The 113,201-nt window shown below is 40.4% G+C and overlaps 1 protein-coding gene, 1 non-coding gene and 1 pseudogene across 2 annotated transcripts; 2 read left to right on the forward strand and 1 right to left on the reverse strand.

Moving 5' to 3' along the window:
• Positions 1–13,629: 13,629 nt before the first annotated feature.
• On the reverse strand, positions 13,630–13,779 carry LOC129544822 (small nucleolar RNA SNORA57). The gene has a single exon (XR_008683566.2). It is a non-coding gene; the product is annotated as a small nucleolar RNA SNORA57 (small nucleolar RNA).
• Positions 13,780–37,897: 24,118 nt separating this feature from the next.
• CPD (carboxypeptidase D) lies at positions 37,898–109,149 on the forward strand. The gene is made up of 21 exons (XM_055402802.2): positions 37,898–38,750; positions 44,284–44,531; positions 71,153–71,295; positions 72,215–72,384; positions 73,490–73,839; positions 74,760–74,951; positions 77,809–77,976; positions 82,208–82,317; positions 86,999–87,101; positions 87,583–87,725; positions 89,823–89,992; positions 90,170–90,493; positions 92,686–92,881; positions 95,569–95,704; positions 96,647–96,778; positions 99,608–99,703; positions 99,809–99,873; positions 101,103–101,234; positions 102,636–102,821; positions 103,475–103,574; positions 105,001–109,149. The coding sequence occupies exons 1-21, from the start codon at positions 38,014–38,016 to the stop codon at positions 105,225–105,227; spliced, it is 4,128 nt and encodes a 1,375-aa protein (XP_055258777.2). The 5' UTR covers positions 37,898–38,013; the 3' UTR covers positions 105,228–109,149.
• On the forward strand, positions 45,306–59,285 carry LOC148774676 (amelogenin, Y isoform pseudogene; annotated as a pseudogene).
• Positions 109,150–113,201: the final 4,052 nt, after the last annotated feature.

Consider the following 113,201-nt stretch of genomic DNA (forward strand, 5'->3'; position numbering starts at 1 on the left):
TATGTCTTGTGGCTTGTGGGATCTTAATTTCCTGACCAGGGATGGAACCCCAGATTCAGCAGTGAAAGTGCAGAGTCCTAACCACTGGACCACCAGGGAATTCCCAACTTGGCTTCTTGACCCACTAGGGATGAGTTTTAGAGTGTTTGTAAAGTCCCTGAATTTTAGGCAAAAACACGTGTGTGCAAGTGCTTGTGGGTATTTTTCTGGGGAGACAGTCTCTGCTTTTATATATTTTTACCTAAATATCAACTTTATTACTGAAAAAGAATGTATGGGAAATGTGGCTTGTATTTATAGGCAAATGGGTTTCCAGTAAGGAACCTCAGAGCCAGAAGAGATCCCCATCCCATGAGAGGTACTGCTGCACCTCTGAAAGTGGTACTCCACCAGATACCTCCTGCCAACACTGGCCCGGCTTCTCCTGTTATGCCTATTTAGAGACTAAGAGCAGTCGAGATTGCATGATCTCTGCAGACAAGAAGTCTCTACTCTTTCAATTAGTTTCTCAAGAGTCATGATTTTAATAAAATGTTAAACTGTACTCTTTCATAGGACTATGTTCTGCTTTTAAAATGCAGAACATTTATGACTCTGGGCTGAAATTGCATTTCTGCTTGCCCTACATCCCTTCATCCCTTGCCCTCCCTTCATCCCCTGGCAAAGCACTGGGTCCAGACATTCTAGAAGATGGATAGATTTTGTGTACAAGTACACAGAAAAAATATCCACTGCATCTTCTTCTTTTTTTGGCCGCACCACACAGCATGTAGGATCTTAGTTTCTCAACCAGAGATCAAACACACACCCTCTGCAGTGGAAGCAGAGTCTTAACCACTGGATTTCCAGGGAAGTCCTTCCACTACATCTTTTATGTGCCATGCAGTGGCACAGCCATCCCACCCTCCACAACCTACCTATATCAAAACCCCAAATTCCTCTTGTTGTTGTTATTTAGTCACTAAGTTGTGTCTGACTCTTTGCAATCCCTTAGACTGTAGCTCCTCTGTCCATGGATTTCCCAGGCAAAAATACTGGAAGTGGGTTGCCATTTCCTTCCTCCAGGGGATCTTCCCCACCCAGGGATCAAACTCACGTCTCCTGCATTGGCAGTCAGATTCTTTTCTTCTGAGCTACCAAGGAAGCCCAATTCCTCTTATTTATCATGTATCCATAAAGAAAGCTGAGTGCCGAAGAATTGATGCTTTTGAACTGTGGTGTTGGAAAAGATTCTTGAGAGTCCCTTGGACAGCAAGGAGATCAAACCAGTTAATCCTAAAGAAAAACAGTCCTGAATATTCACTGGAAGGACTGATGCTAAAGCTGAAACTCCAATACTTTGGCCACCTGATGCAAAGAACTGACCCTGATGCTGGGAAAGATTGAAGGTGGGAGGAGAAGGGGATGATAGAGGATGGATAGAGGGTTGGATGGCATCACTGACTCAATGGACATGAGTTTGAGCAGGCTCTGGGAGTTGGTGATGGACGGGAAAGCTTGGTGTGCTGCAGTCCACGGGGTTGCAAAGAGTCAGACACGTCTGAGCAACTGAACTAAACTGAACTGCATCTTGTATTTTCCTCCCTCCACTTCTTAGACTGGCAACCCAGAGCTGACAGGTCAGAACACCTTTCAGAGAACAGGTAGGAGAAGGGAGCAGGGATGTGACCTTTGAGATTGACCACTAGAGGTCCCTTCTCATCCACAGTGATCCTAAAGTTAGACTTTGCCAGAGGTTGACAGAAAAGTGAAAGTGAAGTCGCTCAGTCGTGTCCGACTCTTTGAGACCCAATGGACTGTAGCCCACCAGGCTCCTCCCTCTGTGGGATTTTCCAGGCAAGAATACTGGAGTGGCTTGCCATTTTCTTCTCCAGGGGATCTTCCCAACCCAGGGATTGAACTTGGGTCTCCTGCATTTCAGGCAGACTCTACCATTGAGCCACCAGGGAGAGAAGAAATTTTCTTGTACTAGTGGGGCTGATCTCTGTCTCTTACAAGCATAATTGGGGTATTCTGTATCAAGCAGTGGGAAGAAGCCACGAGATCCAGCACGAGTGATGCAGAATAAAATGGTTTCCTAAGAAGTTGGATAGTGTCTTCCAGTGTCAGTCTCAAAGGCAGAGTTTTAAGCAGAAACAGGGGCCTGGAGCTTCCTCTTCAACCAAAAGGGAAAAATGTAGGGCATTCCACCCTTCACCCACACCAGGCAAACATCCAATTTCCTTCTGAGTGTAGTCTGGCTCCAGGGACATATTTACTGGAAGTTAGGGATGCTTCTGCAAGAGACCCTCATTTGTACAGGCTCATTCTATAAAGGCCTTGACCTCGGTAGCTTTATAGTTGTAATTTTGTATTCTTTTCCTTAAAGAAGGCCCCCAAGTATATAAACATTAGGCTCCATAGGGCTTGGATCTAGTGCTGTCTGGCTCCCGGATACAGATTTCAGGGAGGAAGGAGGTGGGGCAGAGTTTCAAAGGGACATTTCCCTAGAGACTAATGAGAGAGCGTTTCCTGTGGGATGAGGAAGAGGTTCATACATGTGCCAAAAAACCAGATAGCCTCCTAATTTCCAAAGAATTGTAACTGTGGGGGTACCTGAAGTCAGGGAGCCCCCTCTTGCCTGCTCAGAGCTTTCCTTGGCCTGCGGAAGTTCACCAAATCTTTAGGTGAACTCACAGACCTGTAGCATCCTGTTGGCTGCTTTTTGAATAAACAAATGCTCTTGCCAACCATTGTGTTAGATTTTGGAGAAAAAAAACCCAACCAAGCAAAACTCTGGTTCCAGAATTTCTGTGAGTTGTGATGAGCCATGAACTTTACAAAGGATTAAATAATCAACGAGGGTTGAATGAACAATTCTGTTTGGGATGTACGGATTGGATTTGGTAATAAAAGGCAAAGCAATATCCACAACTTTAGAAGCAGATGAGTGTAAGGAGCTTTTTCTGTTTCTGAAAGAGAATGTTCTGGAAACCTGCAGCCAGCAATGTGCTGGAACTGCTAGTACCGACTAGCAGAGCTGACACTGTACTTCTCTTCTCAACTCTGCATTCAATGACTTCAACTTGGTAGCCTGAAACTGGCCCCATTGGGGGCATTTACACCAGTGAAATTAACAACCATTACAAATCAGGGCTCTCCTCTCCAGGACTGGTTGTTAGACCTTTACCAGAACATCACTTGTTTGCTTGCTTGCTAAGTCACTTCAGTCGTGTCCAACTCTGTGTGACTCCAAAGACGGAAGCCAACCAGGCTCCCCCGTCCCTGGGATTCTCCAGGCAAGAACACTGGAGTGGGTTGCCATTTCCCTCTCCAATGCTTGAAAGTGAAAAGTGAAAGTGAAGTCGCTCAGTCGTGTCCAACCCTCAGCGACCCCATGGACTGCAGCCTTCCAGGCTCCTCCGTCCATGGGATTTTCCAGGCAAGAGTACTGGAGTGGGTTGCCATTGCCTACCTGCACCCTATCCCTGAGGGCTTCCTAGGTTGCGCAGTGGTAAAGAATCTGCCTGCCAATGCGAAAGATGCAAGAGACATGGGTTTGACCCCTGAATTGGGAAGATCCCGTCGAGTAGGAAATGGCAACCCACTCCAATATTCTTGCCTGGAAAATTCCATGGCCAGAGGAGCCTGTCAGGCTAGAGTCTAGGGGTCGCAAAAAGTTGGACGCGGCTGAGTGACTGAGCATGCACCCAATCTCCTCTCCCCCTCCCCCGCCCCACCCCACCCACTCACACATCACAGAAGCTACCTGCAGGCACATCCCTCTGTGTGCATGTGTAGACACACAGGGGATCACCTGTGTACATTTCCCCTTTTCAGGCAGGTTAGATGTCAGCGAGCCCCCTTGCTCTGTCCTGCTGACATCTTTAGTGCTTTTCTACTAATTACTTCCTGATCCCAGACAGTGATCTCTCTCTCTCCCTCTCTTGAATTCACAATTGTTCTCTCCCTTACATCATGAGGCCCAACTGTGAAAGTTCTGAGGCAATAATATAGTCAGGACAACAGATTTTCCCAAACGGTCCCTAAGTGAGAATAAACATGACATCAATGACCGCCCAGTATCATTCAAGTGAAAAGCATGTTAATATTTGGCCAGTGTTCTTTTGAGGTGCTCGATTTTCACCAACAGACAGCCTTAGAGAAACTGAAGATGAGAAACTTTGTGTCAGATGGACTGAAGCAGGCAGAGAAAACTCATGCGGCTTTCTCAGGCCAGCCAGACCCAAGAATGGATGTCACTTTTCAGCCTGAAGACCTTGAGCTACAAACTATTATGGGAGACAGAGGGAAGAGGACTGACATTTTGCTGGCTGCTTTATATTAGGTATTCTTGTAATTAAATCATCATTATTCCCAATTTCCGGACAAAAAGAACAGAGACCTGGGGGATTTAATCTATTCAAGGATATATAGCTAGTAGGTAGTAGAATATTTTGTTGATAATTTGAAAATTTTTATATCTAAGAATGTGTGTATACATGCATGCCCTAAATCCACTCCTCAAAGCAAATATTTTCAGACTTTTGCTGTTTCTTCTGGTAGTGTTGCTATCTTTAACCAATAGATTTATTAGTATAGAATAATGAAGACAGTGATCTTTTTATTTAGTATTTTATATCTGTATCGTGAATATCTAGAACGGTGCATCATAGCATATCACAAATTTTTGTCAAAAAATACCAGCATTTCTTTTTTAAAAATTCTTTTCCATTATAGTTTATTATAAGACATTGAATATAGTTTCATGTGCTGTAACAGTAGGATCTTGTTGTTTATTTTATACACAGTAGCTTGCATCTGCCAATCCCAAACTCCTGATTTATCTCTCCACTTTCCCCTTTGGTAACCATAAATTTGTTTTCTATGCCTATGAGTCTGTTTCTGTCTTGTAAATAAGTTCATTTGTATCATATGTTAGATTTCACATATAAGTGATGTCATGTATTTGTCTTTCTCTGACTTACTTCATTTAGTATGATCATCTCTAGATACATCCACATTGTTGCGAATGACATGATTTCATTCTGTTTTATGGCTGAGTATATGAGATGGCTGGATGGCATCACCGACTCGATGGACATGAGTTTGAGTGAACTCCGGGAGTTGGTGATGGACAGGGAGGCCTGGCGTGCTGTGATTTATGGGGTCGCAAAGAGTCAGACACGACTGAGCGACTGAACTGAATATTCCACCCAACCATATATATACCACATCTTCTTTATCCATTCATTCATGTTAATGGGTGTTTAGGTTACTTCCATGTCTTGGCTGTTGTAAATAGTGCTGCTATAAAAAGTGCTGTTGTAAAAAGTGCATGCAACTTTTTGAATTAAAGTTTTCTCCGGATATATATCCAGGAGTGGAATTGTAGGATCGTATGTAACTCAATTTTTAGTTTTTTTAAGATTTTTGTTTTAATGTGGACCATTTTCAAGGTCTTTAGTGAATTTGTTACAATATTGCTTCTGTATTATGTTTTGGTTTTTGACCACTAGGCATGTGGGATCTTAGCCCTGACCAGGGATCTAACAGGAGTGCCTGTTAACATGGGCTCTTAACCATTGGACCACCAAGGAAGTCCCTCAGTTTTCCGTTTTATAAGGAACCTTCATACTGCTTTCCATAGCAGCTGCACCAATTTACATTCCCACCAACAATGCATACATACCATCATTTCTTGATTTATTAATTGACCTCCTGTTGTGAGAGAAAAGGATTTAGTGCACTAACATTTCCTTTTCATCTCCCCAGTTGCTTCCTGCTAAGGTTTCTTTTTAAGAGTGCAAGTTTTTATCTGTTTATTTTTACATTTATTTTTAATTGGAGAATGATTGCTTTACAATGTGGTGCTGGTTTCTGCCATACAGCAACGTGCATCAACCCGTAAATACATGGATATCGCTCCCCACTTGGCCCTCCCTCACCCCTCATCTCATTCCTCTAGGTCATCACAGAGCCCCATGCGGAGTTCCCTGTGTTATACTGCAACCCGCTAAGGTTTTATCAATATTTATAACTCCTCAGTTGATCATCTTTGTAATTAAGTAATGTGTGTACTCCTTCATTTCTTGTTCCATAACTCTGGATCGTATCTTTGGACTCCATCATGAGAGTATTGATCTCAAAGAAGGTCTGCCTGACTTGAAGACCCAAACACTTTGCAATCCACGCTGAGCCTCCCACACTGACTCCTTCTGGACCAGTGAAAGTGTCTCTACCTGATTAGGGGAATATATTTTAAAATAATTGGCACTGGGAATGAATTTTTATCTACAGGCATTCTTGAACCAGTGTATACCCGGATAGAACAGTCTGAAGATAGTGGAGTAAGTTTATCAAACTAAAGTTGCTTAGTTCAGAAGCATTCCAAAAAATGTGCACAATCCAGAATTTTGATGGCAGGTTATAAAACTGCTGAAACTTTCCTGTTCCTTAAGGTGAATTCCTACCTTTCCCACAAGGCTGGACTTGCATTTTACAATAGGGATACTTGAGCCTAAGAAACTGGTGGGCATCTTGGATTCTCCACTGCTCTCCTTGGCACAAAATGCCCCAGAAACACCCCATACGCATGCCCTGAGGCAAGTTATTTCTTGGTATGACATGAAAAGGAGAGTGGGAGCTAAGCATAGCCCTGGCATAAGCCTGGGTGTGGGTTTCACTAGAGAAGGTCATTGATACCATGGAGCAGAGGCTGTGAAAGGAAAACAGACATGGCCTTTGTTTCCCAGGGACCTCTGCCTGGCATTGACCCACACAACACAAACACTGTCCACGTTGGTGCTTGATACGGGCTTTTTGTTTGTGTCTTTTCCCTGCCTATTTTCAGAAGACAGATTTGCTTTTATCTGTACTTCCTTGTCCCCAGCAGCTCCCACTCCCTGTTCTTAAAGGTCTTTGCTAGCTCTGCATATCTGAGTCAGACGGACACTTGACCTACGGATTGTAAACCTGTCAGGCCTTTGGACTTAGGCAGCACCCATGGCAGATGGCAGGAGTGCTCAGGGTCCAACATCTCCTGCTAGTTCAGTGACCTGAAGAGAACCCCAAACACTAGTCCTTGCCCCAGGCTTCCCTGGTGGTCCAGTGGATAAGAATCAGCCTGCCAAAGCAGAGGACATGGGTTTGATTCCTGGTCCGGAAATATCCCACATGCCACAAAGAGCAACTGAGCCTGTGTGCCACAACTACTGAAGCCCGTGTGCCTAGAGTCTGTGCTCCGCAACAAGAGAAGCCACAGCAACAAGAAGCCAGTGCACTGCAGCTAAAGAATAGTCCCCACGCTCCACAACCTGAGAAAGCTTGTGGGCAGCAAGGAAGACTCAGCACAGCCAAAAATAAATAAGGCAGTCTGTACATGTCAAAAGGAAAAGAAATTAATGAGAAGACACAATTTGAAAAAACAAGTCTAGTTCCTGTCCTAACCTAGCTCCCCCTCTGCAGGTCAACAGGTGCATCCAGCTCGCTATAAATTACCCCCATAATCTAGACACAGCCAGTCAAGACACAGCCATCCTAAGTCCTCACCCGTTACCAGGGGGAACCTGGCAACGTTCGCTAAAGCTTTTTGCCCTGTACTTAAGAGACGTTGTGCAATTCACTGCTATGACCTGAACTGCAGCTCAGGTCATAGCAGGACTAAATGTGAATTGTACATATTTAGGATCTGGACTTGAATAAAGTCACATCATCAGTTAGGAGTAACAGGAAAAAGTAGGCATGACTCCAACAAAAAGGTAAATTTATTTCTCTTCCATACATACAAAATCCAAAGATAGTCATCCCAGGATTGGTGTGGCCTCTCACAGTGTCCTTTCATGCTGTTTCATCCTTCATGAATTCTACTCTCAAGGTTACCTCATGGTTCAGTTTGGCTGCTGGAGTGTTGGTCATAACATGCATGTTCTAGCCAACACAAAAGCTTATAGAAGGGTACACTGCTTTCCTGTAGGACTGCTTCCTCAAAATTGCTCACACCGACTCCTTACTTTGCTTGTACCAATTACTGCTTATACTTCATTGACCAGAACAGTCATGTGACCACGTCTAACTGCAGGAAAACAGAAAATGGGAATTTTGTTACTAAGGACAAAGAGGGAAATAGATACTGGAAGGCAAACAACAGTCTCTCATCCCTGGTAGAGCAGATCAATAAAAGACTCACTGCCCTAATTCAAAAGTCTTTTGGTCTCCATGAAGTGAAGTGTTAGTCCCTCAGCATCCAACTCTTTTGTGACCCCATGGACTGTAGCCCACCAGGCTCCTCTGTCCATGGGTTTCTCCAGTATTCTCTTGCCTGGAGAATCCCATGGACAGAGGAGCTTGATGGGCTGCAGTCCATGGGGTCCCAAAGAGTCGGACCTGACTGAAGCCACTTAGCACTCACGCATGCACACATGTGGGATCTTTAGTTCCCTGACCAAGGACTGAACCTGTGCCCCCAGAAGTGGAAGCTCAAAGTCCTGTGGACCACTGGCTCACCAGGGAAGTCCCCTGACACATTTCTAACAAAGCAATTGGGGCAGAAGGGATGGACGTCACTTCTGAGATTAGGTTACAAAAACACTCTGGCTTCCGTCTTGCTGGCCTTCTCTCAGTCTCTGACTTACTCTGAGGGAAGCCAGCCACCTTGTTGTGAGATGCCCTGTGGAGGGGAGGGGGCAGGTTGTGCCAGGGAACACGTGGCAGTGAATGAACTGCCATCTCCACTCCACAGCCAGGGATGACTGAGTCCTGCCAACGGCCACCCAAGTGAGCTTAGAAATGGATTCTTCTCGTCAAGCTTTGAGACTACTACTCCAGTGAAAAACTTGACCACTATCTCATGAGCAATCCTGAGTCAGAGTTGCTCAGCTAACCTGTGCCCAAGTTCTTGCCCCACAGCAACTATGAGATCATAAATGCTTATTGTTTTAAACTGCTAAGCTTTGGGGTGATTTGTTACGTGGCAATAAATAATTCGCACAGCTTGTTTGGATCTTCTTAAGAAATTCTGCTGGTTTATTCTTAACTTTTAAAACTTGTTGCTTTATGCATCTTGAAGTGGCAGGTTCAGGCCTTGCAAGAATGTGAACACAGAGCTGAGATAATCCACTTGAAAACAGAGAAATATCTCTGCAGGCGTTATGAGCATCCTTGGAAAGAAATACTATAAATCCCTTCCTTTATTTTAAAAAAATGTGTGAGAGTGCCTTCCTTCAACAGCCAACATGCCTCCAATTACAAAAGCAGAATCTTGTTCCTCCTCACTAAGATGACATTCACTTGGTGGTTGTGACCTGATCATATTTGCAATCTTCACTCTTCCCTTTATCCTTGATTCAGGATCAGGGTGCATGTTGTCTGCTAATTGTTCTCTGGGGATGAAGCAGAAGATTGGCATTCAAGTGCAACCTTTTATTCCTACCATCACACCTTTCTTTGCTAAACATACAGCCAGGTTTCCATCAGTACCGACTCCGACATGTATTTTCTCACAAGATAAGTATTATAGATGAAAAGTTTCTTTTCCCATAGCATGCATCTGGAGTGATAAATAGAATTAAATGTCATGGAGCATTTCCCCCTCATGTATGTAGCAAACATATGTCAAGGCTGATTTGTACATAGCACACCAGCTGTTTCCTTCCTTTGTGATGGGAAATAGCTTCCAGGATGCACACATGATAGTTATTGTCCTTCCATGTCATATGCTGTTGAGTTTTTGCAACAGCCTAGACTGTATTTTCTTGGGCTCCAAAACCACTGCAGGTAATGACTGCAGCCATGAAATTAAAAGATGCTTGCTCCTTGTAAGCTATGACAAACCTAGCCAGAACATTAAAAAGCAGAGACATCACTTTGCCAACAAAGATCTGTATAGTCAAGGCTGTGGTTTTTCCAGGAGTCGTGTAAGGATGTGAGAGTTGGACCATGAAGAAGGCTGAGCACCAAAGAATTGATACTTTTGAACTATGGTGCTGGAGAAGACTCTTGAGAGTCCCTTGGCCAGCAAGGAGATCAAACCAGTCCATCCTGAAGGAAAGCAACCCTGAATATTCATCAGAAGCACTGTTGCTGACACTGTAGCTCCAATTCTTTGGCCACCTGATGCAAACAGCTGACTCAATGGAAAAGACTCTGATGCTGGGGAAAATTGAAGGCAAAGGAGAAGGGGGAGGCGGAGGATGAGATGGTTGGATGTTAATGGCATCATAGACTCAATGGACGTGAGTTTAAGCAAACTCCAGGAGATGATGAAGGACAGAGCAGCCTGGCGTGCTACAGTCTGCGGGGTCGAAAAAAGTCAGACACAACCTAGCAGTTGAATGCAACAAAGACTTTGTAAAGGACTTGTGTTTACTTTCTCTTCAAGCATGAAATGTGTCATTAGCTTCACATTTGGATTCATATCTAGTTGGCAATAGAATGATTTATAGCCTTGTTTGGCTGAAGAAAGGTAGATTTCATTGCTATAGAAACAATGTTGCCATAGTTCTGATATTTTCTGTCTGCCTTTAGAAGCAAAATTCTTCAATTTGAAAAGTTCTGCTTCTAGAAAAGAAGTATTATTTCTTTACTAGAGAGGGCACATTTGTTTGAAAATGACAATAAAAAAATAAAGAGTGGCTTTATGCTCAGATATGAACAAGTTCATAAACAATACACTGAGAATAGAGATAAGTAACTTACTAGCCCAGAAATCGGAGAAGGCAATGGCAAGCCACTCCAGTACTCTTGCCTAGAAAATCCCATGGACGGAGGAGCCTGGTAGGCTGCAGTCCATGGGGTCACTACGAGTCAGACACGACTGAGCGACTTCACTTTCACTTTTCACTTTCACACATTGGAGAAGGAAATGGCAACCCACTCCAGTGTTCTTGCCTGGAGAATCCCAGGGACGGGGGAGCCTGGTGGGCTGCCGTCTATGGGGTCACACAGAGTTGGACACGACTGAAGTGACTTAGCAGCAGCAGCAGCAGCCCAGAAATAACCAATTCCATACACTCATCATCCTTTTCTACTATATGCACTGTTGTCTTTGGCTTCAGTTCAGTTCAGTTCAGTCGCTCGGTCGTGTCCGACTCTTTGCGACCCCATGAATCACAGCACGCCAGGCCTCCCTGTCCATCACCAACTCCCGGAGTTGTGCAAATTAACCATATTTTCAGATGCTTATTCTATAATATACAGAGTCATACCCTATATTTTCACGAGAGTCCTGTTCACTATTTGACTTTTTAATTCTATTCTGATTCATGGTATCACATTACTATATTAATGATTTTTTAAAAACTTTAAAATAATAATAGGTTTCAGTTCAGTTCAGTCGCTCAGTCGTGTCCAACTCTCTGCGACCCCATGAATCACAGCACGCCAGGCTTCCCTGTCTATCACCAACTCCCGGAGTTCACTCAAACTCATGTCCACAGAGTTGGTGATGCCATCCAGCCATCTCATTCTCTGTCGTTCCCTTCTCCTCCCGCCCCCAACCTTTCCCAGCATCAGAGTCTTTTCCAGTGAGTCAACTCATCGCATGAGGTGGCCAAAGTATTGCAGTTTCAGCTTTAGCATCAGTCCTTCCAATGAACACCCAGGATTGATCTCCTTTAGAACGGACTGGTTGGATCTCCTTGCAGTTCAAGGGACTCTCAAGAGTATTCTCCAACACCACAGTTCAAAAGCATCAATTCTTCGGTGATCAGCTTTCTTCACAGTCCAACTCTCACATCCATACATGACCACGGGAAAAACCATAGCCTTGACTAGATGGACCTTGGTTGGCAAAGTAATGTCTCTGCTTTTTAATAGACTATCTAGGTTGGTCATAACTTTCCTTCCAAGGAGTAAGCGTCTTTTAATTTCATGGCTGCAATCAGCATCCGCAGTGATTTTGGAGCCCCCCAAAAATAAAGTCTGACACTGTTTCCACTGTTTTTCCACCTATTTCCCATGAAGTGATGGGACCAGACGCCATGATCTTTGTTTTCTGAATGTTGAGCTTCAAGCCAACCTTTTCACTCTCCTCTTTCACTTTCATCAAGAGGCTTTTTAGTTCCTCTTCACTTTCTGCCATAAGGGTAGTGTCATCTGCATATCTGAGGTTATTGATATTTCTCCCGGCAATCTTGATTCCAGCTTGTGCTTCTTCCAGCCCAGCGTTCCTCATGATGTACTCTGCATAGAAGTTAAATAAGCAGGGTGACAATATACAGCCTTGACGTACTCCTTTTCCTATTTGGAACCAGTCTGTTGTTCCATGTACAGTTCTGACTGTTGCTTCCTGATCTGCATACAGGCTTCTCAAGAGGCAGGTCATTGATATATAATTCACATAAAATTTGCCCTTTTAAAGTATGCAATTCAGGGACTTCCCTGGTGGTCCAGTGGCTAAGACTCCACGCTCCCAGTGCTGGGGGCCCAGGTTCAATCCCTGGTCAGGGAACTAGATCCCACATGCCGCCACTAAGAGTTTGCATGCTGCAACTAAGACTCGGCATAGCCAAATAAATAAATATTTTAAAACAGTGTGCAATTTAGTGGTTTTCAGAATATTCACAGAGTTGTACAACCACTACTATCTAATTTTAGGGTATTTTTGTCACTCCAAAAGAAGCCCTGTGTGCCTTAGCAGTCACTCCCTATTTCCCCCTTCCTCCAGCCCCTGAAAACCACTAATCTACTTTCTGTCTCTATGGATTTGCTTATTCTGGACATTTCCTATAAATGTAATCACTCAATATGTGGTCTTTTATGTCTGACCTCTTTTACTTTGTATGATGGTTTCAAGATTCAGCCATGTTGTAGCATGTATTATTACTTCCTTTCTTTCTATGGTTAAATATTATTCCTCTGTGTGGATACAACACATATTGTGTATTCATTCATCACTTCACACACAATTAGATTGTTTCCACTTTTTAGCTATTGTGATTAGAGCTTCTGTGAATATTTATGTACAAGTTTTTGTGTGGAAGTATGTTTTCATTTCTCTTGAGTATATACCGAAGAGGGGAATTGCTGGGTCGTGTTTAACATTGTTTAACATTTTGAGGAACTTTCAAAGTGACTGCATCATTTCACAATCCCACCAGCCAGTATGAGGGTTGCAATTTTTCCACTTATTAGTCATCATTTATTACTGTCTATTTTTTCTCTTTTCGCCATCCTGGTAGGTAGAAAGTGGCATCTCATTGTGGGTGTTTGGTAACAGCTTTATTGACTTATAATTCACCTGCCTATAATTCACCCATTTAAAGTGCACAATTCAGTGGGTTTTAGTACATTCACAGTTGCGTAACCATCACCACAATCAGCTTTGGAACATTTTTGTCATCCTTCAAAGAAACTCTGTACCTTTCAGTAATTTCACTGTGGTTTTCATTTGCATTTCCCTAATGAGTAATAATGTGGAACATCTTTTCATCTTCTTATTGGCCATTTGTACATCTCCTTTGGAAAAATAGCTATTCAAGTCTTTTGCCAATTTTTCAGTGAGTTATTTTTCTCTTTATTGTTGAGTTGTTAGATTCTTTATATATCCTAAACACAAATTCCTTATCAGATTAATGGTTTGCAAATATTTTGTGGGTTGTCTTTTCATTTATATTTATTTACTTATTTTTCTTTTTTCTGCTTCTTTCCCCACCATGTTCTGGTACCGGAGAACAGAACCAGTAGACCAGAAGCCGCTGGTACCAAAGACACATGCTGAGGGGACCAGAGTCCTTTCCTTGTACTCCAAACACTACGGGAACAAGGACTGCAAGCACCATCTCTGCCAAGACATACATGGAGGGCAACTTTTCACTTTCTTGGCAGTGTTCTTTAAAGCACAAAATTTAAAAATTTTGCTGAAGTCTGATTTACTTTTTTCTTGTGTCATTTGTGCTTCTGGTGTCATATCTAAGACAGCACTGCCTAGCCCAAGATCACAAAGATTACTCCTATGCTTTCCTCTAAGAATTTCACCATTTTAGGTCTTATACTTAGGCCTATTATCCATTGTGACTTAATTTTTTGCACACTACGGTATGAGATCAGAGTCTAAATTCATTCATTTATATATGGATATCCAGTTGTCTGAGCACCATTTGTTGAAAAGACTATTTTTTCCCCATCAAACGGTCTTGGCACCCTTGCTGAAAATCAGTTAGCCAAAAATGAGAAGGTTTATTTCTGGACACTCAGTTCTAGTCCATTGAGCTATGTGTCTATCTGTATGCCATTACTATACGATTTTCATTCCTATAGTTTTTGACGGTTTTGAAATTAGGAAGCATGATTCCTCCAGCTTTGTTCTTCTTTTTCAAGACTGTTTTGGCTATTCTAAGTCCTTTGTATTTCTCTATGAATGTTAAGATCGTCTCACCAATTTCTGCAAAAACAGATGCTGATATTTTGATAGGAATTTCATTGGATCAGTAAGGCAATTCGGAGTAATGCCGTCTTAACAATATTAAATGTTTTGATTCATGAGTATGGGATATCTTGCCAGTCATTTAGATAGTCTTTAATTTCTTTCAATATTTTGTAGTTTTGGTGTACAATTCTTGTACTTCTTTTGTGAAATCAGTTACTAATTGCTTTAATTTTTTGATGCCATGGAAATGGAAACTGTTTCCTTATTTTCATTTCCTTTTCCTTGGAATCAGTCATAAATCTCTGTTTTTCACTGTAGCTTTTAAGCCATTTCTTTCATATTTCAGACCCCAACCAGTGCCAGTGTTTCTGTCAGAAGCAGAAGCAGTCAGAAGCAGCACTGCCTCACGTTGAACTTGGGATTGGCTGAAAGCCATCTAGCTTAGCACTCCTTCTCCAGCCCTGTTACAATAATCCATGATGTGTTACATGAAACAGGGCAGAATAATCAAGTGCTCTGAGAACAAGCTCTGGAGTTAAACCACCTGGACTCCAATCCTCCCACTTCCACCATTTACTAGATACTGACTTTGGAAGAGTTACATAATCTCTGTGTCTCAGTTTTATCTTCTGTAAAGAAAAGGGGATAATAATATTATTTCAGAAAGTAATGAAGATTAAATTAATATATGTAAAAACTCAGAACAATACTAGGAAGAAGTAAGCTCTGTAGTATTTGCTTTTATTGTTGTTGTTATTATTTTATCTATCCATTTATCTATCAATTTATTTTAAATCTGAGACTCAAACCCAAGCATTGATGAATGAGTATATAAGGTAGGAAAGCCATAACTGGCAACTTAGCTGCAGGCCATGTCCTGTAGAAAGAATGGCCCAGGCCAAACACTAAGTTACTGACATTGGCCTCCTAGAAGGAGAGGATCAGGATCAGAGCAATGCTTTACTATAGTGATCTTCAAAAGGGCATGTGTGCTCTTTGCTGGGGGTGCATAGATGCTGCCCTGGGGTACAGAAAAAAATACTACAATTTTTTTTAAATTAAATTTTACTGATATCTAACATATGGACTGATTCTGATAGCCAGATGCTGTTAGCTAACTTCTCTGTACACAAGTTGTGTCTTAATGATAATAGAAATGTGAGAGGAATTTGTGTGCTCTAGTTTATCACTGTTAACACCATTTTCATAAAAACGAAAACAGGGACTTCCTCGGTGGTCCGGTAGTTAAGAATCTGCTTTCAATGCAGGGGATGTGGGTTTGGTCCTTGGTTGGGGAACTAAGATCCCACATGCTTCAAAATACAACTAAGACCTGACGCGGCCAAATAAGTGAACATTTAAAAAATGTTTAAAAAAACCCAAACCTCCAAATTTTTAAGTGATAGAGTCCTTATAATATTGTGTAATGAGACGGGGAGCAACAGTAAAAATCAACTGTATCAAATAGGTTTGGGACTTCACTGGTGGTCCAGTGGTTGGGAATCTGCCTTCCAATACAGGGGATGTGGATTTGATCCTTGATCCAGGCAATGAGATCCCACATGCCATGGGCCTACTGAGCCCATGCTAAGACCTGACACAGCCAAATAAAAGAAACAAAAAGCAAATAAAAAAATAGATTCACCAGCCATTTGAGGGTGAAAGTGAAAGTGTTAGTTATTCAGTCATGACCGACTCTCTGCTACCCCATGGACTGTAGCCCTCGAGGCCCCTCTGTCCATGGAATTCTCCAGGCAAGGATACTGGAGTGGGTAGCCATTCCCTTCTCCAGGGGAATCTTCCCAGCTCAGGGATCAAACTCAGGTCTCCTGCACTGTGGGCAGATTCTTTATCATCTGAGCCACAAAAGACCGTGCTACCTAGCAGCTATTAAAATAATAAATACATTTATTTAACCAGTACCTTTAAAGATAAGATGGTGTTAACAATGAATGTTACTGCTTTTTCAAAGACACACTTTTTATTGAGAGAGCATTTTATTTAAAATGCCTGGAAATGTTTTCATTTTTATTTTATTCCTGAAATTAATACAACTGTATCATTGCCTATGAAATTTAATTCGTATGCTTAAAAAATTGGAAATAGAATCTTCTAACCTATTAATATTCCAGACATAAACTTATAATACCTTGCCCTTAAAAAAATACTTTATTTGGCTGTGCCAAGTCTTAATTGTGGCATGCAAATTCTTAATTGAGGTATATGGGATCTAGTTCACTGGCCAGGGATTGAACCTGGGCCCCCTGCATTGCGAGTGTGGAGTTGTAGCCATTGGACCATCAGGGAAGTCCCCAGAGGTGACATTTTGAATGAAAAGGAACAGAATCAGGAAAATGAGGGAATGAAAAGACAGAAGCAATAATTTTGATGACTAATAGAAAGTAGAAAGAAAGGAAGCATGAGATGTCAATGACTAAACTTGGAGGAAGAAAAAGTTCTTGGGGGTAAAACAATGGCTTTCACTTTAAATACGTTGAACTTGAGTGCCTTTTGGAACATGAACTAAAGGATCTAAGGACCAGTTGAGAAAAGACTGAGTGAAAGTGACTAAAAATGACTTTTTAGAGAAGTTTTACAGTCCATATGTTTTACAATTCTGACATATATTGCTGTAAAGATAATATGCATTCATGGGAACCAATAGATTTGACTTCTTAAAATATGAATACCCTTTAAGACACACACGGCTCTTTTTTTCCTTCAGAACTTCCCACTATAGCAAAAGATGGCTGAGAGAGAGGATTAACGTGGAAACACTGCTTTGGGAAACTTTGGTTCCAAACCCACCCTACCATACAGCAGTGAGGCAACTCTGGGGATTCGTTTAACTCTTCTGAGGCTTGGTCTCATCTTTATTGAGTGATGGTCAAATAATATTTGTTTGTATAGTTATTGTGAGCACTGAATGAGCTAATGTGTAATAAAATTCTTATGTCATTGCTTTGTACAGTTCTGAAGCATTATTGAAGGTTAAATAAAAACTAGCTCTAAATATTGCTTGGTCCCTGAAGTTCTTGGAAAACAAACTGATGACTGTGTTATCTTTTATCTGAGTCTACTATATCATTACCTACACATTCACGTGCTCGTAAAACCTATACCTTGTGGTATGTCTGTTCCTAAATAAATACTATTTTCTCCCCTTCAATATTGCTGTAAACAGTGGCACCCATGTAGCATATGTTTGATTTTTTTACTGTTTCATAAGAAATGTATATACTTATATGCTTAAATGTGTTCACATACTCAAAGACACACACCTAAAGGTTACTCACAAAGTTTTTAGTATTTGAGACTTGAACTGAAAAAGAACGTTAAAATTCCCATATTTGGATTATACTTATAACAATAATTAGTATGCTTATGTTCTGGACTCAATATTTGTGTCCTCCCCAAAGTTCATATGTTGTCATTTTAATCCCCCATATGATGATATTAGAAGGTGGGGCCTTTGGGAGGTGATTAGGTCAGGAGAGTGGAGCCCTCATGAATAGAATTAATGCTCATATAAAAGAGACTCCAGGAGACTGGTGGTCCATTGGCTAGGACTCTGCTCCCAATGCAGGGGTCTCGGGTTAGATTCCTAGTCGGAGAACTAGGTCTTGCATGACGAAACTAAGACCCGTGAGTGCTAAGTAGCTTCAGTAGTGTTCCACTCTTTGCAACCCTATGAACTAGCCCACAGGGCTCCCCTGTCCATGGGATTCTCCAAATAAGAATACTGGAGTGTGTTGCCATTTCCTTCTCTAGGGGATCTTCCCAACCCAGGTATCGAACCCACAACTCTTATGTCTCCTGCATTGACAGACAGGTTCTTTACCACTAGCACCACCTGGTAAGCCCAACTAAGACCCGGCATAACCAAATAAACTTTTAAAATAAAAATAAAAGTGAATTCAGAGAATTCTCTTGCTGCTTTGGCCATGTGAGGACACAGAGAGATGACCATCTGTGAACCAGAAAGTGAGAGCTCACCAAACATTAAATCTGCTGGTGCCTTGACCTTGGACTTGCTAGCCCCCAGAACTATGAGAAACAAATTTCTGATGTTTATGAGCTACCCAGTCTATGACAATTTGTTGTGGAAGCCTGAACTAAGACATCTTACATCTACATAGAATTTTGCAGTTATAGAAATTGTATACTTTAATAAGAGACAAGAGAAATCTACATATAAACACATGTATGGAGAATCCCAGGGACAGAGGAGCCTCGTGGGCTGCTGTCTATGGGGTCGCACAGAGTTGGACACGACTGAAGTGACTTAGCAGCAATAGCGGCAGTGTCCCTGAGGTAGTGCATGCGTGCTCAATCACTCAGTCGTGTACGATTCTTTGTGACCCCATGGACTGTACCCCAACAGGCTTCTTTGTCCATGGGATTTCCCAGGCAAGAATACTGGAGTGGGTTGCCATGTCCTTCTCCAGGGGTTCTTCCTGACCCGGGGAATTAACCCAAGTCTCCTGTATTAGCTGGCATGTTCTTTACCACTGAGCCACCTGGCAAGCCAATAAGTCCCTGAAGTAGAGAGCACAGAAAATGAAGAATAAAGTATTCAAAAAAAAAATTCTTTGCTGAAATGAAGAGCAGAATCTCCAAATTTAAAGGATACACTCTGTTGTAAGAAAAACTAACACAGATGCATAGAAACGCGACATGGCCACATACAATGACTAAACTCATGAATTAAGTGAATAATCCTTCATGTATCTAGGCAAAAAACACAAGTCACTAGTAATAGGAAGAGGTAAATCTGGGTTCAGACTTTTCACAGCAATGATCCATGTTAGAAGATGTTAGAGCAATATTTATACAGTTCTAAGGAAAAATGAGGGTGATCCAAGAATTTTATATCTGGTCAAAATTCCGTGTATGAAGGCAGCCAACAAATAGTCTCAAATACTCAAAGGCTTGGCTCAGGTAAGGCACACGCAAATACTTAAAAAGAATTTTTTTCTTGGTCGTTGTTTATTTACTTATTTTTGCCTGTGCTGAACTGTGGCAAGTGAGGGGTTCTCTCTAGTTTTGGGACATGGGCTCTAGAGTGTGGCCTCAGCAGTTGTGGTTCACAGGCTTAGCTGCCCCATGGCCTGTGGGATCTTATAGATCAGGATCTTTCCAGACTAGGGATTGAACCCATGTCCCCTGCACCAGCAGGCAGGTTCTTAACCACTGGACCACCAGGAAAGTCCCATTCAACACGTTCCAGAAAAGCTACCTAATGAAGAAATCCAGCCAATCAAGACATTTCACAGTAAAAAACTAGGGGACAGGAAAAATAGAATACAACAAGACTAGTCATGAAGTTGAATCTACGTACATTTAAAAATAAGGCAAGACCTGCAGGCATTGCAAAATATGACCTACATGTTTGAACAAGGAAGAAAAGCTGGCCGGCAAAGGGAGAAGGATATCCATGCAGTGGGGTGGCTCAATATGAGTGTCAGTGCCGGGTGGAGCAAGGAGAGCGTTCCCTCAGGGGAACAACTCAGCACAGGGTTGGGTGTCCATCCGAATCTAAGCAGGGTGCCTGTGTTGGAGTGCAAGGAGCTGGAGCCTGTGCGAGGGCAGAAGGATGTCCACATGGAGCGGTGATGGTGGTGGGTGGTGAAGGCTCAGTGCAGGGTTTAAACTCAACCAGACGAGGAAACTGTCCATGTATGGGAGTTACCTAGTGAGGGTATCAGAGCCCAAATAGGGTGGAGGAGGGCCTCCCTAGGGGTACACAGACTGGCATAGGTTGTGAGACTGGCATCCTGTGAGAGCAGGATGAAGAGGAATCCCCAATGGACGGACAAAAAAGTTTTTATTTTGATTTTTCTGAAAGTAGGTTCTTTGTTTTTTAAATGTGCTTTAACACATCAGATTCCCACCCCCCACCCGATATTGCTGCTACTTAACCTGGGAGGAAACAACACAGAAAATAGATTTAAAGTCTTATTACTGAATGTCTACAAATGGTGGGATTAACATATTAGATCACATGACACTGATTCCTTTCTCGCCTTAGAAGTACATAAATAATTCTTAGTGTATCAACAAGGAATTTGTTGTGCTAATTTAATAATAAAATATTTTAATGCTACTTAAAGATTCATGGGGTCGCAAAGAGTCAGACACGACTGAGTGACTGAACTGAACTGAACTGAAAGACTGTAAACTTGGTAGGCTGCCTAGAGACCCTGAAAATTCCAGGACCACCTCACTTTGCAATGCCCTGTTCACCTCTTTCCTAAATAGGCCCATGAAGCTCAGTCAGCATTCAGGGTTTTCTGGGACACCACCCACTGCAAATTTGAACTTTGGAACCAGTTCTGAATTTCCTTGTGGCTTCACACTTACTGCATTTTCTTCTCACCTTGCCACTACCCACGCAGACTCAGCCTTCTTGGCTGTATCAACTTTGGGTTGCTTCACTTCCTGGCTTCGGGGAAGCTACAGCTGTAAGAGCTTTCGCAGGCTAAGCAGGTGCCCTATATAAGGCACACAAATTAGAACGGAGAAGCAGAAAAGACACAAGGGCACTTTCTGATGATGTTGGGATGTGAAGAATCTTGCTTCCCCAGCCCTCGCTGTCGGCCTCCGGTGAGGTCTCTCTGCTCTCCCATCAAGACAAACTGTCTTGGAGATATTTTGGGGGTGATAGTCTCTTCACGTGAATGAAAACTTGTGTTCAGGACACCGGAAGTGCCATTCAGGATGAGAATAATGGTTCAGTGGGCTCAGGGTTTTTATTATGGCTTTCAGTGCTATCAAGCTCCATCAGCAGCAGTTCCAATCTCTGGCCTCTAAACTGGTGCTGATATGAGAAGTTTTTTTTAAATTAATCTGTAATGAAATAAAACAAGTAAGAAAAACATGGGAGAACATGTCCAGATGTTTTGGGGGAAAGAACTGTTTATCCTGAGACTATGTCCTTAAGTTTTGGGGTTTGTTTTTGTTTGTTTTTGGTTGCACTGGATCTTAGTTGAGGCGCAAGGGCTTTCTCTTGTTGCACCGAGGCATGTGGGATCTTAGTTCCCTGACCGAGGATCCAACCTGCGTCCCCTGCATTGGAAGACTGATTCTCAACCACTGGGCCACCAGTTAAGTCCCCTTACATTTTTCTTTATAGTTTCGGAAATATCCCTCCTTTTGTGAAATGCAGGTGATAGTAAATGGTGGGTTGTTTGTTGTTTTTCATGTGTGTCTTATTTGGAAAAATAAAAAGGAGACAATCATAGTCTCTGTGCAACTTTTTTCAATACTCTCTTTTTAAAAAGATTGTACTGAGATACACATAACTTGAAATTTACCATCTGAATAATTTTTAAGTATACAGTGCAGTGGTATCAAGTACATTGACAGTGTTGTACGACAGTTACCAACATCCATCTCTGAAACTCTCCTTTGTCTTGCTTTACCCATTAAAACACTAACTCCCATTCCCTCCTTCCCTTCCCAGCCCCTGGCTGCTGTCATTTACTTCTGCCTCTATGAATTTGACTACTCTAGGTACCTCAGATAAGTGAAATCATACAGATTCTGTCTTTGTGTGACTGGCTTCTTTCGCTTAGCATAATGTCCTCAAAGTTCATCTATGGGGCAGCGAGTGTCAGACTTTCCTTCCTTTTGAGAGCTGAATAATGTTCCATTGTATGTAAACATCACTTTTGTTTATCTGTTCTTCTGTCAGTGGATATTTGTATTATTTCCACCTTTTGGCTATTGTAAACAATGCTGCTATAAATACGGGTGTACAAATATTCTTTTTTTAATTGATGTATAATTTACATAAAATGTACAGACTTTAACAATGTTTGATGAGCTTGGATAAACATATTGATCAACATAGCTGCCACCATATAGAACATTTCTATGATTTCAGAAAGTTCATCAGTGTCTCCTCCCAAACAAGCTCCTCCCACTCTCCTGATCTTTATCACCATAATCAATTAGTTTTGCCTGTTCTAGAACTTAATAAAAATGGAATCATACAGTATGTATTCTTTTGTGTCTGACATCTTTTGCTCAGTAGAAAGTTTTTTGAGATTCGGCCACATTACTATACAATTGGTTTATCCATTCTCATTTGGGTTGCTTCTAGTTGGGAGCTATCATGAATAAAACTGCTAAGAACATTCTTGTACATCTTTTTGTGGACATATATTTTCATTTCTCTTAGGTAAAGGCCTAGAAATGGAATCTCTCTCATAGGAGAGTTGTATGTGTAACTATTAGAAAATGTCAAAAGGTTTTCCTAAGTGTTTTATTTTGTTTTAAGTTTACCATTTTACCCCTTGGCCCTCAGCAATGTCTGAGAGTCCCCGTTTTTCCACATTTTCACCATTTGGTATTGCCAAATAAAATTATTTTAACAGAGAACGGATTTATGGACACCTGCGGGGGAAGGAGAGGGTGGGATATATTGAAAGAGTAGCATTGACGTATTACACTGCTGCTGCGGCTGCTGCTAAGTCACTTCAGTCGTGTCCGACTCTGGGCGACCCCATAGACGGCAGCCCACCAGGCTCCCCCATCGACGGCAGCCCACCAGGCTCCCCCATCCCTGGGATTCTCCAGGCAAGAACACTGGAGTGGGTTGCCATTTCCTTCTCCAATGCATGAAAGTGAAAAGTGAAAGTGAAGTCGCTCAGTCGTGTCCGACCCTTAGCGACCCCACGGACTGCAGCCTACCAGACTCCTCCACCCATGGGATTTTCCAGGCAAGAGTACTGGAGTGGGGTGCCATTGCCTTCTCCGGATGTATTACACTGCTGCTGCTGCTGCTGCTGCTAAGTCGCTTCAGTCGTGTCCGACTCTGTGCGACCCCATAGACGGCAGCCCACCAGGCTCCTCCGTCCATGGGATTTTCCAGGCAAGAATACTGGAGTGGGGTGCCAGTGCCTTGTCCACCACATGTTAAATAGATAGCTGGTGGGAAGCTGCTGTATAACACAGGGAGCTCAGACCGGAGCTGGGTGGGATGGGGGTGCGGAGTGGGAGGGAGGCTCATGAGGGAAGGGATGTATGTATGCTTATAACTGATTCACATTGTTGTATCCCAGAAACCAATGCAACATTGTAAAGCAATTATCCTCTAATTTAAAGAAAAAAAAACAAAACCTGACTTGGCAGTTATACCAGCTTTTCCTCCCTCACACAATAAAACTGATGGAAAAAAAGAGAAAATAAAAAAAAAATTTTTTAACCATTCTAATTGATGTATGGTAGTGATAGGGGCAGAATGAAGGGACAAAATAGGTGATTAAATAGTTAATCCCACTAGGGGATTGTAAGTAGAAAAATATGGAGAGACCCTGAAAGTTAATGATTACTCGAGAAAGCAGGCTTGCTTAACCACAAAACCATGCAACAGACGTGTGAGACAAGCCCCCAAATAATAAAATGATGCTTGCATGAGACCTACATCCTGCCCAGTGAGCTCAGTGAGTTAGTACCCCCGAAACATGTTCTTTGGCCCCTAAGACATGTTGTTTGTACAATACCCTCCAAACAATAAAACAATAGTAGAAAATAAAGCCTACAACTTGCCCAATGGTGTTATCAAGTTCAGTTTAGTTCAGTTCAGTTGCTCAGTTGTGTCCAACTCTTTGCGACCCCATGAACCACAGCACGCCAGGCCTCCCTGTCCATCACCAACTTCCGGAGTTCACTCAAACTCATGTCCATCGAGTCGGTGATGCCATCCAGCCATCTCATTCTCTGCCGTCCCTGTCTCCTCCTACCCCCATACCCTCCCAGCATCAGAGTCTTTTCCAGTGAGTCAACTCGTCACATGAGGTGGCCAAAGTATTGCAGTTTCAGCTTTAGCATAAGTCCTTCCAATGAACACCCAGGCTTGATCTCTTTTAGAATGGACTGGTTGGATTTCCTTGCAGTCCAAGGGACTCTCAAGAGTCTTCTCCAGCACCACAGTTCAAAAGCATCAATTCTTCGGCAATCAGCTTTCTTCACAGTCCAACTCTCACATCCATACATGACCACGGGAAAAACCATAGCCTTGACTAGACAGACCTTGGTTGGCAAAGTAGTCTCTGCTTTTTAATATGATATCTAGGCTGGTCATAACTTTCCTTCCAAGGAGCAAGCGTCTTTTAATTTCATGGCTGCAATCAGCATCCGAAGTGATTTTGGAGCCCCCAAAAATAAAGTCTGACACTGTTTCCACTGTTTCTCCATCTATTTCCCATGAAGTGATGGGACCAGATGCCATGATGTTCGTTTTCTGAATGTTGAGCTTCAAGCCAACCTTTTCACTCTCCTTTTTCACTTTCATCAAGAGGCCTTTGAGTTCCTCTTCACTTTCTGCCATAAGGGTGGTGTCATCTGCATATCTGAGGTTATTGATATTTCTCCTGGCAATCTTGATTCCAGCTTGTGCTTCTTCCAGCCCAGCGTTCCTCATGATATATTCTGCATAGAAGTTAAATAAGCAGGGTGACAATATACAGCCTTGACGTACTCCTTTCCCTATTGGGAACCAGTCTGTTGTTCCATGTCCAGTTCTGACTGTTGCTTCCTGACCTGCATACAGGTTTCTCAAGAGGCAGGTCAGGTGGTCTGGGATTCCCATGTCTTTCAGAATTTTCCACAGTTTATTGTGATCCACACAGTCAAAGGCTTTGGCATAGTCAATGAAGCAGAAATAGATGTTTTTCTGGAACCCTCTTGCTTTCTCCATGATCCAGCGGATGTTGGCAATTTGATCTCTGGTTCCTCTGCCTTTTCTAAAACCTGCTTGAACATCTGGAAGTTCACGATTCACATATTGCTGAAGCCTAGCTTGGAGAATTTTGAGCATGACTTTACTAGTGTGTGAGATGAGTACAATTGTGCGGTAGTTTGAGCATTCTTTGGCATTGCCTTTCTTTGGGATTGGAATGAAGACTGACCTTTTCCAGTCCTGTGGCCATTGCTGAGTTTTCCAAATTTGCTGGCATATTGAGTGCAGCACTTTCACAGCATCATCTTTCAGGATTTGAAATAGCTCAATTGGAATTCCATCACCTCCACTAGTTTTGTTCGTAGTGATGCTCTCTAAGGCCCACTTGACCTCACATTCCAAGATGTCTGGTTCCAGGTGAGTGATCACGCCATCGTGATTATCTTCGTCATGCAGATCTTTTTTGTACAGTTCTTCTGTGTATTCTTGCCACCTCTTCTTAATATCTTCTGCTTCTGTTAGGTCCATACCATTTCTGTCCTTTATCAAGCCCATCTTTGCATGAAATGTTCCCTTGATATCTTTAATTTTCTTGAAAAGATCTCTTGTTTTTCCTGTTCTATTGTTTTCCTCTATTTCTTTGCATTGATCGCTGAGGAAGGCTTTCTTATCTCTCCTTGCTATTCTTTGGAACTCTGCATTCAGATAATGACCCCCAAAATAGTCTCTGTGTCCACAAAAAAACAGTCATTTATGGGAAGGTGACTTTTCAAAATTAAAGACCCTCATTTTACTGAGACCTAAAAATATTTTTCCAAAGTGCCATAGGTATGTTTGGAACAGGGAAGGATAGTTTCCAGAGGAACAGAGTACCTTTTGAGGCAGACAAAACAATAAATGGTTATATATATGCCTGACTTTTAAGGAAAATCTGTATTTCCATGAAATACAAATGTCTTGGAACACTTATTCTTCAATTCACTGAAACCACAAATCAGTGTTATAGCCCAGAAACTTAAAAATTTTTTTTATCGAAGTATAGAAGATTCATAATGTTGTATTAGTTTCAGGTGTACAGTAAGTGGTTCAGATATATATACATACATAGGTATATTCTTTTTCATATTCTTTTCCATTATGGCTTATTACAGGATATTGAATCTAGTTTCCTGTGCTATACAGTGGGACCTTGCTGTCTGTGTATTTTATACATAGTAGTTTGTATCTGGTAATTCCAAATTCCTGGTTTATCCCACCCCACCCCTTTTCCTCTATGGTAACCATTACTTTGTTTTCTATGTCTGTGAATCTGTTTGCTTTGTAAATAAGTTCATTTGTATCATATTTTAGATTCCAGACATAAATGATATCATATGGTATTTGTTGTTCTCTTTCTGACTTATGTCTCTTAGTATAATCTCTAGGTCCACCTATGTTGCTGCAAATGCACTGTTTCATTCTTTTTATGGCTGAGTAGTAGTACACTGTATACACACACACACACACATTTTCTTTATCCACTTGTCTGTTGATGGACATTTATGTTGCTTCCATGTCTTGGCTAATATGTAATTAGTAGCATTACTAAGTAATGCTGCTATGAACATTGGAGTGCATGTATCTTTTTGAATTAGAGTTTTCTCTGGATATATGCTCAGGAGTGGAGCCCAGGCACATCTAATCTCACTCGATTTGTTGTACATCTCTCAGCTATGGGCGTATCTAACCATCCATGAACCAATTCTATTTAGGTTTTGGCTTCAGTGCTGTTCAGTTTAGTCACTCAGTCGTGTCTGACTCTTTGTGACCCCATGGACTGCAGCACGTCAGGCTTCCCTGTCCAACACCAACTCCTGGAGTTTACTCAAATTCATGTCCATTGAGTTGGTGATGCCATCCAACCATCTCATCCTCTATTGTCCCCTTCTCCTCCTACCTTCAATCTTTCCCAGAATCAAGGTCTTTTCCAATGAGTTAGTTCTTCATATCAGGTAGGCAAAGTATTGGAGTTTTACTTTCAGCATCAGTCCTTCCAATGAATATTCAGGACTGATTCCCTTTAGGATGGACTGGTTGGATCTCCTTGCTGTCCAAGGGACTCTTAAAAGTCTTCTCCAATACCACAGTTCAAAAGCATCAGTTCTTCGGTGCTCAGCTTTCTTTATAGTCCAACTCTCACATCCATACACAACTACTGGAAAAATCATAGCTTTGACTAGGTGGACCTTTGTTGGCAAAGTAATGTCTCTGCTTTTTAATATGCTGTCTAGGTTGGTCATAACTTTTCTTCCAAGGAGCAAACATCTTTTAATTTCATGGCTTATGTATGTCCTTTCAGGCAAATTTAGGAACTGGGAGAGAAGTGCTACTTTAGCAACATTCTGTTGTGCTCGGTAGCCAAAATCCCATCTGGGGGACTTCCCTGGTGGTCCAATGGCTAGAACTCCATGTTCCCACTGCAGGAGGCCGGGTTCAGTCCCTGGTCAGGGAACTAGATCCCACAGGCCTCAACTAAGAATTTGGATGCTGCAATGAAGATTGAAGATCCTGCATTCTTCAGCTAAGACCTGGCACAGCCAAATAAATAAATAAACATTAAAAAAAATTCCTTTCCCTGTTGCCAAATTATCCTCCTTCTACTCATTAACAACCGTTGAAGTTACCAGAAATTGGGAGAGAAAAAAGCTGCCACGGTAGTGAGAAAGGCAAATATCATCCTTCCTCTCAAGAGCTTTTTAAGGGTTGGGAAGGTGCCCACAGTTAGGGCACCCCTTAAGGCACCAGCAAAGCAGGAGCATCAGAATGAGAGAAACATTCATCTTTCAAGTCATCTGAATTTTGTAATCCTTAAATCCAGAAGGAAGCTATTTTGATTCTAGAACATATGCAAGGTTTGTGTCATTTTGAAAAATAAAATTTGAATTTGAATTTTATTTTGGGAATTTGAAACCATAATTTCTTTAGTTCTTGAGGCTCTTCTTAATCTGGCCTGAATTGTGTTTTCCTTACTTCTATGTCCGGAGCTTGGATCTGGATCTGGCATAGAGACAGTGCTTAGTCAAGTTCTATCGGATGGATTAATAAATGGATGGAAGACCCGCAGCGTAGAATGAAATGCCAGAAAAGTTTTGGGAGTGGGTGTACAGCTGCACTGGGAAGCAGCATTAGATAACCTGCTAGAACATCTGCTCTGGTGCCCCTAGAGATTTGCTATAATTTCCATCTGTTCTGTTTTGTCTTTGGTTGCATTGGTTCAACCTGGTTTTTTAATTATTTTGTGTGTTTGTTTGTTTTGGTCCCACTGTACAACATGCAGGACCTTAGTTCCCTGACCAGGGATTGGAAGCATGCAGTGTTAACCACTGGACCGCCAGAGTAGTACCCATTTCAACTTGTTTTTATCTGACTTCATTGTTCTTTGTTTTTGTGTAAAGTGTTTCCCTTCTCTATTGAGCAAATGAGCTAGTAATTGCTTCTTATGAGGATCATTTTGCAAACCCACTGCTTTACCCTGTGTCCCTGGCACTTGGGGTCTCCTGGGGAGCCTTGGCTTTTGTGTGGGCTTGCAGTATTTCAGCAGCGGCCTTCTGCTTGTTTCCACCCAGACCTATAACAGAGAGAGGACTGCAAATTGTTCCCATAAATAGTATCAGTCTCTTCACCTTCTGGAGCTTCGTCTTGTACTTTTGAGATACAGTCCAGCTGGCTGGGTGTAAATGTGTTTTGTTTGTGCCAATTCAGTCTCAGCAAGTATTTTCATCAAAGTTAGAGGCTGAAATTGCTGACTGCCAGAGCATCCCTGGTAACTGAATATTTTTCTGGCTGGGAGGTGTGAGTTGCGCTCTGGGGCCTTTATGCAAGAGCTCACAGCCTCAGTTTATTGCTGTTTATGTTGGAGGATGTCTTTGGATCTGAGCAGACCTGACTACCTCTGGGGAAGAGAGTGCTTAGTCCCATTTGAATTTGTTGTTAGACTCTAGGACTAGCTTTGGGAAGAACTAGAAAATAAGTATAAGGATTTCCCTGGTGGTCCAGTGGTTAAGAATCTGCCAACCAATGCAGGGGACATGGGCTGGATCCCTGGTCCAGGAAGATGCCACATGCTATGGGGCAACTAAGCCTGTGCGCTGCAACTACTGAAGCCCCCTGTACTCTTGAGACCATGCTCTTCAACAAGAGGTGCCAATGAGAAGCCGATGCACTTCAACTAGAGAATAGCCCCTCCTCACCGCAACCAGAGAAACCTCGTACTCAGCAATGAAAACCCAGTGCAGCCAGTAAACAAATCATTTTATTTTTTTAAAGGAAATAAGGTGTAACCCAAATAAAACTAAGCTATACTCAGCCCTATCTCAGCACTGTCACATCCAAAGAAATTCAAGTGGAACTCCCATAAAACACCTGAGAAGTAAAGCATGGTAAGTCTATACAGAAGTTATCTTTAAGGTGTGTCTCTCTTAAAGTCTTACATTTCTCAAGACCTTCCTCCAACTTCTTATCTTTATGAAATTCCTCCTCCCTCATGCATGCTCTTTATTACTCTCCCCACTCTTAGGGAAGGCAGAGTGCTAGTTTGTTTGTTTTTTAATTGAGATAAAACTCACATAAGATAAAATTAACTATTTTAAAGTGTACACTTCAGTGGCATTTATTACATTCATAATATTGTGCAACCATCAGCTTTATCTAGTTTCACAATATTTTCACTGCCCAAAAGGAAACCCTGTGCCCATCAAGTACCTCCCATTCCCCCTTGCACTTGTATTTTCAAAATTGGGGTTGACACATATCCACTACCATGTGCAAAGCAGATAGTTAACGGGAAACTGCTGTAGAGCACAGGGAGCTCAGCTCAGTGCTCTGCGATGATCTAGGGGGTGGGATGTTGGGGGTGGGAGGGGATATAGCTATATATACAGCTGATTCACTTCCTTGTATAGCAGAAACCACCACAACATTGTAAAGCAACTATGTGTATGGCAAAACACACACACAGCCTCCCTGGGTGCTTTTAAAGGGTAAGTGGTGTTTAGAACCATCAGTTTGACACAATCTAGTCTCTCCAGGAGCTTCCCCTACTGACATCTCCACTCTACCTTGTAGGCTAAACAGTCAAGCCAAAGAAATGTGGGGACAAGTTCTGTTTTTAGCCCCAGTCCCATGGCAACCCTATTCCTCCCCTTTTAGCATTTTTTTCTCTCTCTCTCCTGTTCCTTCCACCTGTATGCCATTCTCATGGGTCCATACCCTCAAGCAGCTATTATATAAGTCCATCCTGGTGTCAGCTGACAAAACTGAAGATCCCTGGTGTGTCTGCCTTTAAATTGAGGAGAAAGCCTTTTAGACACAAAGGAACCTCTGTCTAGGGGTACCCTTTAGGTACTAGACAGATGGGAGAGAAAAGGACTATTTCAGGAATGAATGAGTCTTTTTCAGTTTCTCTTTTACCTATGAAAGAGGCAGCTACTAAAACAACTATGGGGTTTAAAATTGGAAGATAGTGAGGTTGGTCTTCCCTGCTGGCTCATTTTGTAAATGCTTAAACATTTGTTAAGGGCTTCTTAAGTGGCACAGCAATAAAGGATCCGTCTGCCAATGCAGGAACTGCGGGTTCAAGCCCTGGGTCGAGAAGACCCCTGAAGAAGGAAATGGCAACCCACTCCAGTACGCTTGCCTGGAAAACCCCATACAGAGGAGCCTAGTAGGCTACAGTCCATGGGATCGCAAAGAGTCAGACACAACTTAGAGACTAAATAAATGATCCTAGGTGCGTGTGTGTGTGTGGACAGTCACTCAGTCGCGTCCAACTCGCAACCCTATGGACTGCTAGGTTCAAGATACTTAATCTCTCAGAGCCTGTATTCTTATCTGAAAAATGAGGATGACGATACTGACCTCAAAGGATTTTACTAATATTTCAATAAATTGCAGCCTCAGAAACTGATTCTGATTGAAAATTGGTTTATTGGCAAGATATTGGCTGACTCATAGAATTGCTAGAAGAGTTGGGAAATCAGAAAGTGAAAGTGTTGGTTGCTCAGTAATGTCCGATTCTTTGCGACCCCATGGACTGTAGCCTGCCGGGCTCTTCTGTCCATGGAATTCTCCAGGCAAAAATACTGGAGTGGGTTGCCATTCCCTTCTCTAGGGGATCTTCTCGACCCAGGATTGAACCCAGGTCTCCTGCACTGCAGGCAGATTTTTTACCATCTGAGCCACCAGGGAAGCCCAGGGACAATGCCCCAAAGTGACTGGCAGAACTTGGGAAAGTGCTGCCACTGTCACCAATACCAACCATTGCAACCTGTCTTCCCCCACTGCCCCCCACCACCACCACCGGCGCTGAGAGCTGGATGGATGCTCTGTTTCCTGTGTCACCCCAGAGATTGTATGTTGCCGCCACCCTTACCCATCACAGCTAAAAAGAATTATCCACAGTCTCTGCTTATTTGTGTCGTTGTTGTTGTTTAGTGGCTAAGTCCTCCTGTCTGACTCCTTTGCAGCCCCGTGGACTGTAGCCTGCCAGGTTCCTCTGTTCATGGGATTTCCCAGGCAAGAATATTGGAGTGGGAAATTGCCATTTTCTTCTCCAGGGGATCTTCCTGACCCAAGGATCAAACCCACATCTCCTGCAGTGCAGGTGGGTTCTTTACAACTAAGCTGCCAGGAAAGCCTGGCTCCCAATTCAAAGCCCATCACAGGTTCATCTGCTTGGCCAAACTGAGGCCCGTGTTCCAGGAGGCATTTTCAGACCCTGCCTTCCACCGAGACCCCAAAGGTGGAGGCTTCCCCAAATGAGGGGGAAGGGTTTCAGATGTTGGACAGTCAAAAATAAGGACAAATATTCCTTTTCTAATTTAAGAGGATTAGTGAGACAAACTGCCTATTGTAAACACTAAAGCCCTGTACAGGGATTAGTTACCGGCACGTTGTACATAGTTACTTATTTCACTGTGTTACAGCACTTCCTCTTCCTCATCCCTTTTTTCTTCCTTCACATGCCTCCACCCCCATCCCAGGACAGGGCCCGCAGACATGCTTCATAATGTCGAATAAATAAAACCTGCTGCTGCTTAGGTTTGGTTGGTGAAGCAGTTTGGTATTGACTGGCCATAGTATTGGTTCAGACCTAGGCAAGTGACCTCAAGCGATCAGCAAAACTGATTGCACAAGGGCATCCTCTGTTGCTGAGAATGAATAAGAAGGGGCTTCCCAGGTGGCTCAGCAATAAAGAATCTGCCTGTAATGCACGAGACGCGGGTTCAGTCCTTGGGTTGGGAAGATCCCTTGGAGAAGGAAATGCAACCCACTCCAATAGTCTCATCTGGAGAATCCCATGGACTCCAGGAGACTGGAGTCCCATGGACTTCCACCCAGAGGAGCCTGGTGGGCTGAGGTTCATGGACTCACAAAGAGTCGGACACGACTGAAGTGACTAAGCACAGCATATGAATAAGAAAGCACGTGGCTTTAGGAGCTTCTGGCAGCCCTCTTGGGACCACAAAGAGAATCAGAATAAAGTGAACATTGTATTATAGAAGGCAAGGGTCAAGAACAAAAAGAAAGCAGGTGGTTGGTGACCATTTAGCCACAGGATAAAGCTATGCCTGAATCCAGACTTCTCCTTTGGATTTCTCAGTTACATGAGCCAATACATTCCATTTATTATTGAAATGAGAATGAGTCAGGTTTTCTGATATGTACAACTGAAAGTAACTGATACCTGCTTCCCTCCCTCTCTACCTCATGAGATTAGAACTGCTGTCCATTTGGTGCTGGCAAATAGAGAGGGTTTTTTTTTGAAATACAGATGAAAATCATTATTATGGCCTCATGTTTGGGCAGCAGCCTATCTATGCACTTAAATCAGGCCTGACTAAGAAGGGGCTGACCTAACCAAGGGCGATTTTTGAAAGTGATTTCAAGAAACATCTTTCATTTCTCTTTGGCCTGGAAAGATAAGGACTCTGAGGAAGTAAGAGCAAACGCTATAAAAATGAAAACAAACCAACAAAACAAGTCAACAAATCCCTGTGCCCCATATCCCGTTAGCAGGCCTTGATGACATGTTAAAACCTGCTGGTCCCTGTGGCCAACGGCAGAAAACTACTACCCTCCATGTCTCCCTCCCACTCATGGTGATGATTATTTCACATCTTTGTCTCTTTCCTCAAAACTCCAACAGCTATTACAACACCCTTACCCTCAGCTGATGGCTGCAACATCCCATTTCATTTAGAAAATAAAAGCAATCAGCAGAGAATATCTACCAGCTCCCAACATGTCATCTGCTCACTTAACTGTACTTACAACTGCACATTCTGCCTTTCCGTTTGTGAATACAGGTGAAGTGTCTGTTGTTGTTTAGTCACTAAGTCATGTCCAGCTCTGTTGTGACCCCATGGACTGTAGCCTGCCAGGCTCCTCTGTTCATGGGATTTCCCAGGCAAGAATACTGGAGTGGGTTGCCATTTTCTTTTCCAGGAGATCTTTCCAGACCAGGGGTTGAACCCGCATCTTCTGCACTGGAGGGCGGATTGTTTACCATTAAGTCACCAGGGAAGTGTCTGTATTCTTACCTAAGAACAAGCCTCTGCTGGTGTATTTGATCCTATGCCCCTCCTTGTCGTGGATACTGACAAGGCCATTTACCTGGTCACCTTCACTAGCCTGTGAAGTTGTCTTTTACTTCTTCCCTTTTACCCAAGTAATTGCTAAATCTTGTCAATCCAATAACCCAAACATCATTCTAACATATCTTCTCCTTTCTATCCTCTCTAATATTGCCAGAATCAGCTCTTATCTAGAGGGCAACTGCTTTTAAGTCTGCCCCCCACACAGCCCCTGGAATTCTCTTGCTGAAACACAGATATGACCCATACCACTCTCTTCATAAACAATTCTGTAAGTTTTTCATTTGCTGTGGAATAAAGCAAAACTCCTTTAGCATATTTGAGGCCTTTCATCATCTGGCACCATTCTTCTGTCATAGCTATGGCTCCTGCTGCTCCTCCCAACACACCTTATATTCCAGTCACTGTTACCCTCTGTTCTCACAGGTCCCTCTGCCTTGACTGCTGTAGTCTCCATTTTCTTCCCTGTTTGAGAATTCTTATTTAAGAGACACACTCACAAAATAACAATGGTTTCTGAAAGCTTGTTATATGCCAAGTACCAAGAATTACATTAAATATTATACCTGTTTTATCTCACTTAATTCTCAGGAAAATGAAATAACTTCCCCAAGTTAAAACAGCTAGAAAATGGTTGATATAGAATTTGAACTCAGTTCATGAACTCAGTATTGATGAAGTTTACTCTGATGTCTCATCACAATTAGTTGCTTTCTCCTCTGGGTTCTAGTAGTGAGGTTTTTCCATTTTTGTTTCATTTTGTTTTGTTTTAGTTTACTCCAGAGAAGCAGTTTTATTATTGAGTAAATACCCAGACTCTGGAGCCAGACTCCCTGGGTTTGAGTCCTGGATCTGTGGTTTGCCAGCTGTGAGATCTTGTGCCTCAGTGTATCTATCTTTGAAACAGGAGAGTTAAAAGTACCTACCTCTGGATTGTTGTGAGGATTAAATGCATCAACCGATGAAAAGGTTTAGTGCAGTGGCTGTTACATAGCGCTGGCCCCATGGGTGCATCCTGTCCTGCCTCTCTCTCTAGACTCTGGCCTTCTAGCAGAGGACAATCCTTTATTTATCCCCCAGCCCTCCGTCACCCATAGAGCAGACCTTTCACTAGATGGATGCTCCATAACCATTTGTCAAATTGAACTTGTCAGTTTGTGGGTGTTTCTGCCAGACCATGTGACATTTACAAGTTCATAATCTATGCTGTGTTTCGATTACCTATGAGTCTTTTAGAAGAGGTGGTTACTGAAGACCAGTAGGCCAGCCAACAAGCTCTGCTTTGTTTTTCAAAAGCCAGGTCATTACCACTCAGCTTCTGCGAACTGGAAATGTTTCCCCAAGTTCCTTCACTTGTGAAGCCAGGACGGAAGGAGAAAAGGGACACCTGTCATAACGTTAGGATTTCTCAGGGGCAGCTGGAGTTATTTAGTTGGAGGCTTCCCCTCCAGTGAGCAGTGACCGGGTCGGGAGCTTTGGGTTTCACTTCGAAACACCAGCACAGAATACCTGCTTAGTATGGAGGCTCCAGACCAGAAAGAGGTTGCAACTGCAAGGCGGGAGGCCCGGGGATTCTTGGGAGGGCACTGGCTCAAGTTACATCACATTATTTCACAGCCCTCACATGTTTATTTACTGCCTCCCTAGGTGAGGCTGCAGGAGTGAGTTGGCAGGAAGAGGCTTCCAAGGAGAGTGAAAATGGTAAAAAGGAAATATTTGATTAGAGGTTAACATGCCCCCTGGGGCTGCTTTGATTTGGATTATTGTAAAAGTGCACAGAGTAATGATTAAGTGCTCCCTGGGGTGAGGGGGAGGTGGTCTCTGTACAGAGTTGGGGCTTTGCTTCTGATGAGTTGCAGCTGGTGTATAAGAGGCACATGAAACCAAACGGGCATGGAGGAGAAGAGATGCTCACAGGACCACAGTGACTGTGCTAAATTCATCATCCTCGCCTAAACCCGAGCCTTCTCCTGTCCTCTTCCTCAGTGAAAGCTCGCAAGTTGCTTTGGCGGAAACTTGGAAGTCAGCCTACAGCTTCTCTTTCTCTCTGTCACCTTCTCTTTCCTGTCGACGTTCTCTCCTAAAGGTCTTTCAAATCCATTTCCTCCTTTCCATCTCCACTGGCACTGTCCTCAAGCGTTCAGAGCCTCATCATGTCTTTCTGGATTATATCTCCCTTACAGGTTTCTCGGCCTCAAGTCTTAGGCCTTCCACTTCATTCTCCACTGTTACTGTTACTTTTTAAGGGGCTCTTTATTTTTCCCTGGAGAATTCCGTGGACAGAGGATCCTGGTGGGCTACAGTCCATGAGGTCGCAAAGAGTCAGACATGACTGAGCAACTAACACCTTCACTTTATTTTTTATTAATTTATTTTTGCCTGTGCTGGGTCCTCGTCCTGGCAGATGGGCTTAGCTACCCTGTAGGGTGTGGGATCTTAGTTCCCTGACCAGGGATCATACTTGCGTCCCTGTGTTGGAAGGTGGATTCTTAACCACTGGATTGCCAGGGAAGTTCTGGGATTTTTCTAAACTAGCTTAACATCTTTCAGTGGCTTTCCATGGTCTTATGGATCAAGTGCTCCCCAGAGCCCAGCTTGTGAAGCTCTTTGAGTTCTGATTCTGCTTCTCTGGTTTGTGTCCTCCATACCCGTGAGCTCCTTCACAATCCTAACCTGTATGCAGTTCCGAGGATGTGCAGTATTTGCTCTTAAGCTTTCAGTGTTTGTTCCTCCTTCTGCCCAGAATACCTATCCACTTCCTCTCCTAATTTCTCTCCTCCTGTGCTCCTCCTCCTTGGGTTGAATGAAGTTTCCTACATCCCTAATTATAAACTTAACACAAACGTATCCAGTCTCCAAGCAGAGTGAACTGCTTCCCAGCACCATAGCTCTGGCACACAATAGTTGCTCAATACATATTTGATACATGAACGAATTAACTCTTTACTATTCACATTAGGGTTCAATCATAGTTCAAGGAAGGAGTCTGGCTTTGAAAGAAGGAACTACAGCAGTTATTGCAATTACGTTCTTTGATGGGTAAAATTTCACACTTGATAAAAATAATTAGGAGGTTTTGTGCTTCTTCAAGCTAAAGTGATTTAAGCCTACTTTAAAGACCAGTAAAGGCTTATTTGGGCTTCCCTGGTGGCTCAGAGGTTAAAGCGTCTGCCTCCAATGCGGGAGACCCGGGTTCAATCCCTGGGTCGGGAAGATCCCCTGGAGAAGGAGATGGTAACCCACTCCAGTATCCTTGCCTGGAGAATCCCATGGACGGAGAAGCCTGGTAGGCTACAGTCCACGGGGTCGCAAACAGTCGTACACGACTGAGCAACGGAACAGAAAGGCTTCTTTTCTATATGATAACACATTGTGTTTGCCAGCTTTAACGCATTTTGGAATTATACTCACCAAGCAAGTGTTTCCAGAAATGTCATACCTGCTGCTTTTGAAATGTCACTCTAAGGCCACAGTTTAACAAGTAACTCGCTCAGGAGAAGTGTGAAAGGTGGGCAAGTGAACAATGAAATGAATTCTGCCTACAGGGCTGAGACCAGCCCACACTGGAACCTGTGGCAGTGAAATAAACTGGGGTAACACTGAGGAAATAAATCCATCAACACAAAGAAAGCCTACTACATAGAAGATTTTCACTAGACATAAAGGAGACATCTTCTTTCAACATAATGACTAAAAACTGGAAAAGAGGTAGTGAACCCTCTGCCACTCCAAGTGACCCAGTCCCTTCAACCGCTGGCTGGCAGGGCTCTGGGCTCAAGTTAAGGCACCCAATGGAAAAGGTGCGCGGCGGGAAGGGCTGCGACGTCTTCTGTCTCTTCTAAGGTAGATTCTTTCGAACCTTTGAGGTTTTTTTTCATGTCCTTTGATTCTTTTCGAACCTTCTGATTCTTTCTATTCTCGGTTCTAAGCGTTAAAGCGCAGCTGGAGAAAGCTGCAACAAAGATGGGAAGGAAGCGGGTGATAGTACTCAGAGGAAAAGGGGTGAGAATGAAGGGATAACCCATAAAGAAGAGAATGAACGAGTAGAGGAGAAGCGGAGCAAACGCAGAAAAGGAAACGGGGAGGAGGGAGAGAGAGGGACAGGAGACCTGACCGAAGAGGAGAGTGACCAAATTCTACCCGGACAAGAGAAAGGCACGCCCAGAGGGGGATCTGCTGCTTTAAGGACGGCCCCGCCCACGGAGTGACGCGACGGCAGGCCCGCCCACCATTGGCTGCGGCCGGAGGGCGGGATGGGGTTGCTAGGAGCGGAGGGGATCCGGCGGGCCCCGGCCTCCCGGAGCGCGGAGCCGGGGGAACGGAGCCGGGGTTAGCGGAGCTGCTGGAAGATGGCGAGTGGCTGGGACGCGCGGCGGCCCGGGCGCCTCCCGCTGCTCCTGTGTCTACTGCTGCTTCTGCAGCTGCTGCGGAGCCCGGCCCGGGCTGCGCACATCAAGAAGGCGGAGGCGACCACGACGACAACGACGAGCGAGGGCGCCCAGGAGGACGAGGGCCAGTTTGACCGCTACTACCACGAAGAGGAGCTGGGCTCGGCGCTGAGGGAGGCGGCGGCCGCGGGGCCCCCGGGCCTGGCCCGCCTCTTCAGCATCGGCAGCTCGGTGGAGGGCCGGCCGCTGTGGGTGCTGCGCCTCACGGCCGGCCTGGCGCCACCGCCTCCTGACGGCGACCCGGGGCCCGACGCGGCGGGGCCGCTCCTGCCTGGCCGGCCGCAGGTGAAGCTGGTGGGCAACATGCACGGGGACGAGACCGTGTCGCGCCAGGTGCTCGTCTACCTGGCCCGCGAGCTGGCCTCCGGCTACCGCCGTGGGGACCCGCGCCTGGTCCGCCTGCTCAACACCACCGACGTGTACGTGCTGCCCAGCCTCAACCCCGACGGCTTTGAGCGCGCCCGCGAGGGTGACTGCGGCCTCGGCGACAGCGGTCCTCCCGGGGCCAGCGGCCGCGACAACAGCCGCGGCCGCGACCTCAACCGCAGCTTCCCCGATCAGTTCAGCACCGGCGAGCCCCCCTCCCTGGACGACGTGCCCGAGGTGCGCGCCCTGATCGAGTGGATCCGCAGGAACAAGTGAGTACCGCCCTCCCTCCACCCGCCTCCCCATCCACGCATCCCTCCGGGGCACAGGCTGGGTCCCTCACTCCGTAGGCGCTCAAACAGTGCTCGCAGGCCTAAGGGACTGGGGTAGTGAGGGCGGAGGGCGACACCCCATAAGGGGAACTAGGGCCCAGGCCGCTTAGCCTCTGTCCTCATGATAATTGTCGGAGAAGCGCTGCCTGGAGGATGTCATTTATTCAAAGAATGCAGAGAGCCGCCGTTTGGCTGGAGGGGAGACTCCTTTCTGGCTTCCTGGTCCCTGTTCTCACAGGACAGTAGAATAAGCGATGGAAGAGACCTTCAGGATGACCTCGGTCAGCTCGCTTATTTTGTAGATAAACTGACAAAATATGTGGTTCTGTCATGACTACAGGCACTGCGCTAAACCCTGTGGACTGCATGATCTCCGTTTATGCTGGACACAACCTGATGAGATGGGCAGCATTCTCATCCTTGTTTTGCATGTGGGGGAAATCAAGAGTCAGATTATAAATAATTTACATAGTAGGAAAATCATTTACATATTGCGGAAGTAGCTGGAGTTGGACTCAGGCATTTAGTCTGAGCCCTGGAGGTCTGAGCCCTGGAATTCTGAGCCCTGGAGGGAGCGTGTAGCCCACAGATGACACCCGTGGGGTCTTTCTCTTAGTTGTTTGATAAAAACTGATTCTCTTCCAGTCTTTGCCTCTGACTCAGCTATGGAGCCTATAGATATGGCTGACCAGAGAACTCCTCCAGATCTGGATGGAACCTTCACCTGGGAGCAGCCTCATTTTAGACTCTGAAGGGTTTCTGATTCCATTTATGCACATTATTAGTGGACCAGAGTCGAATGGCTAATTGTCACACTTACATGCAACACACACAAACACACCTTAGGTGTTAGTAAGTGCCACGTGGGATTTAAAATATTAAAAGAAGCTTTTGAGAACCTCAAGAAATAGGTGTATGACATGAGACTATGCTAAATATAGAGGAGGTGTGTTTATGTACCCAGTTAAGCTTTACAGGAATTGCTCCTACTGGCAAAATGTGTGTGGGCTGCTATAATAGGGGTCATCTCTGTGAAAGAGGGAGAACTTGAGTCTTGAGAGATGGGTAGGATTTTCGGCAAAAAGGAGGAGGAGAGGAATAGAGGAAGAGGGAACTTATGGAATCATGTCCAAAGTGACCAAAGGGCACCTCTTCCCCTTCTCTGCTATTGGCCTTGCCAACGTATCCTCTTTTTTGTGTCTTCCTGAGGCTTGTAGAGGATTTCCTTGGTGGCTCAGCGGTAAAAATCTGTCTGCCAATGCAGGAGACATGGGTTCGATCCCTGGGTGGGGACGATCCCCTGGAGAAGGGAATGGCTACCCACTCCAGTATTCCTGCCTGGGAAATCCCATGGACAGAAGGAGCCTGGTGTACAGCCTATGGGGTCGCAGAAGAGTGGGACGCAATTTAGTGACCAAACAACAATGACATAGGCTTGTGGAGCAATTAAGCTTTCTATCCTGATCTGAAGATTTCTAAGTGACAGATAAAATAAAAGCAATAATGAACTCAGGTGTTTTCCTGTAGGGCTTAGAATCATCTCTTCCACAAGATTCAGTATGTATGTAGCAGACCTTGAAAAATTCATGGACATTATGACAATTCTAGATTCGTTTTCTCTCCCCACCTTTCACTTTACTCCTTCTGAGAGGAGTAGGCATTAATCCCTGGGAAGCATTAACTTCACATACACTTTCTGGGAAGATTTTTCTTTTAAAGATAATGATGTCAGGCTCCCTGAACAGTTGCATAAGTGTGACTTTAAACAATGCAAACAGTCTAAAATGCTCCATCGTGACCTTTACAAGGATGTAAATTCTGTGAGTAGATATTTCTGTTCAGTATTAGTTCTGCTGTGACCAAAAATAAAAATAAGCTCTGTCTTGGTGCAAGTCACCTTGAGACTATACTGAAAGCTTTGAACTTTAAATTTAGAAGCACAAATGTGCTCTCTGGACAACTCTTTCACATCACCAGTATTTAATGATTACAAGATCGGGTCCAGGCTGGGTAGTTCAATGATAGGAGCTTGTGAAGATCGGAAAAGCTCATCTGTGTCGGTTGGTATTACATAGAAAGTTGCTCTCTTTTTTGGCTGTGGACTGCTGCTGCTGCTGCTGCTAAGTTGCTTCAGTCGTGTCCGACTCTGTGCGACCCCATAGACGGAAGCCCACCAGGCTCCCCCGTCCCTGGGATTCTCCAGGCAAGAACACTGGAGTGGGTTGCCATTTCCTTCTCCAATGCGTGAAAGTGAAAAGTGAAAGTGAGGTCGCTCAGTCGTGTCCGACTGAGTGACCCCATGGACTGCAGCCTTCCAGGCTCCTCCATCCATGGGATTCTCCAGGCAAGAGTACTGGAGTGGCTTGCCATTGCGTGGCTGTGGACTACCCTAGTCATATTCTCCCTCTTTTCAAATGTAACTCTAAATCAGAATGAAAAGTAGGTGAGTATTTAGGGTAAAAGTATACGCATCCATCCTCAGTCATAAATAACTCAAAATGCATATTATTTAATGATTATTCAGTAACAAGGGATATGTGAATAAAGTAAAAAACAAGCACACGCGTGATCTGAGATTAATTCCTAAATATAGAGTCAGCTTTATGGAGAGGAAATTCTCAAACCACAGACAGTATAGGGAAAGTACCTTTTTCAGTGTATTCTGTGAAATAAACTTCTTTGCATAATTTCTCGATATCCTAGTCACCCAGCTGTATTAGAAATAGATTTTTTTTGTCATTGTTGCTTTGGATATGTAAAATTTTAAAACTCATTTTCTCCTGCTTAGGAAAGTGAAGTTTATTTTCTATAGATTGTGCAAAATTGATTTTTTGGGTATGTTTGTGAAAATCATTGTATTATTGGAGTGAGTGCAGTTCCCTGAAACCTTTAGAATTTAGTTTATCAGACATCAAGTTTTCTTAATTTTTTACAGTTATTTACAGATTTATTTGGGGACCATAACAGAGTTAACTTAGAGATGGATTTTTTAATATCTATAGACTTGTTTATAATTTTTATGATATATTTAGCAGCTACTTTAAATCTTATGCAAGAAATGATATATGATATTGAAGTTGTGTGAGAAACACTTAAGAGAACTGATTTGAATGGAAACTAAAATACCCTTCAAATAAAACTGGATTGATATCAAAGTTGGTTTGACAAAGACTAAAAGCAATAATCTTATAGCCACTATAATAGATATCACTTTCTCTTGAAATTGTCCTTACTAGAGTGGCACTGGTACTTTTAAAACTCTGTAAGTAGAGTAAGGAAAATCTAATAATTTATCACTGGAGTAGATTGCAAATATTTCAGTGTTCTAAAGGTATTCGGTTAGGCTACTTTAATAGTATTTCTGAAAAGTGTTAAAAGAAATGACAAAGTGAGAAACAGCTTTTAGCAGAGAATCTTGAAATATAAAGTCTTAATTGAAATATATAGTTAAAATAGCATGCTTCACTTACTTAGAACATTCAGTTATCCACTTTTTCCCCACTAGAATATGAATGCCTTGAGGGCATCTTTGTATTTGTTTCTTCTCTGATGTATTCCTTAGTGTCTAGAACATTTGGCTTACAGTTGACACTCAAGAAAATTTGTTGCTGAATGGATGGCCTGAACTGGGCTGGCCTTCTTATAACTTTCCCCAAGTCATTGCTGGGGGAAAAAGTACTTAAATTATTTAAAGCATAGAAGCCAAAAAGTAAACAGTTAATGCCTTGCTATGGAGGAGGGTTGGGTAAGGTGGAGTTAGAGTGTTAGAATATACAGTTAGTTTTTGCTTCTGTATCATTCTTTCTGGCATTGGAAGTTGGGGGTGGATTGATAGGCTGTAAGGCAGTGATTCCCTGAGCAGGATGCAAATAATCCAAAGAAAGGAACATTTGTTGAGCAGATGCTTGAAAGAAGTCATTGTGCTGAAAGATATTGTATGTGTATTACCTTATTTAATTCTCATAACCACCCTAGGAAGCCGGTAGCATTAAGCCCCATTTTACAGGTGAGAGAAAAACTAGGATTCAATGGATTTAGAGGCAGCAACTTTACCTGATCATGTTGTGATCAGTAAATAGTGAGTGACCTGTCTGGGAAACCAAATGTTCTTACCCATATTTGCCTGGTTTCAGAGCCTGTGCTATTGCGCAAATGGTCTTTTCCTCTGGTGTCTGGAATTGTGCTTATTGTAATTATATTAGTTATTAAACTCGACTTTTTTCATAGTCTATTCTGGTATTTATTCACTGTCTTTATCAGCTCATTTCTGTCTTCTGAGGACAGATTCTGTGTTATAAGTAATTTTCATTGTTTGACCTCCTCTGGGAGGTACTAATCATATTTAACTTTTCAAATTAAACATATCATAGACTTAATTTTCTTTCAAGCATATAAAATGTTATAGATCAACCCCCTGTAGAATTTCTGTAGGTCAGTTTCTTTCAGTCACAAAAAGGCAGAAGCAAAAAATCCAATTTCAACTGCAAAAAGTGTTTAATCTCCAGCTATAGAAATACGTTGAGCTGTTACATGAGTGAAAAATGTATAAATAGGGCTGCAGCATGTTTTTGCCTTTAGCTTTTACCATAAAAGGAGTTCTTCAGTATTTCTATATCTATAAATGTGACTGGATTGTAAGTGGGTTCACTTAAAAATAAAAATTTAACAAAAATTAAAATGTTTCTTTTTATAGAAGCAACCTTATCTTCATGTCAGTTTATTTTTTAATGGCCCAACCAGGAACCTTGGTCCTAAAAAGAGAGTTGCTTTTACAGTGATGCAATGTTCTGTATTGTTTTTCTCTGAAAGCAACTCACTGTGTCAGGTCTATCCCCCAACCCCACCACCAATCTTCTCAACTATGGTGTCTCTCTCGAAAATGTGAGTTTAGTGTATTGTGAAACTGGAATGAGGCAAAGCACATCCTGTTTTAATTTATTTGTCTCTGAATCTCAAAAATTCTCTCTGGACAATAATATAAAAAGCATGAAACTTATTAACCCAACTCGTGTATTCAACAAGTATTTATTTATGTAAGCCACACTTTCTATGAGATTGGCACATTATGAAGTACAAGAATTAGATTGAACTCTATGAAATTGTCATATTTGTAGGTCAAAACATGGTTGAATATTGGCACGTTCATATTATTCAACCTAATAGAGGTCCCTGAATAAGACATCTCCTAAAACATTAATTTCTACTGTTAGTAAGCTATTTTTTTTCAATGATTGAAAAATTCTTTAAAGTTATTTGAAGTTAAGGAATTGTGAAAACTGTTTGAAATTTGTTGAATGGATAATGCTTTCTATCCATTTTCCTTCTATGTTGTTTGGTCAAATTATAACCGTTGATAGAATTGTCTTCTAGGTCTCAAGAGGAATATCTGAGTTCATTGATAAAAGATGTAGAATTTTAAAATATATGTTTTCTGTGCCTTTTGAAAAGTGATGTGTGATTTTGATTTTCAAAGGTTTGTGCTTTCCGGAAACCTGCATGGTGGCTCGGTGGTAGCAAGCTATCCTTTTGATGATTCTCCAGAACATAAGGCCACTGGAGTCTATAGCAAAACTTCAGATGATGAAGTATTTAGATATCTGGCAAAAGCCTATGCTTCAAACCATCCCATAATGAAAACTGGTGCCCCTCATTGTCCTGGAGATGAAGATGAGACTTTTAAAGATGGAATCACGAATGGTGCACACTGGTATGATGTGGAAGGTATGTAAAGCCCTGAATTTGCTATATTTTCCTCCTTGTTCATTTAACTTTTCTGAGCATACTCTGGGTGGAAAAGAGCAAATAAACTTCAAAGAATTATGATTTTTTTTTAATCTTGAAGATTTCAAATCCACAGTAAAATTGAAAGAAAACTTCATGAACACACTTGTATGTTTTATTTAGTCACTAAGTCATGTCAGACTCTTTGTGACCCCGTGGATTGTGGCCCGCCAGGCTCCTCTGTCCGTGGGATTTCCCAGGCAAGAATAATGGAGTGGGTTACCATTTCCTTCTCCGGCGGCTATTCCTGGACCAGGGATCAAACCCACATCTTTTGCATTGGCAGGAAGATTCTTTACCGCTGAGCCACCAGGGAAACCCGAACACCTGTATATCCTTTATGTAAATTCACCGACAGTTATCTTACCAGAAATACTGCTCCTCTCCCTTACACACACACACATTCTCTTTTGTCAGATGATCCAAAAGTAGGTTGCAGATTTCATGACACTTCACCTGTAAATACCTCTCAAGTATGTATTTCCTAAATAGAGGGACATTCTCTTACATAACCCTTGTACCATTACTGTAATTGAGAAATCAACAGTAACTCAGTGCTGTCATCCCACATGCTGTTTGCATGTAACTCAACTTTCCTGTATTACCCCCCACATATCCCATACAGCTCCTTTTCTTCCTCATCTGATGCAGTCAAGGTTCCAGCATTTTGCTTGTGCCTCTTGTGTTTTTTAGTTTCCCCCATCTAAAACAGTCATGTTAACAGTCTCTTTTCTTAATGATGGTGAATCTTTTGAAGTGTCCGGGCCAGTTGTCCCACAGAACAGCCCGTATTCTAGCTTTGTCTATTTCTTCATGATAAGATTATCAGGTCCAAATTTCCAGCAACACCATTACACTGATCACATGAAGAGGCACATAAAATCAGTCAGCTTGAATTGTTTACCATTTCCCTTAAGTGTTATAAAAACAGCTGTTGTTCTTTTCAAACTTTTGGTATCCTTTGAATAACAACTTTTTGTTTTTATGCACAGGCTTAGACAATTTAATTAAGAGTAATCAGAAGAAATAGTCAATCCATGAAAATGTTATCAGTGTAAAACTTATTTGTCTTCGTAGAATCTACCCATGGTGAATGCCTTGGGTCAAGGGTCCTTAACCTCAAGAATCTGATGCCTGATGATTTGAGATGGAGTTGATATAATAGAAATAAAGTGCACAATAAGCATAATATGCTTGAATCACCCCACAACCATCCCCCGCACCCTCCATGGAAAAATTGTCTTCCACAAGATCGGTACCTGGTGTCAAAAAGGTTGGGGACCGCTGCCTTGGGTTTTCGCTTACCCTATTATTTTTATTGGCAGTCAGTCACATTATAAAGTATCTTATGACATTTCTCTTAATGTGCCTTCTTTAAATATTTTAATATCTCTGTGACTTTTTATGTCAAGCCAAGAATACCCAGATTGGGTACTAAGTTTCAGGACTTGATACTTTCTATAGTTTGCTGATTCTGCTATAGTTTCTACCCATGTTTCTTATATATAACTAGCGAGTTGAACAGTTTAGAATGGGGTATGAAATATATAGAACCTGAGGGATGGGATGGGGAGGGAGGTGGGAGGGGGTTCAAGATGGGGAACACATGTACACCCAGGGCAGATTCATGTCAATGTATGGCAAAACCAACCAATATAATATTGTAAAGTAATTAGCCTCCAATAAAAAAAAAAGACACACAAAAAAGAAATATATAGAAGCCAAACTTTCTGCCTGTAACAATTAGAGGTGGTTTGAAAACCACTAATAAATTTTAAAGATAAGGGATATACTTTAATCTCATTTCGGTCTTTAGCAAATATTAATATATTTATTTTTAAGACTCTGCAGGGCTTGCAGAGTCTTAGTTCTTTGACCAGGGATTGAACCTACACCCTCCACAGTGAAAACTTGGGAGTCTTAGCCACTGAACTGCTAGGGAATTCCCTTTAGCAAATATATTTAATAAAACCAGATTTCTCGAACTAGTGGTTTTGTGATGTTGTCAAGTTGCTTCATTATTTGAGATCCTATCTAAAATAATGGACTAAAACTAATTTTTCCTTTTTGGAGAATGTTGTTAAAGATTAGAAAATAATTTCTAATTGACAGTTGACTAAGGAAGATAAATACATGTGATACTATTTAAAAAGTAAGTGTATTTCCTTCACAGTAAGTAAAGATTATTTGGTTAAGCCAGGCAACAGGTTTTCCTGAGTCTTCAAGCATTTGAAGGAGCTCAGTTTTGCTGCTGCCATTATTATTTTTTTACATTAATTTATTTGGCTGCACTGAGTCTTAATTGCAGCACTTGGGATCTAGTTTCCTGGCCAGGAATGGAACTCCAGCCTCTTGTATTGGGAGCTTGGGGTCTTAGCCACTGGACCACCAGGGAAGTCCCTATTCTTGTTTTTGTGAGCATCTACTTCTCTCCTGTTTTAACTGTGTGGTCAGACATATTTTTTGTTATTTCTACAATAACTAGCTTGTATCTCTTACTGCCTTAGCAATATTGAGCAGTTTCAGTAGTTTCTTGAGAGTGTGAGTGTGTGTGTGTGTTTTAACAGCTTTATCAAGGTGTAATGGACATACAATAAACTGGACAAATTTAAAGTGTATAGTTTGGTAAGTTTCAACATATATGTGTACCCATGAAACATACATATTGTTTCAGTAGTTTCAACAGGGCAAATTCGTTGTTTATCTTATACTGGGCTGTAGTGACTAAGGTGTTGTGAAACCTTGTGACTAGGCATATATTCAAACCCAGATGTCCTGGAGTAACTTTACTGAAACTTTATGTGATGTATTGAGAAATTCTAACTCAAAGAAGTAGAGACTTTTAGAGCTGAAAATGAATATATTGATCTAGTTCAGCTCTTTTGGTTTACAGGAAATCAAGGCTTTAGTGGTGAAATAACTTGTGGGCATCATTTATTTACCGAGCAGATATTTACTGAGCCTTTGCCACATCCTATATACTGTATTAAAGACACAGTGTGAACAAAACAAACAGTTCCTGGTCCTGGGGGTGAGGAAGTACATTAGTAGTGGGGGTGTGGGGCAATTTGGCCCCCAGAACCTTCACCTTCCTTGCCAGGACTGATTCAGTATTCTAGCTGCCTACGTGGGTGGCCTTGCTTCTCTCAACATGTCTTTCAAACCTCAGGCTCCATCCAGGGAATGACTATCCCAATAAGGCCTGTGAATAGTCGTTGTCTTCTGCTAAAGCCTGTTATTGTGATAGCCTAAGCTCAACCTATTCACGCAGCAGTCCTCTTTCTACTTTTTTATAAAAACCACAATGTGCTGATTTGTATGCCTTTTGTTTACCATTCTTTATTATTTTCTTTCTTCATGGTTTTGAAGACATTATAAAAAAAAATCCTCTCATGGTTTAGTGTGTTTATTCTAAAGGAAACTTAATGAAACTGAATTATAGTTTCAGTCAACTTTAAGAATTGCCCTCTTTCAACTGACAGGGAGTTTTAAAAGGGCAAGTAACCACCTATAAAAAGAAGAGAGGTATGAAATGTGACCAGATAATGTGTCTGTACTAATTCAGGTTTTGTGTGTATGTGTGTATGTGTGTGTGAATTTAAACTCCTTTGATCATGTGGGCAGCCATTCTCTGCATAAAGTGGAGGTCTGACTGAGCAGCACTAAAGTGCTCTAAATATTGAGGTATGTTTGGCTTGAAGTGGATTGCTGACAAAGGAAAGATCATGGGGGAAATAAAACCAAGCTGTTTTGAACAGCATACAAGGGTAGATTTGGTCCCAAAATGGACTGAAAAGCTTATTCTTGAGTAGCATTTTCTGTGTCATTCCGTTCCGTTCCGTCGCTCAGTTGTGTCCGACTCTATGCGACCCTGTGGACTGTAGCCTACCAGGCTTCTGCGTCCATGGGATTCTCCAGGCAAGAATACTGGAGTGGGTTACCGTTTCCTTCTCCAGGGGATCTTCCCGACCCAGGGATCAAACCCGGGTCTCCCAGGGCATTATGTCATAATTCTTCTGTCACCAGAAAGTTGGAATCTATATAAAATAAAAAAATAGAATGGACAGTCTAGAAATATAGTATCTGATCTTAAGAAATAAACAAATCCATAATTACAGTTGGAGATGTTAAACATGCCTTTCTTAGTAATTTTTAGATCATGAAGACAAAAATATCAGTAAGGACACAGATGATTTAAATAACATAAACCAATCTGATCTGATGAACATGTACAAAATACTGTCCTCATATCTAATTTTCCTGCAGAGTCTTCTTATAATCCAAAGTATATACGATAAGGAGTTTATCATTGGTCCCACTTAAGGTAGATGTGTTTAGTTCTGTTAGTGCTTTGTGTTACTTTGTTCTAAAGTATATGTATTAAAAACAAATGTACTAAAACATACTAAACTTAAAGCATTCCTATGTCTTTGCTTATTTCATATTTTAATAGGATGAAGTCTGAACTTTTCAGTCTGACACTTAGCCTTCTGGCCTTGTACACATTTCTGGCCTCTCCTGCCTCTCACCCACCACTGAATGACTTGTGCTGTGCTGTGCTGTCATGTCTGGCTCTTTGCAGCCCCATGGACTGTAGCCCACCAGGTTCCCCTGTCCATGGATTTTCCCAGGCAAGAGTACTGGAGCAGGTTGCCATTTCCTACACCAGGAGAGCTTTCCGACCTAGGAATCGAACCTGCTTCTCTTGCATCTCCTGCATTGATAGGTGGATTCTTTACTCTGAGCCACCTGGGAAGCCCTGAACCATTTGTCCTTCTCCAAAAACGTGAACCTTCAGGTATTGGGCTGCTGTCTGTCTGGTATGCATTTCTCCAGTTCCGCTGTAACCGCCTCTGAAACCTTTGCTACAGTAACTGTCATTCTGTTGCCTTCCTAGAGCTTTTTGTTTAACATCAGTAAAATGTTTATCTACTTCTGTTGTTAGTTTTTTATATCTTCTGCTAGAGTGTGAATTCTTTGATAAGGACTTGATATGCTTAGTCACTCAGTCGTGTCCAACTCTTTGCGACTCCATGGACTGTATGCAGTCTGCCAGGCTTCTGTGTCCGTGGAGATTCTCTGGGCAAGAATACTGGAGTATGAGTTGCCATGCCATCCAGGGAATCTTCCCCACCCAGGGATCGAACCCAGGTCTTCCACATTGCAGGTGGATTCTTTATTGTCTGAGCCACTAGGGAAGCCCAGGAATACTGGACTAAGTAGCCTATCTACTTCTGTTGTTAGTTTTTTGTATCTTCTGCTAGAGTGTGAATTCTTTGATAAGGACTTGGTGTGCTTAGTCACTCAGTCGTGTCCATCTCTTTGCAACTCCATGGACTGTATGCAGTCTGCCAGGCTTCTGTGTCCATGGAGATTCTCTGGGCAAGAATATTGGAGTGAGTTGCCATGCCCTCCAGGGGAACTTCCCGACCCAGGAATCAAACTGGGGTCTCCTGCATTGCAGGCAGATTCTTTACCACCTGAATTACCCAGGAAGCCCTTGATAGGGACAGTGTGGTGCTATTCATACAAAATGCATCACCAGGGAAAGAGTCCTACAGGAAGTGAGACTGGGGAGGTTTTTACAGTTATTTGGAATAAGATCTTTTTTTTTTTGGAGATAAGCGCTTTATCTAGAGGGATGCCATGGGAATGAAAAGGGAGTATGAGATATATAAGAAATCGTGTGTGAGAAGAGTTGCAGAATTAACAATGAGATAGTAGGACAGAGTATCTAGGCAGAGAAAGGCGTAACTTTGAGACCTTGAGCCTGGATTAGTAAGAATGATCATGGAAATGGGGGGAAAAAAAACTACTTGGAAGAAGTCTGTGTGTCTGTTTTCTCTTTAGATGGGAGAAGAGTGAAATTGGAGGTGGTACTGGATGTATCAGTTAAAAGTACCTAATGTACAGTTGGAAGATAGGCTCTGGGGCTTAGGAAAGAGGTCAAGATGATAAAGATATTTAGGAGTTATGAGACATGTGGAAATCATATGTCAGTGAACTTGATTTTGAAAATTGAATTGATATTGTTTCCTGGCATCATTTGATTGCTTGGAGCCAGAAATTCAACTAGGAAAAAAAAAAAAAATATATATATATATATTTATGAACAGATGGATGCTTTTTCATCTCCAAAGTGAATATACTTCTGGCATTTTGTACTGGGATGTTTTCTTTGAGGAATGCCAACAGTTTAGATATTCTCACCCTGTTCATATGTTAAGAATACTATTGATAATCAAATGTGCATTAGTCAAGGACTTTTGGTCTTATCTGATTTTGTACATTAAGGAGCTTTTGTACATTGGACCTCTTCCTTTTTTCTCTCTCTTTTAACCTGAGTGGCACCTCATTTAAAAGGAAAGCAAAGATGTAAAATGATACTCAAACAGGATATTTGCTTCTGTTTGAGTCACCAGTTTGCTTTAGCAAATTGAAGTATAGCCTTATGTGAAAAAATCTCACCTTTAGGAACAGTGTGCTTGTATATTTTGTAATGTAGTAGTAGACTTTCATGAAGGTTGAGAACCAAATGCTAAATACCAATTTAGGATTTGGCCCCTAAATCTTCAGATACAATGTCTAAAACTTAGATATGTTTTTATTTTTTTAAAACACAGATGGCAGAAAATGAGAAAGTACTTAAAAAAAAACAAACACTCTCTTTCTCTCCCCTTTTTGCTCTCCCTTCTTCCTATCCCTCTTATCTTCCCCTCCCTCATTCTTTTTCTTTTCCTTTCCCTCTCCCTATAAAAGCTACCACCTCATCCTGGGCACCCTGGTTGTATTAACTTCAGCTCTGAAAGTGGTTACCCCTCTGAAGTAGTACCAGAACATTATAAGACACCCATACTCTTCCTATAGTTACTAACCCATGGGTGGTTGGCTGCACCACCAAATCATTCCTGTGATGTCCCAGCAGACTCCCCAGAGTCTCACCCTGCAGCCTCATCACCACATCACCATGGTGTCAACTCAACAGCCCATGGTCCCCCAGAAACCAATGGTGCTAGTCGTTGGCCAACATTCCATGAATCCAACCCAACAATATAAGCCAAACTTTCCATTGCTCATGCAGCAGCCCTTCTGGCCCCAGTCCATCCAGCCACAGGCTCACCAGCCCCCTGCCACTCTAGCTACCCCATCCAGCTCTTGCTGCCAGAGCCACCTTGCCTCCACTGTTCCCCATGCAGCCTCTGTCCTCCATGTTTCCTGGCCTGCTTCTGGACTCTTGGCCAAAAACAGACAAGACCAAATGGGAAGAAGTGGATTAGAAGATCAGAAAATAAATTGCTTTCAGAATGACACAGGAACACAACAATTTGTTCCTGTCATCACTTTACTTAGTAAATTCCGTAACTAAAAATAAGTACCATTAGCCAATAAAATGTTTTTAAAATTTGAAAAAATCTTAAAAAAGGAAAATGCGTTCAAAGAATTATGTGAGATAAAGTGTTGGCCAAGTTAGACAAAACTGAAAACAGATTCAGGACTGTGTACTTTAACTTTGTAGAATCATATCATTAGCAAATATATAATCGGTGGGAGTGGTGAAGGAAATAGATTTTCATAGATAAGTTGTTCAGAATACAAAGACCAAGTTCAGGTATGATTTGGTTAATGCAAACTTGAATTTAAAGACCAGGAGTATGGGAAAATTTTTTCAAGGGCTCTCTTTTTTTCCATTCATTTGACCTAGATCTTTCACTTAAAATTTTGTATGACCATCATGCTCATTAGCTTTTAAAAATATCTCAAGGAGTACAAAATTATCATTTAATAACTCACTGTCTATAAATAAATTGTTCACAAAAGTAAAAATTGTGAGAACTGTTCACAATCCTGTGTAGTAATTTTATTAAAGAAATAACAGTAAGCTCCAAATTTAAATATAGAATAGAAATTGCTTGTATTTACACATTCTAAAATACTTTTCCTAATGAAAAAAGAATACATTGCATTTTTTTCTGTAAAAGATTTATGGGGTTCTTGTATCATACAATTTGATACTTTATAACTGGCCTACTGAAGGCAAGTTAAAAAAAAAAACAACTTGCTCTGTTTAAGTCTCAACATTGTAGCATTGGTTGTATTTTTTTACATTGACTTTCTGCATGGGGCATTCAGTTCAGTTCAGTCGCTCAGTTGTGTCCCACTCTTTGCGACCCCATGAATCATAGCACGCCAGGCCTCCCTGTCCATCACCAACTCCCGGAGTTCACTCAAACTCATGTCCATCGAGTCGGTGATGCCATCCAGCCATCTCATTCTCTGTCATCCCCTTCTCCTCCCACCCCCAATCCCTCCCAGCATCAGAGTCTTTTCCAGTGAGTCAACTCGTCACATGAGGTGGCCAAAGTATTGGAGTTTCAGCTTTAGCATCAGTCCTTCCAATGAACACCCAGGATTGATCTCCTTTAGAATGGACTGGTTGGATCTCCTTGCAGTCCAAGGGACTCTCAAGAGTCTTCTCCAGCACCACAGTTCAAAAGCATCAATTCTTCGGCAATCAGCTTTCTTCACAGTCCAACTCTCACATCCATACATGACCACAGGAAAAACCATAGCCTTGACTAGACGGACCTTGGTTGGCAAAGTAATGTCTCTGCTAGGGAGTCATTTGAATGAATGATTGAATTTAAATACCCTCTATCTCCTTAAAGCTAGACTTCTCTAGTGAAAACAGTAATAGGGATTGGTTCCATGATATGATAACGATGAACTGAGCATCTTAAAGCACATGAAGATTAGTGTGAGACAAATGGATTGAAGGAATTGAATAAATATGAAGAGATCCTTTGATTTAGCCACCCATACAGTTAGTATTGATCACAATTTGTTGTAGTGCTGGACAGACTCCTAATGGTTACACTTTTATTCTTTAGTATTGGTAAAGGAATGAAAACATAGGGTACCATGACATTGCATTCAATTTTTTCTAAGCATAGAAAACTGGGTTGGTAGGTAGGCTTAAAAGCAAAACGTAACCTTTTGTCTTTCTTTGCCATTTCCCCTTGGGAGTAGAGGAAATAGTCTAAATCAGTGGTTTTCAAACTGGGTATATTTGGGGAGAAGGAAGAGAACAGTTAGTTTGGATAACTTTAAGGAAATAAATTTCCAGCTCTTCCATACCTATTCTTAATATTGGTCTGCCTGAGAAAGATGCTGGCAGTGGAGATTCAATCTCACATCCTCTTCTCCCACTTGCCTGAAGAAAGGCATACTTTTCTAAGTCCATCTGAATCACACTATAGATTGAAGTTTTACAGACTTCCAGTGCACCAAACACAGAAGGGACAATTTGGTGATTAATGGTATCATAAAAGCATCACTCAAACATCTCATTAAAAGATACATTTTCAGTAATTATTACTTAGGTTTATTTATCAAAATCTGTAATAAAACTATGCCGTTATTGGTAAATAGTATACCAGTAGTTATTGTGCTAATTCAGTCTAGAATTCAAAAATGTAATAGGGCATAAATTAATAGAAATTTAAACATGCATACATATGTATTATTATAGATTGAAGTATTATAGGGTGATCAATGAAGGACTTTCAAGCATAAAAGTATATCCCATTTGAGTAGCAATCTGTAGAGCAAATGGAATGGGATAAAAGTTCAAGAAGAAAAAGGGAAGTTGTAAAATTCCTCCTGTTGAAGAAGAGTGTTCATGCAAGTTTTAAAAGTTGATTCTGGGAATCAAATCTCTATAGTATTCTATTTGGCTCCACCTAAAATAATAGTGTAAAATTTTTATTTAAAAAATAAAAATTGGGACTTCCCTGGTGATCTAATGGTTAAAACACCGAACTGCCAATTCAGGGGGCACAGGTTCCATCCCTGGTCAACGAACTAAGATCTCACATGCTGTGTAGCACAGCCAAAAGATAAAAAAATAATAAATAAAAATTGACATTATGCAAGAAATCACATTGTTAGAAACTATTTAAATTTAAAATCAAATCTTTTGGATACCAACTTTAAAATATGTGGTGTTGATTTCTCAGTTATTTTCCTATGAATAAAAAGTTTGAAGGTCATTAGTTTAGCTAGCCCCTTAAAAGACTAGTGGGTGTTAGAGACTTGCTTATTTATGATTGTTAATAAGTAGGATAAATAACAGATCCTTTATACTATTAGTAAAGTGCTTTATTGCTTTGAGGTATGCCTGTGTCTTTCCCAAAATAACATTTTTCTTTGACTGGATAAAGATAATGTTCTGATATCAGACATTTTGTCCTTTAGTCTATGTTGAGTCATACAACATATCAGCTTAAAATATAAACAAATGTATTAACTGAATCTGACAGTAGCTGCAGCAGTCAGTAATGTCAGGCGTATCTGCAGATCAATGTTCTCTGTGACAGTGAACTTTGTATATGTAGGTTTTCTGTTAAGGAAAAAAAAAAAAAGACAATGGATCTGAACCAGCTACTTAGCTAAGGTTACTTACTATGCAGTTTTTGATATTTAGTATTGGAAAAATTATGTGAAGTTTAACACATGGCAAATAATGCCTATTTGTGGCATCTCGCAAAAATTCTTAAATTATTCATTACTCAGTTAATATCTCTACTTGTTTCCAGCTTTTTAGATGAGTTTTTTTTTTAAGTAATTTTTAAACTAAAGCTTGAAGTTGGTGAATAAAGACTTTTTGATGTTCTAAAGGTAGGAGAGCTTTGTCATTTTTGTTTTGCAAACTAAAAGTTTGCTTCTTTTCTGACATTGACTCCTATGGGGTTCTAAAGAGATAGATTAAGGTATATATCACGGCTCACAAATTGCCTCCTGGGGGTGGCTCATTATTATAGACTCAGAGGAAATGTGCTTAATTTTTATGAGGTTTCACTGAGAGAAGGGTATTTTGTAGATAACTTTCTGTTATTGATTTCTATGGAATTCCATCATGTCAAAGACCATATTTTGTATAATTTCAGTTCTTTTAAATTTATTAAGTTTGTTTTATGACTCAGGATATGGTCTGTTTAAATGTTCCACATGTACTTGAATGTTTTCTGCTGTGGTTGGGTAGGATCTACTATAAATGTCATTTAGATCTGGTTAAGTTTTCAGTACTTGTGTATCCTTTGCTGATTTTCTGTCTACTTGTTCTGTTGACTACTGAGAGAGGAATATTAAAGTCTGAAACTATAACTGTAGATTGGCTCATCTCTTCTTTTAGTACTATCAGTGTTTTGTTTCATGTGTTTTGAAGTTCTGTTGTTAGAGATGTCACATTTAGGATTGTTATATTGTCTTGGTGAATTGACTCTTAACATTATGTACTATCCCTCCTTGGGTTTCCCTGGTGGCTCAATGGTAAGGAATCCTCCTGCCAATGCAGGAGATACGGGTTCAATCCCTGATTTGGGAAGATCCGTTGGAGAAGGAAATGGCAACCCATTCCAGTCTTCTTGCCTAGAAATCCCTTTGTATAGAGGAGCCTAGCGTGCTATAGTCCATGGGGTCACAAAGAGTCAGACATGGACTTAGTGACCGAACAGTAACTATCCCTCCTTCTATCTGGTACTTTTCCTTGCTCAGAAGTCTACTTTAACCTTAATATAGCCATTCCATCCTTCTTTTGATTTATGTTTGCACTGTATATTTTTTCCATTGTTTTAACTTACCCATACCATTCTATTTAAAGTGATGGACTTATTTTTTGATTCAGTTTGATAGTTTTTTTTAGTTGGTGTATTTGCATCATTTACATTGAACGTGCTTGTTGATATGTTTGGATTAAGCTCTGCTTTTAAATTATTTTTCTTTTTGTCCCTCTGTTTCTTATTCCCTTATTTCCTTTTTCCTGCCTTCCATTGTATTGTATGGATGTTTATTATATAATTTTAACTATAGTATTTTTTACTGTATTTCTTTGTAGAGTTTGTTTTGGTGGTTGCTCTTGGAATTACAGTTTACATAATTTTTTACAGTTCTACCTAGAAGTAGTATTTTACCATCTCAAGAAGAACATATAAATCTTACCACCATACCCTTTATCTTCCCCCACTTTATGTTGCAGTTGTGGTTTATGTATTATATCTATAAACTCCCACCAGACAGTGTTATACATTTTGCTTTCAACTGATATACATAGTTTTGAAAACTTAAGAGGAAAAAATAGTTTATTTATCCAAATATTTGCCATTTCTGTTCTTTCATTCCTGAAGTTCCAAGGTTTTCTCTGCTATCATTTCTCTTCTACCCAGAAAACCTTCTTTAGCATTTCTTTTAAAGCAGATCTGCCTGTCGGGGATTCTTTCAGCTTTCCATCACAGACAATATCTATTTCTGCATTCGTTCCTGAAGGATATTTTCCTTGGATATAAAAATCTGGGTTCTGGATTGACTATTCTTTAAAAAAAATTTGTGTATGTCATTGCCTTCTAGCCTTCATGGCTTCTGATGAGAAATTCACAATCATTTAAATTGTCTTCCTATATAAATGTATCATTTTTCACTGACAACTTTCAAGAAATGTTCCCATTGTCTTTGGATTTCAGTAGTTTGACTATGACGTATCTAGACATGAATTTCTCTTGTTTGAGATTTGCTAAGCTTCTTGAAATATAAGTTTTTGTCTTTTGCCAGATTTGGGAAGTTTTCAGCCATTGTTTCCTCAACTTTTTTTTTTTTCCAGCATGACACTCTTTTTTCCTCCTCTTTTGAGACTCTAGTAGGAAGAATATTAGACATTTTGATACTGTCCCTTAAACTCTGTTCTTTTATTTTTTTTCTGTTGTTCAGATTAGGTTATTTCTATTTATTTGTCTTCAAATTGACTCCCCTTTGTCATTTCTATTCTTCTGTTGAATTCATCTAGTAAATTTTAAAGTTTGGTTATATTTTTTACTTCTGAAATCTATTTTTTTCACCTCTTCTGTTTGTTTCTTTTATTTCATTTCAAGACTGTTTAATCTTACCTCTTTAGTATTTACCTGGCTATAATAATTACTTTAAGGTTAGTCTGATAATTCCCATACCTGGATCATCTTGGAGTTGGTGTGCATTATTTTTTCCTTGCAAACTGTTGACATTTGACTAGTTCTTTAAATGTCAAATAATTTGGATTATATTCTGGACATTTTGAATCATATGTTATGAGATTGGAGCCTTGTTTAAACCCTGTAAAAATGGTAACTTTTTGTTTATTCATTCTGGTAGTGAATGACCCATTTAGGTTCAGTTGCAAGTTTTTACTTGCCTTCGGTAGGCTGTGATTCCAATGTCAATTCAGTTTTCAACACCTTTGTCCTGCCTGTTCAGACCTGTCCTGTGTGAGTACCACCCAGGGAGCAGTGGTCTGCTGTGTAGATCAGTTCTCAGTGACTTTGGTATGCTGTTCAGGGTCAGACCCTCACATGTGCAATTCAGAGTTGAGCCCAGAAGTTCATAGAAAACTTTATAGGATCCCTTTTTTGATCTCTGTCCTGTCTATAGTCACTTCCAAGGTCTCCCAAAATAGATCATGAATAAAGATACCTTAGGGTGTTAACTGTCATTAGTTGTCAGGGAGATACAGGTTGGAACCACCATGAGATAGCACTATCCACCTGCCAGGATGCTTAAAACTACAAAAGGCTGACCAGTTGCTTGAGCAACTTGTTAGCTAAGGGTGAGGAGCAACTGGCACATTCACACCTTGATGTGGGAATGTGAAACACTACAGCCACTTTGGAAAACAGTTTAACAGTTTCTTATGAAGTTAAATTTTCACTTACCACATGATCCAGCCACACCTTTCCTAGATATTTACCCAAAAGACATGAAATAATTTGTCCATGTTAAGACTTAGGCACAGTTTTATTCATAATCACCTAAAGCTGCAACCAAGTCAAATACCCACCACATCAGTTCAGTTCAGTTCAGTCGCTCAGTCGTGTCCGACTCTTTGCGACCACATGAATCACAGCACGCCAGGCCTCCCTGTCCATCACCAACTCCCGGAATTCACTCAAACTCATGTCCATCGAGTCGGTGATGCCATCCAGCCATCTCATTCTCTGTCGTCCCTGTCTCCTCCCACCCCCAATTCTTCCTAGCATCAGACTCTTTTCCAGTGAGTCAACTCGACGCATGAGGTGGCCAAAGTATTGGAGTTTAAGCTTCAGCATCAGTCCTTCCAATGAACACCCAGGATTGATCTCCTTCAGAATGGACTGGTTGGATCTCCTTGCAGTCCAAGGGACTCTCAAGAGTCTTCTCCAGCACCACAGTTCAAAAGCATCAATTCTTCGGCGATCAGCTTTCTTCACAGTCCAACTCTCACATCCATACATGACCACGGGAAAAACCATAGCCTTGACTATTCAGACCTTTGCTGGCAAAGTAATGTCTCTGCTTTTTAATATGCTATCTAGGTTGGTCATAACTTTCCTTCCAAGGAGTAAGCATCTTTTAATTTCCTGGCTCAGCATCTGCAGTGATTTTGGAGCCCAAAAAAATAAAGTCTGACACTGTTTCCACTGTTTCCCCATCTATTTCCCATGAAGTGATGGGACCAGATGCCATGATCTTTGTTTTCTGAATGTTGAGCTTCAAGCCAACCTTTTCACTCTCCTCTTTCACTTTCATCAAGAGGCTTTTTAGTTCCTCTTCACTTTCTGCCATAAGGGTGGTGTCATCTGCATATCTGAGGTTATTGATATTTCTCCCAGCAATTTTGATTCCAGCTTGTGCTTCTTCCAGCCCAGCGTTCCTCATGATGTACTCTGCATATAAGTTAAATAAGCAAGGTGACAATATACAGCCTTGACGTACTCCTTTTCCTGTTTGGAACCAGTCTGTTGTTCCATGTACAGTTCTGACTATTGCTTCCCGACCTGCATACAGGTTTCTCAAGAGGCAGGTCAGGTGGTCTGGTATTCCCATCTCTTTCAGAATTTTCCACAGTATATTGTGATCCACACAGTCAAAGGCTTTGGCATAGTCAATGAAGCACAAATAGATGTTTTTCTGGAACTCTCTTGCTTTCTTCATGATCCATCGGATGTTGGCAATTTGATCTCTGGTGCCTCTGCCTTTTCTAAAACCTGCTTGAACATCTGGGAGTTCACCCACCACGTAGTCATTGAATAAACAAATAGAGGGCTTCCCCGCTTGCTCATCCATAAATAATCTGCCTGCAATGCAAGAGATGCAGGTTTGATCCCTGAGTCCAGGAGATCCCCTGGAAATGGGAGCCCACTCCAGTACTCTTGCCTGAGAAAGTCTATGAACAGAGGGACCTGGTGAGGCTAGAATCCATGGGGTCACAAAAGAGAGGACATGGCTTAGTCACTAAACGATAACTACATCCATACAATGGGGTCGACAGTAATGAAAAGGAAAATTTCTATGATAACGATAATAGAGACTTTAATTGCCAGATATTACAATGTATTATTTTGGAACTCTGCATTCAAATGGGTATATCTTTCCTTTTCTCTTTTGCCTTTTGCTTCTCTTCTTTACATAGCTATTTGTAAGGCCTCCTCAGACAACCATTTTGCCTTTTTGCATTTCGGGGGATGGTCTTGATCACTGCCTCCTATACACAGTGTCATGAACCACTGTCCATAGTTCTTCAGGCACTCTATCAGATCTAATCCCTTGAATCTATTTGTCACTTCCACTGTATAGTTGGGAGAAAAGGAGAAAAGGAAAGATATACCCATTTGAATGAAGAGTTCCAAAGAATAGCAAGGAGAGAGAAGAAAGCCTTCCTCAGTGATCAGTGCAAAGAAATAGAGGAAAACAATAGAATGGGAAAGACTAGAGATCTCTTCAAGAAATTTAGAGATACCAAGGGAACTTTTCATGCACAGATGGGCACAGTAAGGGACAGAAATGGTATGGACTTAACAGAAGCTGAAGATATTAAGAAGAGGTGGCAAGAATACCCAGAACTGTACAAAAAAGATCTTCATGACCCAGTTAATCATGATGGTGTGATCACTCACCTAGAGCCAGACATCCTGGAATGTGAAGTCAGGTGGGCCTTAGAAAGCATTATTACGAACAAAGCTAGAGGAGGTAATGGGATTCCAGTTGAGCTATTTCAAATCCTAAAAGATGATGCTGTGAAAGTGCTATACTCAGTATGTCAGCAAATTTGGAAAACTCAGCAGTGGCCACAGGACTGGAAAAGGTCAGTTTTCATTCCAATCCCTGAGAAAGGCGATGCCAAAGAAAGCTCAAACAACTGCACAATTGCACTCATCTCACACGCTAGCAAAGTAATACTCAAAATTCTCCAAGCCAGCTTCAACAGTACGTGAACCATGAACTTCCAGATGTTCAAGCTGTATTTAGAAAAGGCAGAGGAACCAGAGATCAGATTGCCAACGCCCGTTGGATCATTGAAAAAGCAAGAGAGTTCCAGAAAAACATCTACTTCTGCTTTACTGACTATGTCAAAGCCTTTGACTGTGTGGATCGCAACAAACTGGAAAATTCTGAAAGAGATGGGAATATCAGACCATGTAACCTGCCTCCTGAGAAATCTGAATGCAGGTTAAGAAGAGTTAGAACTGGACGTGGAACAATAGGCTGGTTCCAAATTGGGAAAGGAGTACGTCAATGCTATATATTGTCACCCTGCTTATTTAACTTATATGCAGAGTACATCATGAGACATGCTGGCCTGGATGAAGCACAAGCTGGAATCAAGATTGCTGGGAGAAATATCAATAACCTCAGATATGCAGATGACACCACCGTTATGGCAGAAAGCGAAGAAGAACTAAAGAGTCTCTTGATGAAAGTGAAAGAGGAAAGTGAAAAAGTTGGCTTAAAGCTCAACATTCAGAAAACTAAGATCATGGCATCCAGTCCCATCACTTCATGGGAAATAGATGGGGAAACAGTGACAGACCTTATTTTTTTGGGCTCCAAAATCACTGGAGATGGTGACTGCAGCCATGAAATTAAAAGATGCTTGCTCCTTGGAAGAAAAGTTATGACCAACCTCGACAGCTTATTAAAAAGCAGAGACATTACTTTGCCAACAAGGTCTATCTAGTCAGAGCTATGGTTTTTCCAGGAGTCATGTATGGATGTGAGAGTTGGACTATAAAGAAATCTGAGTGGTGAAGAACTGATGCTTTTGAACTGTGGTGTTGGAGAAGACTCTTGAGAGTCCCTTGGACTGCAAGGAGATTCACCCAGTCCATCCTAAGGGAAATCAGTCCTGAATATTCATTGGAAGGACTGATGCTGAAGCTGAAACTCCAGTACTCTGGCCACCTGATGCAAAGAACTGACTCATTGGAAAAGACCCTGATGTTGGGAAAGATTGAAGGCAGGAGAAGGGGATGACGGAGGATGAGTTGGTTGGATGGCATCACCGACTCAATGGATGTGAATTTGAGCAAACTCTGGGAGTCGGTGATGGACAGGGAGGCCTGGCGTGCTGCAGTCCATGGGATCACAAGGAGTGGGACATGACTGAGTGACTGAACTGAACAATGTGTTATAACACCATGCTTACTAAATCGCTGTAATTAAGATATCAAAATAAATTGACCAGCAGAACAAAATAGAGAGCATAGTAACAGAAACAAAAGCATTTGGTATATAATTAAAGACATTTAAAACAATGGGGAAAGAATTATAGGGATAACTGGTTAACTTTGAGACAAAAATATAGGTGAAATTTACCTCAGATCATACCAAATAAAGTCTTAAGTCCATATGGAACATGATGTAAAAATGTAGCCATAAACAAAACCAGAAGCCAACAAGTATTTTTATACTCAGGATGAGAAAAGCCTTTCTAGACAGCAAAGTATTATGAAGCCATAAAAGGAAAAGAATGATAAATTTAGCTACCTAAAAATTGTAAAATATCTCTTGATTAAAAAACTGCCTTAAAAAAAGTGAAAAAAAAGAGATTTAAAAAAAGGTAAAAAAATAAAGGCTTAGAGAATATATCTGGGTAACAATTTAGCATATGTATATAAAATCTTTAGGCCTGAACTTAACACAGAAATTCATGTAACTTTGTCTTCTTGTTGCTCTTAGCTAGTATTTCTTAAATTGCTGCTGAAGTAAGACAGTTAAGGGGTTAACAAAAGAATGCCAGAATGAAGCCTGGTGATTATAGTATTATAAGAGTCTACTTCACTGCCTTCTGGCATAATTAAAGTGTGAGTTGACTGTGTTTGCAATTTAATACAGCTATTAAGTCCTTTTTCCCTAGATGAGAATAATTTTTTCCTATTAAGTTTTACATATGCAGAAAAATAGATTAGTTCACACTTGTATTGCTCTGAAATTAGTTTTACTGTTCTGTATTTGTTTTCCTCAAGACTCTAATCTCTGGAATGGAAATATGTCTCCTGTTTATAGATCCCTATAATCTTAGTTTGATGACTTACACACAGTGACCATTGTACTGTGACCAGTATAGTAGTAAATATTGGAGATTAATAAATATGATTTATGAGGAATAGCATACATATCGGAGAAGGCAATGGCAAGCCACTCCAGTACTCTTGCCTAGAAAATCCCATGGATGGAGGAGCCTGGTAGGCTGCAGTCCATGGGGTCGCTAAGGGTCGGACACAACTGAGCGACTTCAGTTTCATTTTTCACTTTCACACTTCGCTTTCACACATTGGAGAAGGAAATGGCAACCCACTCCAGTGTTCTTGCCTGGAGAATCCCAGGAACTGGGGAGCCTGGTGGGCTTCCGTCTATGGGGTCACACAGAGTTGGACACGACTAAAGTGACTTAGCAGCAGCAGCAACAGCATACATATGTCCACATATGTACAGGCACGTCAGAGTTACAAAGGTGATCAGAGGTCATTAATGACCGAAAGTGACTAACGCCACTAAATGACTAAATGTGACTGGTGAGGGAAAGTGTCGGTCGTTCAGTTGAGTCCGATTCTTTACGACCCCATGGAGTGTTGCCCACCAGGCTCCTCTGTGCATGAGATTCTCCAGGCAAGAATACTGGAGTGGGTAGCCATTCCCTTCTTCAGGGGATCTTCCTGACCCAGGAATCAGACCCAGGTCTCGTGCTTTGCAGGCCTATTCTTTACTGTCTGAACCACCAGGGAAGCCCTAAAATATGACTGGTAGGGAGATGAAAAATCATCCTCTCACCTTTTCTGCCAGACCCAAAGTGAGTGCCAAGATGCTGGGAGATAAGAGAAAACCAGAGATGGATAGCTTGCCTTCTAAGAAAAAAAGGTTAAGACAAAGTTACCAGGCTTGTAGTCATGGTAAACCTGCTCATGTCTTTTAGGAAGACAGTCTATTTGACATATGCACATGGATGGTCAATGAGAATCTCACATTTAATGCATTCAGAATAGAAATCTTAATTTCTCACTGTCCTAGCCTACTTACTTTCATTACTTCAATAAATATTTATTGAAGGACTACCATGTGCCTGGTACTGTTCTAGTGCTTGGACTATCTCAATGAGTATAACAAATATCTCTGCCCTTGTGTTGCTTATAATCTAGCAAAGAGAAACAGGCAATAAATAATAAACATAATAGGTAAATTTTAAAGTGCTATAGAAAAAAAAAGGGTGAGAGGAATTGTGAGTGCTTGTGAGATGGGTTTGGGGACAGTGATGGGGAGAAGTGACTAGAAACTAAGTGGGGAGATCAGGGTGAACCTCATTGTCAAGTTGAAATTGGAGCAAAGAGCTGAAGGTGAGGGAATGAGTCAAGTAGGGATATCTGGGGGAAGAACACACCAGGCAAAGGGAATAGCTAAAGCAAAGACCCAAAGTCAGGAGGTACCTAGTGTATCCGGTGAACAGCCGGGTGGCCAGTGTGGCTGGTGCAGAGAGATGATGATGGGGAGAGTGTAAAAGGTGGTTAGAGAGGGAAGGGGAGTGGTAGTGGACAAATGATGCAGCGCCATAGGCTTTGGCTTTTAGTCTGAATGCAACAGAAAGTCATTCTATAGGGGAATAACCTCTGGCTTACATTTTAGATGAATTACTCTGGCATCTCTGGAGAAAAGAACACAGAAATGTTAGCGCAGGAACAGGGAGACCTTTTAAGAGTGATTGCAGAAGTCCTGGTGGAGAAAGGATCATGGCTTATATCATGGCGACAGTAGTAGAGTTGAGAAATCTTTGGATTCTGGATATATCTTCAAGTTACAACTAGCATGATTTCCTGATGCTTTAGATGTGAGATGTGACTCCAAGGCTTTTGACCCTGAGTAACTAGATTCTTCCAGTGCTGTTGACCATGGTGGGAGAGACTGCAGGTGGAGCAGGTTTAGGGAAGATGAGGCTATTGTTAGGTTTGTGATACCCAAGTAGAGATATTGAATAGGCCATTGGATGGACAAGTCTGGATTCTGGAAAGAGGTGTAGATTGGACATAGAAATTTGAGAATTGTCAGCCTGTAGATAATATTAAGCCCCTTGGGGCTGCATGAGACACCAAGGGAATAAGTAAAGTAAGAGAAGAGGACCAAAGACAAAACCTTAGGCTTGCCATGTCTATTTCCTTTGTTCTCCTTCATCCTCTAAGTTAATGACACTAATGACACTGTCTCTCTAGTTTCTCAAGCCAAAATTAAAGAAGTCATCCTTGATTCCTTTTAAACAAATCTTTTCTCACACCCAGATCTCTCTGCTTCATCTCCTTTACCAGCATCCTAGCTGAAGCCATCACTCTCTTCTAATTCATCTCCCTGCTTTTCTTTTTGTTCCTCTACCATCATTTTTTCACACAGCAGTCAGAATGATCTTTAAAAAAGGCAGTTCAGATTATATCACACCTCTGCTCAAAATCCTGCGATGTTCTGTGCAGCAAGGGAAACAATCAATAGTGAAAAGGCAGCCTACTGAAAAATGTTTGCAAACTGATTATCAGATAAGGAGTTGATATTCAGAATACAACTCAACAGAAAACAAGTAATCTGATTAGTAAATGGACAAAGGACTTGAATATACATTTTTTTAAAAAAACATCAATGACCAGCACACATATGAAAAGATGCTTAATATCATTATCAGGGAAAAACAAATCAAAACCACAAAGAGATATCACTTTCTACCTCTTAGGATGATCACTATTAAAAAAAAAAAGTCAAATTAAAATAGCAAGTTTGATGGAGTTGTGGAGAATTTCAATCCCTTTGCACAGTTGGTAGGAATATAAAATAGTGCAGTTGCTATGGAAAACAGTATGGAGCTTCCTCAAAAAGTTAAAAATAGAATTACCGTATGATTCAACAATCTCACTTAAGGGTATAAATACAAAAGAATTGGAAAAAGGATCTTGAAAATTTGTACAACCATGTTCACTGCTTGTTAGTCACAGTTGCCAAGAGGCTACCTAAATGTTTATTGACAGATGAATGAAGAAAATGTGGTATTTACATCCAGTGAAATGTTATTCAGCCTAAAAAAGGAAGGCAATTACATCTGATAAAGGACTATTATCTAAAATATATTTAAAAACTCTGGTAGCTCAGTTGGTAAAGAACCCGCCTGCATTGCAGGAGACCCAGGTTTGATTCCTGGGTCGGGAAGATCTGCTGGAGAAGGGATAGGCTGCCCACTCCAGTATTCTTGGGCTTCCCTTGTGGCTCAGCTGGTAAAGAATCCGCCTGCAATGTGGGAGACCTGGGTTCGATCCCTGGGTTGGGAAGATCCCCTGAAGAAGGGAAAGGCTACCCACTCCAGTATTCTGGCCTGGAGAATTCCATGGACTATACAGTCACAAAGAGTCACAAAGAGTCAGACATGACTGAGCGACTTTCACTTTCACTTCACTTTCACTTAAGACTCAACACTAATAAAACAACAACCTCATTTAAAAATGGGCCAGAAACCTCCAGACATCTCACCAACAGATATACAGATGGCAAATAAACATGAAAAGATTCCACATCATATGTCAACAGGGAAATGTAAATTAAAACAAGTTACCGCTCTACACCTATCAGAAAGGCCATACATAGTCTAGAACACTGACAACAGCAAATGCTTGTGAAGAGGTGGAGCGACAGGAACTCTCGTTCTTTATTGATGGGAGTGCAAAATGGTACAACTATTTTGGAAGATAATAGATTTTACTACTTTTGTCTTCTACTTTCTTTACTTTTGCCTCTCTACTAATGTTGTAAGTGGTTGATCCACTATCTTTTTTATATGACTGTCTTTTCCATTGAGATTTGTTTCTTTTATCATTTTCTTATTTCTACTTGTGACCTTTTCTGCTTGGAGAAGTCCCTTTAACATTTCTTGAAGGGCTGGTTTATTGGTGATAAACTCCTTTAGCTTTTGTTTATCCGTCAAACTCTTTATCACTCCTTCACATGATAACCTTGCTGGGTATTCTTGGTTGCATTTTTTTCAGCACTTTGAATATATCGTGTCATTCCCTACTGGCCTACTAAGTTTCTGCTGAAAAGTCAGCTGATAGTCGTATGGGAGTTTCCTTGTATATAATTAGTTGTTTCTCCTCTTGATGCTTTTATGAATCTCTTTATATTTAATTTTTGACATTTTAAATATAATGTGTCTTGGTGTCTCCCTCTTAGAGTTCACCTTGTTTGGGACTATCTGTGTTTCCTGGACTGGATATTGTTTCCTTCCATTGGTTAGGGAAGTTCTCAGTTACTATTTCTTCAAATAAGTTCTCTTTTTTATCTTTCTTCTCCTTCTGGGACACTATAATGTAAATGTTAGTATGCTTGATGTTGTCCCAGAGGTCATTTAAGCTGTCCTCACTTGTCTTTTTCCTGTTTTCCTTGGGTGATTTTTCTCTACTCTGTCTTCCAGATCACTGACCTAGTATTCTATATCATCTGATCTACTGTTGATTCCCTCTAGTGTATTTTTTTTTTGCCATCATCTTTTTTTTAAAAAACATTTTATTTATTTTTAATGGAAGGATAATTGCTTTACAATATTGTGTTGGTTTCTGCCATACATCGGTATGAATCAGCCATAGGTATACACATGTCCCCTCCCTCTTCAACCTCTCTCCACTTCCCACCCGATCCCACCCCTCTAGGTTGTCACAGAGCTCTGATTTGAACTGCCTGGGTCATATAGCAAATTCCCACTGCCTTTCTATTTTACATATGGTAGTATATATGTTTCCATGCTGCTCAGTTCATTTTTCCCACCCTCTCCTTCCTTGCCCCCCACTGTGTCTACCTGTCTATTCTCTATGTCTGCATCTCCATTGCTGCCCTGCCAGTAGGTTCATTAGTGTCATCTTTCTGGATTCCATGTATATGTATTGGTGGTGGTGGTTTAGCCACTAAGTCGTGTCCAACTCTTGTGACCCCATGGACGGTAGCCCACCAGGCTTCTCTCCCCATGGGCTTCTCCAGGCAAGAATACTGCAGTGGGTTGCCATTTCTTTCTCCAGGGGACCTTCCTGACCCAGGAATTGAACCCAGGTAGTTTATGATATTTGTTTTTCTCTTCATGACTTACTTCACTCTGTATAATAGGTTCTAGGTTCATCTGCCTCATTAGAACTGACTCAAATGTGTTCCTTTTTATGGCTGGGTAATATCCCATTGTATATATACAATTTTAAAAGTTTAAAAATAATATTCCATTGTATATAATACTGTTGATTCCCTCTAGTGTATTTTTCATTTTATTTATTGTATCCTTCAGCCCTAATTGGTCCTTTTTTATATTTTCTAACTCTTTGTTGAAGTTTTCACCATGTTCGTTCATTCTTCAGTGAACATCTTTATGATCATTACCTTTAACTCTTTATCAGGTAGATTACTTATCTCCATTTCATTTAGGTCTTCTTCTGAGGTTTTGTCTTAGTCTTTCATGTGGAGCACATTCCTCTGTCTCCTCATTTTGCCTGATTTTCTGTGTTGATTTCTTTGTATAAGGTAAGTCTGTATGTCTTCCAATCTTGGAGAATTCCTATGGGCTCAGCAGCATGCTCCCCTCTGGCTACCCAAACCAGACACTTCATGGGTGTTCCCTATGTGGGCTGCTTGTTCCTTTGTTGTGGCAGGGCCAACTGCTTAGGCACACTGGTGGTGATGCTCAGCATTGTTTGACCACTGGTGGGTGAGGCAGGCCTCCAGCTCTAACAGACTCAAGGGAAGATTCCAAAATGGTGCCCATCTCAGCATGATAGAATAAAATCACAAAAATAGCTACTGCCAGCATCTCAGTCCCCTAGAGGAGTCCCAGCTGTCTCCTGCCTCTCCAGGAGGCTCTCTAAGATCAGTAGATGTGTCTGATTCAGATGCCTTTCAAACTGTTGCCTCTGTACTGGGACTTGGAGCGAGTGTATTTTTCCATGCACCCTTAGGAGCAGAGTCTTGACTTCCTACAACTCTGATGCTCCTGTACATAAGCCCCACTGGTTTTCAAGCCAGACTTTTTGGAGGTTTGTTTTCCTAATGTGGGACCCTGGGTCTTGGACTCCTTGCTCCCCAGGGATGACTGCCACAGTGCTGATAGTCTTCCTGCTAGTGAGTCATTACTCCAGGGGTGTGGGTCCTCACTGGAGCATCTCTGCATCTTCCCTACCCATTTTATTGTGGTTCCTTCTTTATATCTTTAGTTGTAGAAAATCTTTTCTGCTCTTCTTCAGGTTGTTTTCAGAGATAGTTGTTCTGTAAGTAGTTTTGCCTATGTGAGGTTGAGAGCTCAGGATCTTTCTACTCTACTTTCTACTCTACCTTTTTTAAATTAAAAAAAAATTTTTTTTTAAATTTATTTGACTGCATCAGGTCTTAGTTGGCAGGATCTTTGTTATGTCATGTGAGATATTTCATTGTGGTGCACAGAGTCTCTAGTTACGATGTGTGGGCTTCGGTAGTTGTGGCACTCAGGTTTAGTTGCTCAGCGGCCTGTGGGACCTTAGTTCCCCACCAGGGATCGAACTCTTGTCCCCTGCATTGCAAGGTGGATTCTTAACTACTGGATCACCAGGGAAGTCCCTCTACTCTACTATTTTGATTCAGACCCTTATTGTCACCTTTGTGGTACAGAAGAGTACAGTTAGAATTAAGTGGAATCGCTCAGTTGTGTCCAACTCTTTGCGACCCCATGGACTGTAGCCTACCAGTCTCCTCTGTCCATGGGATTTTCCAGGCAATAGTACTGGAGTGGGCTGCCATTTCCTTCTCCAGGGGATCTTCCCGACCCAGGGATCAAAGCCGGGTCTCCCACATTGTAGACAGATCTTTACCGTCTGAGCCACCAGGGAAGTCCTGGTAAGTCATGTTAAAATAGTACGCCCTTAATAATGTTTTGACACGAATGACCTTCATAACTTGAAGATCACTTGAGTATCTTTCATGTTCATTCTGTCAGAAATCTTCACCTCTCTGTGCCTTACTTCTCACATCTGTAAAATGGGTGAAATAGCAATACCTGCATCATAAAGTTGTTGTAAAGACTAAATGATAATATGTCTAAAGGTCATAGAACAGAGCTGGGTTGCAGAGAAGAACCAGTTCTGACTCCTTGCTGAAACTGTTTCTTTGACTTGCACATTGTTGCTTTTGTTATTATAATCATACATACTGACCTGCCTCAAAGGACCCTGTCGTTCTTTCTGACTGTTAAACTAAAGTGCCAGGCTTCCCAGTGGTTAAGAATCCCAAAGCAAAGGACACTGGTTTGATCCCTGATCCAGGAAGAATCAACATGCCCTGGAGCAACTAAGCCTGTGCACCACTACTGAGCCAGCACTCACTCTAGAGCCCATGAAACACAACTACTGAGCCCACATCCCATAACTACTGAAGTTCAAGTGCCTATAGCCCGTGCTCCACAACAAGAGAAGCCACTGCAATGAAAAGCCTGGGCACTGCAACAAAGAGTGCCCCTGCCTACTGCAACTAGAAAAGGCACATGTGCAGCAACGAAGACCCACCACAGCCAAAAAATAAAAATAAATAAAATCTCAAACTTAAAAAAAACAACCTAAAGTGCCTTTGTTCAGCTCTGACCCTGTCAGATAATCTGACCCTGTCCATAGAAATTAACACATCCCTTTCACTGGCTGGCCCATTCCTAGAGATACTTTGCAAGACTGATGGCCCTTTTTAAAAACTTTACTTCCTCACTGCCTGTCCCTCTTTATTGTGCCTTTTGACTACTTCTTCACCGCTTCTCTGGTTCTGTAAGAGAACCTGGCATCCAGACCCCAGCAAGATGGTTATTTTGAGACATTAGTCTGCCATCTTCTCAGTCTGCCAGCTTTTCAAATAAAGTTGTATTCCTTGCCTCAACTTTGGCCTCTCATGTGGTAGAGGGAGCAGAGGGAGCTTGGACTCAGTAACACTGGCATATAGTAAACATTCAAATATAGAGCTGTTATCATTATTACTGTTATTATTAGCTGTTATATTCATGCTCTTTCTAAATTTACCTGTCAGTCAGATACATTTCCTTTATGTATATTCCTTTCCAGTGTGTATTCCTTTTACCTTCCTTGGTAGTCTCCTCTGTAATTCAAGAGCCTTGTCTGATTTCAAACAACTTAATGAAAGAGAGTTTATATAGGCAGAGATGGCTTTGATCTTTTTGAGAGTAGAATCCTGAGAATAAACTTACTTTTTCTTCCATGTTTCAGGTGGTATGCAAGATTATAATTATGTATGGGCCAACTGTTTTGAGATCACATTAGAACTATCCTGTTGCAAGTACCCACCTGCTTCACAGCTTCGACACGAATGGGAGAACAATCGTGAGTCTTTGATCACATTGATTGAAAAGGTAAAAGCAGCTATATGGAAGGGTGGGTATGGAAATAATTGATTAAATAGGGGGGAAATTTGTGTATATGAACAAGTCTATGCCAGATACCCTTTGTCTTTTTTTATTATTTAAGATGATAGATAATCTTTAGAAAGTATTAGAATCTATCAGAACATACTCTAAGCCTCCATTACCCTTCCCCTGAGCTCTTTGCCTCTCGAGAACTTCCTTGGTCTATCTTACAACACTTCTACAACTTGAAATAATTAGCAAATAAGTAAATAATTAGCAAAAGTTGCATTACCAGATTCTTAAAACACCATGTGATCATATCTGCTAGAGAACCTTTACCACCATATGAACCACAACATAAGTTTAACTTAAATATCAGGCAGGCTAATATACTATTGCATATATCAGAAATTGAGGCCTCCCCCAGGTGGTGCTAAAGAACCTGTCTGCCAGTGCAGGAGACCTAAGAGACACGGGTTCCATCCCTGGGTTGGGCAGATCCTGGAGGAAGGCATGGAAACCCGCTCTAGTCATCTTGCCTGGAGAATCCCGTGGACAGAGGAGCCTGGCTGGGTACAGTCCATAGGTTCTTAAAGAGTCAGACATGACTTAAGCGACTTAGCGTGCTTGCACACATACCACATATTATCAATTGTGTCTCATTGAGAAAAGCAGAAGTCTAGCTTTGAGAAGAGGGAAATTCAAAAGTACTTTACCAGCCTAGGTTTCAGATGACTGAAGTTTCAGGATTTAATCTTTTTGGTCTGTATTTTATTTTAACTTGGAGGGATTGAAAAATGTCTCAGAGGGCTAGAGGAATAACTTCATTTTTGAGAAATTCTAGCATCAATGCAGAGAGGCTATTCTCTCTTGCCTTCCAAATTGACTCTCTCTGAGCAGTCTATGTTGATTCTTGTTTTTCTAGGTCCACATTGGCGTTAAAGGATTTGTTACAGATTCAGTAACAGGAGCTGGCTTAGAGAATGCAACTATCTCAGTGGCTGGTATTAATCATAATATCACAACAGGAAGATTTGGTGATTTCCACAGATTACTTGTTCCTGGAACTTATAACATTACAGCAGTTTTAACTGGGTATGAATTTTATCTTTCAATTTGTTAATATGGTGTATCACATTGATTGATTTGTGTATATTGAAGAATCCTTGCATCACTGGGATAAACCCCACTTGATTATGGTGTATGATCCTTTTAATGTGTTGTTGGATTCTCTTTGCTAGAATTTTGTTGAGGATTTTTGCATCGATGTTCATCAGTGATATTGGCCTATACTTTTCTTTTTTGTGTGATATCTTTTTCTGGTTTTGGTATCAGGGTGATTGTTGTAAAATGAGTGTGGGAATGTTCCTCCCTGTGCAATTTTTTGGAAGAGTTTGAGCAGGATGGATGTTAGCTCTTCTCTAAACGTAACTAGATAAGAATTTAAACTAGACTCTTAAAATGTCAAGCTTCTGTTTATATCTAGACAGAAATACATTTGGGGAGATCTTACTATATCTGGCTTTTGTTTTTCCTTGTTTTCTGATTTTTTTCCCCCTTTTGTAATGAGAAAATACTACAGTAGAGTCTTTTGTCACATTAACTATACAACTGGATATGAAGCATAGTTGTAAAATTGGGAGGAAGGAGTTTTAAAAGCTTAAGGCTAATTGAATACCAGGGTACAAAAAACTCAGGACTCTACAAAAGACACTTTGAAGAGCTGTCTTAGCATCAGCTTTCTAATACACCAAATGAGTGGTTACCTACGCCCTCAGGAAGCCTTTCTGTAAGCTCATTTTGCCAAGGATTTACCTGTAGCAAATAAATTACCTTCAGTTTTGAACTTTCATATTTGGTAAAGTAGTTGGAATGTCAGTTTAGTAAGGCGCTATGAAGAATCGGATCATTTATCCCTACCTTGAGTATTATAGGAATGGTTTCATAAATTTTTATAAGCATTCTAATGTGTGGAACCTGAAAGGATGGTAAGAGAAATAGTTCTTTAAAGACTTAATCTGCGATTACTTGTGAAATAATATCCTAAAAGTCTTGAATTTGCACATTTCTCTTTATTTGATTTGATTTTTGAGAGACAGTGCAAGAGTATGAAAAGGCTGTTGTGCTTTTATAATGTTAAAGCATTGTCTGTTTCAGTTTAACTCCAAGCCCATCTACTTTTTCGAATTTTTCTTTTCAGATATATGCCACTGACCGTTAATAATATCATAGTGAAAGAAGGACCAGCCACAAAGGTGAATTTTCCCCTACGACCGACTGTGGCTTCAGTAATCCCTGACACAACTGAGGCTGTAGTAACAGCTAGCACAGTTGCTACACTTAATAGTCCTCTTGGAACACAGTCTACCCACCAGCCAATTCAACCACAGGACTTTCACCACCACCATTTCCCTGACATGGAAATCTTCTTGAGAAGGTTTGCCAATGAATATCCTAACATCACCCGACTTTATTCATTGGGAAAATCAGTAGAGTCAAGAGAACTTTATGTAATGGAGATATCTGATAACCCAGGTGTCCATGAACCAGGTAATTGGTATAGTTTCACACATAATTTCAGTATTGCTTCTCAGAGCTGTGGGCTGTATTTCTTTGCTTCATCTAGAAAGGTCACCTGTAGTATTTATAACTGGATCAAAAAAAATGGAACCAATCTTCTGCTAGGAAAAAAAATGCATTTGATAATCCATATTATGCACCATGGGCTTCCCTAGTGGCTCAGATGGTAAAGAATCTGCCTGCAATGTGGGAGACTGAGACCTGGATTCAATCCCTGGATTGGGAAGATCACTTAGAGAAGGGAATGGCTACCCAGTCCAGTATTCTTGCCTGGAGAATTCCATGGACAGAGGAGCCTGGCAGGCTGTAGTCCATGGAGTCGCAGAGAGTCGGACACAACTGAGCGACTTATGTATTATGCAGCATATTTAGCATACTACACACATAGATTAGATTCTTCCTGCTAATAGTATTTTTATTTTTGTAGCATATGATATATGTATGTATGTATGTATATATGTATGTTGTTTCGTCGTTAAGTCGTGTCTGACTCTTGCGACCCCATGGACTGCAGCCTACCAGGCTCCTCTGTCCGTGGCATTTCCCAAGCAAGAATACTAGAGTGGGTTGCCATTTCCTTCTCCAGGAGATCTTCCTGACCCAGGAATCAAACCTGTGTCTCCTGCATTGGCAGGCAGACTCTTTATCACTGAGCCACCAGGGAAGCCCTTATGTGTATATATACATATTCATATAATATATGTTTACTTTGAGCTTACTATCTGACATGCAGTAGTAATGAAGGTGCTTTATAAGATGCTTTTTCCTGTTTCTTTTGTCAAAATATAGCTTAAATTTTTGGTTCAAGGTCTTGGTGTATTGGGTGAAAAGTGAGCAAGTCTAGGATGAATGAAGAGGAAAAAAAGGTCTTCATGTAATTCTGTTTTCAGGTGAACCAGAATTTAAGTACATTGGAAATATGCATGGAAATGAAGTGGTTGGAAGAGAACTGCTGCTGAACCTCATCGAATACCTTTGTAAGAACTTTGGCACAGATCCTGAAGTAACAGATTTGGTTCTTAACACTAGAATTCACCTTATGCCATCCATGAATCCTGATGGGTATGAAAAGGCCCAGGAAGGTAAAGAATAGCTGTCTATTAATGCTTAATCATTTTGATTATCATTTGGTTCAGTTGCTAAGTCATGCCTGACTCTTTGCAACCCTGTGTACTGCAACAGGCCAGGCTTTCCTGTCCTTCACCATCTCCTAGAGTTTGCTCAGACTCATGTCCATTGTTTATCATAGGGCATAATTATCTGAGCATAGAAAATAATTTGAACTGGTTGTTTCCCTAAAATTTCTTCCTGTTTTATTCTTATAATTTATCATTGGTTTTAGCTTTTGTATTCTTATAAGATAGGCTAGTTTATTCAACAATTATGCCATCAAGTTTATATTTAATGAAGTCTCCACTTTGGTAATGGTTCTTATTTGCTAAAATAATGGAAGATTTTAATAAATTGCTCCATTTTAACATTAATTTTTGTTAAATTATTTTGTTGGGAACCTCATCTAATAAGTGAAAACTCAAACCAAAAATTTTTTGACTCCCAGTTCTACTCTGCATGTGTATGTAGTCTAAACCTGCTGCTGCTGCTGCTAAGTCACTTCAGTCGTGTCCAACTCTGTGTGACCCCATAGACGGCAGCCCACCAGGCTCCCCCGTCCCTGGGATTCTCCAGGCAAGAACACTGGAGTGGGTTGCCATTTCCTTCTCCAATGTGTGAAAGTGAAAAGTGAAAGGGAAGTCGCTCAGTCATGTCTGACTTGTAGCGACCCCATGGACTGCAGCCTACCAGGCTCCTCCGTCCATGGGATTTTCTAGGCAGGAGTACTGGAGTGGCTTGCCCTTGCCTTCTCCGCTAAACCTGCTAAGTTACTGATTTCCCATTCCTCTGCCTTCCCTAGGCTAGCCTGTCTCTGCTGGGGCATCACAGTAGGGCAAGGAGAGCAATTTTATTACACGGGCCACCTTATGCAGAATACTGCAGAGTGAGAATCCGTCTTTTCCTAACCTGTGGTTCCTTCCACACAGTGATACGAGTGAATAGAATAGATCCCACAATCTGACTATGCAGCCACATGGTTTGTTACTGTTGCTGATTAAACACTGAGAGAATCGATTAGTGAATGACTGGATTAATCCTTATATATGTATATTATTTAGATTCTTTGTGTAAGGTCGAAATGTCCCAATGATGTTAAATAAAAGAACCCAGACACCAAATAACGTAACAGGCTTTACTGGCCAGGCGCCCCGGGCAGAATTCCAGGACCCAACAGAGTTGGGGGAGGGGGGCAGTCGACGAAGTCCTCGCGGAACAAAGGCAGAGAGCAACTTTATAATCTCACAGCGGAAATCGTCCCCCCGCCAAAAAAACCAAGGTCTGGGATGGCGGTCTCTCATAGGTCAGCTAGTCGAGATGGCGAGACCAGATTGGTTGCTCCAGAAGTCTAAGAGGGAGGGTTTTCTTGTCGAAAGCTGTTTCGTCAGAAGCTCTTCAACGGTCTGGCAGGACTTTTTCCCGCCGGCGGGAAATGAAGAGAAGAAGAAGCCAAGATGGCCACCAGGGAGGAGAAGCCAAGATGGCCACTGGGGTCCGGCCTTACACTTTTCTTAAGGACCTCATTCTTTGTCAGCCTCCCAAATCCCTTCCACATTCCTCCCTTGAGATCTTTCGGAAAGATGGAACTCATACTACTAGCGAGTCTTCTAGTAGGCTTTCTTTACTCACTTGCATTCATTTTCTTATCCCTTAGTAAAATGGAATAAGCTCAAGTTGAACTCTTTCTCTTCCATCAGGTTAAACTTCCAACTGTGTTCTTGACTAACTTTACTTTTTAATAGTGATTACTTTAATATAAGCATACTGCAGCTTTTTTCTTTTCATTTGGTCTGTTTTTTTTAAAAACTTTGTTTAGTGACCTATGTATCAGTACAATAAAATCCCCCTCATATCAGTCCTGCCCACTTAATACTGTGATCCCATTGTATTTAGATTATTGACAACTGAGCAAAATTTTCATATAATTCGTATGATTGGGCTTTTTCCCCCTCAAAGTACGATGAAAGGCAGAAATGAAAGGTTAATGGTTTTACCTTCCTAGCCAAAAGATCTGGAAGAGATACATTTTTTTTAAAAATGTAAAGACAGTGTGTTTTAATCATGTTACCTCACCAAACTTGGGTCCACTCACCTGCCGCACAGCAAAGCCAGTTTACTGACACCAGGTTGCCGTGAAGTAAAGTACAGGACTTATTTTATTTGCAGACATCAAACAAGGATTATGGGTAGCTTATGCTCAGAAGACCCAAACTCCTCTATGGCTTTCATGGAAGGGTTTTTAAAGGCAACATTTGGTGTGAGGGTGCACAGTACATGACTTTCTTCAGGTTGGTGGTGATGTAACAGGATGATGTTTTAGGAATCTTAATTATCAGCCATCTCAGTTGAAGGTTGACCAGTTGGTTTCAACCAGTCTGGCGTCTACATGCTTGTGCTCAGCAGAGTCATCTTCTCCTACTAAGTAGGGCCCTTATGGTTCCTGCTGAACAACTCAAGGAGATGCATCAGATTATGTGTATCCTTGAGGAGGAACTAGGACAGTTTTATCCTGAACTGTTGTCATTACCTTTTTTGCTTCTTTTCCTTTGTTTCTGAGTTTCCTCACTTCCCTAGTCATTGCTTGTGGATCTCAGGGAAGACCTCAGAAATGAAAGTCATTTTTATGCAAGCAAAAATCAGGGCATGCAGAGGAGCTTTTATACCTGGGAAGGCCTCACAGGGTCCTGCTCAGTTTCAGTTGTAGTATGATTGATCATAGTGAAGCCTAATGTGTTCACACTTAGCTTTGAGTTAAGATAGCTGAAGTCGTTTGTGCTGGATTAAAATGTAAGTGAAATATAGCTTACATTTGAATCTTTTATCATACAGGAGATCCAGTAAGTGTAATCGGCAGAAACAACAGCAACAACTTTGACCTGAATCGGAATTTCCCAGACCAGTTCTTTCAGATCACAGAGCCCACCCAACCAGAAACTATTGCTGTAATGAGCTGGATGAAGACCTATCCATTTGTGCTCTCAGCAAACCTGCATGGAGGTAAGAGCAGTTTGGTATTCCACTAATTAATTCTTGTTAAGAGCATTTGAAAATCCTGGGGGACTTTTATGTGTTTATTGTCTTGAAGTGAGTGAATTAGCTCAGTCGTGTCTGACTCTTTGCGACCCCATGGACTGTAGCCTACCAGGCTCCTCCCTCCATGGGATTCTCCAGGCGAGAATGCTGGAGTGGGTTGCCATTTAGGCTCTATTCTGTTATTGCTTTTATGGCAGACAACAACAAAGGTCTTTTCTCATTACTTTTTAAGCCAATTTCCCGGCTGTTCTCCCCTCCCCTGTCCCCATACTCCTCTGTACTCCCTCTTTCCATCACCCCCGCCCCTTTCCTCTTTCTGTCTCTCACTCTCTCCCCTGCTTCCCTTTTCCTCCTTCTCCCTTCCTCCATTTCTCTCTCACCTAGTTCTTCAAGTGGTTTATATTTATCCCTCACACATGTTTCATATTTATCCCTTTTCCTGGGAATTTGGTAACATGTTCTTTGTCATTCATAAAAATTAAACACTAACAGATCCAAATGTTTAATTCTATTTCTCCCTAAAGTTTAATAAGCCCTTTTATGTTGGTTTAGATTTTGACATTCTCTTGTCTTTCATCTGCTGTGTATTTAACTGCAACACAGTGACCTCATTCTTATGTAGTACCTGAGCTTATACACTTCCATATAATTCAGCCGGAATTTATCAGTTGAATAGGATGAGAGGTCAAGATTAAAAATCATTACAATGTCCAACTAAGGTTGTGTAAATAAGTGTCAATACCCAAGAGATCCAAAAACTTCTGTCTACATGTAAACTTGTATGTGGATGTTCATAATAGCAGTACTCATAATCACCAAAATATAAATAACCCAAATGTGACTGACTGATGATTAAATGAAATATGCTATACAAGTGAATATTATTTGGCAATGAAAAGGAATGAAGTACTGATGCATGCTACAACATAAATTGAGCCTTGAAAACATGCTAAGTGATAGAATTCAATCATAAGAAACCATATATTATATGATTACATTTTAATGAAATACTCAGAAATAGGCAAACCCATAGAGACAGAAAATAGATTAGAGGTTGAAGAGAAGGGGTCACTAATGGGTATGGATTTTGTTTTTGTTTTTTTTAAGTAATGAAATGTTCTATAATTAGATAGTAGGGATGGTTGTACAACCCTGTGAATATATGGAACAACATTGAATTTTATACTTTAAATGGACGGATTGTACAGTATGTGAATTATATCTCAGTAAATTAAGAAAAAAAAGAGTGAAAGTATTAACACCAGGGGCAATGGGTAAGAAATTTACTGTCAACATTTGTTAGACTATACAAGAAAGTATCACAGTTGAGATTTGATGGCATATAGATTAACCTGCTGTTTTAGAAATGACAATATATGTTTAAGGATATTTGTATTTAAGAAGTAAATCAGATTTCCCCCAAAATGGCTTTGGAAGTTTGCCAGTAGTAGGATCAAAGTCTTCTATAACTGGTAATCATGGACAATTCTCAGAGACCCAAATAGTAATTATGAAGTTACATCCTGGTTAGCAATTTTTTTTTTTCTCTTTTCTTACTTTATTGATTGTATACCTTGTGTGACAGAAAATATTTTTTGTTTTGAGCTTTTAAAAATATTCTCAGAATACATCAAATGTCATGTTGACTAAATCTGAAAACATAATTCTAGTTACATTCCAGTGAGAATAATTTACATATGTACACATGTGTTATCAAGACCTTGGCATGGTGAGGATACATCTTTAATCATGTAGATATGTTTCTTTCCATGACATATTTCATTTTCTCATCTTTAAAATCTTTACATGAGTTTTGAAATCCTAGCAAAGAAATTTAACAGAGGAATTCTTTGCTGCCAACTTAACAATTTAGAAGGATTTTGAAAGAATTTAGAGAAAAAGATTCCCTTTTGTAAATTTTATATTAATTTTTATTTAGGTGAAATTCATATCACATTAACCATGTTAAAGTAAATAATTCAGTGACATTTAGTGCTTTCACAATGTTGTGCCATTACCACCTCTGTTTTGTTAGAAAGCATTTTCATCTCCCCAAAAGGAAATCCCTTACCCATGAAGCAGTTGTTCGTATCCCCATGCCCCACAAGCCTTTGATAACCACCAATCCATGTTCTGTCTCTATGGACTTGCCTATTTTGGATATTTCATAGGAATGAAATCATACAATATGTGACCCTTTGTGTCTGTCTCCTTTCACTTGGCATAACGTTTTCAAAGATCATTCTTGTTGTAGCATGTATTGTACTTTATTTCTTTTTATGACTGAATTATATTCCATTGTTCGTATATACCATAATTTATCTATGTATCTGTTGATGGATATTTGGGTTGTTTTTATTTTTTACTGTTACGAATAATACTACTGTGCACATTGGCATACAATATCTGAGTCCCTGTTTTCAATTCTTTGGGGTTAACCTATGTTTGGCTTTTTGATGGAAATGCCATCATGTGGCAATCCCATGTTTAGCTTCTTGATGAACTGCCACTACTCCACAGTAGCAGAACCATTTTATGTTCCCATCAGCAATATATGAGGGTTCTAGTTTTTCCACATCCTTACTTACCTTGTTAATTTGTGTTTTTTTGATTGCAGCCATTTTAGTGGCTGAAAGGTGATATCTTTCTGAAATTTAGATTTGTATTTCCCTGATGACTAATGATATTGATCATGTTCTTGTGTGCTTCTTGGTCATTTGTATGTCTTATTTGGAGAAATTCCAGTTCAAGTCTTTCGCCCATTTTTAATTGGGTTTTTCATCTTTTTGTTGAGTTGCAGGATTTTTTGACATAGTCTGGGCTCTAGACCCTTATCAAATTGCTTATTTGTACATATTTTCTCCCATTCTTTAGGCTATATTTTAACTTTCTTAATGACCTCTGAAATGTACAGTTTTTTAATATTGATGAAGTCAAATTCATCTTTTTGTAAATTTTGTAAAAAGCTCATGCTTTTTGTGTTGATACTAATTTTTTAAAAATAAACTTTTATAGGAATATCCTAAGTCTTTTATGACATTTTTTTTTTTTTGGCCCTAGAAAATTAACCATTTGAAAGGCAACAGTAAGTAGAAGTTGACTTTTTTCAGTTGCAATTTTTAAACCTGAGTCATCAATTCAGGGTGAAATTTAAAGAATTTTTTGGAGTAATTTGTCTAAAAACAAGGGTTGAAGTACACTTACCTTATTAGAACTGTTTTGAGAAATAAAATGAGTGCTCATACTTGTTTCTTAAAGATAATTTTTTAAAACAGATGAATGTTTGCTGGTATTTGTTACCACAGAATTACTTCATCAGGATTCAAGTTGAGTGTGTTCCTTCACTTCCATGCGCAGGAAGTGGCATGACTAAAAGGCAAAATGAATGGCCTAATGAAGGCAGAATAAATGGACACATGGACAAGTGAAATTGATGTGAATAATAGGAAGATAAGGAATTTAATTCTATGGTGGGGGAGTAGGCTCAGGGCTCCTGCCAGAGAAGCATCCTAATTGCTTCATTTCCTATGGGTACCATGAAGGAAGTTGACATCCTTTCTATATGTTTTAAAACATACTCTCTGTAGTGTAGGTCATGAAAAAACCTATGATATAACTCCAGTTTACAAATTTATAACATGAGCATGAAAGAACTTTATAGCATTTGTTTCTGGGTAAAGGTCAGGACTAGTTCTCCTATCCATAACATAAGTTGTTTAGCATCCAATTTAGACTCCACATCTACAAAATGAAGAAGGGTAGGTTAATTGGACTTCAAGAGTTCTTTCTTATTTTAAAATTCTTTGAGCTTATAAATATCTGAATTTTTTAAAAAAAGTCAAGTTTTGCTCACATTTTCTGATCCTTAGTATTACAAAAGTGAAATTGTTTAATTAAGTCTGTATAATTCTGATTTCAGTTCTAATGTGTAAATTATGCCTGTGAGTTTAGGTAAACTCCCAAGACCTTTCCAGTTAATGCAACCTTTAAGTGTCATGCACAGCTATTTAGTATTAATATTTTATTTATCTACTTTGATTTTCTCTCAAGGAAATTAGCAACTTTTTCATTTCTGTTGAGGAAATTAGCCTTGGAAAATTGCATTGGTGTCCTGTCCCTGGCAGTATTGTGAAAAACTTACTTTCTGTTAATGCTCCATCTAAGAAATAACACATTTTCTTCATTTCCCTTATAGGTACTTTGGTGGTTAACTACCCTTTTGATGATGATGAACAAGGCATTGCCACATATAGTAAATCACCAGATGATGCTGTGTTTCAACAAATAGCACTTTCTTATTCCAAGGTAGGCTTGTGCTCAAACATAAAATGTTATAAAAATTAATTTTTGATAAAGACAAAGCCCTACAAGTCTCAGGTCAAGTGCTTTCTTCTCTGTTAAGCCTTCCTTTTTTCCTTGCAGACCACTTTACTTCTTTTTCTTGTTTCCCACCTCCCTTTTAAATGTGCTATATGTGGTCTATGGCCACACCACCCTGAATGCTCCCAATCTTGTCTCAGTGTACTGCATGTGTTTCCCCATTAGCCTTTAAGCTCAGGTAATATCTTTTCCTCTATAGCTTTTAGCACAGTACCTGGCATGTAATAAACTAAACAAACTGCTAGTTTATTTCCTTTGACAAATACTTAACTATAAATCTCGTAAAGTAGTCTAAGGTGGGGTTGACAAGTTACAGCTATAGGACCAAATCCAACCTACCACCTGTTCTCGTAAATAAAGTTTTATTGACACATAGCCACATCCATTCTTTAAAATACTGTCTGTTGCTGTTTTCTCAGTCAACATTTGAACATAAGTCAGTGTAATTCACCACATTCACAGACTAAAGAAAACAAACACTATAGTCATCTGAATAGATGCAGAGGGCAGAATCAAGTCATTGCAACAGAACCTTTTGAGTCTGTAAAGCCTAAAATTTTTACGCTTTACAGAAAAAAATTGCCAACCTATAGTCTAAGGTATTTAAGCACCTAGTAGTAACATAATACAGGGAGCGGGTAGAAATTTCTGTATTTCGTAAACTTCCTATAATGAATATACATTACTTTCATAATCAGAAATGTTGTATGAAATTTTATTTTAAAAATTGTTCTTACTAACACATATATATGGAATTTAGAAAGATGATAACGATAACCCTGTATATGAGACAGCAAAAGAGACACAGATGTATAGAACAGTTTTTTGGACTCTGGGAGAGAGGGCGAGGGTGGGATGATTTGGGAGAATGGCATTGAAACTTGTGTATTATCATATGTGAAACGAATCGCCAGTCCAGGTTCAGTGCATGATACAGGATGCTCGGGGCTGGTGTATTGGGATGAGCCTATCAGTTTTTAAACAAATAAATGGCATTAAAATTTCTTAAAAGATAATAACCAAGTACAACATATGAGTACATTCAATAAACTGTAAAAAGACATCTGTCTTTAGAGAATCAGGGGAATTTGAACATGGACTGGATATAAGATGTTTATTTTCCTTGGAACAAAATAGTATTTTTTCCACATAATATTATTTTCTCCCAAATATTCACTATATGATCATCTTTTCCCTAAAATACTTCAGAAAAATGAATAAAGAGTAAAAAGAGAAAAAAAATAAAATAAAAATTGTTCTTAGAAAACATGTTAAAAGTTGAGGCTTGGGAACCAGGCTTGCTAGTTTCCGCTTTTGGTCTTCCTACTGACTCAGTCTTTGCCGTTATTGGTCATTGATCAATGAAACTTATTACTGCCGTCCTGTGCTCTCTAGTCAGAACCTTCTGTCATTCTACTTTTCCCACTCCCTCATTCTATACAAGGTGACCTTGTGAGATTGTTCAGAGTTTCTAACAGGGAGTACCTGTCTTATTTCACTTTAAAGTATAGTTGTCTTCTATTTGGACATGCCATTTTAGAGGGATATACCTGAAATAATTTTTTTTGAAAATGAGAAAACTTCCAAATCACCAAAGTAGAAACTAAGAAATAAAATTTTATATGTATCCCCATCACATTCTGCCCGTTATTATCGTTCCACTTTTCGCCCTCTTTGTAACTTTGCATTCCTTAGCCTCTTTTTCTTTGACCTTTAACCCTTTTGATTTGGTTTCTTTTCTACCCAGCCTAGACCCATGGAAATACCTTTCAGTGATGGGTCTTAGGATCTTTTATGCCCTTTTGACATATCTGCCTTGCCAGTGGCCAACCCTTATTAATTATAGTCATCTCTCTGGTGCATCCCAGAAAATTCACACAGTTATGGCAGTTGACTACAATATGTATATGTAGTGCACTTTAACTTCAGCCTAGCCCTCGGTTCTCCCCAGCAAGCAACTTGACTCCCTGGCTCATTTCCCGCTGTGGTGATTCTGAGCCTTTATCCTCTACTTGAGCCTTCTAATCCCAGCTTTGTTTGTCTTTCTCTGAGTAGAACACTTTGCCTTGAACTAAATCAGAACTGTGAATAATCTGACATGCATTCATTCTGTCTTCTCATTTATTGTTTGTTTTACTCATATTCTTTTTTTTCTCCTAATTTTTTAAAAATTGAAGTACATATGATGTATAATAATATATGTTACAGGTGTATAATATAGTGATTCACAGTTTTTAAGGATTGTACTCCATTTATAGTCATTGTAAAATATCAGCTATTTCCCTGTGTTATTCAGTATATCCTTGTAGCTTACTTTATACATGGTAGTTTGTACCTCTTAATCCCCTACTCCTGTATTGCCCCTTCCCTTTTCCTCTCCCCACTGATAATCACTGGTTTGTTCTCTATATCTCTGAGTCTGTTTTGTTATATTCACTAATTTGTTGTATTTTTTAAATTCCACATATAAGTGATATCATACAGTATTTGTCTTTCTTTGTATGATTTATTTCAAATTAGCATAAAACCTTCCAAAAATCAATGAAGACAAAAGAGGTAAGTTTAAGGAAAGGCAGGCGTTAAGGTGATTCAGAATAACCACCAATCTGTGAATGTGCCCTTAATCTGAAACCTAAATCTGAAAATACTAACATAGTAACTGGGCAGGTGAAAGCAGTGAAATACATGAAGAGGTTTCAAAGTACATACAAATTAAAGGGTCTGGTGTATTTAAAGGGATAAGCACAATTTAAAAGGGCAGGTGGGTTTAAAGAAAAATCTTCCCAACGCATAGCTTCTGGGAGAAAAGAAAAGCAAAAAGAAATGAAGAAGTGCCTGCCCTTTGACAATTAGTGAAGAGAAAAGAGAAAAGGGTCAAAAAATGGTCAAAAGTTATATGCCAAAATAGGAAATGATTGGTGATTTCTGGCTTTATATTTTTCTTCTTTTTGCTTCCCTCAATTTTCTAATTTTCTACAATAACTTTTATTATATTTTAAGTATGATGAAATTTAATTTTAATTCAATTAAGTGAAAGTGAAAAAACAGAACTATACAATGTGACAGATATCAAGGTAAGAGAAAATTTCAAGCAGGCATTAGTGGAACACTCGTGGGATTTGAATAAAATGTAGGTTATTTTAGTTAATAGTATCATGCCAATATTAGGGCTTCCCTGGTGGCTCAGACAGTAAAGAATCTGTGTGTAATGTGGGAGACCTAGGTTCAATTCCTGGGTTGGGAAGATCCCCTGGAGGAGGACATGGCAACTCACTCCAGTATTCTTGCCTGTAGAATCCCCAAGGACACGATGGGCTACAGTCCATGGGGTTGCAAAGAGTTAGACACGACTGAATTAGTGTTTTTGTTTTGATCAATGTGCTATGATTATATAAAATGCTAACATAGAAAGTACTGGATCAAAGGTGTATAAAACTCAGTCCTCTTTTTGCAACATTTCTACAGGTCTAAAATTAGTTCAAAAGAAGAATAAGAAAACTGACTAGTTCCCACTTGTCTCTACTTCCATATTGCTGTCTCAGGCCTCAGTTTCTTGTCATCAATCTTCCACCTACACTGTTTCACCTGAAAGTGCCACCTCAAAGGTCCCCAGAAGCCTATTTTAAACTTTAAGTCTAACACTCTTGTCTTCTCCCTTTGTATACCATGTATATAAATATTCCAGTGATCTAAAGTAATAACTTTCATTTGATAGTAGAGTGGTATAAATGGTAAGCCTGTAAATGGTATGTTAAGTTTATGAAAGGGGATTGTTTTGTATATTTTAAAGTTAAATGGTTAATTCTCAGTGGTGGGAAAGTAAGAAATTATTTCTCTCTTTATACTTTTCTGTACTTTTTATTTTCTATTTACAAAAGAGAGAGGTGAACTTTTGACCATCTTCCAGAGCTTAATTTCTTCAGGAAAATTCCCATCACTCTAGTCAGAAATAATCTTTCTCTCCTCTAGCTTTCAATAGTGTTTATTTGTGCCTCTATAGAATTTTTTTTTTTACTCAGTATTGAGCAAACAATTGCACACATGCCATGCTAGACACTGCTGGAGACTGTTTCAAGGAGCAGGGTATTGTCTTTAGAGAAGAAAAAGGTACAACCAGTTGTAGCAGAATAAAATAACTACAAAGTGCAGAGCACAGAAGGGCTGCCTTGGTCCCTAACAAGTCAGAGAAAGATGCTTACCTGTCCTTGTTTGTGAACTACCTTTTAGGGACTTTAAGCCTCTTGAGATCATGAAATGAAAGTATGAATATGAACAGTTTGGTTTTGCTTTTGAGAGGGATTGGGTTGGATTTTTATATTACTTGTAAGTACAAGTAATAAATGAAGTCTTCAGTTTTTTTTTTTTTAACAGAGCTTAATAAACTGCTTAATTTTGGTCTTAAAAAGTAGGTAATAAATCCATATAGTAAAAAATCAGAGTGGCACAGAAAGCTATACATTGAAAAGTCTCTGCTTCCGTGACTCCATCCAGTCCAACATATACCTTATTGGTAACCAACCACTCTTACTATCTTTCCTTATCCCCCTCATGCTTTTTTGATGCAGATACAAACAAATACAAGTAAAGATTCTTTTTTTTTTTTAAGGAAAACTCACAGATGTTTCAAGGTAGACCTTGTAAGAATATGTACCCTAATGAGTATTTTCCTCATGGAATAACAAATGGAGCCAGTTGGTACAATGTCCCAGGTAAAACATTCTTTTATATCAAGGCCATGCGACTTGATGGATTTTATGTCCTCTTAATGGTACTGCTTGTTACTGAGTTTTTAGTTTTGAGAAATAATCATTCTTTTAAGAGTATTTTATAATTAGTTTAAAACATTCAGATTACTTTTTCAACTATTTTTTATATTTGGTGCACTTTGAGTTTTGAGTAAAATTATTGTATTTGATGAAAATGTTATATTTTTCCTCTGGCTATTATAAAGAACATTAGATGTGCTAATTAGAAGAGTGTGAGCTACACTTGAATTCTTCCTGAACATGAAAGTACAGATGGTTTTTACCTGTACCACAAGCATCAAAGTGCTCTTACAAGAACACATTATTGGTGTTTAACTATGCTGATAAAAGAACGAATTTGACTTTTTACTAGGAATGTTGCTTACTATTTGTGATCTGAGCTAGTTAGAACTTCTTCAGAGTAACTAAAGTTTTTATCCTTCAGGTGGTATGCAGGACTGGAACTATTTGCAAACAAATTGCTTTGAAGTGACTATTGAACTAGGTTGTGTGAAATACCCATTTGAGAAAGACCTGCCAAAATTTTGGGAACAGAATCGAAGATCCCTAATCCAGTTTATGAAACAGGTGACTATTCAGGAGTGACATCAGAAATTTCTCCCAAGAGCAAGATTTTTGTGTGTACATGTGGTTTTCATGCATTGATTTTGGAATACACCTCATTGGAATTCCAATTTGACCTATTCATGTTTTAGTAAATTTATTTAGAAGATTTATGGATGTAAATAAGTTTATGTGTGGAGAAAAGTTTGAAATGATTAAATGATGTAGTGATGATGTTTTACACTTAATGGACAGTGTCACTTTTTACCCTTGTCTTTATAAAAGGCTAATATAAATTGGATACACACCTAAAAATTTTGTCAAGTGATAAGCAAGCTCAGCATTTTAGGCTTCCCTGGTGGCTTAGTTGGTAAACAATCTGCCTGCAATGCAGGAGACCCAGATTTGAACCTTGGGTGGGGAAGATCCCCTGGAGAAAGAAATGGCAACCCACTCCAGTATTCTTGCCTGGAAAATCCTGTTAACAGAGGATCTTGGAAGGCTACAGTCCATGGGGTCACAAAGGGCCTGTTTCAGCTGAGTGACTAAGGAAGCAAAAGATGGGTTATGGGGTAAATGTGGGTTTTTTTTTCCCTTTTGCCATAGATTTACTGTGAAATGATTAGTTTTCTTTTGTTTGGATGTGCATGGTAGCCAGTAGGTAAAGACTGTTAAAATATGCTAATAATGATGAAAATTATTAGGATAATCTGAGTACTCCTTTGTGCCAGTACTTTTCTGAGTAAAGTGGCATAAAGGGTGTGAGTTTATATACTAAAGGGCTTCTCTGGTAGCTCAGTTGGTAAAGAATCCGCCTGCAGTGCAGGAGACCCTGCTTCGATTCCTGGGTCAGGAAGATCCACTGGAGAAAGGATAGGCTTCCCACGCCAGTATTCTTGGGCTTCCCTATGGCTCAGCTGGTAAAGAATCTGTCTGCAATGTGGGTAGACCTGGGTTCAATCCCTGGGTTTGAAAGAGTCCCCTGGAGAAGGGAAGGGCTATCCACTCCAGTATTCTAGCCTGGAGGATCCCAAAGAGTCGGACACGACTGAGTGACTTTCACTTTACATACTAATATCTTAGAACACTTTATTCTGAAAATTTTTAAACATTAGGAATAATTGTAAGACTAACACAAATACTACTCTTCCTTTACCTAGGTTTAACAGTTTTTACATTTGCTGCATTTGTATTTTTTAAGTATACACACACACACATGTATATACACATACACATATTTTTGCTGAAATATTTCAGTATAAATTGCAGGTGTTATGATATTTATCCCTAAGTATTTCAGAATATTTAAAAGTAGTCTAAAAATAGAGTTAATTCTCCTACCTGACATCTCCAATTGCTATTATCTCACCTAAGGAAAGGGCTTCCCAGGTGGTACTGGTAAAGAATCCACCTCCAGTGCAGGAGATGCAAGAGATACAGGTTTGATCCCTGGGTTTGGGAAGATCCCCTGGAAGAGAGAGCATGGCTACCCACTCCAGTATCCTTGCCGGGAAAATCCCATGGACAGAGGCGCCTGGTGGGTTACACTCCATAGGGTTGCAGAGAGTCAGACACAACTGAAATGACTGAGCAGAGCATCGAGCACACCTGAAGAAATTAACACTGACTCCCTGTACTGCCTCATACTTGGTCCACATTCAGATTTCCTCCTTACTGTCCTCAAAATGTCTTTCTGTAGCTGTATTTTAGAACCACAATCTTGCCAAGATTCAGGCATTGCATTTGGTTTGATTATTACATCACTTTACTCTCTTTGATCTAGAGTAGTCCTCTATTTTTTTTTTTTTAATGACATTTCCTTTTTAAAGCAGTCAGGTCAGTTTTCTTGTTGAATGTCCTATATTCTGAAATTGGTGCTGAAGTTTAAAGAGTTGTTTATATTCCTTGTGGTAAAGACAAATGTAACTTATGAAAAATTAGCCTTTCAGAAAATAAAATGTTTTATTTAATGGATGGTTACATTTAGCTTTACTCTGAAGTCCTGAATTCCTGTTTGTTCCACACATTTACATTACTTAAGACTCTGTTTTATGTTGGATGTGAACTCCCAAAATATCTAGATGATAATCTTTACCAGTAAAATCCTTGTGCTTTATCCAGGTCCATCAGGGTGTCAAAGGATTCGTCCTAGATGCCACAGATGGCAGAGGTATATTAAATGCCACCATCAGTGTTGCTGAAATTAATCACCCAGTAACTACTTACAAAAATGGAGATTACTGGCGTCTTTTGGTTCCAGGAACTTATAAAATCACTGCATCTGCTCGAGGGTGAGTTACTGAATGCTCCGACATTGAGTGCTTGAGGATGAAAGAAACAGCTCTCTTCTGGAAGATTATCACCAGAAAGCCCTATAAAAGCTAAGCAACCTTGAGTTTCCCTGTCTTCCCAGGGCTTGGGTACTCCAGCTGCAGAAGTGTGGCCCTGATCTGTCTACTTTATTGCAGGTATAACCCGGTCACCAAGAATGTGACCGTAAAGAGTGAAGGTGCTGTTCAGGTCAACTTCACACTTGTCCGATCTTCAACAGATTCAAACAATGAATCAAAGAAAGGCAAGGGGGACAGTACCAATACTGATGATGTCAGCGATCCGACCACTAAAGAGTTTGAAGCTTTAATTAAAGACCTTTCAGCTGAGAATGGTTTGGAACGCCTCATGTTACGCTCCTCCTCAAATCTGGCTCTTTATCGTTACCATTCATACAAGGACTTGTCAGAGTTTCTGAGAGGGCTTGTGATGAACTATCCACTTATTACAAATCTTACCAAGTAAGTGTCACCTTCTTACTGACTTTTTTTTTTCCCTTTCTTTCTCCTTCCTTCCTTCCTTTGTTCTTTTTACAGAGGTTACATTCAGCATAAACCACATTAAATGGTTCTTGTAATTCATTTAGAAATATTTGGGTTGAATGTATAGAGTTGGTGTTAACTTATTTTGAAATAGATATTTGCTTGGAGATCTTTCTAGCATTGAATCTTGGAAACTTTTACAAGAAACACTAGAGCAGAGCTACTTGTTTGTTCAGTAATGTGTGGCCTGTACTTCCAGAAAACGTAAAACCACTCTTTCTATTGATTACTTTGATTTCAAAACCCTTTCCACTTCTCAGCTGCAGATTTTATGTTCTGAGTAAATATTATTTAGTTTTATTTTGCTAGGGGCAAGGGATAGGTTTAGAACAATGAGCTCACTTGTCAGGAATAATGTTTAACCTTTTCTTCAAATTAGAAAATGAAGTCTGGTTGACTGTCATTTTCTGTACTTTAGTCTCTACTCACAGTTACTGTTCCCTGAAGCCTTAGGGCTCATGTGATTGAGGGTTCTGAGAAAACATGCAGTACTGGCTTATGTGAAACTGATGACTGAGAACTTTTACCTTCATTTCATTGTGCTTCTCTGCTTCACTTTCACTGTTTCAAAATTATTTCCTTCATCTGTTGATTCCTATTGTTTGCCTATTGTAGGGTCTTTCCTTTACATTTTGCCCTGAGCTTAACAAGTCTCTACTCCAAACCAAATGAACATTATCTAGCCTTTTACTTTTCATATTTTTTCCTTCACAGTTTCTTTTAATTTTACCAGTAAATTTACTTTCTCAAATTCTGGTTTATAATCTTTGTGATTGCAAAGGATTTTACTTCTGCACATAAATTGCACATATTTACTTTGGCAATTACCAATTACCTGTGGTGTTGGAGAAGACTTGAGAGCCCCTTGGACTGCAAGGAGATCCAACCAGTCCATCCTAAAGGAGATCAGTCCTGGGTGTTCATTGGAAGGACTGATGTTGAAGCTAAAACTCCAATACTTTGGCCACCTGATGTGAAATGCTGACTCATGTGAAAAGACCCTGATGCTGGGAAAGATTGAAGGCAGGAGGAGAAGGGGATGACGGAGGATGAGATGGTTGGATGGCATCACCGACACAATGGACATGGGTTTGGGTGAACTCTGGGAGTTGGTGATGGACAGGGAGGCCTGGCGTGCTGCGGTTTATGGGGTCGCAAAGAGTCAGACACGACTGAGCGACTGAACTGAACTGAACTGAAATTACCTCTATTCCATTGGAAGATACCAATTACCTCTCTTCCTCAACTGATTCTTGAACTTTTCTGCCCAGGTCATGTTTTAATATTGTCCATCTTAGTGCCATATAGAGGTTAAAGACTTTATTTTAAAATAAAAAAAACTGGTCATTGTTTTGCTTTCCATTTACTTAGTGAAGTTTTTTAACCTTTAAATGCAATTGAGCACGCATTTTTTGTTAAATAGTCCTCCCCAATATACAACATCTGCCCATGGTGGGACGCAAGACAGTTTTAGGTGGCCCTCCAACTAAGTATCATTAGATACCTTTTTGCGAAAGCAGTGCTTTGTCTATTCTATTAATCCTCAGTTTAGTGCCAATTTTTTTTTCTAACTCTTAATAAGTCTTTCTTTATATCAGTGAAAGCAGGCCTTTAAAATTAGTTTTGCTGTGATTCTGATACTGCATTTAAAATATAAAATGTCTTATTCACATAAATTCATTTAGATCTTAAAAGTAAGATTTTATGCATTTGTGTATATTTAGAGATTTCAGTAATAAAAATTTAAGTGAGTTAACTTAAGAGACATATGCTAACTAAAGAAATAGTATAGATTATAGAAGATTGGGTAAACATCACGAAGATGATCGAGGAATGACTGGACTTGAAGGAATGCAGTTCTCAATCATAATCATTCCTAAATCTGATAGTATCTCACATCTGTTTGACTTTCTTTGATCAAGGGAACCTAATTTTCTTACAGTATTCTGACACAGAGATTTATTCTTTAAAGATTTTTTTAAGACTTTTTGAATTTTGTTCTCATTTCTGTTTTTAAAATCTGTAAGGCAGCATTAACAGTAATCAAGTAAGGCAGCAATCAAGTATATAACTTGATTACTTACTGACTTTTCGATTCTGGTTTTCGACAGTTTGGGACAGAGTGCTGAATATCGTCACATTTGGTCCCTTGAAATCTCCAATAAGCCCAATATATCTGAGCCTGAAGAACCAAAGATTCGTTTTGTTGCTGGTATCCATGGCAATGCTCCAGTTGGAACTGAACTTCTTTTGGCTCTGGCAGAATTTCTCTGTCTAAACTACAAAAAGAACCCAGCTGTTACACAAGTAAGAGAATAATGTGTTTTGACACGCTTTAAAAGGATAAAGCTCAGTGACTTACTGATTGTATACTGATATCAAGGCATCATTTTTTTAAATTTAATTTCCTGTTAGATTTTTATACAGTGGTACTTTTAATATCGTTATAAACTTTACTCTTTAAATAATGGACCTTGGTATATAGTTGTTAATAGTGTCTATTATATTTCTTTGTATATATTAAGAGCCATAGAGGAAAAGAAATAATAAAGATTTGCATTCAGTCCTCTGTTCCTTTATGTTACCCTTCCATTCTTCATTCACAGTGTTATACACTAATTTGAGGGACTTCCTTTGCCAGTTATTTATAGTTACGGTACTATATTGAAAAATTAGGTGGAAGAGAAATAGTTTTTCTTTTCATGTAATAAAGATGAAAGTATTGGACACCTTGGATGCTAAGAGATTTTAGAAAAAGTGATACAGCAGTGCCAACTTCAGTCATCCATGACTAGAGACTATACTGCTGGTCCAGAAGCTGCTTATATATGATTAAACAGCTAGTTTCTGTGTTTTGTTAGAGAAAGGGAGGAAAGAGTATGCCTCTGTTTAGAACACTCACTAATTGGCACTGTCTGTATAGAACTTAGGAAAGGGAAAAGGAAGTAGTATTTTGTTTAATACCTACCATGTTGTAGGTACTTTACATATATCATAATTTAATCCTCAACCCTGCAATTATGTTATCTCTATTTAATAGATATGAAAACCAAGGCAGAGATATTTGATAACTTACAGGAGGTCACAGTTACTAAGTCGTAAAACTGGGATTTAAGCCCAGGTGTATTTCACTGTAAAGCCTATGCTATTTTGTTTTACTCTACTGCCTCCACTGAGAGAAATTTGGAAAGAATTGATGTCATGATTAGGATCCCATGCTGTGGGATTAGGTGCTGCTGCTGCTGCTGCTAAGTCACTTCAGTCGTGTCCGACTCTGTGTGACCCCATAGACGGAAGCCCACCTGGCTCCCCCATCCCTGGGATTCTCCAGGCAAGAACACTGGAGTGGGATTAGGTGAGGTGAACGTAAATCAGACTTGATCAAAAAATTTTCAAAAAAGGAGATCCCATTGACTTCTTCCTGTTTTGAAAGATTTTGTTGATGTTGTTGTTTCAAAATAGGAGATTACCTAGGAGAGTTGTTCTCAACCCTGGCTACACATAGAAAAATCTGGGAAGTTTTAAAAAATCTCAGTGGCTGGCTCCATCCCCAGAAGCACCAATATTCCTTTAAAAGCTCCTTAGATTATCCTATTATTTGGCCACAATTGCTACCTACTGATTTTATGGTTATAAAAGGTACAACATCTACCATGAATTTCTAAACTCCTAGTTTATGAGATTTTGCCTCACTGGTGTAATTAGGCTTAGATCACTTTAGATTGGGTTTCCCAGGTAGCTCATTGGTAAATAATCCACTTGCAGTGCAAGAGACAGGTTTGATCTCTGGGTGGGGAGATCCCCTGGAGAAGGAAATGCAACCCACTCCAGTATTCTTGCCTGGAGAATCCCACGGACAGAGGAGACGCGTGGGCTACAGTCCATGGGGTCTCAAAAGAGTCGGACACAACTAAGCAACTAAAGAACAACAACGATGCTTTAGATTGCCATTTGTTTTGAGCTAAGTGTCAGAATTGTCTGGAGACTTCAAAGAAACATACACATTACCAGAGACCTGTGGTTAAGCCAAACATATATACTTTAGGAAGAAAATCTCCCTCAGGGGAAAGATTCTAGAATAAATTAATTAAAGGATTGCAAATATATTTTCAAGCTGTTGACTGTTTTACCAGAATAAATAAACCAGGGATCGCTTATTCTGATTTACTATTAGAAATATTTAGGATAAATTACATGAGAAGCTCATGCCATAAATATAGGTATTAACACCTATGGATATGGATCATCTGAAGGAGAAATTATTTGGGTAAGACAAATATCCTACCCCATATTTCTTTGATATGCTGATTTCAATTCTTCTGCCTCATTGTTTCCAGATTTATATTGATATTTGTCAACTAGAACATTATATGTTCTAGTTTTTAATTTGGAAATACCATGTTGCCATTATTATTGACCTAAGCCAGCCAGTGGTCAGCAAACCTTTTCTATAAAGGGTCATATAATATACATTTGGGGCTCTGTGGGTCAGATGTTCTGTGTTGCAACTATTCAACTCTGCCATTGCAGAACAAAAACAGTCATATGAATGGGCAAGACTGTGCCAGTAAAACTTTATTTACAATAACAAGCATCAGGTTGGGTTTAGCTTATGTGTGTGTGTGCTTAGTCATGTCTGACTCTTTTGCAACCCTATGGACTGTAGACTCCCAGATCTCTCTATCTGTGGGATTTTCCAGGCAAGAATACTGGAGTGGATTGCTATTTACTCCTCCAGGGGATTTTAGTCTATAGGCAGTGATTTTTGACCCTTGATGTAAGTTATTGGGAGGTCTCTAGGAACATTAGTTGTACAGTTTTTGATATTTTAAAAAATTTATTTGGAGCAGGAAAGAATTTTATTTATTTTTCAATTCTGCCTTTTAAATCTGTGTTTAACACAAATAATGCAGACTTTCTGTTTGAGGCATGGCAAGGTATCCTTTGATTTCACATAGAGCTAATAAACCCATTTATTTCTGTTTCTGTTTTAGTTGGTTGACAGGACTAGAATTGTGATTGTCCCTTCTCTAAATCCAGATGGGCGAGAGAAAGCACAAGAGAAAGACTGTACTTCCAACACAGGACAGACAAATGCTCATGGCAAAGACCTGGATACAGACTTCACAAGTAAGACTTATTTTTAGGTCATTAAAGTACTTTTCTGATAATTTTATTTCTCTTTGCTAGGAGATTGGTTGATCCTGTTATTTAAATGAATAAGGGGTGCTTTCTTGTCTAGGATGTACAGTATAAATGAATAGAGACATCTTGAAAACTTTGCAGGTTTTCCTTGTTTTTCATTTGCAAAGGTAATTCAAGGTTTTTCTTTGAAATCCAATATTGGGGAGAAGTTTCCATCACTAGTCATACAGAGATGGCTATCTTTTCTCTCTACTGTCTTATATATGTGTGCACACACACACACGATGTATGTGTGCACACACACACACGATGTATGTGTGCACACACACACACGATGTATGTGTGTATTGATTTGAAGGGGCCTGTTTCTTATTTATTTAAATATAAGGATCATCAGCTATAGATATTCTGCAACTTTTTCCACTGGATACATCACTGATATCTGTATATTTTAATACTTACAAATCTCTAACATTCTTATTAATGGCATTTTAGTATGCTATTAATGTATGGTAGTTCTCTAATTTATTCAGCAGTTTCCCTGCTGATGAACATTTAGTTTCGTTCTAATTTTTTGTTCTTGCAAACAATGCTGCAGAAAACTTCTGAAAATCTTATTTTCTTTCAAAAACAGGTTATCATTTTCTAAGAGAGGATATATCTATCTCTTTGTTTCCAGTAAGAATTTTCTTAAACTTGCTAAGAGTCATTGACCTTTCAACATTATCTAAAATATGTAAAACTCAAAATAACCTGCCTCCTAGGATGTATCTTTCTATCTTGAGATAGTGGCTTATGATGTAATAAAGTATTTACAGATTTTGTAAGTTAACCTTTTGACTATGTTCAAGTAGGGAATATTTTCTTAGCTGCTCATACTAAAATTTTAAAACTCAGTATTTCATGTTTGACTTTTCTGTTTTTTAGGTAATGCCTCCCAACCTGAGACTAAAGCCATCATTGAAAACTTGATTCAGAAACAGGACTTCAGTCTTTCTGTTGCTCTCGATGGTGGTTCGGTGCTGGTCACATACCCATATGACAAGCCAGTTCAAACAGGTGTGCAGAATGTCACTTTACAAATATAGCATTTAAGCTTAGATAGGAAACCTCAATCACTTTACATATATAGCATTTAAGCTTAGATAGGAAACCTCGATCACTTTACATATATAGCATTTAAGCTTAGATAGGAAATCTCAAATTTCAATTAAGTAATGTCCCTTCTGAAACTTTTTAAAATGGTGAGCCTTTGAGCACACTGCATGAATAACCAGCCTAAGAAGACTGTAGACCCATCAACAGTTCAAACAGTTCCTTGTAGGAGGGAGCCTAGCTTTATTCAGTGTAGCCATTTTGTCACACCTGTTCAGTTCACTCCATAAGTATTTATGGAACAGTTATTATGTCTGTAGATTTTGGAAATACAAAAGTGAGTAAGACATAATGCTCGCCCCAAGAAATTCATATCATGTAACCAAACATTGAGAGTGAAAGTTGCTCAGTTCAGTTCAGTCACTCAGCCGTGTCTGACTCTTTGCGACCCCATGAATCACAGCACACCAGGCCTCCCTGTCCATCACCAACTCCCGGAGTTCACTCAAACTCATGTCCATCGAGTCGGTGATGCCATCCAGCCATCTCATTCTCTGTCATCCCCGTCTCCTCCCACCCCCAATCCCTCCTAGCATCAGACTCTTTTCCAGTGAGTCAACTTGTCGCATGAGGTGGCCAAAGTATTGCAGTTTCAGCTTTAGCATAAGTCCTTCCAATGAACACCCAGGATTGATCTCCTTTAGCATGGACTGGTTGGATCTCCTTGCAGTCCAAGGGACTCTCAAGAGTCTTCTCCAGCACCACAGTTCAAAATCATCAATTCTTCGGCGATCAGCCTTCTTCACAGTCCAACTCTCATGAGTCCAACATACATGACCACTGGAAAAATCATAGCCTTGACTAGATGGACCTTGGTTGGCAAAGTAATGTCTCTGCTTTTAATATGCTATCTAGGTTGGTCATAACTTTCCTTCCAAGGAGTAAGCGTCTTTTAATTTCATGGCTGCAATCAGCATCCACAGTGATTTTGGAGCCCCAAAAAATAAAGTCTGACACTGTTTCCACTGTTTTCCCATCTATTTCCCATGAAGTGATGGGACCAGATGCCATGATCTTTGTTTTCTGAATGTTGAGCTTCAAGCCAACCTTTTCACTCTCCTCTTTCACTTTCATCAAGAGGCTTTTGAGTTCCTCTTCACTCAGTTGTGTCCAACTCTTTGCAACCCCATGGACTATATAGTCCCTGGAATTCTCCAGGCAAGAAAACTGGAGCAGTTGTCCTGCAACACAGACAGATTCTTTACCAGCAGAGCCACAAGGGAAACCCATGAATACTGGAGTGGGTAGCCTTTCCCTTATCCAGTGGATCTTCCTGACCCAGGAATCAACTAGGGTCCTCCTGCATTGCAAGCAGATTCTTTACTAACTGAGCTATCAGGGAAGCAATGGTACTGCATTCCCCTCTCCTCCTTTAAAGTGTGCCTGACTGATTGCACCTTGTGGGGAGTTAAACAGTTGCCTGTTCAATCTGTCTGAGGCCATTGTATGTGGCGATAATTTGTGTTGTTTTCAATACATTTTAAGCTTATAAGGAATGTTGTAATTAGGCCACAGTTGCCCCTAAATGTAGTAAAACATACCAAAATAGGTTTGTATTTTTCTGCAGTGACTTGTTAAACTCATAGTGCCTTTTAATATAAGAAAGTTGCTCCTCTTCTTGGTCAGATTATTCTGGGGTGGACAAACTAGAGTAGTTCAGTTGCTCACTTGTGTCCGACTTTTTGCAACCCCATGGACTGCAGCACATCAGGCTTCCCTGTCCGTCATCAGCTCATGGAGCTTGCTCAAACTCATGTCCTTTGAGTCGGTGATGCCATCCAACTATCTCATCCTCTGTCGTCCCCTGCTCCCACGTTCAATCTTTCCCAGCATCAGGGTCTTTTCCAATGAGTCAGTTCTTCACATCAGGTGGCCAAAGAATTGGAGTTTCCGCTTCAGCATCAGTCCTTCTAATGAATATTCAGGACTGATTTCCTTTAGAATTGACTGGTTGGATCTCCTTGCAGTCCAAGGGACTCTTAAGAGTCTTCTTCAGCACCACAGTTCAAAAGCATTAATTCTTCGGTGCTCAGCTTTCTTTATAGTCCAATTCTCACATCCGTACATGACTACTGGAAAAATCATAGCTTTGACTAGATGTACCTTTGTTGGCAAAGTAGTGTCTCTGCTTTTTAATATGCTGTCTAGGTTGGTCATAACTTTTCTTCCAAGGAGCAAGCACCTTTTAATTTCATGGCTACAGTAACCATCTACAGTGATTTTGAAGCCCAAGAAAATAAAGTCTGCCACTGTTTCCATTGTTTCCCTACCTATTTGCCATGAAGTGATGGGACCAGATGACATGATCTTAGTTTTCTGAATGTTGAGTTTTTGGCCAGCTTTTTCACTCTCCTCTTTTACTTTCATCAAGAGGCTCTTCAGTTCCTCTTCACTTTCTGCCATAAGGGTGGTGTCATCTGCGTATCTGAGGTTATTGATATTTCTCCCAGCAATCTTGATTCCAGCTTGTACTTCATCCAGCCCAGCATTTCGCATGATGTACTCTGCATATAAGTTAAATAAGCAGGGTGACAATATATAGCCTTGATGTACTCCTTTCCCTATTTGGGGTGAACAGAACCATGTACTTAATTATAATAATTCCTCAATCAACTTCCTCGAGGCACAAGATTTACTCGACAGAAAAGAATGTGATTTCTGTGTCCATGAAGTTGAACTTCGAGAAAAATCCTTTCGATTTCTCTGCTAACTTATGAATTTTTCTTTTTGTAGTGGAAAACAAAGAGACTCTAAAGCATCTGGCATCTCTTTATGCAAATAACCATCCATCGATGCATATGGGTCAGCCCAGTTGCCCCAATAAATCAGGTAGGTATTTTCCCTACCCTTTCTTACATGGTTGCTGTTTGGAGAGAGGACGAGGACTTGCCTTATGTGATCTTATTGACACTACATCTCTCAATGCTTTTATAGATGAGAATATTCCAGGAGGAGTCATGCGTGGGGCAGAATGGCACAGTCACCTGGGCAGCATGAAGGTATGTTTTATAGAATATGGTGAGAATGGGATTGTAAACACGTACTGGACATGGAGTAAAAGAATAGGTGGCTTTTCTGATACAGTGAAGTGAATGAACTCTGCTCAATACTCTCTAATAACCTAAATGGGAAAAGAAATTGTAAAAGAAGAGATACGTCTATATGTAGAACTGAATCACTCTGCTGTATACATGAAACTAACACAACATTGTTAATCAGCTATACTGCAATATAAAATAAAGATTTTTTTTAACAAGAAGCAGCCTAAGTTAGTTAGAATATGAGGTGTAATGGAGAGCAACAGAGGATAAGAATGGAGAGTTTGAGACTTTGAATGCTTTGTTTTAGTAAGGAATGGGAAGCCATTGAGGTTTTGAACAGGGATCTGGTGACATGATCGGAGTTGTGCTATGGAAAATCAATCTCTTAACAGTGGGTTAAGATGGTTTGGAGGAAGGAGAGACTGTGGTGCAGGGAGACTGGTTTAGAATAGCCTAGACAAGAACAACTGAAGGCCGAGATTAGAAAAGTGGCAATGGGAGTGGAATCAAGGGATGAAGTTTCAGAGATACTGTAGAGGTGGAATTCACCAGAGTTGGCAAATTCTAGATGATAGCAAGAAATCTAAAACAAAAGATTTCATATCCATGTGATAAAATGAGTTATTGTCATTAACTAAATTGAATTAGGAAGAAGAGGTTTGGCAGTTGGGGGAAGGTCAAAAGATAGGTTCTGGAACTTGTCCACACAAGTAGTTCCTACCTAAATAGTTGCTATATTGCTGTATGGTAGGCTTGAGCCTCTAGGTTGCGGATATCAGAGAGCAAGTGCTTGTGCTTCTGCCTCTAAGAACTTCGAAAACAGCAGTAACAGCAATGAAGTTCCAGGATTTAAAGGGAAGCTGGCACTCTGCATGTACTTTTCATTTCTTCAACAAACCATAACAAGAACCCATCTACCCACCAGGCACTGTAGGAAGCACTGGAGATGTAAAAATGAATTAGACATAACCCCTGGTCTTAAGAATTCTCCTTGGAGTAGACGTGTTTGTGACTGATTATAACACCAAGGGGTTTATTTATATTTGCTGTGAAACGCTTTCCAGATTCTTTCTTTACATCAGCCAAGTGGTCTTCTTATTCTATTCATCCCATTTGAGCATTACAAAGCCCAATTCTTTCTTGTGCTTACTCATCTTCCTACATTGTTTGTGAATTTTATATTCCAGGATTATAGTGTCACCTATGGCCACTGTCCAGAGATCACAGTGTATACGAGCTGCTGCTACTTTCCTAGTGCAGCACAACTCCCCTCATTGTGGGCAGAAAATAAGAAATCTCTTCTCAGCATGTTGGTGGAGGTAAGTAATCCTGTTTTAGAAGCAAACTCCCAGGAGTATGTTCAATGGAAACTTTTATCAAAACATTTTCTTCATCTTTTACCAAAATTTTGTTATTGATTTTATTTTTTAATAATTTTATTTATTGTTATTTATTTATTTCTGGCCGTGCTGGGTCTTCATTGATGTGCAGGCTTTTCTCTAGCTGGGGCAAACAGAGACTCCTTTTCATTGCAGTGCTCGGGCTTTTCTCTGTGGTGGCTTCTCTTGTTGCAGAGCAGGGCTCTAGGGCACGTGGGCTTAGTAGTTGTGGCTCCCAGGCTCTAGAGCACAGGCTGTCAGTAGTTGTAGCATGGGGGCATAGCTGCTCTGCAACATGTGGGATCTTCCCAGATCAGGGATCAAACCCATGTCTCTGACATTGACAGGTGGATTCTTTACCACTGAGCCACCAGGGAGGCCTAAATATTATTCATTTTAAATGACATAGAAAGGAGAGTTTTATTTCTTTTATATTGCCTAAATAGGTGCCATGAGCTCACGTATCTGCTGTATGATGAGGTAATTTAACCCTGTGAGATGTCGCAGGTTCTTCCATTGGAATATCACACAGCTTTACTCCTGAGGTGGGAGGTGAAGCATTCACGGCACAGGAGATTTGGGTTCTAACACTTTAGGCTTGACTATATCAGAGTCCTCTTCTCACTTATTTCCATCTCTGTGCCTCTGCAGCAGTGAATGAGTGGCAAATAAGGTCAGAGTCAGTGGGGAGGGAGGAATAAGCCAGCCTTCTGGAGGTTTTTTTTGGGGTTTATGTCATGTCTCAAGCGATTGCCCCTCAGATATCTGGCATCATGAAAGTGTCAACTAAAAAATTAGTCACAGCATAAAAGTTGCGAGTTATAATTTATTCGGTTAGAGCTTTTAGGACTTAAAGCCCAGGAGGCAGCATCTCCAGTAACCCTGAAAGAACTGCTCCAAGGAAGTTGGGGAGGAGCCAGGATATTTAGGAGTTTTGCAACAAAGGGCAGGTAGTCTTAACATCAAAAGATTGTTGTTAATTAAAGAAAACCAGATATCTCAAGTTAAGGAAGTTAGCCATTTTCTATACATGGGAAGATGCAAGAGTTTGAGCCCACTGAGATCTTTCCTTTGATGTGCACCTCAGCTGTCTGGGGCAAGTATACTGTGTTTTCACATTCTGAGTTTTCTCAGGGCTCACCATGGGAAGTGGCTACAGTCTGATGGCTGCTAGAAGGCAAGTATTCTTCTGCTTCCTAAGTTCCCTCAGGGCTTACCAGCTCACCATCTGCTGTGGCTACAGTCGCTGATGACTCTGACATTCTTTGTTTGCTGATATGGCAGGCAATATTTCCATTTATCAAAATCACAAATTTATATTTTAAACATTTTTTTTTTCAGGTCCATAAGGGAGTTCATGGATTTGTTAAAGACAAGACTGGAAAACCAATCTCTAAAGCGGTCATTGTGCTCAATGAAGGAATAAAGGTGCACACAAAAGATGGAGGTTATTTCCATGTACTGTTAGCCCCAGGTGTCCATAACATCAACGCCATCGCTGATGGGTACCAGCAACAACATTCACAGGTAAGAAACTCAACCTGAGTGGTATAACGTAAATTCTTGTTATTCATAATACTTCTAGAAACAGGAATATATGTATGTTAGATATATATATGTTAGTTGCCTAGTCGTGTCCAACTCTTTGCGACCCCATGGACTATAGCCCACCAGGCTCCTCTGTCCATGGAATTCTCCAGGCAAAAATACTGAAGTGGGTTGCCATTTCCTTCTCCAGGGGATCTTCTCAACCCAGGGATCAAACCCAGGTCTCCCACATTGCAAGCAGATTGTTTACTAGCTGAGCCACCAGGGAAGCCTAAGAATACTGGAATGGGTAGCCTATCCCTTCTCCAGGGGATCTTTCCGACCCAGAAGTCGAACCAGGGTCTTCTGCATTGCAGGCAGATTCTTTACCAGCTGAGCTCCCAGGGATTAAACTTCTGTTTAACATTAAACTCTTGTTAGGAAGCTTATAGGCAACAAAGAAAAACGGGCCATCTCCTGAATGTGATAGTTATCTTTCTTTTAGCAACAAAAGGACATTTTTGTAGCATTTTGTGTACTTTAGATGACAGCCAGCCATCTCCTTGGTTTTCTGTAAAGGCCTTAGGAACATAGAGTGGATAAAGTATACCTTAAGTAAACTTTTTCCTCATTCTTGCACTTTATCTTCCTAGGTCTTTGTGCGTCACGATGCCGCAAGTTCTGTGGTAATAGTCTTTGACACAGATAACCGGATCTTTGGTTTGCCAAGGGAGCTTGTGGTAACTGTATCAGGTAAGTTTTCGGTAGTCGAAGTTAAAAACTCATCCTGACATTTCAGGTTGAGAGTGGATCTGCTCCACAATCATCTGAACCTTCTCCTCTGCTGTCTCCTACCTAAACATGATTTTCCTAGAATACTTTCCTGGAATAGTTTCCCATGTTCTCACAGCTTGCCCCTTCCCCATTTTCTGGTCTGAACTCAGATGTCATCTCACAGAGAGGCCTTCCTCCCTGATTACCCTAGCTAAAATAATACCCTATCACTGTCTCTGCCTCACATGTTTGGGTTAAAGTACTTCTCACTAGCTGCCATTACATGTTTAGTCATTTATTTGTCTGTATTTGATCTCCCCCACTAAAACATGAGCTCTGATAGGAAAGGGCTTTTATCTGCCTCCCCAGTGCCTGGAACCATGGGTGGCATGTAGTGGGTCTTAAGGAAGAGCCACTTCACTGTTGGTTGAATGAATGACTTGCAAAGATCATAAGTCCTTTGGACTTTGACTTATATTTGTTTTATTTTTCCCATGATCCTGGAAGGAGGGAATTATTTGTTTCCTCCAGGATTAATGTGCCATTGCTTGAATTACTGAAAGTTTAAGAAGGAAAAAATGTGGTAAAACAATAAATACTCTGCTGTATTGTATCTTTGGACACAAAGAACCTTGGTTTATTTCTAAGGAGAGCTTGAACCTGTTAGAAAATAACCAAGTTTTATTACAGGGTGTGCTGGGGAGAGATCCTTGGTTGAGAGAGAGAGTGATATTTTGGAAACATGGGCAAATCATGGGGCCTCTTGTGTGGTGTTTACAGTAGACTAGTTCTTAACTTGAACCAGATAAAGCATGAATCATGAAGTGCTTAGAAAGAGAAGCTGGGATTCAGTTTAAATCTGACTCTGCCACCCATTTGCTATTGTGTGCTTAATTTTTATTATGATTTTATTAGTTGTATTTTATGTTCCTTAGACTCTTATTCTGATAACCTTATGTAAAAATATTTTATAAATGAGGGATTTGGAATGAGATGAAAATTTACTGGAAAGGAAAAGTAGAAGTCATTGACTGATTTTAAAAAGCAGGTTGCACAGCATTAGCCTTAGTTCTGCATTGTGGTAAAATAAAAAAATATATTTGTATACATATACACATTCATGAAGGAAAATCCAGAAAAAATATGCACTAGGGTTGTTAAAAATGATCTCAGGATAATGGGAATGTGAGGAAGTAGAGTTTTGGGTTTGGGTTTTTAGTATTTTGCTTATCTATAGTTTTCCAATGTTGTGCATAATACATGTTGCTACTTCTATAATAATAAAAGGTTGTTTTTAAGTGCATGAAATAAATGAAGGGAATATGCTAAAAAGTGCTATTGTAAGCAGCTGCTTATTTGCATTCTTCAGCTAGAGCTCCACTCACATGATGGTTCCGTTTGACAGGTGCCACCATGTCGGCATTGATCCTAACAGCCTGCATTATCTGGTGCATCTGCTCAATCAAGTCTAACAGACACAAGGATGGCTTTCATCGGCTCAGGCAGCATCATGACGAGTATGAAGATGAAATTCGCATGATGTCAACTGGCTCCAAGAAGTCTCTCTTAAGCCATGAGTTCCAGGACGAAACAGACACTGAGGAGGAAACGTTATATTCCAGCAAACATTGAAACACACACCTTGCATCTCTCCCAGCATAAGTACCAAGCAAAGTTACAGTTCTTTTGGGAGACACTGCATCAAGGAGAGAGACTGTCTTGTTTCTTCAAAGAGCTTTGGGAAGTTAACTTGCTAAGTTTGTATTCTCTGTGAATTTGGCTGCAGTTTTGAACTTCCCTTCCTTAAAGTACTCTTATCTTTAAAAAAAAAAATCTGCTTTCTATTTATGCAGCAGAGATGGGACAGCCACTTCATTTTTCTTTTATAATTTAAGATGAGCTGTTTGGAGCTTATGTTGCAACTGCTCAAAGCCAACTAGTGGATGTTGTCTTTTGCACATCAGGTGGTTTACTAGTGGCTTTAGCTTTTTCTCTTTATTTTAAATGGCCAAAAGAATCCAGAAACATTAAGGCAGGGACAGCAGTCAGAATCTGATATAAAGCTTTAAAAACTCATTTTTTTTAACCTATTGAGTACTTCTCTCTAGTTATTGAATAGCTGGAGTTTCTCTTATTATTCAGGTTTAATGGAGGCTGAATTGATTTTGAAACATATAGAGCATTAGGAAATGAATAAATGGGCTTCTGTATTGGGCTTTCTACCTGTTCCAAGGCTAGATCAGAACTGGTGGGCTGTGCTCTAAGCACAGAGGATTTCTCTACCTCTCTTTAAGGTTTAGCAAAGTTCTAAACATCCCCATTTTAAGGGATAACTCATTGACTCTGTTGTAAAAAGATCTCAATGTCCACTTGAGTAGAGCCAAGAAGGAGATCTAGCAAAAGCTAAAACTCATGATGCCTATCTTTTAACGCGGTAAAAACCCACAGGTGCTGTTGCTTTTATCTGTGAAGCACTAGTTTATTCTAGGAATGCCTAATTCTCTAATACTTCCTAAATTCGAACCTTTTTTCTATGTTGTACACTTAGGGTTTTCAGATGACCTGGCAGTCGACAAGATCTGAATTCTACTGAAAATACCTGGAAGTATGGAAGAAACCTCCTTGCACATTCTTAACCTACATTTGAACACAAAATATCTTCACTTCATGTCCAGCCCAGGCCGGCACCCTCTCATAGCATCCTGTTACTGAAATAGCTTGGCCAGCCTTATTCATAAAGGCCTCTGCAAGTGATTAGGTTCTTTGTCCTAATGTTTCATTTGGCAGTCTCTTCTTGATCACCCAGTTTTGTTGAAAGTTCAGTTGAAAGCACTTAAGTATGGCTCCCTCTATTAAAAAACAAACAAACCTAAACAGCATAGTGAGAGAGTATCTCTTCAGTGCCACTGAGGTTATTGCAAACGCCTAAAAGATTTGCATTTTACTGCGTCTGTGATATTATGCTATTCAATGGAAACGATGCTTTTTTGTGAGTATAAGTCTTACCAATGATCTAACAGTTTAATAACTTGGAATGTTTTAATGGCCAAGTTGCTGCTGAACTTGTACTAAATCAGGGGATCAAAAAACTTGCTCTCATCTTTTCAAGTTGAATTCTATATCCATTCATGTAGCAGTCATCCCAAAGCTTGCACATGGAGTGGTTTACCACCCACCGAGGTCATTCAACCCCATTTCCTGAGAAATGTACCCAAAGTAGCTTTACGCAAAGAGATCTGGTTTAGCGGGAATAATGGCCATGACATTTATTACTGAGTATCTGTAGTCTAATTTGGGTGGTTCGGGGTTAAGCCCTTCTGGTATTAACTCTCTTATCAACACAACTCTCAGTTTCGAGCCCCTGCCACCCTACTGTCAGTTCACCACATGCACAGAACAGAAGTCATGAGCTTCTGGAACTTAATGAAATATACATGATTTAGTTTCTTTTGATAATACTTAACATTTTCCTTAAGGGGATGATGTGGTGGCATTGCTCTTTTCAGCTTTATTTTTGGGAGTGCAAAGTCAGAAAACCCACAAAGGGCCTGTGAGTGGCTGGCTCCACTTGGGACAACTGCAGGTAGAAGTGAAACAAAGTTGACGAGACAACATTCAACTTTATTAACATTGGTCTTCACTAGAGGATGCCTTTTAAATTCATTTATCTCTTAAATGAAACATATCTTTCACTGTACATCACAGTGACTGGAGTCCATGCCTTTTCAGCATGTGTAAAATATTTTTAGAGATGAACATACAAATAGTTCTTTTAATAATGTTTCCTGAAAGGAAAACCAAATTCTGCTATAAATCTTGAGCCTCTAATGAATTTCTAAATGATGCATTGCTCTGGAAAACAAGGCCTTCTAAGCCTGTGTTACCTGTTAACATGAATGTACAGGATCATGACTACTAAGACTGTGTTCTGTGCCCTGCTTGGTCTTTTATTTGTGGGTCTAATGTAATATTAGACCACATTAACTGCTTAAGGCATTGAAGCCATACGGCATGGGGAATGCATTTCTTCAGTATTTCTCCTAGAGACTTTCCATTTCCCTGGAGTCATGGAGGCAAGTAAGTATCACAGTATTAAGAAATTTGCCCAAAACCTGAGTTGTGCCTTTTTTTACTCACAAGGCGTTTTTTAATTTTTTGTCCTGGTGATCAGTGTGTAAGCCTTCTTCCTCGCAACTCCTTAATAAAAGCAAAGTGATTGAGTAGGTCATGTTCAAAGTGTCTGCCTGTGTAAATGCACTTGTACTGATTATACAGTTCAATAAGAAGAACTCAAGTTAATTTCAGAAGGAGAGGCCCTTTGGTTTTGATGTATTTTGCTGAACATTTGAGTAGTGGTTGGGACCCCATCCAGTTGAGGAATGCTTACAATTCTCTTTGGAGGGAATGTGCTTTGGGACTTTGTCATCCTCCAGAAAGGAAACAGAATGTATATTTGGCCCAGTGTGATTGACTGGTTAACCTTTGGTAAGTTTCACCTGAATGAGATTTGCTGAATTAATGAGTACTGAACATAAAACTAACTATGAGTTGGCAAATAAATAAAAGGTAGTGCTGATGACTGAGCTTATTGTGTTTCTGAGCTAACACCAGGTTACTCAGTATAACCATGACCTGTTCTTCTATTTCCATTTATTCTCAGCAGTAAATCATTTTATTTTCCTGTGGCCAGAAATGCACTTGTGCCAGGTTTTGTCCTTGCTGTATTAAAAGCTTCTTGGCTGCAAATGCCATCATAGTGCCCTCTGTTATGGTTCTTGAGCCGAATCATTTTTAACAGTATCAACTTTAATGTTACTACAAAAATTCCACTACGGTTGATGTTCAGTGATTTCCTAGCTAGCAAATTTTTGATAAGTGTTTGGATTTCTGATTTGTTGTAATTAAAGCAGATGTGGGGTGTGTGATTAGAGCCCTTGATTAATATCAGCTAAACTTGGATTTCCAGTTCAGGAAGAAGTATTTCCCAATACCCAATTCTCCTGTTTTTAGCAATAATTCATGAACATTTCACTTGATTTTCAGAATATTATCCTAGTTGATTTTGATTTGGCAGAATCTGTTGTGAAATTTGAAAACAGGCTACCATTTTGAGGCAGTTGGATATAAATTCTATAAATGTGTATGACTCTGGCTTTTATAAATGGCATAACATAAGTGTACAAGCTACATTCTCTGCTGGCCATGCTGCAGATTTTCTGGAGGTATGACAGTGGTATTTTTCTACTCTCAGATTAAAAATCAACTTTTCACCTCTCCACTTTTTCAGAGTGACATTCCCCAGCTCCAGAACAATCTATAGCTATTTACATGAGGTGCCCACGACTCCTTCATCTCAAGTGCTTCAGTCTTTGGTTTATTATCATGCACTGTGCCTTCAAAACGAAATTTTTAAAAGGGACTTTAAATGAAGCTGAATAGTAGTTTTAAAAAAAAGTCAATCTGTGTAATTTATGTGAAATCTAACTGTAATCAGGTCCTTTCTGTTTTTTATATGTAAACAGATTACTAATCCTGTATAAAGGTTATTTTATGATGTCTGTCTTTCTTTGTGTTTTGTCTCATAATCTTTTTTCAAAAGCAGTAGACAAGAAAAGGTTATTGTCTCAATTCAGAAGTTACGGATTTAGTGTTTCTACCTATTTGAGGGGAAAAATAGTACCAGACAAGGAATACAGGTTGTTAGCTGCAGAGTGTTTCTGTCTTAACGAATTGGCTTAACATAATATGTTTCTGGAATAATTACATAATAGCCACAGGTCACCTAGATTGATGTGTGAGTCTAGTCATTCCACAACGAACATAATAAACTGGCCATGGAAAGGTTTATGTATCCATCTCAAGCTTGCTTGTTCTAAATTTGGATCTTTTTATAGATAAGCAGAGTTAGCGTAATGTGTCCTGGCACTTTTAGAAACAGCGATAGCGTAATGTGTCCTGGCACTTTTAGACACAGTGATAATGAACTTAAAATCCCCTTTTCATTTAGCAATGATTTGTTGATACTGTTGCTCTAAAAGGAATTGAGAAAACAAAGTTATATAAAATATGGGCTCTGCAGGAATTCATACTCCAGGCCAGAGAAAGAGAAATGGAAATAAGCTGTACTTCTGCTGTGACTGGTTCCTCTAAAAAGAAAGTCTGCTATGGAAGCGGTATAGCACAGAGTTGAGCATGGACTTCAGAGCTGAATCAGTCTCCCATTGACTCTTGGCTCTACCACTTGCTTCCTCTGTGACTTTGTTTGTACACGCTTCTTAACATTCTCTTGAGTCTCAGTTTCTCTACTGGTTAAGGAATAATACCTGATAGAACTGTAGTGGGAATGAAGCAAAATGATATTAGCAAAGGGCCGAACATTGTATGTGACTCAGACATTGAACGGCCTTGGAAACCAGTATCCTTTGCTGTTTTCTGATCACTTTGAAAGAAAGTTATTTTAATCACATATATGAACAAAAGATCGATTTACAGGTGGCCTTTTTAATTTAGAAGAAATCCCTAGACATGAATACTAAAAATAAAAACTTCTATTATGTGGTTCCATAAATTGTATATAGCATGGCTTGTGCTGTGCTAATTTGCTTCAGTCATGTCTGACTCTCCAACTCTATGGACTGGGTAGCCCACCAGGCTCTTCTGTCCATGCGATTCTTCTGGCAAGAATACTGGAGTAGATTGCCATGCCCTTCTCCAGGGGATTTTCTTGACCCAGGGATTGAACTTGCATCTCTAAAGTCTCCTGCATTGGCAGGCAGACTCTTTACCACTAGCACCACCTGGGAATGGCAGTAAAATTTTAAATTATGCCAAATGCTTCATATTTGGTTTTAAGTAAAATTAGATTATATTTATGCTTACTCGGTGAAAACAGCCTTACTTAACTGCTGCGAGAAATATGAACAGTAATGATGGTTCTTTGTCCCCCCATATTTGAAGTATTTTCCTGAATTTTTGGAGTTTTCTCAGAAAGAACAAGAACTTTTTGGTTTATGTCATAAACATTGAGGTGAACATCCAGGTCACTGAAAACATTGGTGGCAGCCTAAGCTACCTGTCTCCCAGTATTTCGCTGGAAAATAATGCCAAAAAACAGAAGGAAAAAGTAAATATATAGAAACCTCAATGTAAGGTGAAGCCAGAGAATTTCAAAACTCCAAACTAACAATAAGATCAAATCTCAGCATACACTCTCACATGCCCTGCCCCAACCCTAGCCCAGTACAAGGCTTTGTGGAGAAAAGGCGGAAGAGGAATTTCAGCACTGGGCCTAAAGTTAGTATAAAACTACTTCCAGAAAGACTTGAGTGCATCTTAAGTCTGAATGGTCTAAAAAAAACAAAACAAAACACGTCCAAGCAGATCAGATCAGAGCACAAACCATAGAGAAAGAGGCTTTGGAGGGAGTGTAACTTAAAGGGGTCAAAAAGAGTCAGACACAACTTAGTCACTGAACAATAACAACAAACAACAACAAGGAGTCAACCTTGGACACACAGGAAAAAGTACAAAAGCAGCAGCCTTTGACAATTGGGCAATGAGAACAAAAAGAGAGGACAATTTAGAGTCCTGCAAGATAAATGAAAACTGTGCTTCCCTGGTGGCTCAGTGGTGGGGAATCTGCCTGCCATTGCAGGGGACACAGGTTCGATCCCTGGTCTGGAAAGATTCCACAAGCCACAGAGCAACTAAGCCTGTGAGCCACAACGACTGAGTCTACGTGCTGCAACTACTGAGGCCTGAGTACCTGGGGCCTGTGCACCTCAGCAAGAGAAGCCTCCGCAACGAGAAGCCCACACGCCACAACTAGACAGTAGCCCCTGCTCACCGCAACCAGAGGAAGGCTCAGCGCAGACATAAATCAATTTTTTAAAAAAAGATAAAACCTGTTGAAGGACTGGAAAGTTACTAAAGTAACAAGGACTTAAGGGTCAAGACCCTAGCAAAGTGAGCTCAGAGGTGAACGTGATGAAGTTTTCACCTTAAGGCATTTGTTGACTCGTAAGTGGTAAGTACGGAGAAGGCAATGGCAAGCCACTCCAGTACTCTTGCCTAGAAAATCCCATGGACGGAGGAGCCTGGTGGGCTGCAGTCCATGGGGTCACTACGAATCAGACATGACTAAGCGACTTCACTTTCATTTTTCACACATTGGAGAAGGAGGTGGCAACCCACTCCAGTGTTCTTGCCTGGAGAATCCCAGGGACGGGGGAGCCTGGTGGGCTGCCGTCTATGGGGTCACACAGAGTCGGACACGACTGAAGCGACTTAGCAGCAGCAGCAGCAAGTGGTGAGTAAGAGAGACACAGCAGCAGAGAACCCACACAGAAGCTTCAGGCAGGCAATGTGAGCTCAGCGCCTGTCAAGGAAGGGGGCACTACTGACCATCAGACTTTCAATCAGGACACTTGCGTGACTACGCATTACGAGTAGCAGTAACTACAAGTAACCGGAACAGGCCAATTTTTACATAGAATCCTACTTGGTATTAGTCCCACCCCACACTGGAGTAAACTGATCTGCACCTACATGAAGTGCCTGCTGCTGCTGCTGCTGCTAAGTCACTTCAGTCGTGTCCGACTCTGTGCGACCCCATAGACGGAAGCCCACCAGGCTCCCCCGTCCCTGGGATTCTCCAGGCAAGAACACTGGAGTGGGTTGCCATTGCCTTCTCCAACATGAAACGCCTACAAGAAGCAGAAAATTGTGTGGAGGAAGATACCCCCTAGAGTCTCCTATGATTACTACAAATTTTAATCTATAATGTATAACATCCAATTAAAATTCTTTTTATTATCCCATCTCAAATGATGAAAGATCAAGGAAAAAAATAGAAACAGTGCCACGGGAGTCACAGATTCTTCAGTTACCAAGCAGACTTTAAAATAATGGCAAGGAATAAATTCAGGAAAGTAAAACATAAGATGGAAAAATTTTAGAAGATAATTGTGCTAAGTTGCTCAGTCATGTCCAACTCTTTGCGACCCTATGAACTGTAGCCTGCCAGGCTCCTCTGTCCACGGGATTCTCCAGGCAAGAATACTGGAGTGGGTTGCCATGCCCTCCTCCAGGGGATCTTCATGACCCAGGGATTGAACCCAAGTCTCTTACATCTCCTGCAGGCAGGTTCTTTACCACTAGCTCCACCTGGGAAACCCTTGGAAGATAATTAACATCTATTAAAAATTAGAGACTTTTACTTCAGGACAAAATGGATAGATGTATTTCTATTCCTCCCACCAAGCACAGCAAAAAAAATAAATAAATAAACCAACAAAACTCTTGCATTATACAAAAAATAAAGGAGACTCAGGTAGAGAGAAGAAGGTAGACCACCCAGGAACCTCCAAGTGACCTCCTGCAACCAAGGAATGACACAGTGGTGAGTTCCCTGGGTTTTCTTTCCTGCCTCATGTATATCATAATAGATGTTGCCTCATGTATTCCATAATGGATCCTGGAGCCACTAACAACCCAGAGATGTCAAAGGGCACAGACAAAAGTAAAGAAAAGCCTTCTCCAGCCAGCAAACCAGGAAAGGGGCAACCTACCAGGGCAGAACAGTCTTAGGTAACAATTGTACTGCTG

This window comes from Moschus berezovskii, chromosome 20 (assembly GCF_049115385.1).
Source record: "Moschus berezovskii isolate FMDL1 chromosome 20, NW_MosBer_1.0, whole genome shotgun sequence".
Classification (NCBI taxonomy): Eukaryota; Metazoa; Chordata; class Mammalia; order Artiodactyla; family Moschidae; genus Moschus; species Moschus berezovskii.

What these genes read in the sequence shown, in the direction of transcription:
- CPD (XM_055402802.2), top strand. Translation starts at nt 38,014, where the DNA reads ATGGCGAGTGGCTGGGACGCGCGGCGGCCCGGGCGCCTCCCGCTGCTC. An exon ending in TAGCACTTTCTTATTCCAAG is followed by an intron (nt 82,318 to 86,998) that starts GTAGGCTTGTGC and finishes TTTTTTTTTAAG; the next exon opens with GAAAACTCACAGATGTTTCA. An exon ending in AGAACCCAGCTGTTACACAA is followed by an intron (nt 92,882 to 95,568) that starts GTAAGAGAATAA and finishes TTTCTGTTTTAG; the next exon opens with TTGGTTGACAGGACTAGAAT.